This window comes from Malus sylvestris, chromosome 5 (genome assembly GCF_916048215.2).
Source record: "Malus sylvestris chromosome 5, drMalSylv7.2, whole genome shotgun sequence".
NCBI classification, from domain to species: domain Eukaryota; kingdom Viridiplantae; phylum Streptophyta; class Magnoliopsida; order Rosales; family Rosaceae; genus Malus; species Malus sylvestris.
The window spans coordinates 23,901,380-24,027,119 of NC_062264.1; the positions used below are offsets into that span (position 1 = coordinate 23,901,380).

The window sequence follows — 125,740 nt, forward strand, 5'->3', positions numbered from 1 at the left end:
AATCAAAACAAAATGTAGGGAATCCTTATCTCAACGTTGATTTATTATCTACTTATTATCTACCACTAATAACAGAGGTTGGTGATGGATGATAATTAAAAGAACCAAAAAGAAAAAAACAATAGTAGATAACCCTTGTGATTAATCATAGCAGCAATAACACAAGTTGGTGATGATAATTAAAAGAACAAGAAAATGGTTAACTATTTTCTTGTTCTTGTTCACCAAGAAAAAATATTTTTCTTTTTTAATTAAAATAATAAATGGAAGGACCTTATAAGCTTAATTCCAGCGCAGCTTCTCGTTTTCTGCTTTCAAAACATTTCTCTCTTCCTCCCACTTTTCTTTTTCTTCTCTGTGTTTCTCCTTCTCTCTCTTCAACCTCTCCTCAAATTTTTCCTTCTTTTTCTTCATCTTTTTCTGGAACTCCTTTTCCAGTTTGTCCACCAAGATTTTGTACTCCCCCTGTTTGGTTTTGAGGGTCTGCAATCCTTGGTCACACTTATCCCTAACTTCGGTTAACAACTCCGCCAAGTATATGGTGTCCCCAACATCGATTTCACATTTTGCTTTCTCTAATTCTCGGTCCAATATGCTTTCAGCCTTGTCAAGCTCTTCTCTGTCGATCGTCGTGATCATCGCCGGTTCGATGTTTTTCAGCTGATCGTCCCCATGGATCTTGCCCTTAGTTGCTTCCATTGTCACAAACTTCACTAGAACCACAAGCACCAACCCTTGAAAAATTTAGCTAGTTTGATTTGTGGGATTCATAAGGTAAATATCCCTGTCCTTAAATAGTGTATGAAAGGCCAAGCCAAGCTAGGTTTAGGAAAGTTTTAGTTTTCTTTTGTCACAAGGTATAGGAGATTCGAATTTGAAACCTAACTTGGGAAGGTTTAACTCGAAGTTCCTAAATTTAGAAAAAGTAATTAATCACATATCAAATTTATTAAGGGAGAGACAAGAAGAATCGAGAAAGATTGTCCAAATCAGACCATATCAAAAATAAGAATCAAGAATACGTCAAATTTAAAAAATAGTTTTTACCAAGTAAACTTTTTAGGAATTTATTCCGTCATTAAGCAACAGGAGAAAAAGCGAACACATTCTTCTGCTTTTGCATTATGATTTACTGGCAAAATATTCTTATCAAATAATGCTAAAACCATTTAAATTTAATTTCCACTAAAACAAAAGGAAAGTGTTATTGGCACTCTAAAAATCTCATTCTACATTCCTCACAAATGTATTTTTCTTTCCTAATATCGAAAGTTTGGAGTGTAGAATGAGATTTTTAGAGTGCCAATAACAATTCCCAAACAAAAATATTCGCTTTGATCTATTAATCCCATGTGATGTGCTTAATCTTACGTGAAGAGAATAAATGTAGTTCAAAGTCTGTCAGATGTGAAAATGTGGAACAATTATTATTCAATATATAGTTTTAGAACTTATTCTACTGGCCATAACATTCGTTTCTTTTTATATTTTTAAACAAGAGGTTGGAGAATTTGAGCTAAATCATTCAATGAGTCATCCATAATAATAGTATCAAACTCGTCATTCAATGATATCTTACCTTTAAAATGTTTTGCACAGAGCATCTCCACACATTGGTGGTTGGCAATGACAATTGGAGGTCAAGGACGATAAAAGTTCTCTTACTGTTCAATCTAAATAGTGCCTTTATGCAAGTCCACCTGTTTAGAAGAAGAAAGGGTAAGGATAATTACTATTCACAAATATATGTTTTTAACTTTTTTGATGAATGTGGTGCCACAACAAACATAATTAATGTCTAATTCCAATAAATAATTTCAAATACAACAGATAGTCATAACATTACAACAAACATAATTAATTTTAAACTAGAGGATAAAATCAGTGTGGCTCGGTTCGTATTTCGTTGGAGTGTATAAAACTTCCTCATCTTCCAAGAAAAACCTTCTTCTCACATGACACGATTTTTTTCACTTCTTAAAAAATGTTTTTCATCTCCAGTCTTGTCTTGCTCATATGTTAGCCTGTCTTGTTCCATATTAAATGCATGTTGGCAACCCAATTCATCAACTAGTTTTGAATAATCTTTTTTCAAAGAACTCCCTCTTGCAATTTTTTCTTGGCAACCTTCTTACCAATGAGCCTCGTTGTTTCTTCATTTTGTGTGACCGATTTAATAGGGGTCGACAATGGTGTCTCCAATGGCGACTCTTTCAATAGTTGATTTGTGGAATGAAGTATTGTTCAACTAAAACTATGGACCAATAGGTAGAACTTTGTACTTTGGAGTTTGCTTCACAATGTTCCAACATTCGTGCCTTGTGAATGATTCTTGTTATCAAGATTGAACCACCTGTAGTTGCTAAAAAAAGTGTGAAACAACATAATATGTACATAACAAAAGAAAAATATATATATTAATCACATTTTTATTAATAATAAAATAATATTACTGTTGATGCCCAAAATCAGCGAGGACTTTGGTACAACATAAAATGTCAAGTTTGTAACCTTCACTAGATTGCTCCGGTCACTAGTATGATATGTATGTAAATGGACAAAGACAGGGAAACAAACACAAGATGTACGTGGTTCACCTAGATTGGCTACGTCCACGGAGTAGAGGAGTTCTCATTAATTGTGAAGGGTTTACACAAATACATAGGTTCAAGCTCTCCTTTAATGAGTTCTAGTAAATGATTTAGTACAAATGGCATTAGGGATTATTGTGGGAGAATGATCTCCTTTTATAGAAGAGAGTTTCTAGCTTTATTCTGACATTGACACGTGTCGTGTTGTGATTGGCCTCTGATGTTGACACGTGTCGTGTTATGATTAGCTTCTGATGTTGACACGTGTCGCGTTGTGATTGACCTCTTGGTTGGAGGGAAACTCTTCTGGGTCCTTGACGGTATAACGTTGACCGATGCTCGGTAGTTTCGGGATTGGTTAAGTATGGTACAAACTGTGCTCCCCTAAGTTCCCGAGTGAGGGAAGCTCCTCGGTTGGGGACTTGTAAGATCCAAGCCATTGAGTAATCATGAAACTTCTAACTACCAAAGCGTGGTATCATTTTCACTTGCCTCTATCCCATAGGTAGAAGTGACATATTTTCTGGAGGTATTTATCTTCTATCCAGGAGTGGTATCTTTAGCCGATGTTGACGCACAATGTAATGTATCATTTTCACTTGAAGCTTACTTGTAGTTTCGGGCTTGGTCAAGTGTTATACAAACCATATAGTAGGAGTCCCCCAAGTCGTTGAGCTAGGAGATTTGCCGAAAGAGGCGACGGACAAGGTAAGCAATCAGAGTTCCAAGCAGTCAACCTCAGATTGGAAGTTTTGATCTCGGGTTCCAATTGATTGTTCTCATTTTTCCTATCTTGCAGGCAGCAAAAAAGATAAAGAGAAGAAAATGGAGAAGAGATGATATGAGATACTTTTGCTTTTGAAGAAATAAAGGATGAATCAGGTTGTACTTGTTGACTTTCCACATGCTTATTCTTGAACTAGATTGGAAGGTTTCCTGGTTTCCTCCAAATGAGCGAGCCGACTCGAGAATTTGAAGGTCAAAACAAGTTCGTCAAATCTGGAGTACGTTCGACCCTGATGATATGGGATACCTTTGCTTTTGGAGAAGTAATAGGTGAATCGGCACGTCTTCTTTTGCGCTTGTCTCCACATGCTTCCTTGTATCCTTTTCACTTGCCCTATTTGTTCCTCAAGCAGATGTGGTATCTTCTTTGGAAGCACAAGATGTTGAAGATAAGTACTCGAGAGAAATGCTAGGTAAGTAATCAAGCAAGGGGTTCCAGGCAGTCAGTTCCTGACTGGAAGCTTGATTCCAAGTGCTGACTCTCGAAGTTTGGAGAGTAATACCTTTTCGATTTTCGAACAAGAAGATATGTTGAAGATCTGGCTCTTGAAATTCGGAGAGCGTTGCCTCTTCGATTTTTGAACAAGCAAATATGTTGAAGGTGTGTTCTTGGATATGAGGAAAAATTAGGCATTCTTGTAAGTATGCTTTGCCATTAAAGATGGAGGTCGACACATCTAAAGATTTGCCAATTAGCCAGTAGTGGTGCTATTCCTTTACCTCTTGTAGGTAATAGTTAGGGTAGTTGGGGCTACAAAATTCACGCGCCTTAGCTTGGTCAGGGATCATTGAGAAAGCTACCCGTGGTACCCGAAAATCTGATGTTGCGTGTGGGTAGTGTTGACAAATTTTATCTAAGAAGATCTGGCTCTCGAGATTCAAAGAGATATGCTTCTTCGATTTTTAAACAAGCAGCCATGTTGCCCTTTCTTTTACATGGGTGAAGCATTTAGGTTGAAATAATGCTCCCTTGATTTCCCGAGTGAGGAAAACTTCTCGGTTGGAGACTTGAAAGATCCAAGTCACTGTGAAAGTTCCAAGTAACGAGGTGTAGTAGTATATGGTAGGAGTCCCCCAAGTCTCCGGTCGAGGGAGTTAACAAATGAGGTGTCTTGCTAGTAGCCAAGTTTCCAAAGTAACAAAACTTCACCATTTTCCTTTCTAAGTGGTAGCCCAAAACTCCTCATTCATATATATTTGTTATGAAAGTTGTTAGGCCCAAAGAAGGGGAGGCCTAAGCCTTTTTTTTCTTTCCGAATTTTCAATTTTTCAAAAATATTTCTCTTTTTTTTTCTTTTTTTTTTTTTTGGTACCATGAATTGATTTTGCTTCACACTATCTTGATCGAGAGTGTTTGAAGCTTTTGGCATTTGTAGTTGCCCTCTATTTGTTGAAGCTTTTGTTAGTGAAGCTTTGTGGTAAAGCTTTGTAGGTGAAACTTTTGTGTTGAAGCTTTGTAGGTGAAACTTTGTAGGTGAAGCATTATTGGGTACCATGAATTGATTTTGCTTCAAACTATCTTGATCAAGAGTGTGTAAAGCTTTGGGCATTTGTAGTTGCCCTCCATTTGTTGAAGCTTTTGTTGGTGAAGTTTTGTAGTGAAGCTTTGTAGATGAAGCTTTTGTGTTGAAGCTTTGTAGGTGAAGTTTTGAGATTAAAGCTTTGTTGGGTACTATGAATTGATTTTGCTTCACACTATCTTGATCAAGAGTGTGTGAAACTTTTGGCATTTGTAGTTGCCCTTCATTTGTCGAAGCTTTTGTTGGTGAAGCTTTGTAGGTGATGCTTTTGTGTTGAAGTTTTGTAGGTGAAGCTTTGAGGTTGAAGCTTTATTGGGTACCATAAATTGATTTTGCTTCACACTATCTTGATCAAAAGTGTGTGAAGCTTTTGGCATTTGTAGTTACCCTCCATTTGTTAAAGTTTTTGTTGGTGAAACTTTAAGGTTGAAGCTTTGTAGTAAAGCTTGGTAGGTGAAGTATGTGAAGTTTTTGTGTTGAAGCTTCGTGGGTGAAGCTTTGTAGTAAAGTTTGGTACGTGAAGCTTTTGTGTTGAAACTTTGTAGGTGAAGCTTTGATGTTAAAGCTTTGTAGGTGAAGTTTTTGTGTTGAAGCTTTGTAGGTGAAGTTTTGTTGGGTATCATGAATTGATTTTGCTTCACACTATCTTGATCAAAAGTGTGTGAAGCTTTTGGCATTTGTAGTTGCCCTCCATTTGTAAAGCTTTTATTGGTGAACCTTTATGGTGAAGCTTTTGTGTTGAAGCTTTGTAGGTGAAGCTTTGAAGTTGAAGCATTGTTGGGTACCATGAATTGAATTTGCTTTACACTATCCTGATTAAGAGTGTGTGAAGCTTTTGAGGATTGTAGTTGCCCTCCATTTGTTGAAGTTGTTGAATTTCTCAATTTCCCTTTTTTTTTTTTGGGAAACTGGAAATTTAAAAATGTGGAGAGACAACATATACAAATTTTGCTTCCACACTGTTGAGCAAGAGATTGTGATGCAAGCCACACCTTGTAGTAGTCGAATGTTTAGATGAACCATATAAATTTAATTTGCTTCTAACAATCTTGATCAAGAGTGTGTGAAGCTTTCTACGAGTTGTAGTATTTGCATTGTTAAAAAGGAGAAATGTCTGAAGCATATGCAAGAGGGCTGAAGAGCTTGATCTTTGCATACCATGCACTGAAACCGTTGTTGGCTTGCAATAAGACTTTGTTGGTAACTATAACTCTTGTTAGGCATAAATGCTCCTCTAGTTGAGTTGTAAAGCTTGAAGGTTTTTGATTATTTGTGAATGCTAGGAGTTCATATGTACAAGTTGTACCACTTGTCTTCTAGTTGGTGGAATGAATAGTGAGTTGTTTTCATCACTTGGTTAGTGGTACGAATGTGAGTTCCTTCATCACCTTTCATCACATTTCATTACCTGGTTGGTGGCACGAATATGAGTTCCTTCTTCACCTAGTTGGTGATAAGAGTGGCAAGTTGCCAAATAATATTATAGTACGGGTTGTACATTTCATCACCTGGTTGGTGGCACGAAGATGAGTTCCTTCTTCACCTGGTTAGTGATAAGAGTGGCAAGTTGCCAAATAATATTAGAGTACAGGTTGTACATTTCATCACCTAGTTGGTGGCATGAAGATGAGTTTCTTCTTCACCTGGTTGGTGATAAGAGTGGCAAGTTGCCAAATAATATTAGAGTACGGGTTGTACATTTCATCACCTGGTTGGTGGCACAAAGGTAAGTTCCTTCTTCACCTGGTTGGTGATAAGAGTGGCAAGTTGCCAAATAATATTAGAGTACGGGTTGTACATTTCATCACCTGGTTAGTGGCACGAATGTGAGTTCCTTCATCACCTAGTTGGTGAGAATAAGGGCAAGGTGCCGAGGCACATTGTAGCAAGTATCGAATGACACAAAGTATGTTGAACCCTTTCAAAGCACAGTTGGTTTATGTATGAATGTGTTGGAATGTATGATGTTTATGTATGAAAGTGTTAGAATGTATGATGTTTATGTTGATTGATATGAGTTATGCTTATGAATGTTTTGCTATGCATGAAGGAATCCATGTTTTCGATATGTGAACCATGTTGGTTGTAACACTTAGTATCACTGACTTTGTGTCAAAGAACGTATGTTAGAGCTTTGAGTTGGAGTATAGAGGTAGGTCAGCATAGACCAAGTGTTCCAATGCTAGGAATGCAAAAGACTCAGAAGAAGTTGTTTAAATTCTCTCTTTTTTAAATATTTGCCGAATGGCTTGTGTAACAAAAGATCTCAAGCGGTTGAGGGTCAAAACATTTGTAATGTGTATGCCTTCTTATAATAACATTTCCTTCAGTACCTAGTCCTCCACTTTGAAAGAGTGAGGCTTGGCCCCATAGTCATAATAGTCGACGGTACGTTCTCCCCTGGTTGTCTTGATACGAACTTTTATCCCTCTTGTTGTAATGAGTTTGCTGAGAGTAAAAAACATTCCCCTTACCAAGAGACAAATATGTTTGGTGACTTAGTGAGTAGCAAAATAAGGCAAGAGAGGATGCAATGGGTGTCTGAATGGCCAAGATCTCCTCACTTGGTATAAACGAGTAACTAAATGAGGCAGGAGATAATGCAATGGGTGTCTGAATGGCCAAGATCTCCTCACTTGGTAGAACTTGATTTCCACTTCCCACTTGTTGATAGGGGTTAACCATATGGGGGTTCCATTGGTATGTTCTTACCTTGGCAAATGCATGATTGTAAGCTTGCATAATTACCTCAGAGTAAGTCTTCCAAGTGTTAGCATTCATCATGCACTTGAAGAAGCATTCATGCATACCTACCGTGAAGACCTTGAGTGCTGTTTTATTATATGCCTCAGCGCAACGAAAGTACTCATAGCAGAAGCAATCGACATATTCACGCAATGACTCATTTGACTTCTGACGAATAGTGTATAGCTCAACAACGAAGTGTATGCGACTAACTTAGAAGATGTGTTGAGCCATGAAAAGTCTCCTTAGCTTAGCGTAGGAATCCACAGTATTAGGTCGAATACGACAATACCAATTGAGAGCTCCATTAGAGAGAATTGAGGGGAATATGAGACATCGTTCCTCATCATTGTGTCTTTAGTATGCCATGGTAGATTCAAAGAGGTATATATGCTCAATCAGATCTACCCTCCCAGTATAAGATTGCAAGCCAAGCTTTTGTTTTGTTTCTCCTTGTAGAGGGGTGCCAATGATTCTCTTTATCAGAGGGTCGGGCCTTGGTTGATCCTAGCCAAGGATTTAGGCATGACGCTCGGCCTTTAGCCTGTTCACATTTTCGAGGAGATGCAAGATAAGAGGGTCATGAGTGGAGTCAGGTATGATTAGAACTCTCATTCGCAAGTTTTCCTCATCTTTTGGAAGTATGGAAGTTTGGTCAAAAGCATGTGGCTTTTTCTTAGATTCACTGTACTGGCTTTCGAGACGTCCTGTTTGGAAGTCCCCCGAGTCTTCTTCACTTTCTTGTCCCTCCAAGGCATGTGGTTCCTTTCTTGGATTAGACGTTGGCTTACGTTGTGGTAGAAGACTGAGCCTTCCAATGACTCTTGGGTCTTTGACCCTTGAGCCTATGTGGATAAAATTTTCTCGACGCTATCTTAGGAAGTCTCGACAGTCGCGGTAAACGGCTCTTGATCTTTCCATTTCTTTTGCAAGAAGGCGTCTTCATCCACTTCTCCTACTTCTGGTCGAAGTAGCTGGGTTGAGAGAAGTCTCATGTTGATCAACATTTCGATGAGTAGCTCGCTCCTCGTTAGGAATACCCATGTCGAAGGCAGGTGGCCCTCCATGTTGGGGGGCACCCAGTTGATGGTTAACTTCCACGAGGGTGATGAACTCGTGTGTTTGAGTATGCCTAGCCTCATGGAGCATCTCGAAGAGCTTCTCATACTGCTCCTGGAGGACCTTGTTCTTCATTGCTATCTTGTTGTTCTGAGCCTTCAGCTCATCGACTTTACCTAAAGAGTAAACTTCTTTCGTTGCTTCGCACTAGGTGTGAGGGGGGTGTCGTTATGCGTGTTGTTGCTTCCTTCGCTCCCCATGTTGGAGAGGGATACATGGTAAAAAAAGTGTATGAATGGTGGAAACCAACTTGACAAAGCTGAAGAGAGTAGGGATAAGTGTGTTTCCCACAGACGACGACAAATGTTGATGCACAAAATCAGCGAGGACTTTGGTACAATAGAAAATGTCAAGTTTGTGACATTCGCTAGATTACTCTGGTCACTAGTATGGATATGTATGTAAAGACAAAGACAGGGAAGCAAACACAAGATGTACATGGTTCACCCATATTGGCTACGTCCACGGAGTATAGGAGTTCTCATTAATTGTGAAGGGTTTACACAAATACATAGGTTCAAGCTCTCCTTTAGTGAGTTCTAATAAATGATTTAGTACAAATGGCATTAGAGATTATTATGGGAGAATGATCTCCTTTTATAGAATAGAGTTTCTAGCTTTGTTCTGACATTGACACATGTCGTGTTGTGATTGATCTATGATGTTGACACGTGTCGCGCTATGATTGGCTTCTGATGTTGACAGGTGTCGCGCTGTGATTGGCCTCCTGGTTATAGGGAAACTCTTCTGGGTCCTTGACGGTATAACGTTGACCGGTGCTCGATAATTTCGGGATTGGTCAAGTATGGTACAAACAATTACCATATTAGCTAGATTAGTACCACTTTGATAAATTCCTTCTGCTTTTTGCAAGGGCTTCTTGCCACGCTTTCAAATCTTTATGCAGATGTATGTATCTACTTGACACAGATTGCTCACTTCGACATTTGCCTTGAATCTGCTCGACAAATTGTGCATGAATCTTATGTCACATGTGTTGCACTTTCATCTCATTTGATAGGTGATCGGATCATGAGTAATAAGCATCCAATCCTGAAGCAAAACAATGTCTTCCCCAATCAACCAATTTGAATTCTCACTCATTTTTCTTGCTAACAAAAGGATTTGGGAGGTAGATAACAAATCTAGGAGATTGTAGTAAAAGTAAATATTGAGTTGTGGTATGAAGAATGAAGAATATGGTTAGATATTTGTAGAAAAAAATTTGGGTCTTATTTGAATTTTTTTTAAGGGATACTTTGGATGCGGTCCCTAATCCTTAACTTTCTTTTACTAAAACCTTAATGGTATTCAAAGTTTGATAAAAGTCCCTTAACTTTGTACACCTCATTATATTACAATTAATATTTTTATTTTTATAGTTTTGACATTAATTGTTTAATATTTTATGAGATTTATAATCTTATAAATTTAAAATTCCTCATTATAATACTATTAGAAACGGTTACAATAAAAAGATTTAAACATTTTGATTGAATAAATGGATAAAAACTACGTAAAAATAAGAAATAATAAATGGCAAAATAATGTATCCATAGTGTTAAAAAAATTGGTACATTTTACAAAAAAATTGGTACATTTCACATATAACAAAGTGGTACATTAATAAAGAAGAATGGGTACATTATAAATAAATTATGGTACAGATAAAAGATTAAAAAACTATGAGTACAAATGAATTTTTAAAAAATATAGGCGCTAAAAGAAATTAATACATGGGTACAAAATAAAATACTACAAATTTAAAAAAAAATGTTGCACATGGGTACAAACACAAAAAAAAACTTTAAAAAAATATTGGTACAAAAAGAAACTAATATATGGGTACAAATTAAAAATAGGTACAAACTAAAAATAAAAATATATGATAAAAAATTTAGCCATAAATATAAATATACTAATTGTAACATTTTTAACACTAAAGGAATATATTTAAAAATAAAAATATTTTATTATTAAATAATTAATGATGTTATTAATACCAAAGGACCTTAATCAAAAATTGAAAATGAATAGGATTTTAATTAATGGAGTAGCAAAAAAGAAGGATGTGAACCTAATTTCTTCTTTTTTTAATAATCTTTGTTTTTTTAAAATTTTTACCAATAGAATATTCTTAGCCGTTGATTTTCAAAATTATAATCGTTAGAAAGTCAGGATTCTCTCACGTAGCAAACAAAATGATAATCTTCTTTCCCGTTGGAAAACCAATGGTCCAGATGAAATGACCTTTAGAAATCCAATGATGGTGTCTTCCCCATAAAAGAGCTGTTTGGATTTTAGGGTGCATCACGTGGGAAAATGGGGCATGTTTATCTTAGCAACGCTCATGAATTTTTTAACCGGACACACAAATGCTCAAATTTGGCTTGAATCTTTAACGAGCCAAACATTGAATCTAACCAGTTGCAACCTCGAAGTATTTCGAGCCAATTTACAGCCCTACCTCACTACCACCCCTAAATTTCCTTTTCTTTGTTTTTGTCAAAACCATCCCTAAAATTCTTACCATTATTCAACGATAATTATCGCTAAAGTCAAACATTAATATGATTATATATCGTTAGGTGAAGGTGACCCACATAAAACCCCCCCGCTCCATTTTGAAAGGTTGGAACCTCCCTCGACCAATAAGCGACCAAATACGAATAAGACACCGTGTCGTTGTAAGCCCCTCCATCCTCCTGCCAATGATATCGCACCACCTCAGCATTGGACCCTAGAGCCACACTAGGATACGTTACTGTCGACGGTTCAACTTTCTTGTCGTGGTCCCCATCGAATGGCAAAAACGCACTAACCTCCTCGTCGTTTTCCTTTTCCCATCAAATAAAGACGATACACTTCGCACCCCACTCTCCCTCAGCACACAGCTTTACCGAAGCTCCGACATCGGCGCGTCTCGGCCGATACGATGGCTGATTACTCGCCGCTGCTAACCGCATACGACGGTCCCGGGACCGCCAGTCCGAAGCCTCCACGCGTCGCCTCTCTTGATGTGTTCCGCGGCCTCTGCGTCTTCGTAAGCTCTCTTCTACTTCTGATTTTTTAGCTTCAGGTTCTGAAAATTTAATCTTTTAATTAAACGCGTTGACTTTTTTTTACCATAAACTGTTTGGTTGCCTAGAAAATGCGGGAAAACGAGTAGTGCAGAGAGTGATACTCCTTAACTCTTACTAATCACATGTTTATTCTTTCGTTTTTTTTTTTTTGTAAATTTTGATCGGAAACATATTATCTCAACTCTGCTGAGCTACTGAAAGTTTTCGATTTCAATTTTTTTTTTTCTGGTCAATTTTCTTTCTGGAATAATCTCAGGAACCAACACTTGATTGAAGTTAGTTTCTTTTGGTTACGAATTTTGAATTTATACTACATTGCTTGAATTTCAGCTGATGATGCTAGTTGATTACGGCGGCTCAATTCTTCCGATTATCGCTCACTCCCCATGGAACGGGCTCCATTTGGCTGACTTTGTTATGCCTTTCTTTTTATTCATCGCCGGCGTTTCTCTTGCTCTTGTATACAAGGTACTTATAGAGTTAATGGAGGTTTAGTTTTTTCTACATTGGAATCGCCAACTTCTTTTTTTGAATTTCAAGTTTAGATTGTGAATGGAATAGAAAGTTTAGATTATGAATTTATAGAATTTGAAAGGTTTACTTTTGATTGGCAATAACAGAGAGTGACAAACAGAGTAGAAGCTACATGGAAGGCGGTGTTTAAGGCTGTAAAACTTTTTCTTCTAGGCGTCCTGCTTCAAGGTAATGTTTTCTATAAATCCGTTTAAGCTCTTCTATGAGCATGCCGTGCATAACCGAAGATATGCTCTATGAAAATGATGGGGTTTAGCATAACTGGAAACACTTTGGAGCATCATCTACCCAATTACATAACTTTTAACCGAGATAAACTGTTTTCATTTCCCAAATTTCTTATATGGAGTTTTATCTCCTACGTCATTTTTCATCCTGCAGTTGGAGTTCTATTGTGGTATTCTTGGTCTTAGTGGTCATGTAAAATTTAGTGCTACTGGAATAACAAGTGTGCATGGTCCATGTCATTTCAGGTGGTTATTTCCATGGAGTAGCATCTTTGACTTATGGAGTTGACATTGAAAGAATACGGTGGTTTGGCATTTTGCAGGTGCATAAGTTTTTCATTCCAATATGTTTGAACTACTTTTCATGTTAGAATTAGAATAATTGGGGATATATACATCACCAAGTGAAAAGTGTTAAGGATGTGAGTCGTGTAATTGGGTGGCCAATTCCCATATGTAATACATTGGAAAAATCTGTATTTAACATTTCATAAAGTAATGATTCATAGTCTTCTCAAAATAAAAAATAAAAATAAATAAAGTAATGATTCATATGTCTACTGCTCTCCTTAACTTTCCATTTGATGATTGAGTCAATTACATAGGGTGATCACATTAGATAGCTGCCTCCTTTAGTAGTATGAATTTAATAATTATTATAGTTGAAATTCTAACCGGATATATTTTTTACTCCTAATTTTTAACTATATTGTAGTTAACTTTCAGTTCTATTTTGACTTTTATCCAGAGGATAGCTATTGGATATATTGCGGCAGCTTTATGCGAGATCTGGCTTTCACGCCAGACATTGGGGGAGGTGGGATTTTTCAGGACTTATTACTGGCACTGGTAGGTTTCAACAAAAGGAATGAGTAACTGTGCATATAATATGTATTTTCTGTAAGATTTTTACCTAAGAAAACCCCAAGTGTTTTCTCCAAGAAATTTGGGGAACATGAAGGTCGATGGTTGTGTGAATGTATGTCTGTGAGCATTATCTGATTTCCTTGGTTGTTCTCCTGTAAACACTTCAAGTAGATGATTTACATTCTTGCATACTATAGGTTTACCATAGAGCTTTATTTGGAGTCATCAGCATCATCACCATGATCACTAGGACATCATCAACATGAAATCACTAGGACATCCATTGTGATTTATGGTGTGGTTTATAATAACATAGATGGTCAGTGATGTTATACCTGTTCCCCAAATACATACTCCAAAAAGTTAAATGTTCAACTTAGCTTTGCACTACTGTCTTATCTAAAATGAAAAGCAACTGCAGTAATGTCCAAGAAATATTTGGATCATGTAATCTTCTTCTCATACATTTCTTTTTCTTTGTAAACTTTATTCTCATCTAATGTAGTGTCAATTTATGTTTTCTACTTCTTAGGTGTGTCATCTTTTCATTATCAGCAATATATGCTGGGTTACTGTATGGTTTGTATGTTCCAGATTGGGAATTCAAAGCATCAACACCATCCTCTTTGCCTCCCTCTAATGCTACTACTACTTATGTGGTGAGAGACCATGCTTAGAACTTCTTTCCTTCTTTTTAATGTGTTATTTCTTGCTATGACTGATAACTTTCTTTCTCTTCTATTAATCAATAACCTTTTTTTTAGAGAGGTTAATAAATAACTTTAAAGTGGTAAATTAATCAATGCTTAGAGTATGGAAATGAGCTAATGTTTACATCATGGAATCTTCATCACTTTGATTCTTCCTAAACTTTTTTCCCCTGTTGCCTTCTGCTGATTTCTAGAGGTCGCACTTGGTGCGATGGCAAGTGCCTTCGTCCATGAGCGGTAGGTCTCGGGTTCGAGACTTGGGAGTAGCCTCTCCATAAAATGGGGGTAAGGCTAGCCGACATTCACCTCTCCCAGACCCTGCGTAAAGTGGGAGCCTTGTGCACTGGGTACGACGGCCTTCTGCTGATTTCTCTATTTGATTATGAACTATGGAGCGGAGAAGGCGTTTAACTATAGAATCTTCAAAACTGCTTTCTTCCTATAACCCTTTATTGCCCTGCTGTCTTTCAAGGATTTTTCTGGCTGATCTCATGCTTAAAGCACAGAAATAACAGTATGGTTACATTTCCACACTTGCATGCACATGTATGTATTTATGCATAGGGAGAACATACACAACATGTTATTTTTCTCAGAAGTTATTATCTCCATACCAAGATACCCATATTCCAGTTGAATGTTTTCATTGTCAAGTTGAGATTGGTATAGATTTTATGGTAAAAGTCATAGTAAGGGATCCATATCCACCTTGTTCCAGTAAACATTTCTTTAGTTGAAAAGCATGACTTACTTTAGTCCAATCATTCCATTCTAATTACGTTAATGTAGGTGAAATGTTCTGTAAGAGGAGATCTTGGACCTGCCTGTAATTCTGCTAGGATGATTGATCGTTATATTCTGGGTTTTGATCATCTATATTTGAAACCTGTTTACAGGAACCTGAAGGTAGCTTAGCCTTGCGCATTTATTATTTACTCTTCATGTGAGTGACTAGTGCCTTATGAGAAATTATGATTTACAGGAATGCAATGTCTCTGCTGATGGTCGGGTTCCAGAGAGTTCACCTTCATGGTGTCATACTCCTTTTGATCCTGAAGGTATTTTAAGGTGGCTTATCTAACTCTATTCTACCATATTCACAGTTTTATTTAGTGATTAGTGCTAACTTCAGAACAATTCAAAGCGTAGCTTTTGTAAAGCCAAGGAAAATTATCCAATTCATCGTGTACACATAAGTAGTGGGTCATGACTAAATGATCAGTATATATATCAGCCTTCAGGGACATCGTGAACATTTAGTCAATAGAATGACTTGGCTGTGTAACCAATATACTTAGATAAGGTAGCATCACCAATATGTTCAGCTGGGATGATGTTTTTGAATTTATGCAAGTAATAAAATTATACAGTTGTCATATAGTGTTTTAGACCACTTACATTAACTTTCATATTCTCTTCTAATCATTGCTTTCTATTTTGATTGAACCTGCAGTTGGTGCTACCTCCAAATTCTTAAAAACCCTTTGATATATTGTAACCTATAGCTTCACTCGTCCATGTCAACATCTTGTTTCGTTTACGGCCACTCCATATACTGCTGGATAGAATCCATGACAATAGTTCTCAATTCATATCAAAAGCATAACTGCAAATCGTCTTAAAAGATTGAAATAACAAAGACAATGGTAGATGTGGGAAGTGTGTCCCAATTATTGGCTCAACCTATAAAAACATCATCTTCAGCCTACTTTGTGACTTGTAGGCAGTCACTGTCATCCATTGCTCATTCGGCTCCTCTTCTTTGATATTGATATTTTTTCGTGCTGCAGTATTTCATCTCAGCTAATAACAAATAGGTTCTGTTGACATTCTTACCATGTTCTCACAGCTCCCTAACAGCTGCAGTGACATGCATAATTGGACTTCAATATGGTCACATACTTGCACACATACAGGTATACCCCTGTTCACATATTGAATGAATTTCATTATTCACCTAAGAAAAATAGGAACTTTCTTATGTTGACACAATATGAATAAAAACCTTAGAACGGTCTTAAAATTGTGTTGAACTCCATTCTGTGGTATTTGTAACATATGAGAAGTACTGATTCACGAATTCCACGCTATCTTGTCTACATCTCTAAACTCCATGCAAGCTTTTATTGTTTTGGCCATTTACTTAGCAGTTCTGTTTGACATTGTCAGGACCACAAAGAGCGCCTGAACATTTGGTTCTTCTCTTCAGTTTTAATGTTTGTCCTTGGTTTGTTTCTTGCATTCATAGGTATGTAGTCTAACTATTATTCTTTCCTTGAACTCTACTGGTGCTACAACTAAATTGTTCTGCTAGGATGATTTCAGAAAAAACATACATTTCAGAGCTGAATTTCAACCTTTTAGTATGTGGTTTTGATTTGAGGTAGCTCTGATGCGCTCTAGCACTAACTTTTCTGCACTTCTTTCATTTCTGATTTTCAGGCATTCCTGTAAATAAATCTCTGTATACTATCAGTTATATGCTAATTACTTCTGCATCTGCGGGAATCACATTTTGCGCTCTGTATCTGCTGGTCAGTATTCGAAGAGTTTGTAATGCTTCTTGCTTTAAATTGCCGTCTTTGGTTAGTAACTTGAATATAATGCTCACCTTCCCTAACTGAGATTTGGTATTTCCTTTTTAAATTTCCGGTTATAATACTAAATGTAGCAAATTTACATAAAAGTAAATAATTTAAGCTTGGACTCCTAGTTAAACAGTATAAATTTTGGGTGTTGTTATTGGCACTCCAAAAATCTAATTGTGCACTCATAAGTGTATTTTTCTTTCTAGATATAAAAAGTTTGCGGTGCACAATGAGATTTTTGGAGTGCCAAAAATAGCACCCTTAATTTTTATACAGATAATTCTTGGAGGATGGTAAGAGCTTAAAACAAATTTCATGGTGGGCAACCTTGTTTTGTTCTTGCATAGCTTAGAATGAATTTCAGATTTTAATTTCTCACACAATATTCAAATGCCCGTGATTCTTATAAATGAATCTTGGCACCAAACTAGTTATTTTTTCGCATCTTTCGTCACTCTTCAATTAAGGTATAACAAGTTCCATCGATCCAAGTTTTTAGCTAAGAGCGTTCATTAATAACAACCTGATTGATAAGCATGCTACTACCTGCTTTCTCTTGCAGGTAGATGTTTACGGTTATAGATGCATGACATATGTGTTGGAATGGATGGGAATACATTCTTTGACTATTTTTGTTGTGGTAACTTCCAACCTAGCTGTTATTGCGATTCAAGGATTCTACTTGGCCGATCCTCAAAATAACATTGTAAGTATCCATAGGTAGCTTATTTCGCTGAAATGCACATTATACACAACCACACCATTAATTTATGCTTACACTTTTCTTGTCTGAACAGGTTCATTGGATCATAACACGGTTTGTGCACAATTGAAACGGTTATTTGGCACCATCCATGCATAAAAACCTTTCGGATCCTTGTCCTCGATTTGAAAACTTGATTGGGTATCTACATTGTAGTTGTTCTTCACATTATCTTCATGCATGGTTTGCTCAGGATGTGGACACCGGACTCTAACTTATACTGTTTCGAGAATGGAGCAGATTCTGTTTCATGGTTAGAGAGTTACGTTTTTCGCAGCCACATTCATTGCAGGCGTTGTTGCTGTATACTTCACAACCGAGATTGATGCTTGACATATCCCCTGCCCGGCTAAAGTTCACGCAGTCGCTTAACCGCACAAGAACTATTGCTCCATATCGTGTGCTGCTTAACATATGCAGGAAATTTTGGAACAACTAAATCAAGTTTAGTAATGTCTTCTGTGTGTTATCTAAATCTTACACAAGAAATTTTGGAGTTGGTTGGGTTAAACCTTTTTTGGGCGGCCAAACTTTTTAGATATGATTCTAGGTTACTGTATCTGAAATTCTGAATGTTATCCAATCTTGTAGATTATAGGGGTGTGTATAGCACACCCCTTTTTACTTCTCACACACCCCTTGTTAATTTCTGTCCGTTGATCTTCTTCAATTCATCCGATCTGACGGCCGAAAACCAAAAAGGTGTGGGAGAAGTAAAAAGGGGTGTGTGGATATCACACCCCTAGATTATATGGTAATATACTTATTGATCATATTATATATTGATTTGCTTTATGCGGAAGTTGTTTTCACACAGCATTTTTAGCTTCTCACGCACCCCTTTCTATTTATGGCCATTGGATTGAAAAGTTTAAACGGAATCAACAGTAAGAATTAAATGGAATGTGTTCGAAGCTTAAAATGGGTGTGAAAATAACGTCCCGTTTTATATTGGGATTTGTATCTAGAAGGATGTCTGTGATGAGTCTGCCGTGTGTTCTAAGCATCATGATTAAAGGGTCCACATATGTCTAATTATCCAACTTCTATTTATTAATCGACATCTGTATGTTAATCAAACAGAAGGGTGTGGATGGGAATATCCGATTCCTTCATAGATTATCCTACCCTAAATTAAAATCAAACTGTTAGCAATGATCATTATTCATGAAGCCTCTCGTATCAAATCAAGAGACGTTAAAGTGCTAATATCTCAACTCAATTATTTGATATTCAGTACGTAATTTAAATTTATGTCGACACATAATGTTTTGTTTCATATAAGTGTACCTACACGATGAAGGAGAAAGAAGAGGTAAATGTAACTTTGTGCCTTAACCTTGAGTAACTAAAACCAAAATCCTCAACTTAGATTTGGGCAGTTTTGTGTTACCTGTTGGTTGGCACAATCTCCGATTTTTGTTTCCTCCCTCTTACAAGCTTCCACCAAGATCAGATCAAAACAATGGGGGGCCCCTGAACCTGTAATTTTCCTAATGCCAACAAAATGTCCCTATATAAATTCATGATTTGACAACATTTCAAGTTGGGTGTCCCTTTCTCAAAACTTCGCTACATATATTCAAATCGTCTGTTCAGATTCCATCGAATTAAGGAATGTACGTACCTAGTCAAGAGCCACTGGAGTTTGGTGTGTTCAAATTTTAAGTGGCTTTTTATAAAAACTTAGTTACACTACATCAACAAGCTCAGTTTGAGAAGAGTGATTTAAGTGAAACGATTCATAATTATTGTAACGTTCCGGTTTAATAAAACAATAATATTTTTAAATCTCTAATACATGTCATTCGATTATCGAATTCAAACAGCATTTGATGATGAATTTTTTGCATGTAAATTGTTCTCCGGCTTTTGACTTTTTTTCGCATGAAGCACTTGTACACGATGCAAGAAAACAACAGAGTGCTGCATGCTGTGATGTACTGTGTTGGTGTTTTTATTTATTTGCTAATTTCGTATAAGCAGCTGCACTTACAGAGTGATGCTAATTTCCTACAGCCACACGATGCCATCTTTTAACCTTTTTACTTTAATCGATTTATTCCTTTTCATCATCAGAAAAGCTGAAAAAACATGCTCTCCTATATGCATTACCTTTGGACTTTCCTTAGATATTTTATCGTGCTGATTGTAATTTTACACTTTGTTTAGCCAAATTAAATTGTTTAATGAAGTTGCTTGGGTGCCGTGCAGTTGCATAAGTGAACCCATTCCTCCTCGTTTGAGTGTCTCTTTGCCGACGAAGTATCTGTAAATTGGTGTTTTTTTAAAGGCAGTATTATACTATAGTTCTGCACTTGTGCTTGTGTTGTTTGTCTGACATGCCATGTTTAACTTAATTATTTTATCATTATTTTACGAGTATAAACTGTTGAATGTACATGCTTGTGATTTTATCTGCTCATTATTAAATGTATGCACAGTGTCACCCTTAGTTGTACTGTCCGATGAAGGACCAGCTTTACATGTATGTTCACATACACCATTTACGCCCATTTCGGATTCAGAGTAGGTGCAAACATGTCCCTAGTTTTCATTAGGCTATTAGGACTCATATGTGAACGTGTAGCATGTCCTACTAGAACGTAAATTAGCGAGTTCTTGAATTAGGACCCCTCCCCACACCACGTCCTCTTACTATAGCTATTTTAGGTTTTAATTTATTCACATTTTTCCACATCATCTTACTTTATGGTTTTGTCACATTTCAGGTGTCGACCAAAATAGTTCGATTCGGGTATCCAAGTGTGCATTCCGGATTGGGGTGTTTCATGAACGAGTTAAAAAAAATAAAGATAAAATCTGGCTACATGATCCACAACAACGACCAAGCTTTATGGAAATCGTTTAAAAACCGCACAAACTCTAGTTGCATGGGATCTACAAATAAGAAAGTATGACATCAATTATAAGAAGCTAAATCTGAGTTAAGTATGAATAATTGCACTTTTCCCTTTTTTTTCGTTTTTCTTTTTGGCTCTAAGGTAATGATTATTTAACCATTTAAAACTATAATCTAGTATTATTATTCTTTACTTGTAAGAAAGAAGTTTTAGGTTCATTTCTTGTTAAAGAAGAATTTAAACTACATTATTACTAACTCATTGTAAAACATAACTTACTTTTTATTTTAATGTAGATAATATCGTTTATTAAAAAATTAATAATCAATTAAATAATCGAACATTTGGGAAATTAGCAAGGGAGTTGGACATTTTCGTAAAACGGAAGGAAGAATGATGATCAAAGCATCGAAACGAGACACAGCTTCCTCTCTCTGTCAATCACTCAATCTCATCTCTTCGGAAAATAGCAGGAACCTTTGTAAAGGGCGTGGGTCCTAACCTCTACGGGGCCCACAGATTCACTGGCAGCCACCAACACTGAAAAATCTGACCGGTTTGCGTTCCGTTCCCCATGTAACGGTTGAGTAAAGAATGCTCTGGAGGTGTCTAGCCGTTATAGTTACAAACCACGTGGCATTTTGTCCACCGGTGTTTTTTTTGTAGTTTTAAATTATTTTCTCGTTAAAAACAAAATTAAATCATATTATTCTTAATTTGGTGAGATTTAACTTACTTTCCATCATTTTAGTGTTGAACTATTTTCTTGGTTAAATCGGATGTAAGCGAACGAAAACAATTCCACTAACTCTATCATAACCACCCCCCCCCCCCTATCTTACTAGTGACCATGGGAGCATGAAGAATAAGGATATAATTTCTTTTTGTTTTTTCTTTTCTTTTTGAGAACATTGATATTTTACATTAAGGAGAGAAATAGTTCGGTTAAGCCACATAATAGGTAGTGTAATTTGATATCGAATTCGTCATCTGTGAGATTCGAACTTAAGACCTCTCACTTTCAAGTAAGAAGGAATACCACCAGATCATAGTATTGAGTGGCTGATATAATTTTTTTTTTTTAACAAAACTGTATTTTTACTCACCATTTTAAGGTGATAATAATGTTCGCCACTCTCAAACAATGAGAATGCTCACCTCTCTATTTTTGTTAGATGAGTGAAATTTTTAAAATTTATGTATATACATTACACAAATTTCAAAATATGAATTTATTTAATAATAAATAAAATAATGAGCGTCACCATTCTTTAAGAGGGTGAGCAAACGTATTCTCTTAGAACAAACTGTAGCAAAACAACAATCTAAGTGACACATGACCATGGCACGAACAACTGAAAATACCCACAATTGAACCACAGTTCCATTTAAAGAAATATTTCCTTGTTAAATAATCATAGCAGATAAATTTATTGAACTATATGTTATTTCGAAAATTAGGCAAAGAATATCTTGAAACACTCGTATGGTTTTCATTTAGAAAATTTTAACGAAAAGTTCTCGATACTGTTCATTTTAATGAAAAATCATATTTTTACACTAAAAAATAAATTTTGATACTATTCACTTTATCCTTTATTTTGTCCTTATCGTTAAAACTCAAAGTTTTCAAGCCTTTTTCATTAGCTACTAAGCTCTTTTCATTAGTTTTCCTTTTCATTTATACATGCATAAAGTCTCTGAAGGGAGGGATTCTAATTTTTTTTTATAAATAAAGATTGGTTGTGGGCTCACATTACGTTGAACTTCAACGATTCTTTTCGTTTGTTTTAAAGTTGCACGTCATAGATCGTTCTTGCAAAATATTTGTCAACTCAGAAATATTTGAGATATCTAATTGAATTTAAAAAAATTGACGAACACCATATTGTAAGAAACATTAAAATTTCATCATAACAATTAAATAGACCAAGGTTTCAGATTGAATTGAATTTTTACAAGAATGACCTATGAATCATTACTTATAAAATAGAATATTCGAATCATTAAAGTTCGATGTAAAGTGGAACCTCCAACTAATTCTCATTTTAGTCAAAAAATTAAGATCCCTTCTCTTAAAAAGCTTGTATATATGCAAATCAAACTATCTTCTCTTTCTTGTTACACTAAAATTTACAAGAGAAAAAATAATGATCACTGCAGTTTTGTGGGAACGACTTTTAAACAATTACAAGATGGCTGGGAAGATTGTTCACATCTCAAAATAATGTTCATTTTATTAGAACTCATAAAGGGTACTTTGGGTATAAAAAAAGAGGGCCATGCATGTTCCACGATGTAATGATCAAGTACCTTCCAAACAGACATCATCGACGATGCTCGTGAGTGCACCAAATCACTACCTGCAACTTAAATGGATGGGATGACATGACCGATGAAGGCCAGGCTACACGACATCTCGATCCTTGCACATGAATTCTTATCAAATAAAAGAAAATTATACTTTCTTTTGTTTTTCTGCATAAGGTCCACAACATTTCAACTCAAGTCCTCGTCGGCCAAAAAATAATTAATTCAAAAGAGAATGCATGTCCAGCTCAAATCTTCTGTGTTGATTAAACACATGTTCCATGGGAGACACATGTTCCGTGGTGAACCCACATGAACTTAATCTCACTTGTGAATGTTCTTCTGATCCACTCAAATTAGGTCTTAAATATTCTTCCAACTAATTTAAGCAAACTCAATCCGATGTTTAATAAATGTTCAATGCGCAAGACAATAGCTAACTAGTTTTGCATGTCCTCGATTTGGATATATTTTCCTTGTACGTCCACCACGAAAAAAGATCAAGAAAGGAGTTATACACTCGTGAAATGAAAGTTCTTCTCGTCTTGTTTAGTCGACGGGCCTACGAAGCTTGATGCACTGCAAGCAAAAATAATCCTAAAATTTTCACGCATTTATCATATTTTTAGTCATCATTTGGATGTGTTCTTAATCTCAAGTAACCAAAATAAAGTATGTATTGGACCCATAAACATGGTTCAATATTTAGTTAGCTAATTCAAGTTTTAGCCATTGAATTGAAGCATTGAAACCAATATAAGTAAAAACATAAACCACATTCTCTTGAGCTGAATGATTGGTTCAAGGAAGAATGCTGCATGCCTGCTCCCAACTCTTAAAGCAAACCCTAAACCCACCAGTATAAAAAAAAAAAAAAAAAAAGTAATGTTAGGGGGATTAAATTTCCAGACAAAGTTTTGAAAACTAAAAAATATAAAAATTGATGATTGATTTCTTATTTATACGTTAATAAATGTACTTATTCTTACTGATGATACGTTGTTTAATTTATAAATCTAATTTTCAAATTTAATTTGCTTATCATTACCCATACAAAAATGGTCCCATCCCAAACCAAATGCTCTCTTCCTCCATCAGATAAATTAAGAAAACCCCACAACCTTTTAGAGAGAGAAAGAGAAATGGGAGAGAGTGGGCAACATATGACCGTTGTAGGGCGTGACCTAGTTGGATGCCAGGCTGACTTCTTTCTTTGGCCCTACCCAATACCCACCCATCAGCGTAACCTCCCCAAACCCCTTCCCTCCGTCACTCCCCCACACAGTCACATGGTCTTGCTGTACCCCCTGGGTCCCACCTTCCCCTTCACACTTTCTCTCTCCAAAAACCCTAGACCTTATCCATTAATGTACCGTTTCCCTCCCCTGCTCTTTAAAAGACACCCCCAAGCACCTCGCTCTCCCAAAACCTCCAGAGCTTTCTTCTCTCCGTCAAAAACCCCAAGCGCTTTCTGAGTTCTCCACCTCTCTGTGAAAATGTCCAAGGAAGTGAGCGAGGAGGGACGAGCCCACCACCATGGGAAGGACTACACCGACCCACCGCCAGCTCCCCTCATCGACTTCGACGAGCTCAGGCGGTGGTCCTTCTACAGGGCCCTCATCGCCGAGTTCGTCGCCACCCTACTCTTCCTCTACATCACCGTAGCCACCGTCATCGGCCACAAGAACTCACTCGGGGACTGCGGCGGCGTTGGCCTTCTTGGCATCGCCTGGGCCTTCGGCGGCATGATCTTCGTACTTGTCTACTGCACCGCCGGAATCTCTGGTAAACTTACCAACAACCCACCTGCTTTTCAGCTTAATCTTCAAAACCCATGTCGATTTTTATCCTTTTGGTGCTTGATTCCTGATGGGGTTTGCCGTTTTGGTGTTTTCCAGGTGGTCATATTAACCCAGCTGTGACTTTTGGCCTTTTCTTGGCCCGCAAGGTCTCGCTCATCAGAGCCGTGGCTTACATGGTGGCCCAGTGCTTGGGAGCTATCGTCGGCGTTGGGCTGGTCAAGGCCTTCCAGAAGCACAAGTACAACTCCGTCGGCGGCGGCGCCAACTCTGTGGCTAGTGGCTACAGCAAGGGCACAGCTCTGGGAGCTGAGATCATCGGCACCTTCGTCCTCGTCTACACCGTCTTCTCGGCCACCGACCCCAAGAGGAGCGCACGCGACTCCCACGTGCCTGTAAGTCTCTCAGCAACCTCCATATATTTATGGTTTCTGGTTTTTGGGCCTTAGAGATTTAGCTGATGTATGGTCGGTTTGTGCTGGGTTTGCAGGTTTTGGCTCCACTGCCCATTGGGTTTGCTGTGTTTATTGTGCACCTCGCAACAATCCCCATTACTGGAACTGGAATCAACCCAGCAAGGAGTTTCGGCGCTGCTGTGATCTACAACAACGATAAAATCTGGGATGACCACGTAAGAATAAAAACTTCATGCCGCTTTTGAGGTGTTTCTGATGATATTTTGAGTTTTCAACTGATTTGAGTTTTTATTTTATTTACTTTTTTTTTTTTTTTGTAGTGGATCTTCTGGGTCGGACCATTTGTGGGAGCACTGGCTGCGGCGGCGTACCACCAGTACATTCTGAGGGCGGCGGCGCTCAAGGCGTTGGGATCCTTCCGCAGCAACCCAACCAACTAAAACAAAGATTGAAGAAAAGAAAGCTACATTAATGTTCTGTTGATATTTTGTTCTCTGTTTGTTAGTGTGTGTATTGAGAGAGGATGGATGATGATCTTTCAATCTTTCTGGGTTCTCTATTTATAATCTAATTACTTAACTTTAATTATGTTCATTAATTATTGTTCATGAGTAGTGGTGTTTTCTTTTTATGATTACAATGTCTTCTCTCCTCTCTCTACCTCAATCTACCTTTTTACGCTATCTATTTAGTGTTCCTCGCAAGTAAATTATTACTCAAAACTCCATTTCATAGTTAAAAAACACTTGCAAACTACCGATTCAAAGGGAACATAAACCCTCGTTTTGTTAGTATGAGAAATGCTAAAAAGATTATCTCAAGGTGAAATTCTCTATTAGTTCTATCACTTTACATATTAATATCAATTTTTGTTTCTCATCTCGTTTGATTGATATAAAAATTATCGTTAAATTGTTGAGTGAGTTTTCAAAGTCTCATTTTGAAAGAGAGACTTAGCATTTTTCTTGTTAGGGTATACAAACCCTCATTTTGTTTTCTTAGTATAAAAACACTAAAGAGTAAATTAAAGAGTAAATTGTAGTCATGATTTTTTAATTTTAACTTAATTGGAGCAATAGTCTCTCAACTAAAAATTCATTATCATTGATTTTTTTAACTCATCAAAACGTGCAGATTACCATTGATCTCTCAATTTTAATTCAATTGGAGAAGTTGTTTCTTAATTTTAATTCAATTGTAGCAATGGTCCTTTCAACATAACTCGTTTTAACAAAAATTTTGACATAGTTGACAAAAATGATAATAATTACACACTTTGATGAGTTGAGGACTCTAATTATATAAATGGGTATTCTAACATAACTTATTTTGATAAAATTTTGACGAAATTAATGAAAAAATATTATAGTTACACATTTTAATAAGTTGAGGGATCAATAATAATGGATTTTTAGCTGAAGGGCTATTGCTCTAATTTAATTAAGGTTGAGGGACTATTGCTACAATTTACTTAAACGTTAACAACACTTGAAACCCTAACCAGGCTTCTTTCTCTAAACGCTTATTGTCGTTATAGGGGGACTAAGATACTTAATTAAGTAATCTAATTAGGTCTTGGAATCACTAAAAGTAGAAAAAGCAAGGACTTTGTTTACTTAATGACAAAACCAAATGGGTGCGCTGTCCCCACTAAGCCAAAAGTTTAGTCCAAATTGCTCTCATTAGGCAAGCCTAAAAAATTGAGAAGACTAGCTTAGTAGCCCTCTAATCTCTCTTTTATATCTCTACAAGGTTCCCCCTTTGTGAGCGTGGGATTCTTGTGTTGCTGGCCTTGGATTCCAGTGAGTTAGTGCCACGTGTCCCTTTCAGGAAAGGTGCCCCGAAACCGAAGGGTCTGCAGGGTTCCAGTTAGTGGGAAATTTTTTAATTGCGATGGGAACATGGATGGTACACCACGTATGTAAGTGGTAGAAATTTTTAATTTTTAAGTTATTAAACTTTTAACAAACACAACTCACCATTTATATAGGGATACGTATTGTATCATTTCATGTGACGGGAACATTGAAAAATCTCGTTTGGTACTGAGGTGATTCTGAAAAAAATGGGTATAAAAAAAGTTGGGAGTTTTTTTGTGTTTCGTAAATATTTAGCTTCGGCCTTTTTTTCACAGTTTTGGGTGAAAAAAGCCAAAACACAAAGCTGCAAAATCCAACTTTGAAAAATCGGCTTTTTCACATCTGTTTTACATAAAAATGTATCAAACACTATAATTTTTTTTCAAAGCACAGCAATACCAAATCAACTCTTATTGAGGGGGCCGCTGCTCTACCCGGTGGTTTCTTTCATTTTAGCTTTGTGCCTCTCTGGAAAAGTCTGACACGCAAGTGTTGGTCCCAATTTTGGGAGCAGGGTCCAACCAGTAGGACTAATCCAACGCAAAGTTGGAAAGCGAAAGCAGCATGGGATAATTTTCCAGGGAAAGAGATATTCTTCGAATATTTTCCATCAAAGTCATTTGATCAAGTAATCTAAATTTTTTAAATTTCATTCAACGGTAAAAAATTATTACAGTTTTTAAGAAGTTAAAATAGATGAGTCATTAGATGAAATTTAAAAAATTCGAATCATTTAATTCAATGATCTTGACGAAAGAAATACAGAGAAGATCTCTTTTCATTTTTCAGAACCACAGACTCCGGACTGGACTGAATAGGACGAGACTATTACGAGTGATGCCGTATGGGACTTGCATGAGAAGCCATGTCATAATCCGCTATGTCTCAAATCAATTTGAGGTATATCAACTAAACAATCTCTTAACAAAATTCTTTTCCTCAATCAAAAAGATATTGAATATATCAAATTAACCCTATCAACAAAATAAAATAAAATAAATAAACAAAATAAAAATTATGAACAGTATAATAAATTAAGCACAAAATAATTTTACTGTTTTTCTTCACCAAGTTTGACAATCAAGTACGCATATCAATTGCTCCTACTTTCCCTTTAACATTTCTCTTCCAAATAAAATACATTTTTAGTGACAAAATAATTATTCAGAAACAATCACTAAAGATATGAATAACTTCTTTAGCACGAAAAATTGTTTAAAGGTCATCACCAAAAAGTTTTAGTGACCATTTTATGTTTTCTCTTAATACTTATTTTAAAATTTTAATAAGCACATGCATAGCATAGCATGTGTACAATTGCTAGTATTACTTATGAGAATTAAGAGATATTTTTTCTTTTTTTCTAGTTAAGAATACAAATGAATGGGGCGCTTAGTATTATGGTGTAGTGGTATTCCTCTTTATTTGTAAGTAAGAAGTATTAGGTTCGAATTTCGCCAAAGGCGAATTTGAACCATATTATTCCTAGTCCATTATGATGTTAAGCCCACCCCTCTCTCCCTTAGTGAGATAATATTGTTTGTTAAGAAAAAAAAAACGAATGAATGGTACAAATTTTAAGATATCTAATATGACACACCCCGACCCGGGATGTCCATTAGGACTCCGAATCGAGTTGTGCTGGCCGACACCTGGAAGGTGACGAAGCCATAAAGTGTGATAATGTATAAAATGTGAATAAATTAAAACATAAAAGTCTCTAAGTACACGAGTGCGCGGTGAGTGGATCTGGACTCATTTCACGCGTGATACAGAGCATAGGTATAATGCAGTAAGGTGAGACAATGATCATACCATCACAAGAAAACATATGTACCGAAAAGTGCCACGAATCCTCGTAGATACGGAACTCTGCTGCTAGAACCTAAAGGGGTACAAAAATAGAAAATGTGCATGAGTGAAACAAAACTTTTCAAACCAATTCCAACTACTAAAAGCAGTAGCCCTCACCATAATATCTGTATAATTTCCCGGAAAATAACAGGCGTGACTATAAATCAATACCATAACCAAAATAATAGTCTCACAATTATACCGTGTCAAATATCTCAATAAGAACAAGTACTCAGGTGAAACAAATCAATATGAAATGACATATTAGCCGGATCCACCTATAGTGCCCTGTACAGTTGAATTAATAGCTCGTCAATATGCTAGCCAAAGTCACCTCACGTGACCTATACGACTTATCCATATCTCATCAATCAAGGCTAGCTTATAAGTCGGAGTCACCTCTAGTGACCTGTATGACTTATTCATATCTCATCAATCACATATGCTAGCTCATCACATATCTCATCATATATGCTAGCTCATCACATATCTTATCAAATATGCTAGCTTATAAGTCGGAGTCACCTTTAGTGACCTGTACGAATTATCCATAGCTCAATAAGTATACCTGCACACGAGTTGGAACCACCTAAAGTGGTTTGTACGACAAGATTGGGTGTAAATAAATACGCTCAAATGTTACGATCATGTGAAAACTGTGCGAATAATTACGGGTCACCTATGAGTTGGAACCACCTAAAGTGGTATGTACGACAGGACTGTGCACCTACCTTGGATCCAAGGTGAGCGTAAGGTGCGGGAGGTGAACATCACGTGAAGCACTGTGTCCTGGCCACGGACGGGAGCACTAACACCGGGGTGCAAGTTTATGAGCTCTAACTGTATCTATTGTCACATATACGATTCGTGGGCAACCTGTATGATAGTGTCGGAGTTGCCTAAACATACATGTAGTCATACCATAATCCCCATCATTTCAACTAATACTATAAACTCACCTGAACTTACCTGGGTGTCCTGTGTTCACCTTTGCACTTCAAAGCGTTCATAATAATTGTGTGCAGGTAATATACATATAGATAACCCACGATGAAATCTGATACTCAACCACGTTATAACATTTCCAATTATATACATACATATATATATATATATATATAATGTGGCATAAAAATACATAAACTATAACGCCCTACTCTCGAATTATTTATTTTCGAGAATAATTATCGGTGACAAGCCCAACTAGACACTAGTTTGATTAATTATCATTACTTACGCTTCCTTACTTCAAATTCTGTTGCATGAATGTATACATTCGTCTCTTTTACAACTTGATGCCCTCACAATTAAATCTTATGGCATGTTTACATATGGGGAAATGATATGGCGGAATGGGAATCATACCCCATTCCTGATTATTCCTCCGTTTACCAAAAATGAACAGTTTTGCAGGCCTTTGATTATTTACACATTGATTTATGACCAACATTTAACCGCCAAATTATAAGATTAAATCTCATATTTTCTATCAATGTCTTTCACACTGCTTAATTCCCTATTCTGACCACGTCCAACATGAAATGAACTTACAATCATGAAATTTGACTCGAGTCACTCGACCATCAGATTATAGATCATAATATCAATTGTTGTGTTACATGACAAAATGCTTATTTCATATAACAAATAATTTTATGTTTAGCAATTCATTATTTCACCTTGGATTATTCAATTCAAAAACAAACAAAAAAAAGTGCACAAGAGCATCTCCAAAGGAATGGTCAAATTCATAACATCACATTTAAATTTCATGGCTGACTTGACAATTTGACATATTATCAATATTTTCCTTCCACCCAATATGCCAAAATTTATTGCTTCATTTAATTTTTTTTTTAAACAAAAATAATAAAAGTTGAGTTATTGGTTTAAAAATAATCAAATAATACTTAAATATACTAGCATTTAAGATAAGACAAATGAAATGCCTTTGGAAATAGCAAAAAATCAAATTTGACATCTCTTTGTCCATATCAAGTTAGCCTTCTTTTCCATGTGACATTTGACATCTCGATTGGAGTAAATAGTACGTTATTTGTTACCGTTATATGTCTTTGTGACATTTTTTACATCTCTTTTGGAGGAGAAAAGGAAATTGCGAATGCGAAACCATTACTAGACGTATAGTTCCACATGGATTTTACCCTTGAGGTGAACCCAAAAGAAGTCTTTCACATGTCGTAGCTACAATTCAACCACCCAAGATCAAATTTTGGTGGTTTCACAATGCGACCGGGTGGTACCAATTTCAACTACCCTCTATATTGCTTTTGTTAATTTCTTTTTCCTTAAAAACAAGCAAAAGAGAAAAAGAAAAGTAAAGGTAAAAGCCTTATCCTTGTAATCAATCAAAGGGAAAACACGTCTGAGAGAAAATAATGATAATTTCCTTTTCACTTTCTCGGTGAAGGAAAGAAAAGGGCCAATAATCTGAGACGCCCAACAAAATAAAAGCACTGCAGAATCATGAAAACATGTAGCTAGAACATGTGAGAGTTTAAGGGGTTCCATCACAGAAAATTCCTGGGTGTTCCAGAATATACGGTACTCCGGGTGTTTTAATTGTTGAATTTTGATTTTTTTTGTATTTTTGAACAAAAATCTAACGGTTAAAACACATAAAGTACCAAGTACTCCGGAGCACCCAAGAAAGTCCCGGTCCATTATATTCACCTTATGGAAAGGGTAGTGTTATTTACTCCCTTTACCTCCCACACACACTCATTAAGTTTTATCCATGGATCGTTTTCAATTCATTCGATCCAACAGCCAAAAATTAAAATAAATGTGTGAGGTAAAATAGATGTGTAGATAGTACCGTCCTTTGGAAAATGCTAATTATTCATGAATTTTAAAGCCTTTTTAAACAGGACTCAATAAAGAAAGTTTTAGTTACCCATCACATGGAACCAATCTCCCTCAGGTCTCCAACTGATATGACTTGTTTAATTCAAGCGCTTAAGAGTTAAGATAATGCTGATAACAGCAATTCCGTATATTCTAAAACTTTCCACGGAACTGTCTAAATTCCAACCAAAATCAGACGGACACGAATTGACAGTCAACTCCAACTCCAATGCAGATGAGTTGATAAGAAAAATCTGTTTCCACATGAAAACTTGGTATGCCACTTCAACTAGAACAAAATCTGGATATCACAAACCATTTCACCTTTGTTCCAACATGTATTCTATTATTACAATTCATCGGCACTGAAGCTGCCGCAGCACTAAGCCGAGGGAATCATAAGTTCCTGTCAGCCAGTTGACTTTCACAATTAGACAAACATCAAAAGGCAGTGCATTTTGCTACGTTTACCTTAGTCGGGCAATGCAGTTCCGCGCTCAAGATTGTTTTTGATTTCCAACGTGTATTTACCAAAGGCTCGCTCAATCTTCTTGTTGAAATGCTCATTGCGGTCATTGATCGAGTCAATATCTTTCTCATCGTGGAACCTCCTCCTCCTGCTGAAGGAAGCCTTCTTCTCTTCCCGATCCTTGAGTTCCTTCACCATCTTGTCAAGTTTATCCTCTGATATCTTTGGAGCCTGCACCATAAAAAATAAATTTTAGGGGTTTGAGTCCAATTTCAGCCGAAGTACGAGGAACCATCAGATTTCCTCAAAAGAAAAATACCTTCCCATATTGGAGGCTGGAAGCTTCACGATAGAACTCCGGATCAGCTTCTTTCATCCTATTGTATTCTTCCAAGTCAATATCAATGTTCTTTGTCCGCTTTTTGTATGCATTGTACAGAGTTTTCTGATTGAAAACTGTTCAAACAACATGTCAGCTCACATTTTGGATTTACATATCTATAAAACTACAAGAGCAAAATTGGATATCAAGTTCATCTTTCTATCTACAATGTTTAGTCTTAATGCACCACAACTGGGCAATAGAGAATTGTGATGTGCGTGCAAGCGTGCATAAAAGTGAACAGTTGACAATACAATATGTACACACCCCAATTAGTATTCAGTCAAGTTGCATACCCGAAACTTTTGGAGGGGAAGTATACATACCCTAATTAACTAGAGCATATGTATAGCATAGAATCGAACAAATAGTTAATAAATTTAGGCTTCTCTAGCTCTTGCTCTTGCTTAACCCTTGGTTGCGCAGGTATTTCCTTTCCCCATACACCCTAAATATTCTTATCTATTGCTCATTAATGTTAACCTAAGCCATTCCAGGTTCCATCAACAAACTTTCTCTAAAATCCTATGACATCAAAAGCAGATTGAACTTGATAAAATACACCTAGAAGTATGTTTTGTAACAAAGGAACATGAAGAGCACATGTATTAACAAGAAACTGAGGAGAAAAGCCAAAATTTTAACCAAAAAACAAAGAACAATAAATTACTGAGCAGAAATTGTAGAGCATACCATCCCAGCCAGCTGGGGCAGGATCCTTTTCCCATTTCTTATATTTTTCCTCTGCCATCTCTTGCGTATCTAGCATGTATGCACTTTTCATATCCAAACCATTGGCATCTAGAAGTTTGCCAATTCTTTTCTTCCTCTCTTCAACCCATTTTTGTTTCGAAATTCCCCTGGATTCTTGTCGGGGTTCCAGTCTTTTCTTTTCGGCCGTAATCTCCGTTTGATTTTGTTTCTTTGCCTCACCCTATGTAAAGTTAGAGTTAAATAAATAGACGAAAGAATGGAACAGCTTTCTATTTAAATATCTGATCAACTTTGCGACAATGCCATCTACTTTATAAAGTTTCAGAAAACCTTACCAATTTCTTCCTCAATTCCGCCAATTTTCTCTTCCTCCCTGTTAAGTTTTGGAAGTCTCCTTCCATATTCTCCTCGAGAGGATGGGCATCATCATCATCAGCATGTTCTTGAGGATAGGCATCGCCATCATCAGCATGTTCTTCAGGATCTGATTGGATTTGAGGCATTCGAGCCTTGGCTTCGGCGATAACTGTAAAGCAATACTCGCTGCATTCATGGTATGGATTGGATGCATTTCTGCAATCCGGGTGAACTCTTTGCTCATCAGACATATTTTCCGCCTTTCGAACCTTCTATATCTTTGCAGCTACCTGAAATCAATACTCCACCAATTAAACCTAGCTCCTGAAGTTCCTTTATAGTATCCAACAAAATCCCAAAAATCCGGTGCTTTGTGCAAGACCGACAAACACAAATCAGAAAATCGTAACCATCGCTATGTTCGGCAGCCGAGAATTGAAAAGGATACAAGAACGAATAAATACTACAAGTTCTAGAAAACTAAGATACAATCAACAAAAAGTAAAAGGACTAGATGGAATTACAAAATTAAGCTTACTAATTTACTTAATTCGAAAAGAAAAAAAAACACAAAAATTTGAACAATTTTAATGTCATTGTTTTATTTTACTTAAACATTCATCGGATTATCGGCAACCAAACCAAATCTGACTCAACCCAACAACATACAGAACAATGGAAAATCGAATCTGAAAGAAATTGCGAAGATAAAGGGACGAACCTGCGCGACGAATTGATTCGATTAGCGTGCTCACTGCTTCTAGGTTTAGGTTTTGATTGGGGAAAGAGGATGAAGAACAAAGGGCTTAGGACTGACGCGCGAATTGGACGAATGCGATTCGAAGAAAAAGAAAACTCCTTTTTGCTTTTTTATATATTTGGACGGCGGTGCGGTTGTTTTTATGAGTGGCCCAACAAGAAGAAAATAGAAAGGCTGTGATAACTAGCCCAATCGGCCACGCCACACGTCTATAATGAGAAATTCTGTCATCCGATAATTGGACCACGTGTTCGTGCGGACCCAGACAAAAAATAACCTAACCACCCCCTAATTTGTCCTACTCCCTCTAACAATCTCTAATCCGGCATTCGTGGAGAAGGTCTTCTCCTTTAAGACACACAAGGAGGCTACGCATTTTGATCGACCAAAATGGGTCAATTCGGAATCTGAATGTAGGAATTCCTCTTTGTGTATGTCAGCAATTGACATAAAATGAGTGTTTGCGTGTAAGAATCTTTCCATCGGCGCACAAATTTTCTACCAAAATTTCAATTCAACGCCCTAAAATCAAATCTCACCTATAATAAATTTGACAATATTGCTACAAGTATGATCTGATCAGATTTCTCCCCCAAAATTTCATCAAACCCCCCTCCAACGGCCTAAAATCCCACGGGATGAAACAAGTATGGTCTTCAGTTGACAAAATAGGACACAAACAAGAACCCTACGAGTTTATAGGGCATTATGCTAACAACGGCTCCTTTCTATATGTACAACTATTTAAAGCGGTTGAAGTGGTTGAGACCATTTAACTCTCATCGGAAATCCTGTATTCGTTTATCTCTCCTCCCAATATTATCCACATAAAAAGATAGGTGAAGTTTAAGACCCTCTCTAAATAATAAGTCAAATTTTAAAAATAAAAATTTATTTTAAAGGCTTATATGGCACTTTGACTTTAAAAAAAAAATTTATTTTCCACTCGATATGTTTAAACATAAACTATTATTTATTACATTATTTATTTTTCATAATTGTAATAAGTATTTTTAAAATAAAAAATCACAATACAAATAATGAAAGCACATTAATTACTAAAAATAGATTTGAAATTGCTGTCAAATTTTACACCAACAACCTTTGCTGTCAATCCACATCATGCCACATAGGATTGACATTTCGGTTGAAAAACACTAATGATGTCTTCTTTTACTGTTATTGCTATTGCTGATGTGGAATGTTTGACTCCTTTGGAGATGTTCTAATCAATACGATATAAACGGTAAACATCATGCACAGGAACAACAACTACGTAAACTTTAAAATCATTTATTTTTCAACTACTTTCTTCTAGCTTTTTCGTGTTCATATATATGAAGCAGAAAAAATAAAAAAAATATAAAAGTGACATGATTCTCAAATCACCAAGTCAGTAGGGTTCTACAGTCCAGAATCCTCAAATAATTTTTAGTATAAGTACCAGATAGCGAAACCGACACGATACATCCTACATTTACTTCATAGCTACAAATATAGAAAGGATGTACCAGACTATAGTTTCAACCTTCAGAACATTTTATATATGACCTACATATTACAGGTCTTACAGTGTTTGCAGTTGCTTGCTTCACAAGACTTTGTCCAACAACGGTTTACTAGGAAGATTTTCGACCTTGGACTTCATGTTACTAACACTGTCGCTCAAGACGGAAGATTTAAGCTCGAGCTCCCGCAGGTGGGCTTTCATTTCAGCAACTTGCTTCTTGGCATTGGCAACCTCCTTTTCTTTCAGAACCAGAGCCTCAATTTGCGGTTCAAGTTCTTTCCTTGTGGATTCTAAATCACGGTCGCAGTTTTCCTTTGCTACTTCGAATGCTCGATGCTGAGTGACGAGTTCAATGGATTCTTCATATTTGTTGATCAGACAGCGGAGCCAACCAACATCCATTCCCGAAGATTCTACATCCTTAAGCATAGATAACATTTGTTTGACTTTAGGCTTTGTCAGCTCCTTAATCGAAGTTCGCTTCAACTCTTGGACTATATAACATACACACTCGAGATAATAAGAGCGCATGGCAACTGATTCCAATTGACAGCTTGCGGCTATATCACCATATTTTTCCATGATTGACTGGAGAATGGAAGAGAAACTTCCTTTCACACGGTATTTTCCCACAGAGACACTGGCATCAGAAATAACAGATCGTGTATCGTCATCATCACTATCTTCAAAAGCATGGACAGTACCTGAGAAACTAAATCTTGAGTCGAAAGCTGATCCAGTAGAGCCTTCTCCTACATTGCTGACGGTATGATTTGAATCAACTCCAGGTGAATGATTAATATTTTCCTTGTCTTCCCCATTACTGGGTGGTTCACTAGCGATGTAAGTAGCACCATTCTCTCGAGGGTGTTTGGGATTTTCAGGCTGTCAGAGGGAGAGATAGCATAAGAAAGGAGTCAAAGCGATACACAAAAAAGAGAAAAAAAAACACAGAATTAGTAAAGAAATTGTGTGAGAGAGGGGGTGGAGAAAGAGCACACCATTGTGATAATTCCAGATGGTGGCACTAACAGAGAAGACGGAACTGGATCCTTGTTGAATGAAGCATCTTTTACTTCAGCAGACGGTGGAGAATAAGATTTATGCTCACCATTCCCTATTTTAACCTCTTCCTTAATTTCACCGGATGCATTGTCAAGCTCTTCAGGGCGCATTGGTCTGGAACCAGGCCTTTGTCTGCCAAATATAGGATCATCAAGCACGGAGCCTGCAATTAAAGCGGACCAGATGTTATGAAATAATAGCATGAATACGTCACCATCCATGTGTACGTGTACATGGGAGGTGGAAGAGGACTGAATAAATAAATCCATAATCTCAGGTAGAAGAAGATTTATGCTCACCATTTTCTACTTGCACTATTTCTTCAGATCGAGAATCAGAGGGATAAATTACACCTCGACCAGTTGCATTCTTAAACTCTTCAGAGGGCTTTGGCTGAGTTCCCTGCTTCCTTCTGCCGAATATAGGATCATCAAGGACAGAGCCTGCAGTTAAAACGCACCATAAATTAGGAAAAAGAAGTGTGATTACATCTGCACCCATGGGCAGGGGAAAGAGGATATGAATAAACACATTCACTATCGGTCAGGTGAAGGGAGATTTACGCTTACCGTTCTCTAATTTCACATTTTCCTTAGATGGAGATGACTGAGCATCTAAATGATAAATCACACTTCGGACAACCTCCTGAGGGGTCCTTGGTCGGGATCCCTCCCTTTGTTTGCCCAATATAGGAATATCAACTATTGAACCTGCCATTCAAACAGACCATTAAAAAGGTGAACCGGGATTACAGTCCATGAGTATCATGTGCATGGCCAGTGCAAGGGGAATGAATAAATTCACATTCCGGTTATCCGCTGCACAACCACAAAAGAGCTTCTCTTGCCCAGGATCTCATAGAAACTCAAATGAAACATTTGTATTCCAGTGCAGAACCTCGGGCATTCTTAAGGCAACCGTGAAAGCAAATTATGCTTATAGCATTGCGGATTGGCTATGAATTGATGGCATTCCTAGGACAGGGGAATGAAGTGCTGTCGGTTTTCCGTACCATTAAGAATGGCAATGCCATGAAAGGATAAATAAAGCGATGGTGAAACAAAAATATGTTACTTGGGAAGAGCATCTAATTGTTGTCAAATGGAAAACATTGGTTTGACAGATGGAATCATTTGCAGCTTGCTACTCTATCTAGCTTTTCTATTGTTGCAGTTCAGAAAAGGGAAAATGTACATATAACTTAACACGGTCTATTGAGAAGTCACCACACGAAAGCAGGGAAAAACCTGATTCTTTTTTGCCCCCACGAGGTTCGGCACCAACGGCTCTTTGGCGGAAGAATTCAGGGTCGTGGTAAGGATTGGATGCTCTTTTCTCTTCAGCCCCCCTTTTTTTGTACTCACCACCTTTAAAACTGCTGCCAATATCTTTGGAAAAGAAACAAAATGAGAAAAAAAATCTAAAATTTCCAACTTATACTCAGAAAATGCTCAAAAGAAAAGACCCTTGAAGAAGAAACTTCTCAAAACCAATAATCCAAGGCAAGAAAACAATCTCGAACCAATAATTCACTACACCTCGTAAGGCAATGCTATTTTCTAATCAATCAAGACAGTAAGACACATCTTCACGGATAGATTTTGAAAGAGGGCCGCAAGCAATTCAAATTTAATAGAATTATATGACTGAACAATTGCCAATCACTTAACACAAAACACAGACCAGATAATCCAAGCATTAAAGATATGAGCAATAAGCAATAACATGAAATGCGTGAAAAAACACGGGCGTTCACATTTTGCAACAAACCAGTCAGAATTCATATTGAAAACAAATGCTTTGATCTCGAAAGTATGAAAGCATTTTTTAATTGAGGTTAAATAAAAGTAAAACTAAAGTGCTCAAATAATTCCTGAACCAGATTAGCAATCAGTTTGGTGATGTTTTTTGGGCAGGGGACTAAGAGAATACATGTTGTTTAAGAACAGAACAATAACACAAACCTGATTTCTTTTTCGTAACCTTTCGGCCTTTCCCTTCAGCAATCTTTCTCAGGCAAATTTCAGTGCATTCATGGTAGGGATTGACTACATTAACACATTCGGGGTGTATTTTTCCGATCAGAGACATCTCTCTATTGAGATCACCTACAACCCTGCAAATCATAACTCCATTAAACAATTTTGAATTTTTAATAACCAGAGACATAGAAGGTTCCGAAATTTATTTTTTTTCAAATTAACAAACTTTCCTCAAGAACTTGGGAATAATCAGCTGAGCATAAAACTGATATCCAATAATTCAAACCAATAAAAAAAGTTTTTTTTTTTTTTTAATAAAACCATGAAAATGAACTCTCAGAAACTCTTGCAACTTCAATAAATTTTCATTTGGTTGATGATAAAACATAGAAAAAGAAAACTAAAAAGTTGAACCTTTCACAATCCGGCAAATAGCAAATAAAGCAAACAAGAATATCAACGTGCACCATGCAATTCAGTTCAATTCAATTCAACCAGTTAGCTAAGCTGCAATGGTAATCTTTTCACATGATAAGAAAACCCAAAAACTGAAATCACAGCAGAAACTCAATCCCACTGGACTTTCCCACCTTTTCTCAGCAACCAAACAGAGTATGAAAAGCAGTCTTCAAAAAACAAGAACATGCACACATCATTTCCCAAACTTTCTCATCACCAACCATAACATCATTCATAAGCATAAAAATTTCAACCTTTTTAACAGACTCCCATGAACACAAACATCAAAAAACCACCAAAACCAACAAAAACAACAAACAAAATTTTAAGGGCCAGATTGAGAGAAAAGACCTTGAATTCAATTGGGTTTTCTGGGTTTTCTGCTTTTGACCCTCTGGCGATTCAACAAGATAAAAGGAGGCGATTTATGTGTGAAGCGCAGAAAAAAGGACTAAAGTTGGGGGAAGAGCTCTCTTGTTTTGACCATGGCGACGACTAATAAGCTTTTTTTTTTCTTGAAAGCAAAAAAATAAATAAATAGTCGAAAAAAATTCACAGCTCTCCCAATGTCAAAACGTTTGGGTTTTCCACGTTGATTAGTAGGCAGTCGTCACGAGACAAACGCATGTGCCACCTTTTCTTTCACAAAGGCACTTTTGGTGACGATCTGGCTGACGATCTTGTGGATCCTATTACTATAATTAATTAATTATAGCCCACCATTTTTGTTGAGGAAAATGAGGATTTTAGATTTAGGTTTATGTAAATGGTTGTGACATCTACATACTATTTTTTATTTGTTACATATTTTTTTAATTTTCAACCGTCAGATCAGATAAATTGAAAAATATTAAACGATAGAAATTAATAAGGAATGTGTAAGAAGTAAGGGTATGCTTATGTAAAATCAATGACCAAAATAGGGGCCTTAAAAGGATTTTCCTTTTTAAGCCTTGGTAGGCAATGCTTTTTATTTATATTTACATTTTAGGCCATTTTCTAAATAATTAAAAATTAAATTTTAATCGCCAAACGAATAAGACACTCACTCGTCATATCACATTAATAGACACATGTACATAGTTGTAAACCCGCATTTTTCTTAGGTCGAATAGTTCAGCACTTAGATGTTGTAAAATTATTAAAACAATCAATTATCCTTATTTCTTTGGAAATACTTTTGTAATGTATCAATATAATTTTATAAGTTATACATCCACATCGTATATACAAATTTTTGTATTACAATTTTTTAATTTTGTTTTGGAACTTTTTCAATTGACCAAAGTGTTTAAAATGTATATATGTGCAACACATAATGAGTTTGATGAAATTTATAATGATCAGAGGCAATACGTACAAACTGAATTTGGGTCATAAAATTTTAATTTGAGTAAGCTGTATTTGTTTCCATCCCTAATAATTCAGGTAAAGTTTGTGTAGAGTCCCATTAGATTTATTTTATTTTATTTTATTAAGATACTATTAGATTTTGGTTCTCTAATTCAAATACCAAAATGACACTCCAAAAGAAAATTTCAAAGACAATTAAATATTTCAAGTACGGTATTTTTTTTTTTTTTTTTTTTTGTATTTGTATATTTTGGCATACTTGTCAGGTTCTCATGTTTCACATCACATGTGCAACTTTGTTCTAGATATTTTGGTCAATATAGAAGTTTTGTTATTGACCAACTGTTTAAAACATGTATACGCTTGTATTATATTTTATTCATTTTTTAATGTTCGATGACTTCGTTTCCTAAAAAAATTCGTGCAGTGGAAGATTTTAAATTTGAGTCTTTCTACAACAAAAAATTCTCCTAAACGCGGGTAGAAGTGGTTTCAAGTTATCTTAAGTTTTTCATTAATAAAAAACGAATACGCCTAGAAGCATCGGCTTAGATCATATCAATTCGATTTGACGGAGTCATCAACATCAACGCACATTAACATAAGACCCTGTATTTTATTTTCAGACCTTTTACGTAAAGGGATCTTATTTTATGGTAAAGTTGGAGAATAGTTGTGGGCTCAATTTACATCGAATTTCAATAATTTGAACCGTTTAATTTTTAAGTTGTATTTTATAGATTATTCTTGCAAAATATTAATCAAATAAAAAATGCTTGAGACATCTAATTGAGTTTAAAGAGATTGACGAACACTATAATTTAAGAAACATTGGAATTTTACCGTGATAATCAAATGAGTAAATGATTTCAGATTGAATTGATTTTTTGTAAAGTTGATCCATGCATGAAGATTTAAAAAAAAGAAAATTCAGATCGTTAAATTTTGATGTACAATGAACCCTGCAACTAGTCCCTTTTTTTTATCGAAAAAATGGAAATCCCTTTATAACCCTGTCATTCTAAAATTGATATAAGGTCAAGTTGCGTAGGTCGTCCTCTGGTCATTGGAATTCAATTTCGTTTAATTACGACATAAATTAGAATACACAAACTAGTTCTAGAAGCTCAATTTAGTTGGTTGTATTTTGTACACAATACACCTCGCCTCTAGAAGCTCAATTTTGTCAACGTTGTTCTACATCATCTAATCTACCTCTCGCTCAATTAATTTGCAGTAAAGTCATCATTTTACCAACCCTTTTTTCTTAGCTCCACAGAAATGGTAGGAATATGTGGTTAATTATAAAAACTTCTAACTTATTTTTCTTGCATTTTAATGTCGAGAAGTAGAATATTGGACCGCTATACTTAGGTGAGGAAATAAATAATAAGCTCCCAATTGATTTTGCCAACACTGTAACATGATCGCGCCTCTGCCAATAAACAGAAGAACAGAAAATTAATGTCACGGTCAATAATTCAGAGAGTTCAGTTTCTCCCGGAACATCTCCAATTTAGGGATTCAAATCTTATATTTGAGTTCAAATAGAAAACAAAACATCTCTAATGCACGTGAGACTTAAAACTCAAAGACAAAGTAAGACCCATATTTGGGTTTCAGTATGAGATTTGAGTTCAAGGTGGGGGTCTATGTCAACTAAAAAAAAAAAGTAATGTTAGGGAGATTAAATTTGTAGACTAAATTTGCAAATTAAATGATGTGTCACCAATAGGAAATGAACATGTTTATCAACGTTTAAGTAATAATCTAATCATCAACTTTCATATTATTTAGTTTATAAAATTTAGTCTATCTAACGTTACTAAAAAAAATGTTATTCAACCAAGAAAAATTATATTTGAGTTCTCCAATGTACATAACCAAAATATTAAACCTCAAAAATGAATTTTGAGTCTTTATTTTCTTTTTCAAACTCGAATCTTAAGACTCAAAATGAGCCCTATTAAATCGTCTCAACAAACTATGTGCCTTGAATTCCTTTATTACTTTCTTGTTTTGCTTTTCAGTGCCACGAAGAGGCTTGAGTGAAAGAGGATTGTGGTGTACCACTGTTGGATATGATGTCAACCGACAGCGTATGTGTTAGCGTGAGTTCAAAGTATCATTAAGAGATTGCTAATACTAACAACCGACACTCAGGCTATCATTAAGAGCTTGCTAATACTAACAACCGACAGGGTATGTGTGCCACTGTTGGGTATGCTGTTCAATTTTTACTTCACGTACATAATGTAAGGTATACAAACTATTTTATCTCACACACATTCTAACATATTGTTAAACAATTAAAATAGTACGTAAGAGGTAAAATGGGTTGTGTAAAAATTATCATCCAGGTCGATAGAAGATACGAAAACAAATTTCTATTCACTTTGGGAAAAAAAATCCACTTAAAGAGTAAGTAGTTAAAGTATCAATAAGAGCTTGCTAATACTAACAAAACTGGTGACATCCTAGTGTGATTTCAACATAAATCTATATCCCATGAAATAAAGGGCATGTACCGTGCATAATTATATAGTTATCAAATTAATGATGCAGTATACCTTTTAAGTAACTTTCGTTTAATTTTTTAATAATCTATATGTGGTGGGCTGTTAGCCGGATATTTCATCTAAATGGGTGACAAGTCACGAGCCCTAATCTTACACCAGATGGCACTTCCTTGTGATATTGCTTGTTTCTGTTTTCAGTTGAAACTTCCAAGTAAAAGTAGTTGAAACACGAAACAATATGCTGAAACCAAACGAATAAAAGACTAGGTGAGGTAGTTAGGGTTCTAAACGCCAAATCAGGTCATGCGATTTGCCTTTCCCATCATTTCCAACTCAAATATAATATTTTTAGATATTTTCTTCTTTTCCTATCTAAAATATCTCACTACGTCATTTTATTATAAAAGAACTCGTTTGAGACTTCTTTTGAAAGATTAAAATGCTTACAAAAAGGGATAAAAAAAAGTTCACAAAAAAAGTTTTAAAATATTTCTAAATTATAATTAAACAATTTTTAGTGCTTTGTGAATAAGCACCTTCAAGTAAATTTCTAGAAAACGCTTAAATTTTCTGTAAAATCACTTATATACATCTTTCCAAGCGACTCCAATATTAGGTAAATTAGAATTTTTAAAGAAATTAGTTATTTTACTACATTTTGAAACAAATGATACTAGTGTGTGTGTGTATATATTAGTACCGATTGATCATGATCATTTATATAAAATGAACTCACTTGTATCATAATACGGTTTTATTTATGCAATTGAGAAATGTGGTCTCTGTAGCATTGTTGAATTAAAATATATATTTTCTTGATTGGCAATAAGGAAATAAAAACAATTTTCTCTCCTTCATGCATGGGCTGCAGTTCACCAACCAAGGTAGCTAGCCAAGCCCTAAACACGTATATATAAAAAGAAACATTTGTGAGATGGGGAGGGTTCAACTGTTTTTGAATTCTTGGTTCTCTCTCACTGGAACGCAAATAGAATATATATTGACAATTTTGTTTCTTCTCAGCTTGTTGATATGGATATCTTTCTGGGATACTGAGGTGGATGCTGTACTGTCTGAGCTTAATTTTTGTATGACGAGTGTGAGAAGTTGTTAACGATTGCTATCGAGTAGTAAATTTTGCATGGACCCTTCTAGCTACATTTTTACCTTTTCTGATTAATATATTTTCTTTCCTGTTTGTTCTTCTTTTAGTAATTTTCTTCCTTTTCCCAGTGAAAACAGTCGGCCGCTGCAATAGTCTTGGAAGCAAGAAGCACTAATTGTCATCTGACAGGTAGGGTTTGCATGTTCTTCTGTTGGGTGCTTGTTAGTGGGCTAAACTTGTTGCATAATAATAAACGAAAAAGTTTGGAGCATTGTGAAGAATTCCCAAATTATGACAAATTTTAGCTGGTTCTGCAAAATTAATTCCCTGTTTGAACAATTTGAAATTAATTCCATGTTTCGATTATTGGCTAACGGAAGACTTGATGCAAAACCAAGCGCAATGACATTACATAATTCATACAGTTGACCACACTTAGTAGCATAAATTTTTGTTGTTGTTGCTGTTGTTTTGATTATTGGCTTTCCACAGTTAATCATATTATTTTGCAGGTGGCATGAAAATCATTATGCAAAATCTGATTGATAGGCTTAGACCCCTTGTGGGTTTGAAAGGCTGGGATTATTGTGTTCTATGGAAATTGAGTGAAGACCAAAGGTTAATTAAGAGAGGAACTACTTATTGTTCTGTTGCTAATTGAAATTAACTAAATATTACCCTCCTTATCTCTTCTTTGTGTGACAAATTTAAAGATTTTTTATATTTTTATTAGGTTTATTGAATGGATGGACTGTTGTTGTTCTGGGACCGATGGAAACACTCAGACAAATGGAGGACAAGAGCTTCTTTTTCCAGTTTATCCTGTCCTTCCATGCCGGGATATAATGCACCACTCACGAACTAATTCTTGTGATCTTCTTGCCCAGCTTCCTTCTTCCCTGCCCTTAGAATCTGGGTACCTATAAATATTATTTAGCTTTCATTTTTTGTATTTTTTAATCATTCAATTATAATTAGTACTAAAAGTAAAAACTAAATTTTGTTTGCACAGGATTTATGCACAGGCATTAATTTCAAACCAGATCATTTGGTTGAACTCTACCAATAGAGATTTAAGTCATATGGTATAGTCGTTGTCCAATTCTTTTAGATATTTTTAAGAAAAAAAAAAAAAACCCTCTTTGTTGAGCATATAATTAAATCTAATTCTATACTCATCATCACTTATTTTGCAGGAAAGAGATGAGACCAGGGTTTTGGTTCCAAGTGGTGGAGGGCTGATTGAGCTGTTTGTCTCTAGAGATGTATGATATATATGATGCTTCACTTTTAAACAGCTTCCTTTCAATTTGTTATTTTAGATCTTTCATGTGGAGAAATTCTTACATACGCACATGCGTATGTGCCACCTCTCACACAAAAGTTGAGCCTAAGCTAGACCCAAATACAAAGGCTCACCTTTTGTATGAGAGTTGCCGCATGCAAACGTCTATATGCTAGTAGTTCTCGTGTACATGATATGAACCAACTATTTGAAACATTTGTGTCCTACATAAATTTTGTGAGAGATGGGTATGTAAGGGTCACAATTTATAGTTTTGCCTGCAACTAACAAATTCACACATTACAATTTTTAAGTATTTGCATTTTTTTCCACTTTGACAGGTCTCTGAAGACCAACAAGTGATTGACTTTATCACTGCCCAATGCAACATTTCACATGAGCAAGATATCCTGCTTAGTGCAAGCTGCAATGCAAGCACAAATACAAGCTTCACCGTGGATATAAACAACATGAGCAATGACATACGACCAAAGGCATTTCTTGTAGATGATAATGGGGGAAATGATCATCTAAACAACAATCATAGTTTCCAGCAGCAACCTGTTTTTCCGGCAATGGCATTGGATCACAATTCGAATTTGCCATGCGATATCTCAGTTGACCAAATCCGCCTATGCAGCACTTCCCCAATGAATTTCCTCCAAAATAGTAACAATAATAATGTCTATAATTTTGATCAGGGTTCACATGAGTCTTTGGGAGAGATGGGGCTTCAAGCTGATACTAATGCACAAAACTTGCATAATAATATTCAAGTTAATGAGGGAATAGAAAACATTGAGCAGCAGGTTGTGGATGATCAAGACTCAATTAAACACGAGGGTGGAAGAACTGCTGATCATTCAGCTTCAGATTGCAGTGATCAGTTTGATGATGATGGTGGCACGAATTATAGGAGAAGAACAGGAAAAAAGCCTCAGTCAAAAAACCTTGTGGCGGAGAGGAAGAGAAGGAAGAAACTTAATGAGAGGCTCTATCACCTCCGCTCATTGGTTCCCAACATTTCTAAGGTGATGACCATGGCATTATTATTATTTTTTCAATTGTACTAGATGGACTTTACACTTTCCTATGTGATAGTTGATAATTAATTAACAGTTGACAGTAGTAACTAGTGTGACAAGTATGTTGTCACATCATGTGGTCGGGCTAATGTTATATAAAATACGTGACATCTTTAGCAGAATCTAATGCCTACTCATTTTGATTCACAGATGGACAAGGCTTCCATACTCGGGGACGCGATTGAGTTCGTGAAGGAGTTGCAGAGGCAAGAAAAAGAACTCCAAGAGGAGCTTGAACAGCATTCAGATGATGGAGGATCTAAGAAAAGGAATTCCAATAATATCTGTGGAAACCACACCAATTTCCAGCCAGAAACTCTGAGTCAAAACGGAAATACCACTGCAAATAAACAAGAAAATGATGAGCTTCCAAATGGGTTTCGTGTGGGAACAGCAGGAGACATTGGCAATATCTCTAAACAAAAAAACCAAGACTCAGATATTACTAAGGACAGGGGACAAGAGATGGAGGTATAACTTAATCTTATATATGTTTTTTAAATTTGAAATTTCAGATAACAAAAAGATTAATGGAATAATATGGTTGCAGCCACAAGTAGGGGTTACTCAGTTGGATGGAAATGAATTCTTTGTGACTGTATTCTGTGAGCACAAGCCAGGAGGGTTTGTGAGATTGATGGAGGCATTGGATTCTTTAGGCTTGGAAGTGACCAATGCAAATGTGACTAGCTTCAGAAGCCTTGTCTCTAACGTCTTCAAAGTAGAGGTAACCAATTATCTCTTACTTAATTATGTAGCTCATGACAACTGTTAATGTTAATGTTAGTGACAAATATTTCAAGAATCTTACTATAAAAGACAAAATTCCTCATTTATCAACTAAGTGTCAGATACACTAATTGACGGGTCTAAGAACAGTAGGATCAATGAGTTTTTTCTTTCTTTCTTTTTCTTCAAACCGGTGCTTTGAGTGTTTTTGACATAACCAAGAGTTTTTATTTGTGAAAAGCACTTAATTTTTTATTATATGTTAATTACGCAGAAAAAGGACACTGAAATAGTTCAAGCTGATCATGTGAGGGACTCCTTGCTGGAGATAACAAGGAATCCATCATCAAAAGGGTGGCCTGAGATGATTGCTAAAGCATCAGGGAATGTCAGTCCATTGGATCATTTTCAGCATGATCATCACCAACAACACCATCTCCACGATTACCATGCTTCTTCATACCACCTACAACACCTTTATAGTTAATTTAGCATAATCTACTAATTAATTATGTATTAAGCATTCTGATGAGAACAACTAGCGAGACAGATTATGGACATGCTCGACATGCGTTATGCGGTGATTTATGGTCTTTTGGGCCAAATACATGTTTGCTAGATCAAAACTACGTTTGAAGAGTTAAGATAATTTTTGTAATTTCCTGTTTCTCTTTGTTTCGAAGCTACGACTTGGTAAGAGTTTTTAAACACCCAAACAAGTTGTATTCAGACTATCATGTCATATTATCAAATATAATTTGATAGAGTTTGTTAATGTTAAGAGGGAGAGATCGAGAGATCAGAATTTCAAGAACTAGAGAGAGAAAGGTTATAGAGAGAGAAACTGCAGAATTGTTATATTGGTTTTCTTAACCTTCAAGCTATGCTATTACAATGATGTATTTATATAGAGAACACACTCTAACAAACAAACAAACAAAGGCTTACAATCTTGTGACAAGTGGCACAATCCTAGCCACTATCTATATCCTTACAAAGTTCTCATATCAAAAATACTTAAAGTATCGTTTTTAATATAGTTAAAACACTATTTTGAAGAAAAAAAAACATTATTTCTAGAAATTTTAAGTATTTTCAAAACTGTATTTCAAGTGTTTTAAGCACATACAACGTTTTAAGTATTTTCAAAATGGTGTTTTGAGGAGTTTTTTTTTTCTTTTCCCCTAGAAACATCGTTCCTAGAAAATTCTTGTTTCTAGGACTTAACCCTAGATTAACCCTGTGTTCTTTTCTTTTGTTATTATTTATTATATCCTCCTTTTTCATCCAATAACTAAGAGCCTATAGACTATTCCATATGATGCAACTTCATTATGCATGTATATGTACTTGGAAATTCGCTTTTAATGATTGGGTCACGGGTTACTCTTGGAAATTCGCTACATATATGTGAGGGAGCATGTTAAGAGTTTGAATTCCATGTTTAGGAAAGAAAAGACTTTGTATATACTTGTAAGGAATTTTGGATTACTCTCCATATTGCTTATTGATGCTAAAAAACCTCAACTTCCTTTACACAAAACATGATTAATTTTAAGAGCTAAGGGGCTTCTTGGAAGATCTTACACATGCCTAGCACCATCCACATTTAACTTAAAGGTCTCATTGGTTTTATTGCTAAAAAGGAGTTGGGGAAGTTCTCCATGCTGAGCTTTGGGCTTTGTTTTATGAGTTGAAGATAGCTAAAGCTAGAAATTTCTCTCATCTTATTGTGGAGGTTGATTATGCTTTGGTGGTCTCATTCATTATTCGCCTTGCCTTAATCATCCTCTCTATGGTCTTATCTCGGAATTATCTCGGAATGGAGAAGTTTGATCATACATAACTGGAGCTATAATTTGCAGCATGTTCATGGAAAGCATAGTTTTGCAGCTGAAGGGTTAGCCAAATTAGGTTTAAATAGCAAGATGGATTTTCAAGAGCTTCCTCAATCTCCTCCTTGTTTAGTTCAAACTCTTTCCGATGACTGCTTTGGAGTTGCTAGCTAAACTAGTTGTTCTTTAGGTGTTTAATTTTTTTCTTCTTCCATGTTACCCCCAAAAAAAAAAGAAAAAAAAAGATCTTACACATGAGAATATATCACAATTAATAGAAAACATAAGACAGGAGCCTAACTAATCACTAGCTAATCTGAAGTAAACAATAACAATTTTACAGGAAGATGACGTGTGATTAACAAACTTCAGTAACAATTTTAAAGTACATGGCATGTGATAACAAACTTTTGACTAAGAGGTGACTTGATGAGATTATTGTGTTTTGGCAATGAGTTGGCATCTAATGTGTGGAAGATACCATACCTCCATCCTTTCTTATTGCCTGTGCGATATAGGTTTGAACACAACCAAATCCAAAAGTAGGCAATTTGTGTTCACGGGTTGCCATTTCAGTTTTTTTAGCTAATGGCCCTTTCAGTTTAGGTTTCTTAGCCAATTGCCCATTCAATTTAGATTTTTTTAGTCAATTGCCCCTTTGGTTTAGTTTTTTTAGCTTTATGGAGTAGTTGAAACATGAGCAAATGCATATACCAAACCTAAGTGAATGAAAAACTTTAGAAAAGTTTCAGCTCATTCATGCAATATGCTCTCATATTTACCAAGCCATCCTCTTCAATTACCGACAGAGAAGGGAACAAAAAAACACAAAAAGAAATTAATTAGTTTGTGTAGTTTTTTATTAAGTTCTCTCTCACGCTACACTCATGCATGGACTTCAGTTCACCTACCAAACTCTCTCGATAAAAAAGGAAACACTTTTGTCAAATGCAAGAGTCCCCAATTGTTTTACTTGATTTGATCAATTGACTGAAGTTATGGATCTCTACCTTTGCTTTATCTGCTTCCTCGTTTCTTCTTTCGCCCTCGTCGCGTTTTTCTTACTGACATGTGCAGTCAAAAGAGGTAGCTATATATTTTTCTTCTCTCAGTTCTTGTTATGTACTCAACTAATTCGGTGAGGTTTAGGAATTTGAAATTAATGTTTTATCAATCGTTTACAGGTGGCATGAACATGATGATGACCCTGCCAAGCCTCAGACAGATGCGTGGATCTCTAGTGCGTTTGAAAAGTTGGAAACCGAGTGAAGACCAAAGGTTATAATTAGCTAGCTACTCTCCATTTCTTCCTTTTCCCAGTGACTTTTTCGGTTTTTTTTAACGTTTACTGATGAACTGATTGTTGCGGTAGGAATGAAAAAGTACCTCAATCAAACTTTGAAGCTGAAATGAAGAGAAGGAATAAGATTAACGACATATACCATATCCTTCGCACTTTGCTTCCCAACAATACTGGGGTGATGATCAATTGCATTAAGTGTTTATTTTTATTTTCAGATTAGTATTATCAGCGTTTTCAGTTAGACATATACAGAATAATGGGAAAGTGCGCTGACAGTTGATATGTTAATGAACAATTGATGTGATTAGTACGCTGTCACGTCTTGTATTCAGCTAATGTGATTACAATCTTTAGGAGAAGCTCTAATATATATAATGCCTAATCATCTTGATTCTTAGATGGACAGAGCTTCCGTCATCGGGGACACAATTGCATACGTGTCGAAGTTGCAGAGGCAAGTAAAAGAACTTCAAAAAGAGCTTGAATGTAACTCAAATGGTGGAGGAAAGGAAACTAGTTATATTTGTGGAAACAATGGCAATTTACAATCAGAGTTTCTCCGTCAAATTGAAACTATCATTGCAAACACACCAGAAAATGAAAAGATGGAGGTATAGACTAAACTAAAATCTTATATTTTTTAAATTTGGATGTATATTTGGAGTTCTATCTCTTTAGGTGATCAAAAGAATGTGAAACTAATTGCAGCCACAAGTGGAAGTAACTGAGTTGGATGTTAATGAATTCTCTGTGACTGTATTATGTGAGCACAAGCCAGGAGGGTTTGTAAGACTGATGGAGGCATTGGATACTTTAGGCTTGGAAGTAACCTATGCAAATGCGACTAGCTTCAAAACCCTGATCTTTAATGTCTTTAAAGTACAGGTAATTAACGTTATCTAAATTATCTTTAATACCCCAAGGCATTTTATTATATTTTATTAATATTAACTGATAACCATTATGTTTGGTTGTGCAGAAAAATGACAGTACCAGTAAAATAGTTCAAGCTGATCATGTTAAGGACTCTTTGCTGGAGATAACTCAGAAACTGTCAATGGAATCCATCATAAGGGTGGCCTGAGAATCTGAGATGATGGCTAAAGCATTATATATATGGAATGGCAGATCAGTGGATCATCACTTTTATCATGATCATTACCAATAACACCATCTCTACAGTTATTTCGTCATGCCACTTACAACATCTTTATCATTGGTTGATCATAATCTACTCAGTTCATGTATGAGTTAAGTAGGAGCATTCGGTTTCTTTCACTTCATGTCGTACGAACTTAGTTATAATGGTTATTTTAAATATACTTCATGTTTTTTCTTTTATTGGTGGAGGTGGGTTTTGAACATACGAGCATCAATGAGTTCAGAACTTCTTTAAAATAATACGAAAATATGTTTTGTGATTTTGAACTTCGCAAGACGCACGCATATAAAGAGCTCATAGTTTAGTATAAAATGAATATTTTTAATTTTTGTAATACTCCATTAAATTTAAAAAATGATGTTATTTATCTCTCTAAATGTTTTTTCTTAAGTAGCCGTTACCACCTGCCACTACAATCACTAATCTTACATCACCATCATCATCACCACCACCATCGTTGCCACCGTTGCCACCCCCACAATTGTCACCGTAAAAAGTGACTTTCCTCGTAATAGCATAGAACAATTGTACACATATTTCGACAAGCTATGGAGTTAGTGTGTTCTACAGTTACAACAGGAAAGAATGCAACATAAATATAGAGTTAGAGCCTAATAACAACATAACGAAAATACATAGAGTTACAGCCTGATAACAACATCGGAAAGATCCCTTTATACGACCATAGTACTCCCTAAATAATGTTGAATTAATGCTTATAACTCCCTTAAGACTCCCCCACAAACTTGACTCGGAGTAGGAGACAAGTTTGGAAACGAGAAGCTCAAAACAGTCTGTATCTAAGCCTTTTGTAAAGACATCGGCAAGCTGATGTGTGGGGGGAATGGACTAAACGCGGTGACTGCCTGATGCAACTCTCTCACAAAGTGATAATCAATGGCTGTATGTTTCGTCCAGGCATGAAAAACTGCATTGGCAGCTAAATATGTTGCTGAGAGATTATCACAGTTGATAAGAACCGGACGAGTGAGTGGACAACGAAGCTCTTGCAAGAGACCTTGGATCCATATTGTATCCACACAAGCATAAGCAAGAGCTTGATACTCCGCTTCCGCAAGAGAGCGGTAGCAACAAAGGTGTGGTAATAGTAATGGTGGTGTAAGGTTAGTGTTTGTCCTCTAAAACTCAAATTTCTTCACTTTACATCCCGAAACTCTATTTTCGATTCACAATGATTTTTCGTTAACTCTGTCAATAAAACTGATAATACTCAACGTGGCATACTCCGTCAATAAAACTAAAAATACTCAACGTGGCATGAGTGAGACCCACTTACCTACTAATATAATTGTTCAAGAAAGTTGAGGTTTCACCATAAAACCAATTGGCAATATGAAGAGTAGCCAACTACTTATAAGCACATGCAAGGTCCCTCCTCTCATCAATGTGGGATTCATTCTCAACACTCCCCTCACGTGTGATGAATTTTCAAGCCTAACATGTGAACAACACAATATCAGTGACATGTGACGTGGAGCACGTGTGGTCGTTGGGCTTCACACATGGGACGACAACCTACTATGATACCATGAAGAAAGTTGAGGTTCCACCATAAAACCAATTGGCAATATGAGGAGTAGTCCAACTACTTATAAACACGTGCAACATTTCTCCTCTCATCAATATGAAATTCATTCTCAATAACTTCCACATCACAATTTTCTAACATAAAAAATTCGACCAAACCCAAACGGGAACCTACTAGTCCCTCTCTCTCCCCACGGTACATGGATTTTTATCATGTAGTAAGATTGAGCAAATTTCCTACATGGATTCAAATTTTGGTCACCTTCTTATCTAATAGTCATGGATATTTTTCCAAACTTGATAAACAAATATCAAATTTTGCATAAGATGAATGCATAGAAGTTGGAGTTATAAACAATTGTCAAATGAGAAATGATAAGCACACATATTTTTTAGCATCTTATACTTTCCTATGTAATTCTGGTTGGTGGTTCTGTTTGACCTATTCAAGGATAGTTGGGAGTGCTGTGATTATTTTTTTTTTCAAAACTGATTATGCTTTTTTGTGAAAATAAACAGCTGTTAAAAAAAAAAAGGTAAGTGTTTGGTAAACTGTAGTGCTAAAAGTGCTTTGAGCAACCACTTAGATGCTACGGTTTAGTGATATTCCTCTTCACTTGTAAGTGAGAGGTCTTAGGTTTGATTCTTGCCAAAAGCGAATTTAAACCACGTTATTGCCACCACCTCCCCGTAGAAAATATCGTTTGTTATAAAAATTAAAAAAAAAAAAAACAACAGCACATTAGGTTTAGGGGAAAGAGTCAATGGTTGTCAATATGAAAGTTGCATTAAGTCGGTGGTAGGATTGTCAATATGAAAGTTGCATTAAGTCGGGGGTAGGATTGTCAATATGAAAGTTGCATTAATTGGTATTGTTCACCCACCTAGGTTTAGGAGGAAAAATAGGAGGTGGAATTGTCAATACACCCAAGTCCAAACCCAAGGTTCAAGCCCAATTTTGTTCTCCAATGTCCATCTCTTCAATCACTTTGAGAGAGAGAGAGAGAGACAAATTCTTACAAAGTGTGAGAAACTTTTGGTGGTTATCAATGTGAGACAATGAGATTTCTAAAAAATAACTCCAACAAAATAAAGTAAAACTACTAGCAAGGCCCTTCAAGAGCTAGAACATTTCTGGAATGTCCCGGATGATTTTTTTTTAAAAAACTTATATTGCGGAAAAATAACACGAAATAAGTCTTATGATGATTTTGTATAAAAATTTATTAAACTTTGCAAATATGATATAAACCGCGAGTTATAGCTCATAGTTTTTGTGAGGCCACTATAGGGGGTGCTTGAAGGGCTTATAATCCTTAATTAGGTTGAACTTCGTAGCTTTGCTGACTGTTGGGCATTTCATCTAAAAAGCGGACAATCATCCGAGCTAGCTTGCATTTCCTTCACCAACTGTTTGAATGGAATGCTCACGTATATATGGTTTCCGTTTTTGGTTTAAAGCATTTGGAGAATTGTAGTAGTTGAAACATGAGCAAATACATATACCAAACCAAAACGAATGAAAAACTTTAACAATGTCAGTTACCACTTTGCACGCTATATTAGCTCATGCATTATGCTCCTCCCATCATTACCCAGCCATCCTCCTTAGTTATCCAAAACAAAAGGAGAAAAAAGAACACAAAAAATAATTAAACTAATTAATTGAGCTCTCTCTCTCTCTCTCTCTCTCTCTCTCTCTCTCAGTCATGCATGGACTGCAGTTTACCTACCAAGTTCTTGCCATATAAAAAGTGTTTTCTTCTTGATTTTATTGAAAGCTACAAAATTCTTCTGAGTTTGCTGAGGTTTTAAATATGATGATGGTGCAGTTAACTATTGCTGCCAACTGAACTGATACTCTTAAGATTCTGTGTTGGAATTCGAAATCAGTTTACTCTGCGTTTTCCCCTCGCTTTTGTATTTTCAATCGTTATAGGCGGCAATGATGATCATGCCATACCTCATCCACAGGCTTAGATCTCTTGTGGGTTTGAAAGGCTGGGACTGTTGTGTTCTCTGGAAACTAAGTGAAGACCAAAGGTTATCAAACCATAACTACATTATCAATCTTTCAATTTCTTCATGTCCCAACATATATGTATATGTGCGCGTGCGAGTATGTGACTTTCTTGTGGTTTATTTTTAGGTTTATTGAGTTGATTGATTGTTGCTGTGCTGGGACTGAGATCACCCAAACTGATGCTGGACAAAATCTTCCTTTCCCTCCTCCAGTGCTTGCATGTAGGGATACAATCTTACAGCATCCAAGAACCACATCTTGTGATCTTCTAGCCCAAATACCTTCTTCCATGCCCCTACACTCCGGGTATAACCTATTTATTTGTTTATCAGTTTTCTCCTTCATCCCTCCATTTTTTTTTTCCCGTATAAACAAAGTGTTCTCCTTCAAGGCGGCCTGACACGTTATGATGTACGATCCAAATTGACGACATAGAAAAATGAAAGATTGTATCACACTTTCTTTTGTGTACTTTGATTAATTTTTTAACCATTTGGCCTGGCCTCATGTAAATGTGTGATTATTGACAGGATTTATGCAGAGACCTTGATTTCAAACCAAACCAGTTGGTTAAACTTCTCTAACAACACATTTTTAAGTACATTAGAGGTATGTACCACTAGCTCCCTTTCTCCTATTTCCAGAAGGCACAGCCCCTTTGATATCGAGCTCATACTTTTCTTGATTACACTTGCAGGAAACTATTGGGACCAGGGTTGTGATTCCAATACCAGGAGGAATAATCGAGCTTCTTGTTACCAAACAAGTAATGTTTCCAGTATCTTTAACTTTTATTTGTATATTTAACGGCATTCATGCACATTTCGTATGAGCCATAAAGTAAACCGTTTTCCTTCACTATCCGGAAAAAAATGATCTTTAGCATGGCAGTTTTTTTATTCTTCTGTTTTCTGTGACTGCAGGTATTTGAAGATCAGCATGTTATTGATTTTGTCACAGCCCAATACAACCTCTCACTAGAGGAGGAGGCCCTGACTAGCATAACTGGTACGCGCAAAATGAGTGAAGTCGGATCAAAGCGATTTTTAGACCATCTTTCATTCAGAACTTCTTTAGAGAATTTGAATCTGCATCCATATGATGTATCCATGGAGAGAACAAGCAATTCTCCAATGAACTTCTCGCAGCAATTTACTAATTACAACTCGGGAAACCTAACCAAGAATAATATTGATATTTCTTCAGCAGAAAATGGGTTTCAAGAGATGGAGGCGATGCAGATGTCTATCACTAGTGAGAGACAACGGCACATGGATATGCAACAATATATGGAGGCATTAGTACCAAACATTGATCAGCAAGAGGGTAACGAGAAGCGGGACTCAAATACACATGAGGCAGAGGGACAAGCTGGGGATTTTATGTCGGATTGCAGCGATCAGATTGATGAGGAGGCGGATACAAAATATCAAAGGAGGACAGGGAAACGGCCTCAAGCCAAAAACCTTATAGCTGAGAGAAAGAGAAGGAAGAAGCTTAATGACAGACTTTATGCTCTTAGGTCTTTGGTTCCCATTATTTCTAAGGTACCCATCGCATTTCATAATCTTGCATCTTTTCTTTTGAAACCTCATTCGATTTGTGTCATGTCTTGCTTCGTTAATGTGTTGAATCAATTCAGGCTTTATAAACGATATGAAAAGAAAGAACTCACTAGTAACCTCACATAATAGGCTCATAAGAAGACCTATTCATAGTCAAGTTAGCTAGGGCAATGTATCCTCCTCTCTTCTACACCCAAGTTCGAATCTCCCTCCCTGCAGTTTAGATTAAATTTGAATATCGCTCGACTATAAAAGTAATGGGCTCATTGAAAATGCTATCTTTTATCTAATGCCAACTCCCTTTTAATTCACAGTTGGACAGGGCCTCCATTCTTGGGGATGCAATTGAATATGTGAAGCAGCTGCAGAAGCAAGCTAAACAGCTCCAAGATGAGCTTGATGATCATGCAGAGGATGATGCTGCTAAGAACAATGTCAAATCAGAAATTCAGAGCCGAAGTGGAGTTGATCACATTAGGCCTAAATCTGATGATCATCAAGATGATCATAAAGCTTCAAATGGATTTCATTTTGGAACACCGGGAGACTGCAGCATCTCGAAACAAAGCCGAGATTATTCATATGCTGTCCATGATCACAAGACAGAACAGATGGAGGTACATATCTTGTGTTCTTCTCTTCTTGAAGTTTTTCTTTTTTCGGGAACTTCACCTACATTCCTTCCTCTTTTTAGCCATTGGATTGAATAAAGGGAGTTTCAACGAAAAGCCCGCGGTACTATTCACTTTAACGAAAAACCATATTTTTACGCTAAAAAGTCAAACTTGGTACTATTCACTTTACTCTTTATCTTGTCCTTATCGTTAAAGCTCAAAAGTTTTCAAGTTATTTTCATTTGTTTTCCTTTGAATAAATCCATGTAAAAACAATGGGAGGAAAGCATAAGGAGAAAACGGGATTGTGAAAACGACTACCCTTCTCTATTTGGGATTAATTATTTCTTAGGTATTAATCAAAGAAATGGAAAATGTTGCAGCCCCAAGTGGAAGTGGCTCAATTGGACGGAAACCAGTTCTTTGTGAAAGTGTTCTGTGAGCAAAAGCCTGGTGGATTTGAGAGGTTGATGGAGGCTTTGAGTTCACTGTGCCTGGAAGTTACTAATGCAAATGTGACTACCTTCAGATGCCTTGTGTCCAATGTTTTCATTGTAGAGGTTAGTTGCTTTTCTAGCTCAAAACTCTAAATTTTTTCCAACCGTTGCACATAGTTAGGACATTTTTTCGGTATACAACGAGTGTACACAATCCCTCGTCTCACAACTATTTGGCACATAATCAGTATGTGAGGGTGGTTTTTTGTGAGTGCAACATTGTGTGTACTTGTTGTATGTAAGGAATTTTCCTTAGTAAGATGAGGCAAGCTCGTGTACACCTTCGCCTTATCTGTGTGAGAGAGTTGAGAAAACATATTGGGAGAAAAGTTAGAGGGTTGTAACATCTACCGTACAATTTAAAGCAGCATTAATCTTACATTAAGTGATTTTGTTCATTTTTTTTCGTTGCCAGAAAAAGGATACTGATATGGTTGAAGCTGATGATGTGAGAGACTCCTTGCTAGAGCTAATAAGGAACCCGTTAAGACCGCGCAACGAGACAGCTAAAACGGAGGAAAATGGCGTTGGCTTGGACAACCATCATGACCACCACCACCACCAACACCTCCACAATCACCATTTTAGTCCCCTCCACTTGCACCATCTTCCTAATGAAGCATAAAGCAGCAGTGTTCCATATGGGAAAAGCACTTTTCAGTACTTTAATTTTTGGTTAATTTTCACCTTGATACAAGTTTTTGCACAATCTCAAAGGACAGATTCTACATATCTTAAACTAACAGAAACATTGCTCTCTTTATATATGTCAACCCTAAATCACTATGACTATCCAATTAATTGCTTAGTCTTTGATATATTATTATTCACCCATTTTCGCCAATTGTCGAAAATTTACATTATAATGATATATGTATGTCCGACATTGGGATTTCACACATATAAAGCGTGAGTGTCGCCATGAACAATGAATCTCACACTCTTTCCATTGATGTGAAATCTATCAAGTTTTTTTAGAGTCGATAACTTTGTTTTCAGTTTTTTTTATTTTTTATTTTTAGCAAAAAGTTCTTTTTTTAAATAAAAATTAAAATTGAAAACTGAAAACCAAAAGGTTAAATCTTTTTTTTTTTTTTTTGAGGGAGCCATTAGAAAACCAATTTATTTGCAGTTTTTGTTTTCACGTTTTTTGAAAATTAAAAACTCATTTGATAAATACTTTTAGTTTTTAGTCTCCCTTGTTACACCTAACATTTGTAAACCAGAAGCTTAATTAAGTCGGCTAGAACGATGTACTTTTGTCTTTACACCCAAATTCAATTTTTTTTATAATTTAGATTAGATCAACTATATCCCTCGAATAATAAAAACCAAATTTACTAAGGATGGGTTATTAAGTAAGTTACGGCCCAAAAAACAAAAGGACCAAGGGACATTACCAATTGGCCCAACGAAGGCAGAGTGAGGCCCATAACCAACACTTGGCAGCTCCAATATCGAGACTTTCCCCATCACCAAGTAATCCCACGAAACCCAGTAACACAGTCTACGTGCAAAAGTCCACAAGAACCCTAGACTCGACTCGACCCTCCCTCTCCAAAAACCTCACTGACATCCCAAAAAAAATCCCATCTTTTTTGGTCCATCAATGGCCTCCGTCGCCACCGGCGGTCGATTCAAAGAGCTCCTGAAGAAGTACGGCAAGGTCGCACTGGGCGTCCATTTCTCAGTCTCAGCTGCCTCGATCACAGGCCTCTATGTCGCCATCAAGAACAACGTCGACGTCGAATCGCTGCTCGCCAAGCTTCACATGGGGAGTGTGTCCTCCAAAGACGAAACCCCCCAAAACCCACCTGTAATCTCCGATGGATCGGTGTTTCGGGACGGACCCACATCGGGAAACGGGCAATCGACGGCTGTGGTTGTGGAGAAGGAGAGGAATCGGACGGCTGAGCTCGCGGCTTCGACTGGTGGGGCTCTGGCATTGGCTTTGCTCTGCAACAAGGCTCTGTTTCCGATTCGGGTTCCGATCACTCTGGCGCTTACTCCTCCTGTGTCTAGGTTTTTGGCGCGAAGAAGGTTCATCAAGACCGGCGGTCTATGAAACATCTTTGCCTGGTACTTGTTTACCCTTGCTTTTTATATATCTTTTCTTTTTAAATTCTAATGTTGGGTTGGGTTTCTTGATGTTTATTGAGATGAAGGTGAACATAAAAATGGCAATTGAATGTTGAATTTTTTATTTAGCAATGGGATGTATGACTGGTAGTGTTTGGGTGAGAATTGAAGTTGAACAACTGATTTCTGGGTGCCCTAATTGGAATGGAAAAAAGGCGGTATTTTGAAAAGGCAAGAGCTTGATCGAATAGTGGTGTGATTCTGGAATGTTGAAGCCTTGAACTATAAATTTTGTTGCCGGAAAAATTCGGATATTAGATGAACAATTTGAAGTTTAAGACGGAGTATTAGATTTTAAGTAGCTGTGAATGATGATGATGATGGTGATGATACTTTCTGATTAATTGAAGTTTAACTTCTCGTAGATCGAAATGAGTTGAGTGACATGAAATTGTTAATATTGAACTGCGTAGTGTTCAAGAGCGATTATTCCATTAGAGGATCAACTGGTGTAGCATCTTATTGTTAAGTAATTCGTATCTGTTGTAAACTTGTAATTGCCGGAGATCTTTAAATGCCTGAACTTCTAACTCAAATTTATATAATCCGTAATTCTCAGGCACTTAATTCTAGGACACATTCCACATTATATGGCACGGTATAAATTGGGAAGAAGCTGCATTTCCCGCTGTGAATTTTCATTTGTTTCAGTGATTTGACGTTCCGGCAAGCTATTGTCTTCGGATAAGCCTTCATGGTTTTAAAATGTGAAACCACAAAGCCTAACCTTGTAATTAGCTAGCATAGCAATGTGGATCATCTTTCCTGCCGGGGAACTCACGTATCTTTCTTGTGGCATATCAGGGGAAGGAGCAAAGGAGCTATAATAATCGTGGAAGTTATAGTAATTACCAACAACAGTATCACTTGGAATCTTGAAGTTTGCTCAAAGTAGTGAAAGTGGATTCGGTTTAAGCATTGCACGAGAGCGGTGATCGCTCCCGTAGCAAATCGGTGAGAGGAGAATTTTAGTAGTGTTATTGTTATTTTTATCAATCAGATGGGTTCTCCAATCCCCCTCCTCTATTCAGATCTGGATCTGTGAGCTTATACTTTTCTTTTTCTTACTAATAATGTAAGTGTTGCATTGATGGATTTTATGCAAATCTCATCATTTAAGTTATGTTGATTAGCTTGAACAGGATTGTTCGGTTCATTCGGATCTCAATTATTTATGTTACAGAAATTTATGATTTCGTTTGGACATAATCCTTGTGTTTTTAACAGATTGGTGAATGACCAGCTCGATGTTTACTCGAAAATGATAGGGTTTAGAGGAGTTCTATAGAAATCAAATCAACATAACGTCCATTACATTATGTTTGGATGAAGAAATTTAAGATTACTAAAGAATTTTAAAATGTCGGGACTTTATTTTCTAGAATTTGTGAATTTTTTTGTTTGGTTAACTTAAAAGAACAATGGAATTGAATACAGAATTTGTTATTTTTAAACTCTCAATCATAGAAATTGAAAAATGACATCTATTTACATTGAATTTAAACTTAGGAAATGGAAGTTTCAAATTCCAAGTTTTCTCATTCAGAAATTCTAAATTTGTATGTTTATGAATCAAAACAAGAGAATTAGTACATATCAATTTATAAATTCTGACTTTTACCCAAATTCCAAATTCCAGGTTTAGTTTTCCATTCTATTTTTGCAATGGGGTGTGCTATCCACACACCCCTTGTTGATTTATGTTCCTTGATCTTTCTCAATTCATTCAATCCGACAGTCGAAAATTATAAGGGTGTGAGAAGTAAGAAAGGGTGTGTGAATGTCACACCCCTTTTGCAATATGGAAGCAGTCCATGGTAAAAGATGCATCTCAATGGATCAAATTGACCGAAAACAAAATAGCTAAATCGAACGGATACCCAGCCATCAGCATTCTAAAAACTGAAAAAAAAATTGTTTAAAAATCTTGGATTTCGAATTAAATCTTGATTACAATGCTGTAAGTGTATAGAACAAATGAGGCAAGAATTGAGTGAATTGTGAGAAGCCAATCCACACAGTAAATCCGAAGAGGGAGCAACCGAAAAGTGAATGCAAATCTATGGTTGCTTTTGCAGCTGCAGAAAGCACCTGCCAAAAGCTACCAGAAGATATGTCAACATAAGCTAGCAACCAGATGCCGAAAGTCACTCCCAATCAGGGGAGTGCCGGCAACTTTGCTTCGACAAACCCCCAGTATGCCTAAAACGGGAGATAGTATGCCTAATGACAAGGTGTATACGCCTGGGGATAGCCTGAAGTCTCAACTAAAATGGGTCAGGCTTTCAATTTCTATTGAGTTTGAAAAAATGAATTCAAATCGAATGTGAAAACCCTTTGACAAGTATCCGAAATCTTCAGAAAATAACAACGAAACAAAACGGATTGACCTTTTTGGCTTGATGGATCCGAGATCTTGACAAATAGAATCTTCAAACCTATGCTACGATTGTTGCAGATGCTTAAATTCTTGACAATTAGCTCCAACCTCACTCAGGGCCGAGAAAAGCTTTGGCACAATCTTAGCTAACATCAACTTGAAACCAACCGAAGTTGAATTTACATCACTCTTATCACTAAGAGAGGCATCTTTAGTGAGAGAACCGATCGAATAGCCTTTCATGTATGCATCGCAGGCCTTCAAGATATAATAACCACGCCTCCGGAAATGGTCATTGACGAGCTCTTCAAAGTCCTAGACATGCCAACAATACTATTACTAAACTTTATTGAGTCAAAGATAAAAGCAACATATAGGACTTTCTTTGTAAAATTACCACACAACATAAAACGCGAAGAGCGTTCCCCAAGTATTTAGCAAATGTAAACAAAACATCAAGTAGATTCAATATTTTCATGATGCCATGTAATGCATACAGTTCACTTTTTTATCCTACCATGTACGGATATTGCTCATATACTTCAAGGGGTACACCCAACTCAAACGGAAAAGATTATATCAACAGATTGAGTAATATCCAACTAATATAGAACCCCTATCACCAAACAAATTTTTTTTAATGAATCAAAGATATGAGGCGATCATTTATGATACACACAATGAAATAGAATCTTATAACGGAACAAGATAAAAATTGAATATTCGATATCTGATACATCACCTTTGGTGGCCTCCGAATAAGATACATCATTGTCTTGCAGTTCAGTAAGAAAGTATTCTCATTGTAGGACAATGAATTTTTCTCTCCTTCAGCCGTCCCAACCTGCTTATCATAGCCCGCTTCATTAAAATATGGCTTAGAATTTAGCACCAACCCTTGGAGCGAAACAAGAACTTGAAGGATGCTAGAAGACTTTGGATCCCATACTTCATTCCCTCTGCCAGTCCAAGTATTCAAAAGACTAAGACACACTTTGCCTTCTTCATATAGATTTGGATTTATCCGCCAGCCACCAGAATGATAGTATGCTGTCTGTAACACAGAAATCCATTTAGAAAACAACAGATAAATGCTCTTTTTTTTTTTTTTTTTTTTTGGGCATCAAATCCAAAAAAAAATATGTTGTGAAATAAAAATGATAATATAGCCAAAGATTAATAAATAATAAAAAGTAGTTCTAACCGGAGGAACATCAGGGTACTCTGGAGGGAGGTGAAAATCAAAAAAGAAGAGGCCATCTTGGTAAGGTGTCCCATAAGCCCCAACTATAACTGCCCTCAAGAGATCCATTCGATCTTCATAAACTCGTACACAAATCCCATCTGTTTAAAGATTTACTGTTAAAATCAAGTGTTTCTAAAATGGGACAGATAGTGATCGTCAAAATAAGAAACTGAACCCTTACCAGGAAGGTTATTTTGAAGGATGTTCCAATCTTGCTGAACCTTCTTAAACCACTTTCTTCCACTGGTATTCTGTAAGTATCATTTAATGTGAAAAACAGGTTAGAAGTATGAGGACAGTTGACCTATTAACAAGGCCAGAATAGAATGACAGGCTTCAGTCGTAGCGGCAAACCAATTTTAGAAAATTAATAGAAAGCCCATTGCAAAAAAAATAATTATTCAAATACTCTTAGACAACTTCTTTATCATTAGGGGCACCTCTTTTATTATTAAGGACATTTGTTTAATTCAAAACCCTCATGAAGTGCAACTCCTTTTTTGTTTTTTGTCCTTAAATAATAAGAAAAATGGTCTTAAGTGTTTTTTGATAAAAAAAAAAAGTTTTGTGAGACTTTTTATTTGTTCTCCGTAACAATTTCCAGTTCATTAGTCCTCATATGTCAAACAAAATATAAAGCAGGAACAGAAACTGGAAAATCAAATAGACAAATATATCTAACCACTTTATTTTCATTTCTTCTTTCTCGTCTTTAAGGGAAAAATATGTATCCTTGTCTAGCGTATTATACCTAATCTATAAAAGGTCCATGCTACAGAACGAGGATCCTCCAAGAATACAAAGCAATATTGGGGTTGAAACTGAAATAGAAACAATACCTGCCCAGCTGCACAAAGGAAATGATGGTCCAAAGGATCTTTGGCAATATCAAAGCGTTTGAAACTGCAAGCATCATCCTTACTGCATTCTATAGAATCTGATTCTTCAGTCTTTAAGTTGCATAGAATTTCTGCTGCATCTAACATTTCTGTAGCCTGTGGGGTAACATGTTTCTCTTCTTCTTCCTTATTTATTTCTAGACCATAAGGATCCACCACATTAGATTTCTGAGAGCTGGAATCTTCACCATGATCTCTTCCCTGAGCAATTTCCACTTCCCGAGGCTCAACTTCACCTTCGCCCTCACCTTCAGTATCCAAAGAATTTGAATCCAAATTCCTTTGTCCTCTTGAGAATATACCATGTGCCAGTCTGGTAACGAACTTAAGTGCAGCCAAGGGTACAGACAATGCCGGGTTCCTCCCAGAATTATTCTCTCCAATCTCTTCAGCTTCAAAATTCATCCCAATGGCATTTTGTAGCCGAACTTCCTGAACATCGACAACTTTCTCATCTTATTCAACAATAAGAATCAAACCAACTAAAGTATATTTAAGGTCTTCTCTATACAAATATACTCTAAGAAAAGAATAAATTCATCTAAAAGAAGAATCAGTTTCCCAATATGATGAATTCAAGTAACCAGAATCAGCTTCCAAATACAAGTACCCAGTCTGTCACTTTAATATTACTTTAAAAGCCAATAAACTCAAAAACTCACGTCCTTAAAGAGGGAGGATTACAATTAGGCCTAGTGGCCCAAAGCTCCTCTTTCCCAGATAAAAGAACAACATCTTGAAATACATGGAACAAGCCCGGATAAAGGAGGAGGGGGAGGGCGTCAGGTAGTCGACAGCCGGCACTCCATGATCACGTCGAATCCTTATGAAAATGAATCCAGAACAAAATCGCGCTAAAGCTAGGGCGTCACCCGTAAGTGGCGCGCTGTGTGGCCTGAGCACAGTGATAAGTGAGCAAGGGTCGCTGTATCTCCATCGGCACCCGGATGCAGTGTTAAATGAGCAAGGGGGCCATAGAAACTTCTTTTCGAACGACTCCACTCAAAGTTGTTTGGGAGCATATGCTCCTATCAACTTTACCCGGGACACACAAAAGAAGTACTTTGATCCTATTAGACGGGGGAGGGTGAAGAAGCTAGGACAGAAGGGTAGAGTTCAAGAGAGCAAAATGCGTTTAGGAACGTGGAATATAGGAACCTTAACGGGAAAATCTATGGAAGTAGTGGAAGTTATGGTGAGGAGAAGGATAAATATTATGTGCCTACAAGAAACTAAGTGGGTTGGTAGTAAGGCAAAGGATCTAGAAAACTCAGGGTTTAAACTTTGGTATTCGGGCACAAATAGAACGAGAAACGGTGTTGGCATCATCGTGGACAAGACCTTGGTACAAGATGTTGTAGATGTCAAGAGGGTAGGAGATAGAATCATGGCAATCAAGATTGTAATAGGACAAGAACTTATCAATGTGATTAGTGCGTACGCACCTCAAGTAGGGTTGGATACGAGTTCGAAGGAGAAATTTTGGGAAGATCTTGGAGACTTGGTGCAAGGAATTGCTCAGACGGAGAAGTTATTTATAGGAGGAGATTTAAATGGACACGTGGGCAGGGAGACAGGCAACTATGGAGGTTTTCATGGTGGCCATGGTTTTGGGGAGAGAAACGAGGATGGGGAAGCTATCTTGGATTTTGCAATGGCATATGATCTCTTCTTAGCCAACACCTTCTTTAAGAAGAGAGAAGAACATGTGATCACCTACAAGAGTGGGTCGTCAAAAACACAAATAGATTTTCTTCTAATGAGGAAAGGGGATCGTATAACTTGTAAGGATTGCAAAGTTATACCAGGAGAGAGCGTGGCTAATCAACATCGCTTGTTGGTGATGGATGTACATATCAAAAGAGTAAGACAAAAGAACAAGACTTGGAAGTGCCCAAGGACTAGATGGTGGAATCTAAAAGAAGAAAAACAAGCCATTTTCAAAGAGAAGGTAATCACCCAATGTGTGTGGGATAGAGAGGGGGAAGCTAGCCAAATGTGGGATTCCATGGCTAGTTGTATCCGAAAAGTAGCAAAAGAGGTATTAGGAGAGTCCAAGGGCTTTGCCCCACACCAAAAGGAATCTTGGTGGTGGAATGAGGAGGTACAAACAAAGGTGAAGGCTAAGAAGGAATGTTGTAAAGCCTTATACAAGGAGAGGACTGATGAAAATGGTGAAAGGTATAGAAAAGCGAAGCAAGAGGCGAAGAAAGCTGTCAGAGAAGCTAAGTTAGCGGCTTACGACGATATGTATAAACGACTAGATACCAAAGAAGGAGAGTTGGATATCTATAAACTATCTAGAGCAAGGGAAAAGAAGACAAGGGACCTAAACCAAGTGAGGTGCATCAAGGATGAGGATGGAAAGGTTCTTGCTACAGAGAACGCGGTTAAAGACAGATGGAGAGGTTATTTTCATAATCTTTTCAATGAAGGACATGAAATGAGTGCTTCTTTAGGGGAGTTGAGTAACTCAGAAGAGTGTAGAAACTACTCTTTTTATCGTCGAATCCGGAAGGAAGAAGTGGTTGTAGCTTTGAAGAAGATGAAGCATAAAAAAGCAATAGGCCCAGACGATATACCAATCGAAGTGTGGAAACTTTTGGGAGAGACAGGTATAACATGGCTCACTGACCTTTTCAATAGGATTTTGAAAACGAAGAAGATGCCAAATGAGTGGCGAATGAGCACTTTGGTGCCTATCTACAAGAATAAGGGCGACGTACAAAATTGCATGAACTATAGGGGTATTAAGCTAATGAGTCATACAATGAAGCTCTGGGAGAGAGTCATTGAGCATAGATTGAGGCAAGAGACACGGGTTTCGGACAACCAATTCGGGTTCATGCCAGGGCGCTCAACCATGGAGGCAATCTATCTCTTACGAAGATTGATGGAAAGATATAGAGATGGGAAAAAGGATTTACACATGGTCTTTATAGATTTGGAAAAAGCGTATGATAGGGTCCCAAGAGACATTCTTTGGAGGATTTTAGAGAAAAAAGGAGTACGAGTAGCATATATCCAAGCTATAAAGGATATGTATGAAGGAGCAAAGACTGCCGTAAGAACTCATGAAGGACAAACCGAAAGCTTTCCCATAACTGTAGGATTACATCAAGGCTCATCCTTAAGTCCTTACCTTTTTGCGTTGGTAATGGATGAGTTAACACGACATATTCAAGATGATATTCCTTGGTGTATGCTTTTCGCAGACGATATAGTGTTGATAGATGAAACTCAGGAAGGGGTAAATGCAAAGCTTAACCTTTGGAGAGAAGTGTTGGAATCTAAAGGTCTTCGCCTAAGCCGATCAAAGACAGAATATATGGAGTGCAAGTTCAGTGCAAATGGAGGCCAAAACGAGTTAGGGGTGAGGATCGGAGATCAAGAAATACCAAAGAGCGACCGTTTTCGTTACCTAGGATCTATCTTGCAAAAGAACGGAGAATTAGATGGAGATCTCAACCATAGAATACAAGCTGGATGGATGAAGTGGAAGAGTGCATCCGGCGTGTTGTGTGACCGCCGTATGCCACTGAAGCTCAAGGGAAAATTTTATAGGACGGCAATAAGGCCGGCGATGCTGTATGGCACAGAATGTTGGGCGGTGAAACATCAACACGTACACAAAATGGGTGTAGCGGAGATGAGGATGCTTCGTTGGATGTGTGGGCACACGAGAAAGGATAAGATTAGGAATGAGGATATCCGGGGTAAAGTAGGAGTAGCCGAAATTGAAGGAAAAATGAGAGAATCGGTTACGGTGGTTTGGACATGTGCAAAGAAGGCCTACTGACGTTCCGATTAGAAGATGCGACTATGGGACAGAGTTTCAGGGCCGAAGGGGTAGAGGAAGACCTAGGAAAACTTTGGAAGAGACTCTAAGAAAAGACTTAGAGTACTTGGATCTAACGAAGGACATGACACAGGATCGAGCACAATGGCGTTCTAAGATTCATATAGCCGATCCCACTCAGTGACTTGAATTTTCCAAGTCTCCAACCGAGAAGTTTTCCTCACTCGGGAAATTAAGGGAACACTACCCCAACCTACATGCTCCACTCAGAAAGCTTCAACATACAAGCTTTAACAAAAGAAAATTCAAAGAACTTAGCGAAGAAGGCTTTGGTGTATTTAACACAATACGTTGAAATGAAGGAAAGCTTATTTATTGATATCCCCGATCAGCTACAAATATGTACATATACATGAGTCAAAATAAGCACACAAGAGGGAGCCTTCACAAAGGTTGCTTAGGAGAAGTCTCAGCAGTCGGTAGAGCCCCAGAAAGAGAAGGCACCGGAGGGGGATCATTTGGAGCCTCAGTACTGGACAGAACCCTAGAAGGAGGAGGCATCAGAGGTTGATCATTTGGAGCTTCATTACGCGGTACAGCCCCAGAAGACGAAGGCAATAAATGCCTTTGGAACAAACCCACAAATCTCTGATGATCAAGTAAAACCTGACCATCAGTTTCCTTCATCTGGTCAAGCTTCCTCTTCATGTTTGTAGCATAGTCATGTGCGAGCCGGTGCAACTGTTTATTCTCATGCTTGAGCCCTCTAATCTCCTGTTTGAGACTCATCACTTCAGCCGCCAATGATTCAACTTGGCGGGTTCGAGCAAATAGGCGTTGGGCCATATTAGACACAGAACCTGCACACTGAACACTGAGAGCCAGCGAATCCTTAACAGCTAACTCATCAGACCGTTTGGAAAGTAGTCTGTTATCTTTGGGAGTGAGAAGGTTCCTGGCCACCACCGCAGCGGTCATATCATTCTTCATCACGGAATCCCCAACGGTAAGAGGACCAGTAGGGGAGACGAAGGATGGGCGCCATATGTTGTCTGGAGAAGGCGGGGCTGCCTCTTCAACAAGGTTCAAGTCAAAACGACGGTCGGAGGGGCCAGACATTTTCAAAGGTGTTGAAGAGAGAAGAGGTCGGACAAATCAAGATCTTAGAAGTGCAAGAATGAAGCTTCTACTGGTGGAGATTCAAGTGTGCTTTGGAACTTAATGCCAGCCCCTATAAAAATCTGCACTCGACGAAGCTTCAGAAATCGAAGAGGCGCCTGCTCAGAAATCGAAGAGGCGTTTGCTTTCTCAAAAGCTGGGCTGCTTAGAGATCACGAGGGTTGATCTCAAAAATCGAAGAGGCGTTTGCTTTCTCAAAAGTTGGGCTGCTCAAATACCACGAAGGCCGATCTCAAAAATCGAAGAGGCGCTCGCTTTCTCAAAAGCTGGGCTCCCCAGAGACCACGAGGGCCGATCTTAGAAATCGAAGAGGCACCTACTTTTCCAGCCTTTTCCAGCCTTGTCAGCACCTGTCACACGCACACTCAGTTTTGCGGAAATTATGGGCATTCTGTCAAAGACTTCTGGGGAAGTAGAAAACACATGAATCTTACTGTTCAATCACCAACTTCCCATACGCAACAATAGCTCATGGGTACCACAAATAACTTTGCCAAAGTTCTCTGCCAAAGTTGAGCACGTGAAGCTTGCAGCTCCCACTACATCGCTCTGACCAAGAAGGGTAAAAGAATAGCAAAGAAACAGCACTAACAAAGTTTAGACCCATAAATTTTGAAGGTCTAGCTACCATATTATTACCCACAAGGGTTGATCATTTGGAGCTTCATTACGCGGTACAGCCCCAGAAGACGAAGGCAATAAATGCCTTTGGAACAAACCCACAAATCTCTGATGATCAAGTAAAACCTGACCATCAGTTTCCTTCATCTGGTCAAGCTTCCTCTTCATGTTTGTAGCATAGTCATGTGCGAGCCGGTGCAACTGTTTATTCTCATGCTTGAGCCCTCTAATCTCCTGTTTGAGACTCATCACTTCAGCCGCCAATGATTCAACTTGGCGGGTTCGAGCAAATAGGCGTTGGGCCATATTAGACACAGAACCTGCACACTGAACACTGAGAGCCAGCGAATCCTTAACAGCTAACTCATCAGACCGTTTGGAAAGTAGTCTGTTATCTTTGGGAGTGAGAAGGTTCCTGGCCACCACCGCAGCGGTCATATCATTCTTCATCACGGAATCCCCAACGGTAAGAGGACCAGTAGGGGAGACGAAGGATGGGCGCCATATGTTGTCTGGAGAAGGCGGGGCTGCCTCTTCAACAAGGTTCAAGTCAAAACGACGGTCGGAGGGGCCAGACATTTTCAAAGGTGTTGAAGAGAGAAGAGGTCGGACAAATCAAGATCTTAGAAGTGCAAGAATGAAGCTTCTACTGGTGGAGATTCAAGTGTGCTTTGGAACTTAATGCCAGCCCCTATAAAAATCTGCACTCGACGAAGCTTCAGAAATCGAAGAGGCGCCTGCTCAGAAATCGAAGAGGCGTTTGCTTTCTCAAAAGCTGGGCTGCTTAGAGATCACGAGGGTTGATCTCAAAAATCGAAGAGGCGTTTGCTTTCTCAAAAGTTGGGCTGCTCAAATACCACGAAGGCCGATCTCAAAAATCGAAGAGGCGCTCGCTTTCTCAAAAGCTGGGCTCCCCAGAGACCACGAGGGCCGATCTTAGAAATCGAAGAGGCACCTACTTTTCCAGCCTTGTCAGCACCTGTCACACGCACACTCAGTTTTGCGGAAATTATGGGCATTCTGTCAAAGACTTCTGGGGAAGTAGAAAACACATGAATCTTACTGTTCAATCACCCACTTCCCATACGCAACAATAGCTCATGGGTACCACAAATAACTTTGCCAAAGTTCTCTGCCAAAGTTGAGCACGTGAAGCTTGCAGCTCCCACTACATCGCTCTGACCAAGAAGGGTAAAAGAATAGCAAAGAAACAGCACTAACAAAGTTTAGACCCATAAATTTTGAAGGTCTAGCTACCATATTATTACCCACAAGGGTAAAGGAACAGTACCACTGCTGGATAATTGGAAAGTCCCTGTGTGTCAACCTCTGTGCTTCGTGGCAAGGTAGACTAGCAAATATGCCCAACCTTTACTCACATTCGAGAAAACACTCCCAATAAGATTGCTTGCTCCAAAATCGAAGAGGCACCGTCCTCCGAATCTCGAGAGCCAGACTCCCAACATGACTACTTTCTTAAAAATCGAAGAGAGGGTAAAGGAACAGTACCATTGCTGGATAATTGGAAAGTCCCTGTGTGTCAACCTCTGTGCTTCGTGGCAAGGTAGACTAGCAAACATGCCCAACCTTTACTCACATTCGAGAAAACACTCCCAACAAGATTGCTTGCTCCAAAATCGAAGAGGCACCGCCCTCCGAATCTCGAGAGCCAGACTCCCAACATGATTACTTTCTCAAAAATCGAAGAGACACTGCTCCCCGAATCTCGAGAGCCAGACCCCCAGCATGATTGCTTTCTCAAAAATCGATGAGGCATCGTTCTCCGAATCAATCGAAGAGGCGCTCGCTTTCTCAAAAGCTGGGCTGCTCAGAGACCACGAGGGCCGATCTCAGAAATCGAAGAGGCACCTACTTTTCTAGCCTTGTCAGCACCTGTCACACGCACACTCAGCTTTGTAGAAATTATGGGCATTCTGTCAAAGACTTCTGGTGAAGTAGAAAGCACATGAATCTTACTGTTCAATCACCCACTTCCCACACGCAACAATAGCTCATGGGTACCACAAATAACTTTGCCAAAGTTCTCTGCCAAAGTTGAGCACGTGAAGCTTGCAGCTCCCACTACATCGCTCTGACCAAGAAAGGTAAAAGAATAGCAAAGAAACAGCACTAACAAAAGTTTAGACACATAAATTTTGAAGGTCTAGCTACCATATTATTACCCACAACTGTAAAGGAACAGTACCACTGCTGGATAATTGGAAAGTCCCTGTGTGTCAACCTCTGTGCTTCGTGGCAAGGTAGACTAGCAAACATGCCCAACCTTTACTCACATTCGAGAAAACACTCCCAATAAGATTGCTTGCTCCAAAATCGAAGAGGCACCGTCCTCCGAATCTCGAGAGCCAGACTCCCAACATGACTACTTTCTCAAAATCGAAGAGAGGGTAAAGGAACAGTACCATTGCTGGATAATTGGAAAGTCCCTGTGTGTCAACCTTTGTGCTTCGTGGCAAGGTAGACTAGCAAACATGCCCAACCTTTACTCACATTCGAGACAACACTCCCAACAAGATTGCTTGCTCCAAAATCGAAGAGGCACCGTCCTCCGAATCTCGAGAGCCAGACTCCCAACATGATTACTTCCTCAAAAATCGAAGAGACACTGCTCTCCGAATCTCGAGAGTCATACCCCCATCATGATTGCTTTCTCAAAAATCGAAGAGGCATCGTTCTCCGAATCTCGAGAGCCAGATACCACAGACCACTTTTTTAAAGTGCTCTGACAGAGTTAAAACATGTGAAACTGGCAGCTCCCACTACCGTGCTATGACCAAGCAGGGTAAAGGAATAGCATTACTACTTGTTGTTAGGGAGACTCCTATATATGTCGACCTCCATCCCCAACGGACAGGCAGACCTGCAAAAATGCTCAACCCTTCATCATATCTGAGAGGGCACTCCCAACGAAGCCTTTCGAAATATTCAGCTTTCTTTCCCCCCGATAATACCTTTGCAAACAAGCTATACTAGAGCAAGAATATCTCATATCATCAGGGTTAAAAGCAAGAGTATCCCATATCATGCTTTTTCCCTGTCTTTTCTTTTGGCCTTGTTTTTACCTGCAAGACAAGGAGAAAGAGAGCAATCAGTCAGCACTTGGAATGAAGCTTCCAGCCAGGAACTGACTGCCTGGAACCCCTTACCTGATTACTTACCTGGCATTGCTCTCGAGTACTCATCTTCAACATCTTATGTTTCCAGGGAAGATTCCGCATCTGCTTGAGGAACAGATAGGGCAAGTGCGAAGGATACAAGGAAGCATGTGGAGACAAGCGTAACAGCACACGTGCCGATACATTCATTACTCTGTCAAAAGCAAAAGTATCCCATATCAGCAGGGTGGAACGTACTCTAGATTTGATGGACTTGTTTTGACCCTCAAATTCTTCAGTCGGCCTTATACTCTGGAGGAAACCAGAAAACCCTCCAGCTCAGTTCAAGAATAAGCCTGTGGAAAGTTACTTCTTCAAAAGCAAAAGTATCTCATATCATCTCTTCTCATTTTTCTTCTCTTTATCCTTCATGCTGCTGCAAGATGGGGAGAAGGTGAACAATCAGTCGGAGCTCTGATTGCTTACCTTGTCTGTCACCTCTTTCAGCAGACCCCCTAGCTCGGCGACTTGGGGGACTCCTACTACATGGTTTGTATCGCGCTTGACCAAGCCTGAAACTACAAGTAAGCTTCAAGTGAAATTGATACATTACCTTGTGCATCTCCACCAGTTAAAGATACCACCCCTGGATGGAGGAAGAGTACTTCCAGAGAAGATGCCACATCTACCTATGAGACAGATAAGGCAAGTCAAGACGACACCACACTCCGATACTTAGAAGTTTCGTGATTACGAGATCATTCTCCCACAATATTTCCTAATGTCATTTGTACTAAATCATTCACTTGTACTCACTAAATGAGAGCTTGAACCTATGTACTTGTGTAAACCCTTCACAATTAATGAGAACTCTTCTATTCCGTGGACGTAGCCAATCTGGGTGAACCACGTACATCTTGTGTTTGCTTTCCTATCTCTATCCATTTATATACTTATCCACACTAATGACCGGAGCAATCTAGCGAAGATCACAAAAAGCGATCGTTTTCGCTACCTAGGATCTATCTTGCAAGAGAACGGAGAATTAGATGGAGATCTCAACCATAGAATACGAGCTGGATGGAAAGAGTGCATCCGGCGTGTTGTGTGACCGTCGTAGGCCACTGAAGCTCAAGGGAAAATTTTATAGGACGGCAATAAGGCTAGCGATGTTGTATGGCACAGAATGTTGGGTGGTGAAGCATCAACACGTACACAAAATGGGTGTAGCGGAGATGAGGATGCTTCGTGGGATGTGTGGGCACACGAGAAAGGATAAGATTGGGAATGAGGATATCCGAGGTAAAGTAGGAGTAGCCGAAATTGTAGGAAATATGAGAGAAAATCGGCTCCGGTGATTTTGAACATGTGCAAAGAAGGCCGACTGACGCTCCGGTTCGAAGATGTGACTACGGGACAGAGGTTCAGGGCCGAAGGGGTAGAGGAAGACCTAGGACAACTTTGGAAGAGACTCTAAGAAAAGACTTAGAGTACTTGGATCTAACGGAGGACATGACACAAAACCGAGCGCAATGGCGTTCTAAGATTCATATAGCCGACCCCACTTAGTGGGAAAAGGCTTTGTTGTTGTTGTTGTTGTTGTTGTATATGATTGTAAATATGGTTAAACATACAGCTATTTCAAACAGAAACAAACCTCCTCTGTACTCGCAGGGGCAAATAGTGCAGGCATCTCATCATCATTAACCGTTTCCCAACTAGCAGCATCACTAACATCACTTCCAGCACCGATGGAGTCATCATCATCAGCTCGGCCAACAACATAAATTGCTTGAGGTCCAACCTAATAACAAATCAAAGAAACGAGAAATACATTGGAACACTTCCATAGAATTTGACATACGATTGAATTTTGAAAAACAAGCACAAATTTAGTTGTTTTTATGCCAGAGCAAGGTAAAACAACCAAGAAAAAAAAATATCTTGTGATCAAACAATAATCCAAACTAATATCTTCGAATTAGGTGCACAATTTTGTTTTACACCCACCATTCTCCGAGCAGCTGCTTACCATCAGAAGCTTCCCATAAGTTTCTACTCTTTTCTCTCATACTCTATTGAATCGAAGATTTATATGACATGGTTTACATCCCTCCCTTTGACTAGATTCTTTCATCCTAATCAATATAACTAACAATTCCAATACAAGATAAACCACTCTTAAAGTCTTTTTTTATTTCATTTCTGAGGCGTGGAACGGGCTGGACGCCCATCAGGAGTGGAGCCCTCGGGAAAAGGACTTCCGAGAACTAGAATTTTTAAGTGGACTTCAAAAAGTAAACTGAACCATTTTATGGGGAGGAGAGGTTAGAACTAAGAAGTAATAGTGATGATGTTATCAATTTAATAATTCTAAGTTACTGATACAAAGTTTTATGTTGATTGACAGCCAAAGCGTGAACAAGAAAACAAGAGTGACAATTTGAAATTAGGCAAATGAACATACCGTAGAAACCATCCCGTCAGCCCATGTAACTTCAATATCCCCATTCTTAAGACCGGTTATATTTCCAACCCAAGAAAGATCAGAGAAGTCCAAACAAGCTTCATCACTAGATAGATCTTCCTTTTTTGTAGAAGCGGAACTAAGATCACTTGGTCCATTTTGTTGCTTTGGTTCCTCATCTAAGTCTGTCCCTGAAGCAGTTTGTGCAGAGACAAAAACTGGCAACAATCTGACAACAACATCCCCATAACAGTAATCATAATCCGGATGCCCCTCAAGCTCATAGACACTCACAACTTCCTCCTTCTCAAACTCTCTAGGATCTTCCGGTCTGGAAACAGGCTTTAACCACCTCACACAAGCTGTTCTCTCCTTGGCATTGACACTTTTCACAAGCCCAACACGCCTAGCTTCATAAGCATCATCACCATCATCAGACGCCTTCTCCACCACATACTGTTCAGCAACAAATTCGTGATCACCCGGACTATCAAGCGGAATTAAATCTTTTGAGTCCAGTTTCAGTTCTGTTGTACCATCCTGCCATGCCACATCAACTGTCGTCTTGGTATTGACAATCAAAAAGGATCTTTCAAAATTTTCTTCCTTCCGTGCCTTCTTGTCTCTCCTAACCACAACTTTGCGGATCTTTTTGCGATGAAGAGGCCAGGTTTCATGAACAGGCTCCTTTGAAGCTGACAATAAACTATTATACAAACTAGATTCAACAGATGTGTTCCTTCCAGTATTTCCATTGTTTCCATCTAATACAGATACTGGATCGATATCCATGGATTCGTGATTGCCATTTGGTTCATCTAACGCACTCTCTTCTGAATCGCACTTACTACCCATTTGAGTAGGTTCTAAGTCACTGCTTACAGAATCATGAAGTTCTAAATTTGATGATCCCTTGTCTAACGGAATGGAAGATGATGACACTGATGAGGGAAGAAGACACCAATCACCCAATTGCCAAGTTGCATGTGTAAAACAAGACAATAATTTCAAGTTCTTGGGAATCTGCTCTTTAGCAGGTGCAGTAGAAGAATCTGGCCCACAGCCAGCAGAAGCTATCCAATAAATTAATACTGAAGCAACTGTAACCTTAGTAACAGTACCTTCCACACGATTAGGTTTCCACAAGCCAGATAGCCACCTAGCATTCTTGAAAACTGATGATCTTGCCTTCACACGCTGCCCTGGGTAGTAAGGGAAATGCACATCCTCAAGCATATTCTTGGAAACAGGTTTCAGATCCATTGGCTCTGCTTTCATGATTTTACACACAGAACCATCATCAAACAAAACTGTCACATTATCATAAACATCATCAATCCTACCTAGCCAGGGACCAAGGACCACATAATCACCCACGGTGAACTCCCTCACACGTTTTAATTCGTTGGATGAAAGGTCTTTTATGACTGACCCGTCAGGAGCTAATAGATCAACAGAGATATTGACATCCACCACAACACCAACTTGCCCGGTTGGGTCAGAAGCAGCAGCAACAAAATCCCCATGTAAGAACCCTCGATCAACAACTGTTAAATCATTAATGTTTTGGGTTGACTCAGTCTCATCCGTCCAAAGTACTCGAACCTGGTCAGCGGGAAGGGGACCAGTCTTATCATTACTACCATTTTTGTTCTTGTCACCATTCCCATGAGTAGTATTATTGTTATTACCACCTTCTTCCTCATTCTCATCATCGTCGTAGTCATCATCTTCATCGTCATCCTCGTCATCAGTGATGCTACTATCAGAATCTGAATCACCAGCTACCTCAGTCACAATCCCAGTCATACCACTCTTGCTCCTGACAACATCTTGTCTATAAATATATGGGGTATTGTTAATGTTACTGACAGCCTCACTTAACTTTTTAACTTCATCACTTTCAGTATTTACATTTGAATCGCAAAGAACTGTGCTTGTTGAAGAATCAACCTGGCTCAACGAAATATTATCGTGGTCAATAGCAGCAGGCTCGTCATCTTTAAAAACAGTGTCATGCTCCTTGGTTCCCATCCAAAATCTGATAACAGGCAATAAATGTGGTACCTAACGTCAAGCTGAAATCATATACAACCCAAACGAATAGCAAAATTTTGAGATTTACCATCTTCTTAAGAGAAAGGAAACACATTTTTATCATTGATAATTTATCAACTTAATCATAAAGCTAGACTCATATGTTTTCAACCTTTAAAAAAGCTTCTGGGCAACTATAGAGTTCTACGTATTACTACTTTTTTAACCAAAAAAGTGAGTTACTTAAAAAAGTTCCTGTTATAAAAAGAGTCTAATAACATCAGATTAACACATAATCCATGTGACTACCTACTTCTCAGATGGAAAACCAATACTAAACTACAAGTCTACACCGAAAAGTTTCAACCCGGAAAAACTAGTTCAACAAGAAGACACATGTCCAAATACATGATATTCATCCAACATAAGAAACTTAATAATTAACATCAGAATCCAATCACAACAAGCTAAGAAATATTCACAAGCACAAACCAAGGCGCGAATCCGATAATAACGTGGAACCCAATATTCCAATCGGATTCAACAACATAGAGGATGATTTGGGTACACAAAAAAACCAATTTTATCAATGAAATTGCAGCTTAGAAAGCCGAGAGCAGCTCACATTTAGCAGACAAACCCAACAATCAAACAATACAAATGGCAAAAGCATAATAGAAAAAACCAATATAAAATATCATCTCTATTAGATTGTGTGTTTAATCATGGATTTCAATCCAACCCATTTGAAATCGGAAGTAAATGAGAAAAACGATGAAAATTAATCAAAATAATAATTTTAAAATGGAGCTTGGAGCTACATGTAATTAGATGATTGCAGGAGGGGTTATGTGAGAATATACCTGAAGAAATCTGGGTGCTCGATGAGAGAGAGAGAGAGAGAGAGAGAGAGAGACTCTGATGGAGGAGGAAGACGACGGAGAGAGAGAATGGGAAGAGCCTTTCGATTTTTTGAACGGAGGGTATAAAGCTGTGAGCTGGAAGGGAAGCAGCATAAGGGGTATTCTCGTAATTCGGATGATGTTGATTTGAGAGAGGCTTCTATTTAAGAAAAAGATAATAAGAGTAAACTGCCGATTTGCCCCCTGAATTATCACCCAACTTTCGATTTGCCCCCTGAACTTTTTGATTGGAAAATTAAGGACTTAAACTAATTTTTTTGGCCGATTTCCCCCCTACCATTAGTTTTTCATAGATTTCATCCAAATTAACGTTAACTCTTATCGTGTGCAAACCACGTAACTCTCATTTGTGGACACAAGCGTCATTTCACTAGACATTCAGACAAAAAAGCTATAGAATCACACATATTTGCATAGGTTTATATTTTAGAAATCTAAGGTTTTCAATTATTTTAAAGAATGAAGCGACCGAACTACCTACACATGTTGTGCATATGCTTCCATTTAACAGAAATTTGAATGGAATGAATGAAAAATTAACAGCAGGGGGCAAATCGGCCAAAAAAATTAGTTTAAGTCCTTAATTTTCCAATTAAAAAGTTCAGGGGGCAAATCGAAAGTTTGGTGATAGTTCAAGGGGCAAATCGACAGTTTACTCAAGATAATAATGACATTTTAAATTCTGTTTCACCTCCAGATTTTGGACAAGGATTGTCTGACCTTCCACTTCCTCTTCTGTACTCTCCTGTTTGTGTGGTTACAGTTAAGCCACGTCAACATTTTATATTACTATTTATTTTTGTCTTATTATCTTTATAAAAAAATATATATAAAATGTTGACGTGGCTTAACCGTGACCACATAAAACAAGAGAGCACGGGAGGACACCGGAAGTGGGAAGGCAGACAATCCTTGTCCCCAGATTTTTTTTCCCCTCTTAATTAATTGGGGAGGTGAACCTGTTATTTTCTATTTTTATTAATTTGTAACCAGAAAAACTTCACAACTCACCCTAGAATAAACAAAAATATATATTTTTTTAAGAAACTAAGAGTATATGACGTTTTACTGCAGTGACGGAAAACTATAATATTTATGCACTTTGGTTTAGGTACGATTTCCATCGATCCATCTACCCTTAACATTTAACAATTTAATCTACTAACCTTATCATTTGTCAAAAAAAAGAGTTAAGATGGAAATAAAAAATTCAATTACGATTGTTGTTCATCCATATATACGGTCAACGTAATAAGAGAAGACAAGAAAGAGAAAGAAATACCATTTCTAGATTTTTAAAACCAAATACTTGGTCAAGCAATGGTAAGGGAAATAGAACATAAGACATCAAATACACGATAGATGTTTTAATCTACAAGTTAAGAAGTTATATACTTAAATTGGGTGTTAGGGTTTGTAAATTATAATATACAAATATACTTTCAAGGCTTCACCCCCTATCATCATATATCAACTGAGAAAACTCTCATTTACTAGTTTGATGTGAAAAATGTCATCTTGTATTCAAATTACAATTTATGCTATTTATTATGTATTTTTTATTGCATATTTTCTTTATAAAATTACAACAAAACTAAGATCCAAGAATGTGATGACCAAGGTTACCAAAAGTTGTATTGAAAATGGGGGTATAGATGGTATATGCCTTTTGAGAAAAGACCATTAAATTAATTTCAATTTTTTTTTGTTGGAAAATTAATCAAATATTAATTATGATTTGAATACTTGAAGACTTGAAGCAAAGAAAATTGATTATGCTTTGTTTGGACAATGGGAGAATAGTGAGGGATTGAAGGACAAGGCAAGGTAGCCTTTTCTTGCAAGGGAGGATTGATTCAAGGTCTACAAATCATCCTTTAGGACAAGCAAATTACCATTATATTTTTATAAATGTTTAAGACTATTGAATTTTTTTTTCTCTTCTAACAATTATGGTTTATAAAACTTGAACTTAAAGTTTTTCTTCGAAAAGTGATAACGGATAACCTGTAAATCAAATGATCATATTTTCGTAAGAAATTAATCATAAATTGAAATCTTCATTTTTCACCACTATTAAACACAACATTTGCTAGAAAAAGAGGTTTATTGCCAATTATGTGATAACCTCAAGGCAATGGGCAACCCTAATACGGTCGTAGTTTTATTTTTTTCATTCCAGGGTCGTACTTAAAATCTTCAGCTTCATATTTCTTTCTAAACTTTCTGTATGGGCCTGAGGCCCAAAACAATGCGCTGTAAATGTAGTTAAACCCGGGGAGATGTAGACGGTCTAGATCCACCAACCCGTATATGGCAAACGACGTCGTAGCTAACTCCCGGGACCGTGGAAACGCGGCATCATATCGCTCTCACCACTGAAGCAAAACAAACGGGGAAGCCGAGCCGGAGAAGATGATCGTCTGCGTTGCCGTCGTCGGCCACCAGAACAACCCACTTTACATTCAAAGCTTCACCGACGCCGATGACGCCCTCAAGCTCCACCACATCGTCCACTGCTCCCTCGACGTCGTCGACGAGCGAGGTAAACAAAATTCAAGATTCGGATATGGGTCTGGGTCTCCGTTACTTTTGAAATTCTCACTTCTGGGTTCTGCTAAATAGTTTTGATTTTGCTGTTCGATCGAATTGGAAATGCACTAAACACTGAAATCATTTTTGGGTCTGCTTTATTTAGCTGAAAAATTAGACCTTTGAATGTTGGGTTTGTGTATTTTAGTTAGAATTTATGTAAAGTTTGTGTATTTTTTTGTGATTTTGTAGTGAACAATCCGAAAAAGTCCGGGCCAACATTGAATGAGACATTCTTGGGTCTGCTGTATCCAACTGAGAATTACAAAGTGTGAGTACTTTTGTTGTGTATGTTTAGCATGAATGTATTGATCTTTGGTGTTCTTATATGGTGATATTGTTTACAGGTACGGCTATTTGACTAATACAAAAGTGAAGTTTATCTTGGTAACTACTGATCTTGATGTCAAAGATGCCGATGTTAGAAATGTGAGTATTGCTCTGAGTGTGCATCTTTCTGAATTACTCATTTTCTGAAAAATTAAACATGATGCAGCATTCACTCAGAAATTTTCATCAATGCTACGATGTTTTCCGACGTAAATTAGTTGCTATGTTTATATGCATACTTCTGAAACAAGGTTTCCTTCTTTTTTTTTTTGGGAAAGGACAAGTGTATAGGAAGAAATGGAACTCCCGATCATATTTAGGGCACTGGAACTTAGGAGGACTGTAGATCTAAGCGGAATTAGACTGATGAGAGTTGTGTTTTGTGTTTACTGTTTTTGTTTTGTCATGGAGGACAAATGCAAGATTTCTTTTGTCATCTGAGTGGCAAATGGATGTTAAAGATTCCACTTTGCAAAACTTGCTTCTTGCAGGTGTATAGCCACTTAGCCAGTGGAATGCAAATTGATTTCTCAGTTTTTGCTTCCTCCAGTGAGAGAATGTTCATAAAGCAGTCATGACTTCGTGCTTATGTACATAAAATTGATTAAAATTTGGTTCTCACCAAAGATTGATTGAAGTCATATGGTTTTCAGAGATTGAAAACCCTCTTAATCCACCTTAGTTCATGTATAGTTTGGAAATGAGATGCGAGAATAAGTGATATAAAATATTGCGACAGTAGTTCCCTTGACAAGAAATGCAGATGTGACAAATTTACCCGAACGTTTTAACATGTTTATTTCCCGCCATCATGTACTTCTTAAACAACTGTAGGCAGACGTTATGTTTCTTGAGAATATGAATTCTTGAATTATTTGGATGGGATTTTCTATGGTGCTCTGGAGTATGGGTTACGCCGATTGTTTAATTGGTTATGATTCACTATTCTTCCATTTTGATAGTGTGGGTGGCCGCTAGTTTTCGTAAGTGCTAAATATGTTCCATGGTATGCTATCTTTAGTGAGTATTGTCTATATATGCAACAAGGTTTGGATAATCCCCCTAATTGGTTTATTTGTGTTATAGTTTTTCAGGAGATTCCATGCCGCTTATGTGGATGCAATTTCAAACCCGTTTCATGAGCCAGGTAAAAAGATAACCTCGAAAACCTTTGCAGAAAGGGTGAGCACAATCGTCAAGTCATTTGGCATGAGTTCAACCGGGTGAATGATCTCAACAGGATCGTAACCGAACATTCTGAGTCTTTCTTTATTGAACGGGTGGAGTTCATTCGCTTTTCTCACCTACGAACTGGAGTTAGATAAGATCACATGTTTTGTATCCCAAACTTCAGTTCTACTAGAGATGAAACAATTTGTGATTCTTCTTTTCCAATATAACGTTGTAAAATTTGTAGCATTTGGCTTCACCGGATATGGCTTTCATCTTCCCTGTTCTTCGTTTGCAACGTCTTTTCGTTTTTTTCTTTGAACATTGGCATACAAATGAAAACAATTCCATCTCCATATGCACGTATGAAAACGATAATAACGTAAAAGTGATATAAATAACCATCCAACCTAAACAAGTCAATACCGATTACCGAGTAGCCGGACAAAGAAGAAAAAAGACTTCACAGGCATCATGTGTTGAACCAAAATTACATAGTTTACGACACAACTTTCTCAACCATAAGCGTAAAAAAGACCGCTGGCAATATGCCACTTGAACAATTGTCATATTACAGGGAACATAAGAAAGAAAGACAGCATGCAAGAGAGAACTACTTTGGTAACCTGATAAAACATGTTCAATGAATGGTGAAATGTAAAATATTCGATGTTCGTATCATATTCAACGGAAAGAGGAGGTCGCTCAGGTCAGGCTCAACACGATAAATCTGTAACATAAACGGAAACAGGCGCTATCCGAGTCAATCAGACAAGGAACTCAAAACATTCTTGATACATTTTCAGAAAAGAAAGCAAAACAGGCACAGCTTTTTGAGAGCATTGCACAGGGAAAGTGGATGGCCGGCTTTCTCAGTATATAACCTCTTCAAAACTCATCATCATCTTCCTCGGCTATGTGCTTTGCAAGCTCTTGCTCCTGTTGTTGCCTCTCCCTCCTCTTCTCAGCACTTTCTTTCTCCTTGTGGGAATTTGGTGGGAACCTAAGTGCTCGCACTGCATCGTTGTGCAAATTGAGGCAAAATGCAATTCTTGTGTCGAATGCAGCTTGGGGCTCGTTAGTAGAGTAGATATCCCCAGTTTCCTTTGACACCATCCATCCATTTTCATGATCCAGAGTGGCATCAATTGCATCGTCTCGGATTGCCTTCGCCACAATGCTTTCAGCATCAGCAACCGGGTTTGGAGAGTCCAATCGCAACTTTTTAGCAACATCAACCAGAGAAATACGGGAATAAGAGATGCTAATGTTACGCAACCCAGTTCTTATGACATTATGTCGCAGCCTAACAATCAAATTGTGGGTTCGGTCTGCATTGAATACATTCGAGAACTTTTCTGCAATATTTTTGAAAAGCTCCAAGTCACCAATTCTCACAGCCTGAAAAATAAATCGTCTCAATCAAAACCAGCAGTAGAAAAAGCTCATGGCCTATTCAGGGAGTTGATTCCAAGTAGACCCTCCCAGCCTCATATACTGCATTACTACTATTCAACAACAATAACAACAAAGCCTTTTCCCACTAAGTGGGGTCGACATTACTACTATTCAACAGAAAAAACAAAATTCTTCTCAAACTTGACGAGAGTAAAGTTCGGAATTCAGAGTTCAAGGTTTTTGAGAAATGCAGACTTACATTTGTTAGTTCGAAGTATGGCCTCAAAGCCTTCTCCATGCCTTTTTGCATAAAAACGGTTCTCTCAGGGATTTCTCCAAGCAACAAGCGTACAATGATTGCCCACTTGTTGCACTGAATCCGAAAACCAAGGGCTGCTATAGGGGCTTTCCTAGCAGCTTGCAGGAGGGACTCCTTTGCATCAGTGTACTCCAACTGAATTGTTCTGATCTTTCCTAGGTAAAAGAGATACCGACAGAACTGCAACAAAACATTGGCATATCAGAATACGCATCTTACAATTCATATAAAGAGAACCACTGAGGTAATACACGCTCTGGTTCTGATGTGTACATTCACTACCACAATGTTTTGAACCAAGCTAGTACAAATTTGACTCTATGAAAACAGTCCCGTGGTAAATCCACATACTTCCCAAGGACCCTCCTTGTTTCCCTTAAAGTCGTAAGCAAACAAGAGAAGCAAAATAAAATGTATGTTGCAAGGAAGAGTAATATTTATTCACAAACTGCATGGTAACAGAGCGCGGGAGGAGGGATGTGATAGTAAGCAATGATTGACAGTGGAAGAAGGCAAAACCACAAGATAGACCAGCACGTTATAAAAATATGATTTTTGTTAATGAAAAAACCAAAGAGGTTGTAGCTATGTGATCCATTGATAATAAGCATGAGAATAACAGTTGAAGAATGAAAAACACAAGAAAGACCATATGTCATCACAAAACATCTTCTTTTTTTTTTTTTTTTTTTTCTCTAATAAGAAATGGAAAATGTTAATATAAAACATAATAGAAGATCTAAATTACAAATGAGATGAAGAAGCAGTGCACCAAATACAAATGATCCCAAATAGAAACTAAAGAAAGAAACCATTTTCAAGGAAACAACACCGTTCTCAATGAACACAATGTCACCCGAAAACATCTAATGGTACCTATGTTACATCACATTTGTTTTACAACTGAATATGCATAAGGTTAGAAGTTGATTATAAAATTATAATAAGACTGAACCATACATTTACATTCACACACAAGGGTGATCCTAGACACATAGTTTAAAGATATAGATTCAAATAATTGAGCATTACCTGCTGGTTGGAGTGAGCCTCAAATCGAGGTGCCTTGGACCTCAGTTTCTCTGCCTGATCATACAGGTTATAGTGGAGATAATTGCGAAGCAGAAGGTTTAGAAGTGTTTCCTGCATCACATTGTTATCCACAAGTTAGAAACCAGTAGGACAGGCACAGTAGCTTACAATATAAAAAAATTACCTGACCCAGCTCATCATGGCGCAAAGTTGCAATCCGGTGAAGATTCAAGAGATTTCTGTGAATGAATGAGTGAAAAGATTAGTCGTAATAGGAATAAGTTAAATACTGAAACTCAGAAACATTGCAGACCTTGTCCTTAATACAAAGACATTAGTAAATCAAAAAACAAGCAAAAGGAATCTTTAAATAGCAATAACATACAACTCACCCTCTAATTTCTGCAAGATCACCAGTGAGTTCATAGCTAAGGGAGTAATAGAAGTACAGCCTGGATGCCAGAACATCAATGGTTCTCCTATTCAAGTTCTTAATACGAGCAATGCTTGCCGAGGCACAAGCTTTAGCCTAAAAGACAGCAAGTTCAATGTTATCACAAATATAAGAGCCTAAACTTTTAAAAAGTAAACGATCCAGAGCCATATGTAATAACATGTTATAAGTATATTGCTTCACCTCATTGTACTTCTTCTGATCAATCAGAAAAATGAGCACAAGCAAGTAGGAGTACATCTCTAGCTCTGGCAAGGCATGTTTTGCGGGAACTTGAGTAGCAGATGTTGCGGTATCAACGTCCATATCCTGTTCATCGTCCTGTACAACCAAAAATTCACTTTCACAGTGCTCGAAACAAAACAAGAACATCGTATACACCAGCTCAAATCCAAAATTCAACACGGTAAATCCAAAATCACCTTGGGAAGAAAGGACGATAAACGGCTATGAACCTCAGATCCCGGTGTAAGGGCAAAACTGAGGAATGCTGAAATCACAGAAACCTTCAGCTTCCGCCTCAACACCATCGTTAGCCTAACGGCACGCACAATCCGCCTAACCTCCCGGGTATAAGCAGCAGTCTCAAGGAGTGAAGCAATCTCCTTCAAATCTAACAAAACCAGTAAAAATTGAAAATCTCAAGTCAAATCCCACATACCCAGTTCGATAAATACCAATAACTTACTTCAACCCACAAAAAAAATGCGGGAAAATTAGTGTTTTGCAGATACATATACATATACATATACATATATATATATATATGGATGCGGATGGTGAACTTACTGTGTAAAATTGACGGAGAAGTCGAAGAAACTGAGTTGGAAGGCGCCAGGACCTCCTTCATCTCCACGTCTTGAGTCATCTTGAAGAGACTGTATCCAGATTACACAGAACGTGGATTTAACGAACGACGAACGAAGATAAAACCGAAAAATTCGAAATTTGCATTGTAATTAAGGCAAAGTTACCTTGAATCTGGCGGCGGCTCGCGCTGATCGGAATCGATTTGGCGACTGATGAACCAGGGTTTTGCTACGGTTTCCTCCTCTGCAAGTTTATGCGAGACAGAAGAGAGAGAACGAGGAACAGTGAGAGAGACAAGTGAAGGCCAATGTTATACGGCGTCGCTTCTTTCATTTCTTATTTTTCTTTTGGATTTTCTTCTTTTTCTAAAAGAAAAATCTGAGACAATGTTTTTTTTTTTTTTGAAAAGGACGGCATATATTTCATAAAGCCAGTAAGGCTAATTGGTACAAGGTAAAGAAACATTCTACACAAGAAGATCACTAATTATAAAAGGAGGTTGAGTTATAAATAAAATAAAATAAAATTATAAAAGGAGGTTTATCTAACCAAGTACAGTCATCCTAGATGGAGGGCAAAACGGGCCAAACAATGGGCTAACAAGTTTGCTTAACAGCAGATATGGGCAACCAAAGCTTCAACGACCGAAGACAGCAAGAATTTGGTATCTTCGATGATGGGTTCCATGGGAAACAAGTTCATCGAAGACTCCAAAATTGCTGAAACGATCTGAAGCGCATCACTCTCAATATTAATCTTAATTAAACCATGTTCAACCACCAATTCAAGACCAACTTGCATGACAAATGCTTCCACCTAGACAGGGGAAAACACTTCCAAGAAAACACGGTTAGCCGCACCCACAAAGTTTCCTTCAGCATTTCTGATTATGATCCCCACTCCACCTAAGCACTGTTCCTTATCCCAGACCTCATCTACATTAAGTTTCAGTCTACCAGTTGGAGGACAATACCATCAAGGAGGGACACCATGGCTAACTGGTTGAGAATGAGAGCAAGTCACACGCAAGAAATCCTACCACCAATCCACAACACGACCCGTGACCACCATAGGATTCGGATTAGGAACCTCACCCCAAATTTTAGCATTCTTGGACGTTTAAATCGCCTAAAATAACATAAGGATACAATTGAAGTCCAACTTCACTAGATTTTACGCTATAAGTAGAGCTTATTCCTTCAAGGAGCATCTATTCCAGTGAGAAAGGTGGAACGCTAAGGGTGAGGCTCGCCAGATACTAACTGTGAGTGGGCACTCAAGCATAAGGTGATGCGTCGATTCTGTGGCCGATTCATAGAGCACACATAACAGATCAATGAGGACTCTCCCAAGACTGAGGTTTCCAACCGTAGGGACAATATTTGAGATAATTTCCATGTCGCCATCTTAACTTTGGGAAGAACACTAGCTTGCCATAATCTATCCCACAAAGTAGAAAAATGGATGTAAAGGGATGAAGACGATGAAGATAGAGATGGAAGGAAAATCCATTACCGAGCCACATGATAGGCACTTTTAATAGTGAATTTGTCTTTTTTATCATAATGCCAAATCAGCTTGTCATCCATTGACCACATACTCAGCAGAAGAGTTCGAATAAGACCAACCTCTTCAAAAGGCAGTATAAAGTTGAGTAAGTTCACATTCCATTTGGCATCATCAATGATCATATCTCGAACAACAGAGATGGTAGAGTATGCATGCTTAGTAGAGAAAGATTGAAAGGTTAAGGGTTGAGGAATCCAGTGATCTCCCCACACTTTGACAGTACTTCCATCACCAATCTACCACCTAGATCTCCGTTTAATTACCTCTCTAGCAGCACATATGCTTCTCCACACAAAAGATGCATTAGGCCAAACCACATCATCCATAAAAGAAGAATCAGGCAAAATACTTAGCCTTTAGACTTCGTGCAACTAAGGATGAAGATTCAAAAATGATTTGCCACTCTTGTTTTGCAAGAAGGGTTGGATTAAAGGTATAGAAAATGCGAGAATCCACCCTCAGATTTTGGGAGGCAAAGCTTATTCCAAGTCATCCAATGAATTTTCCTCTCATTATCCGATTCATTCCACCAATAAAAGGCCACTAATTGGTTTAACTCATCACAAAAGTACTTTGGAAGTAGGAAGCAATGCATGGTATACAATGGAATGGTTTTAGCCACAACCTTCACTAGTAACTCTTTCCCTATGGCACTAAGTGTTTTTCCTTTCCAGCCCTGAAATTTTTTTCATAGCCTCTCTTTAATATTGTTAAAGCAGGCCCCGCGATTTCTCCTGACCAATACTTGAAGTTTTTTTCATAGCCTCTCTTTAATATAGTTGAAGCAGGCCCTGCGATTTCTCCCGACCAATACTTGAACCAACTCAAACCCTTATACCCAAATTCAAATATTTAGACCCACTAAGATCATCTTCAAAGAAAATGTCGAATTATAAGTGTCAAATTATAATTAATGGTTGATGTGGCAATCTAAAGTCGAATGTCAAAATTTGAACTTCTCCAACTAAATTGTCAAATATTATTTTATTATTTAAATAGAATTTTAAATGGTTACAATTAATAAAAAAATGTTGAAACAAAATTTTTATTAGTTGAAATGTTACTAGAATAAGGGACACACCATTAGAATGAATTAAAAATAAATTTGACATTGATGTCAAATTTGACTCCTAATCACAAAACATTCAAATCCAGTCAACAAATAACACTTTGATTGAATAGACTTTTGATGTCAGCTATGCACAGTGGCATTCCATCTAGGATTTTGACATCTCCTTTGAAAATGCTCTAAAAGATAAAATTTACGTTGGTGAAAAGTGAAAGTCACACAACCCTCGAGACCTAAATTTTAAGACATAAAATGTATTAATGTGTAGTGGAATGGGTTTAATCCTGATTTTTTTTTTCGACAAATTTTTTTTTTTGTAACTTTAAATTATGTGATTTTAATTTAATTTTACAAATTTTTTAACCTAAAAAAATTAAATTCTAACAAAATTTTCAAAATGGAACAAATCATAACACAAATGAACAAATAAATGAGTATATATAGAGTTTGGAATAATTTTTAAGTGGACATGTTTTAAAATATTTATTTATTCTTTTGACCTTGGTATTTAAATTTCAATCGTTCGATTAAAAAAAACATATATGAACCGTTAGATCAAAAGATTGCAAAAATAAAAAGCCATTTAATCTGAACTGTTGGTTATGGCTGCTTTTGAACTCAATTGAACTGTTGGTAACAGTACTAGAATAGTGTCTCACATTAAGATATGATGAGTTTCCCACAATCAAAATTAGCCTTCTTCAAAAGCAATAAAGTGAGGGTTGGAGCTAGAAATTTGTTCAACAATGTCATAATTTTTCCTCCACTCCCCTGCATAAAACCAACCACATAACTTGTGACAATAAGATCAAACCCTCTCCATCTCCTTTCATTGGCATACTTTTTCAAACCCATCTCAATCCTCTTAGGGGGTGTTTGTTTGCCCTTCTTAGCCTTTACTGGATTGGATTGGATTAAGTATTAATGTAGTCTTGTGTTTGGTGGCTTGCGAGACTAACACTAATGGCACTAGGTGGGACCCACTTTCACAAACGGCTTCACTAGCCGGTCTTAGCGAGAGACCCCGAAACCCACGGGACTAGCTAAGACCTTCCATCATCCTCTCTTGCCTTCGTCCACTCTTGCTACATCCTTTCTCACCTTTGTCTGCTTTGCTGCCTTGGGTTCATCAACCTTGATTTTCGACGGCATGGGCTTCAATGAAAGCTAGAACTTAGAAGATAGAAAATTTTTTACGGATAGGTTCATCTATCTCTGTCTCAAATTTTTTACGGCATCGACCTCGACCTCGATTTTTTACGACTAGGTTCATCCATCTCTGTCTCCAATTTTCGATGGCATCGACCTCGACCTTGATTTTCGACGGCTGGGTTCATCCATCTCTATCTCCAATTTTCAATTTCTTAAATCTAATTCGCAATTTATCCCAAATTTTCATTAGGAAAATAGAAATTTTGGATATGCATTTCTTGTCAAGTTTTAAAATTTTTTGGTCAAGCATCAAGAGTGAACTTGAATTTGGGGATTAGATTAGAGAGAAAATTGCGATTTTCTCACAAGAAGAAGCAGATTATGTAGGAAATTTGTTTGGGATTGTGGGAAGAAAATTGCAATTGGTTGTTGCTGCTTGTAATTTCCAACGAGGAAGAAGAAAAAGTTCCTGCTTGTAATTTCCAGCGAAGAAGAAGAAGAAAGAGTTCTTGTTTGGACCCAAATTGAGTCGTTTGTGCTAATTTGATGTCAAATTTGTGAATTGCATGTTGAAAATTTTCTATCATACTTCTTAGTCCGACACTGCACCAAACGTTTTAATAAGTTAATCCAGCTTAGTCCTTGAAGTTAGTCCAGTCCAAGATAGCCCGGTGCAACAAATACATCCTTATAATATTCCTCCACTCCTTCACCTCCATCTTTTATTTCTCGCCTTGAGTGTTTCAACAAGGCCTCTCCAAGACACCTTGCTAACACAACGCCGTCTTCTAACGCAGCGCAACCGCCTTGGCCTATGTCTGGTGTCATAAGGTGGAGAACGTCCCCGGAAACACAAACATTGCCTTTGCTAATGTTTCCTCAAAAAATCTCCCAAGGATGTCTATATCTCAGTGGAGATGATATAAAAGCATCCAAGTTAATGCTTTCTATTACTTCTCTTACTTTCTCATGTGCCTTTCCAAGGTTGCCTAGAATATATTGCTTCAGTTGAGCTGGGCTTTCTTCTAGCTCTCGCTATGTTGGATGGTTATTCAATAAGTTGGATTACAGTACAAGATCAACGGAAGGTGGGATTTGACGATTCCAAAAGAAAGTAGAGAGATTGATGGTGTCTGAAACTCTACTTTTGCAAACATCTGTGTGTTTTTTAAGAGAACCAGATAGAAAATAAAGAAATCTTAAATTATTTTGTAGGATTAATCTCAGTTTACTATCCTGAAGTTTCTTGGTTTTCAACATTTAATACATGAAGTGTTTTTCATCTCAGAGTGGTACATAAAGTCATAATTTTGAAACACTTTCATACATCTATTAAGTTTGATGTTAAATCAGTCATTAACTGATGACGTGGCGCTTACGTGGACAGTGGCTAAGAGCCACATGTCTAGGGGCCCACATAAATATTAAAAAATTTAAAAAAAAAAAAAAAGGTTTATGGGTTGTCCTCTACCTTAACCCTCAACCCCTTCCCTCCCTTCTCTCCTCTGCACACCCTTTCTGCACACCTACCCTCAATTCCCTCTCCTAAACCCTCAATTCCATCTCCCATATTTTCTTTCTTTCATTCTTCTTTTTCTCCTTCTATTTTGTCCCTTTTTCTTGCTTTTTTTTTTTCAAACCCTAAAAATTTACATAACCCAATTTTCAGGCAGAGCTTCAGCGGCATGGGATGGGGTTGGTGTGTAGCCAATCGTAGTCATCCATCTCTGTCTCCACAAGCAGATTCTCTCCCCCTTCTCCAATCCCACCCCACTTCTACCTTGTCCTCCATCTTCAGCCCCAGAACGTCGCAGCCCAAGTGTTCATCGAGCGCAAATCGCAGAAAAATGTCATCGCAATTGAGCCTTCACCTCGTCAAATCACCGTCGTGAGTGTCCAATCAGCCGGACCCACATTTCCTCATTGCCAACGATCGCAGATCTATGGTCACATTTAAAGGCAAGCTTAGTGACGGCGTCGAAGCGGGAGAAAAGGGAAGGGATGTTGGGTTTTGGCCGTGCGGTAGAGGTGGGTCTAATTGGGAGATAGATTTTGGTCAGCGATCGAAATGAAGCCCGGCATGGATCTGTATGGGTCTGCCAAAAAGGCCCGGTTGAAGATGGAGGAGTTGAAGGGTGAACTGCAGTTGATGAGGTAGTTGTCTGAGGGAGTGAATGAGGTTGTGAAATGGAGGAGAAAAAGGAGGGTTTGAGAGAGAAAATAGAGATTAATGATGTTGAGGGTTTAGGAGAGGGAATTGAGGGTGAGTGTGCAAAGAGGGTGTGCAGATGAGAGAAATGAGGGAGGGGGTTAGGGGTTGAGGTACGGGACAACCCATAAACTTTTTTTATTTTTTAATATTTATGTGGGCCCCTATGACACGTGATGCCTAGTCATTGTCCACGTGAGCGCCACGTCACTAGTTAACGACTAGTTTAATAGCAAACTTAACATATGTATGAAAGTTTCTCAAAACTATGACTTTATGTACCACTCTGGGATGAAAAAAACTTCATGTATTAAATGTTGAAAGTCAAGAAACTTCAGGGTAATAAACTGAGATTAACCCTATTTTTAATTAACTTTGTGTACGTGGAAGTGACAAGGCTAACACAGATGCTCCGCTTTGCCATATCAGATAGTTTAACGTGATTTTTTTTTTTACGTAAGAGTGAGGAACAATGAGACGCAAAATTGACATTTAGGGGGTTAAGCGAGACATTTTGAGATTTAGATGCAAAGTGAGATTAGAGTTGAGTTTTAGGGGTCAATGTCATAATTTAGGATTCCACTTTCATGCAACGTAACATTAATTACTATGAGTATTGAATGATATGGATTCACGAGATACAATCAAAATAAGCGTAATGCTAAGAGCATCTCCAAATAAGATGTCAAATTTAAAACATCAAAATGAAATTTGATGGCCTATATGGCAGTTTGACATTTTGTATAATTTTTTGCTAAACTCGATATATTAAATAGTATGTCATTCTATAATTTTTTTTATCCTTTTGTGGGGTCTAATTATTGAGATAGCCAATCAAATTCTTGGAATACAAATTACATTTATTATATATTGCTTCACAATTATTAAAAAAATTATTAAATGAATTCGACACTTGATGGCCTTGCCTTTAAATGACTCAGCGCCACGTAGGAAACTGAAGTTTCGATTGAAAAAAGTTTGTTGTCATTTTTACTGTTGTATCTATGTGACAGTTTTGACATCTTATTTGGAGATGCTTTAAGAAGACTAACTATTTAGATCAAATTGTGTAAACCATATGACATGATTATTCAAGATTGAATTATGACCTAAGTGTCGATTAATGTATTTATTTCATGTGGTGATCATGATTTTCAAATTTGGTCTAAAAATTGATTTGCCTAACATTCCTCTGAAAATAATAATCAAATCCAATCCAAATCATCCAATATTCATAAAATTTAATATTAGAATTCCTAATGTGCATGTTGTGGAATTCTCTACTGGGGATGGCATAGCCTTAAATAAAGTTAAGGGCGGGGTTCAAACAAGAAAAGATTTACGGTAGATACCTAGGCACCCAAAGACGAGGAATGGCGTAGTAAGCGACGAAATGCTTTGGGGAGTTGATTTACGCAACATTTTAACGCTAAAATTTATGTAGCATGGAATAATTTTCCCGTAATTTATGGCGGCAATTGGACATGTCATTGTGGGATGATGACGAATGGGATTACGATTGGGATGACATACTAAGGACAAGTGACACTAACAACAACCAACTTTCAACCTTATTGCCCTTTTAGATTTTGTGCAAGGGGCTTGTAGATAATGATTAAGAAAACTCCATCTTGCTGTTTTGCCCTCGAAATTCCGACATGTACATACTGAATATATCTACGCTTCTTGAATTTAAGCTTGTTATCAAAATTGACTAAAAATATGATTGTGGAAAAGGTTTATAGGGCAACTATGAAGGATAATTTTGTCATAATGGGATATTGGGATTACTTTTCGAATAAATTGTAGCTATGATCCCTTAACTTTAACTCAATTGGAGTAATGGTCCCTCAACTAAAAATCCATTACCATTGGTCCCTCAACTTTAATTCAATTGGAGAAATGATCCCTTAACTTTAACCCAATTGTAGCAATGGTCCTTCCAACATAACTTGTTTTGACAAAAAATTTGACGTAGTTAACGAAAATGACCATAATTACACACTTTGATGAGTTGAGAGACCCTAATTATATAAATGGTTATTATTTTGACGAAATTGATGAAAAAACTTATAGCTACACATTTTGATAAGTTGATGGACCAATGGTAATGAATTTTTAGTTGAGAGACCATTGCTTCAATTTGATTAAAGTTGAGGGACCATTGCTACAATTTACTCTTACTTTTCTTTGGTGGAAGCCATAAGCCATAGTGGCATTACAATTTGGAGGAGATAGGCGGCAATCAAATTGCAATAATTCCACAAAATGCTTTATGTTATTAGCAGTTGAGCACTAGGATAATTAATATTCTCGGTTTAAACTCAGTCCGGCGGTATTCCTCTTCTTAATGTTGAAAAAGTCTCAAGTTCGAATTTTCTTTGCGGTTGAAGTTGAAAACGAAAAATTAAACTAAACTTAGTCACAAATGTCTAATATAATTGTGATATAATATGATTAAAACTCTTTTTCATACTAGTGACAAAATTACAAGTAGGGTAAGAAAGGTCTTTTACTAATATAATTGCAATATAAGCAAGATTACTTGGAAGTCAAATGAAAATTAATATACAGAAGAACTGCATTGTTTTAAGAGATGCTGAGCTTCCCACAATCAAAATCAGACTTCTTCAACAGCAACCCAGCAAGAATTGGAGCCAGATATTTGTCCCTCAAAAAGTTCATGATTTTCCCATCACTCTCTTGAAAAAAACCAACCACTAAAGCTGTGCTGATCAGATCAAAGCTTCTCCATCTCCTCTCAGTAGCATACTTCTTCAACCCCGTCTCAATCCTCTCATATTCTTCCTTTCCTTCTTCACCCGCCTTATCTTTTGTTTCGTGCCGTGAGCTCTTCAACAAGGCCTCACCGAGACACCTTGCCAACACAACACCGTCTTCCAATGCAGCGCACCCGCCTTGGCCAATGTCCGGGGTCATGGGGTGGAGCGCGTCTCCTGCAACGCAAACATTGCCTTTGCTGATGTTTCCCCATAGAATCTCCCAAGGATGTCTATATCTCAATGGAGAGGATACAAAAGCATCCAGTTCGGTGTTTTCTACTACAGCCTTTACTTTATCGGGTATCTTTCCGAGCTTGCTTAACATGTATTGCTTCAGTTGACCTGGGTTCTCTTCTAGCTCTTTCTCTACAAGACATGAAGAATTAGCAAAAAAAACGTGACACACACATTGATAGTTTCTGAATTGCAACGAGAATGTGACACACATTTGACATTTTTTCTAGTTCTCTCTACAAGACATGAAAAATAAATAAATAAAAGTGACACACATTTGACATCTTTTCTTAACAAGTGATATTATTCTTTAAAATAGTCTAAACAACGGGGAGAAAATTTGAACTCGGGTGCAGAAAGGGAACGCATTCGCTCTACATAGTAGCAGAAAATACAGTTTGAATTGAGAACAAAAATACTTACTTTCAAGGATGATTGAGAGCCAAAACTTTTGGCTTAAATAATAGGAAGTAAGCAAAAAAGTCTGAAAATTGGTGTGAGATGCTTACCTTGGCTGGTAGGAGCCCAAGTGTAGTACCAATGAACAGTTTTATCATCACAAGGGATTACACCATATCTAATACCATTTCCAAAGAACTTCATAAATATGGGATCAAAACCATGGCTGCTCTTGAAGTTGGCAAGGCCTCGGATGGCAGATCTCCCTGTAAACGCCGGCTGCTTGAACCCTAGCCATTTAGCAACCACGGAGTTCACTCCATCACACCCAACTAAGACCTATTCAATCACGGCATTGATGTATAAGCAGTTAGATCAAAAGATACCTATACATAGAGTTCAAAAAACTAGAGCGTGGAACCTAAAACTAATTGATAGCGATGAAGAGGAAACACAGTAAGGCAAGGCTCTACATTCCCTATGTGGGATATGCTCTCAACAATACCTTGGCCTTGAGGATGGTTCCATCAGCAAGATGCACCAGCTTCAAGTAGCCTGATTCGTCAATGGAAACCACCTTGGATGAAAACCTAATGGTGCCACTAGGGAGTTCATCTGCAAGGGCTTCCAAAAGCAATCTCCTTTTCACGCGACGAACTTCATGATCTCCGCTGCACATCATGGTAAAATCTCAATTATATCTGAGCATGCTTGCATCAAGAAGCTGGAGAACGATGTTGGGGGGCTGAAAAGCATGCGAAAAAGGAGATGCAGCAACTGGAGGAATGTAAGCTATTGAGGGGATTAAGTATATATTTGGAAAACTTACTTCTTTCCCTTGGCCTTAAATGACATCTCAAACACAGGAAGCCCAGAAATTGTTGAGGAAGTCACATTCCTGCATTCACAGCACCGTTCAGTTCCGTGCCAAAAAAAGCATCACACGGAATCATTTCTACACTGCCTGCTGAAATAATTTTACTTATTCATCAAACAAAAGGGTATATAATTTATGTCACTTATTCATTTTTGATACTATATATCGAAATTAATTCGCACATGAACAAAATAGTTCAAAAGGAGATGGATCGAATATAAGGCCGGAGGCAGAGACTGCGTTCTCTTGTATATGTATGTGTGATCTCAAGGTGTCAAGGCACGCACCAAAACAGACGTTCATGAGGGTTTAGATTGATTGACCATTGGATAACATAACATATCAAAACTGTCCACAACAAGTAGTTATAAGAAAGAGATGAGGTAGGGTCGGAATATAATTACCCACGAAGTGCCCCATGTTGTTGGCGAAGAGTATCACCAGTGCCAAGGGCATCCAAGGCCTTCCATGCATTTGTCCATGTTGTTAAAGTAAACCCGGTCGTCCTCAAACAATCCGACGATTCTAAAACTAAGCTCCGAATCCCCAGCCTGCAGCAAAAACAAAATTAATTTTGCTTATTGCTTGCAGTCTGAGTGAACATATTTGCAATTAATCATATTAACAAGTTTTGGTACATAGTAGTAATTAAAACATATTATTATCCAGATCAATCTGAAAACTTGAAGAGAGAGAGAGAACCTGTGAAGCCCCAAGGCTGCAGAAAGACCAGCAATTCCAGCTCCAACAATTACAACACTTTCTTCTACTACTTCCATGAGTGATGATATTATTGACGCCGTTTCGGAGTTGCTCTGTTGGATGGTTATTCAATAAGTTGGATTACAGTACAAGATCAACGGAAGGTGGGATTTGACGATTCCAAGGGGAGGTAGAGAGATTGATGGTGTCTGAAACTCTACTTTCGCAAACATCTGTGTGTTTTCGAAGAGAACAAGATAGAAAATAAAGAAATCTTAAATTATTTTGTGGGATGAATCTCAGTTATTACCTCAACTTTTTTAGTTTTCAACATTTAATTTATAAAGTTTTTTTCATTTCAGAATAATACATAAAATCATAATTTTGGAACACTTTCATACATCCGTTAAGTGAATAGTATCAGGTTCAAAGGAGAAAAGGTTTACAGTAGATACCATGGCATCCAGCGAGCGACGATGAATGGCATAGTAAGTGACGAAATGCTTTGGGAAGTTTATTTACGCATCATTTTAATGCTAAAATTTATGTAGCATGGAAGAATTTTTCCATAATTTGCGGCGGCAATTGGATATGTCATTGTGGGATGATGACGAATGGGATTACGATTGGGATGAACACTAAGGACAAGTGACACTGACAACAACGAACTTTCAACCTTACTACCCTTTTAGATTTTGTGAAAGGGGCTTGTAGATAATGATTAAGAAAAAAGAAACTAATGAAAATGGTTTTAAAACTTTGAGTTTTAACGATAAGGACAAAATAAAGGATAAAGTGAATAGTATCAGGTTTGACTTTTTAGTGTAAAAATGTGGTTTTTCATTAAAATGAACCGTACCTCGGGCTTTTCGTTAAAACTCCCTTAAGAAAACTCCATCTTGCTGTTTTGCCCTCGAAATTCCGAGTTCATATACATATTGAATATGTCTACGCTTCTTGAATTTAAGCTTGTTATCAAAATTGACTATGATAAATGAAAAATATTATTGTGGAAAAGGTTTATAGGGCAACTATGAAGGATAATTTTGTCATAATGGGATATTGGGATTACTTTTCTTTGGTGGAAGCCATAAGCCACAATTTGGAGGAGATAGGTGGCAATCAAACTGCAATAATTCCACCAAATGCTTTATGTTATTAGCAGTTGAGCACTAGGATAATTAATATTCTCGGTTTAAACTCAATTCGGCGGTATTCCTCTTCTTAATGTTGAAAAAGTCTCAAGTTCGAATTTTCTTTGCGGTTGAAGTTGAAAACGAAAAATTAAACTAAACTTAGTCACAAATCTCTAATATAATTGTGATATAATATGATTAAAACTCTTTTTCATAGTAGTGACAAAATTACAAGTAGGGTAAGAAAGGTCTTTTACTAATATAATTCCAATATAAGTAAGATTACTTGGAAGTCAAATGAAAATTAATATACAGAAGAACTACATTGTTTTAAGAGATGCTGAGCTTCCCACAATCAAAATCAGACTTCTTCAACAGCAACCCAGCAAGAATTGGAGCCAGATATTTGTCCCTCAAAAAGTTCATGATTTTCCCATCACTCTCTTGAAAAAAACCAACCACTAAAGCTGTGCTGATCAGATCAAAGCTTCTCCATCTCCTCTCAGTGGCATACTTCTTCAACCCCGTCTCAATCCTCTCATATTCTTCCTTTCCTTCTTCACCCGCCTTATCTTTTGTTTCGTGCCGTGAGCTCTTCAACAAGGCCTCACCGAGACACCTTGCCAACACAACACCGTCTTCCAATGCAGCGCACCCGCCTTGGCCAATGTCCGGGGTCATGGGGTGGAGCGCGTCTCCTGCAACGCAAACATTGCCTTTGCTGATGTTTCCCCATAGAATGTCCCAAGGATGTCTATATCTCAATGGAACGGATACAAAAGCATCCAGTTCGGTGTTTTCTACTACAGCCTTTACTTTATCGGGTATCTTTCCGAGCTTGCTTAACATGTATTGCTTCAGTTGGCCTGGGTTCTCTTCTAGCTCTTTCTCTACAAGACATGAAGAATTAGCGAAAAATGTGACACACATTGATACAGTTTCTGAATTGCAACGAGAATGTTGTCTGAGATGCTAAGTCATGGTATGAAACATTGTCACGTTTGTCTTATTCGTAGTTTTTGTAGTGAGATTGAAAGCTGAAAACAATTTCTGAAGCACATTCTCTACATTAATGTGGTAGAAACGATGCAAAACCTACAAATCCGCTCTAACTTTGAGCCTTCAAGGTATTGAAAGGAAGCACGGAAGCAAATAAGTCTCGAGATTTTGTGAAAGGTTAATTACCTTGGCTGGAGGGAGACCAAGTAATGAACCAATAAACATTTTTATCATCGCAGGGGATGGCGCCCGATCTAATACCACTTCCAAAGTACAGCATAAACAAAGGATCAAACCCGTGACTGCTCTTGAAGTTGGCATAACCTCTAACAGCAGATCTTCCCGTAAAGGCAGGCTGCTTGAAGCCAAGCCATTTTGCCACCAGAGAGTTCACTCCATCACACCCTACCAAGACCTATATATTCATTTCAATCAAAGCATTGATATCACATGCAATTAGAGTTAGGTTGTCAGCACAATGCAAACTAGTCATGGTTTGTCTTTACGAAGAGGAAAAAGTAGCGATAAAAAGGCGAGAGAAGTCTACCTACCTTGGCTTTAAGGACGGTGCCATCAGCGAGATGCACCAGCTTAAATAAGCCTGATTCATCAATGGAAACCACCTTGGACGAGAACCTGATGGTGCCATTTGGGAGTTCATTTGCTAGGGCTTCCAACAACAAGTTCCTTTTCACGCAACGAACTTCATGGTCTCCGCTGCGTGTCATTTACAATCTCAATCATATGGAATACTTGAATTGCATGTTACAAGTAGGGAACTAGCAATACAAATAAAATAAATATACACGTGATATTCCATTGGGGTTCAAAGCAAAGAACAACATCTGGGGGTTGAAATGAATGCAGAAGGAAAAGTACGGTTACAGAGGAGACAGCTACATATGTAAACTTACTGTTTTCCTTTGGCATCAAATGACATCTGAAACGTTTGAAGCCCTGTAATTCTCGAGGATGTTACATTCCTGCGTTCGAAACTCTGCAATCAGTTTCATGCATATATCTCGATGTAAAACAGCAAGTACTAAAAAATTCTGACTAGGAGTCATTGTCTACCGTCTGAGCAAGATTGGTAAAAAAATACTAGCTAGCTAGCTAGACTATCAAAGGCAAGTGTTGATCAACTTTTGGACATGGCCACTCAAACGAAACAATGCTTATAAAGAGTCGAACTTTAAAAGGAGCAATGTTCTCTTGCTAGACGGATTGATATGTTACGTTGTTACACAGTGAACAATGCGTTTAAACAAGCATATGTTTGATCGATAATCGAAAAACATAACATGTTAAACTGTATGTCAAAGAATGTTGTGAAAACACAATTACCCATCAAGCGTGACATGTTGTTGGCGAAGTGAATCGCCAATACCAAGGGCATCCAAGGCTTTCCAGGCGTTTGTCCATGTTGTGAGTGCAAACCCTGTTGTCCTCAAACTATCAGATGACTCCAGCACTAAGCTTCTAATGCCCAGCCTGTGCACCAAAAATTTCAATTTTCCTTATAAATCATAGCCAAGCAAACAGTCCACAGAGGAGCAAATTAAGCCAATATGATACCCAAATTGTTTTTCGGATACCATGCATTTGTCTTGTGTGTGCGAGCGAGAGAGAGAGAGAGAGAGAGAGAGAGAGAGAGAAACCTGTGAAGTCCTAAGGAAGTGGCGAGGCCAGAAAGTCCAGCTCCCACAATGACAACGTCTTCTGCTATTTCCATTCAGCTTTTTGCTTTCACTTCTACTCTCTATTTTTGATGTATGTGTGTGTGTATATATATATGTATGTATGTATGTATGTATGTATGTATATGTGTGCAAAAAAAGAAGAATGAAATTATGAGATGGATGGATGGATGGATGGATGGATGGATGGATGGATGGATGTATGTGTGGCTATATTTGATAGGCATGATCGAGTTGACGAAAGGGCTGACGTCAATAGTAGTGTTTGGCTTCACTTTCCCCTTCTTGTATTATTGATTGCCTTTCTCACACGAAAGAGAAAATCACTCGTCCGGAGGCGGAGGCAAAATCAGATTAAATGATCATTTTTTAAAAAGTAATGATTTATTAGGAGCGCTTTTATTAGAATCATTTTTACAAAAGTAATGATTTTAGGAACCGGACCCTCTGTGGACTCAAATGAACTTTGCCTTGAGATCAAATGATCAAGCCATTGAAATCTGATCAAACTGCTACAAACAAGAAATCCCTAAAAGTTATAATAATTGTAACCGTTGGATCAAATTTCAATGTTTCGGATCATTTTGATCATTGGACTCAATTCCTTTGGGTTTAGAGGGGATCCGGTTCCATGATTTAAACTAAATTTACAAACAAATGATGCGTCAACAATATAAAATAAGCACGTTAATCAATGTTTAAGTAATAATTCAATCATCAACAATCACATCATTTGATTTAAAAATTTTGATCACCAAAACATTATCCTTTCTGAAAATGTATTTGAAAGTGCGTTGTGACGTTGTTCTTTCGATTGTCGTAAAGTGTTTTTAGCTTTTCCAAAAGCTGTACAGGAGGCACTATAAAACCCCTAATAAAATAAGAAAATTGTTTTTGGCACTCAAAAAATTTCATTTTACACTCCAAACATTTTATAATTAGAAAGACAAATACACTTATGAAAAGTAATAAAAATTTTAGAGCACTAATCACAGTTGTCTTAAATAATCGCTACCAAATACTTTGTAGTAATTTGAGGGATTAGCAGCCATTTCCGAGTAGCCGAACAGAAAAGTCCTCATCCGCAGACATTTTCGCCACGACTCTAATTACGTTTTGGCAGAAACTAGTGTCAAACGGGTACCCTTGTTCTTTTAGTCAGGTGAACAAAAATCACAGTTATACCATTTCAGCTACAAGCCTACAAGCCCCATTTCTCTGACCCAAAAACTACATTTCGATGTCCAATTTTCTTCAGCTTGTCAAGGGTGAAACTTTCATAAAGACAGAATATTTGAAATCCTTCTTTACTAGCAAATACAGGACCTCAGCCATGAGGCAATTTACTGAACAAATCTAGTTACAGCACCCCATCCATTAACCAAGACCAAAACAAAAACGCAAACTGGAAAATTCAACAAATGAGAACGTCAATCGTTCTACAAACCCGTATTCTGTAAACTGACACTGGCTGTAAACATTTCCAAGTTACCTAATGACATCCCTTCTTCTTTCGGACAGCCCTTGCGATAACAATTCATTAAAACGCTCGCACGAAAATTGGACCAAAATTTAAAGGTTACCGCCAAGGCATACACACACCGGCTACTTTTTCTACATTTGCTACCTTATCCTATCTGCTTTCCGGGAATTTAGCCTCGTAGGTCTGGGGCAACTGCACGAATAAACAGACATTCTCATAAAACAGAATACGAAGCAAAATCAATGACATATGTGGTCACCAAAAATATGAATTACCATGAACGTTGCCTCGATCATCTTTCCAGCAAACCACCTTCCATGGAGAACATGCCGAGCACTAATAGCAGCTTGTGTATTTTCAAATCGCAAGTACACATGTCCAGCAGTATTCCTGCTTATTGACAAGAATGTGAGTTAGATGTATACAATAGAGCGGAAGGGCCATACAAATAATGCAAATAAATCTTACTTGTCCACATATATATGCTTCAAAGTACCGTATTTCGAACACTCATCCTGAACATCATCTTTAATGTCCAAGTCAAAGTTTGGTTCCGACTGCTCAAAAACCAAGACAAGAAGTTAAATAAACGGTATAGAAGAAAATTTGAAAAAGAATCAGAAAAATCTATATTTATCAAAGGAATCCACCACCAACCTCAGCTGTGGGATCAAACATATTTTTCAACAGTAAACATTCGCTTGGAACACCAATTGTGTCTACAGAAGGAAGAGTAGCTGTCGGAATTTGAAGCCCTGCAACACCAAGTCCGGCAAAACCAGGAATAGAGGCAATGGGAGGAACAAGAGAAGAAACCACCGGTGCAGCTCCCAGGATTGGTGCCATCGGTAAGGAAACGCCTGCGCTATTGACAGCAGGTGTGCCTAAGGGACCAGCAATACTGCGAGCAAAGCCAATGTAAGACTAATGAAAACAAATCAAAATACACTAACGTGCTCAGAGAAGACAAACCTTGGTGCAGTTCCACTACGGTCCAATTTCTGCATGAGCATGGCTCGAGAGCGCGCATTCAATGACTGTTAAGATTATCAAAACATGTCAAGTACCTTCAATTAGGTCAAGCAAAAAATTATGCAGTACAGATTCTCTTTAGTAATCTCATTCTATTCCAAACTGCCCATTCTTTGTAGTGCTGATGTCAACAATGGCTTGCAAGGCAATGTACAAATTTCTAGTTAAAGCAACAAGAAGGGAAAAAAAATACCGAAACCAGTAAACATTAACATAATTCATGAATGGTGTGTTATTTTGAATTATCAAGCACAAGCCATCTGAAATAAGCGATATTACTAACCAAGCCACCGCCTTCATCATCATCAAAATCACCAGCATTTGCTCCAAGATCTTGCATTCCAGCTTGGTCTGTAACAGCTGACACCTAAATAAATAAATAAATGAGGTAAATAAGCAACAGTCTAAGTGCCCCTCTGATCCATCCAGTTAAAATTAAAATGATAGCAGTTAACTGACACATCACCACAAAACATTCAAATATTTTGAATCACAAAAGCAAAAAGGCTTTTGCACTAATTTAAGACAATAGTCACAATACTAATGGTATCATCAATTAGTGCTGGTAGTTATCTAAATAATTACGTGCACCATTAATGTGAACATACCACATCATTTATGTGCTACTCAATGTGCATATTAAGAAAACCTGAGCAAATACGCTATCGCATAGTATAAGCATCACTAATTGACCAGCTGAGATGAACAAACATACCAAGCACCACTCATGCCACTATAAGCATCAAACTACCACACGGCCTAATTAATGAAATTGGAAAGAGTACACAACGCAAGCATATCTTTTGGAGAAAGAAGTACAATAACAATATGATAAAGTGCCATTACCTTAATTACTCGACCTGCAATCTCCAATTGTCCATTCAAACTCAGAGAATTTCTAGCATCTTCAAGACGTGCAAACTGCATGCAAGTAACTGATTCAATGAATTTGATTTATCCAATAAACTTGCACATAAAGCATCTGATAAGGACAACTGGAAAGGAATTGGTGTGATATGCTGCAATAAATAAAAGAGAAAGGGAGAGAGAGAGGGGGGGGGGGGGGGTGCAAATACTTTTTTTTTTTTTGGGTGGGGATGGGGTGGGATTTTAAAGCCAATTCTAATCTCCAACTGAAGCTATAATGAACCGCCATACAGACAGATATGCTTATTTTATATCCACAGTTGGTTAAGATGCAAGTTCTAGTAAAACAGACCTGCACAAATCCAAAACCTTTGCAGTTATTAGTTTCATCAAGAGGCAACTGAACCAGTTCTACAGGACCAAATGCTCCAAAAACCTGTATACATATCAAATATTAAAGGTTCAAATAATCAAGCGAGCCAAACTGCAAAAAACAGCAATACTTCCAAAAAAAAAATAAAAAAGAACTGTGAACAAAAGTGCTCAAAAAAATTATCACCAAGAGCAAGCTCGATTATGTAACATAATGAGACTCCAACATGAGAATCAAGTCACAAAAGTACTCACCTGGCGGAGATCATCTTCTTTTATATTGCTATGGAGATTTCCAACATACAGCCTTCTAGCTCCACCAGAATATGGGCCTATCATCCCACCTGGTCCAGTGACAACAGATGTTGTTGACTGAACTAGATTCTTCTCAGCCTCTGATGGCTTCACCATCACTGGTTGACCAAGAAGAGGCTGACCAGAGAGTGCGATCGCCATAGGTACTGACATCGCATCATAAAACTCAATATACCTGCAAACTAGACAACATTAGATTCTTGAATGATTTAAACCTAACTGCCCATACAGATACATGTTAGCTAGATTTTACTGCAAGTTCCAAACATAGTTTACATAAGAGGAGAGAAAAATGTCCTTTTTATGATCATTTGACCAGCTGGAATAACTACACTATATGCATTGCATTTAGACAAAGCAGATATGTATCATTGTAAATTTCCCATGATGATGGTGCAAAATTCTAACATTGTGTATGATCTAATGAAGCCACGTACTGTACAATAAAATGTAAATAAGGAATGTAAGCCCCTTGAGAAGGAAGAACTGGCAGCCATTCCAAAACCAAATTCCAACAGTGATCAATCGACTTTGAACAGGATAGTCTTATTTGCACATAAATGCATCCATAGCTTCTTGTCAACAAAACCAAATGACTTTAAACTTTCACACCATCTTAAACCCTATAATTTAACTCAATTTCTCTTAATGACCACAGCTTTTGCCACCAAGATAGACAAAAACCTACCCAACTCCCTTTGAACGTCTTGAATTGCGGTCCATAATAAGACGTACATCGCGGACCTGAAACACAAATCAGAGCTATTATATAAACAGTGACAGAAATACACTTACAACTACAGCCACAGAAACGCTTAATTAGAATATCAAATCATTATGGGTTTCCAGTTATCAGTTTAGTTAAAGCAAGGACTGAATCAACAGCAAATTTAAACTGTCTAGAATGTGGTAAAAGATACAGTTCCTCAGTACATCTTTCTAGCATGTATGTTTATATGTTAGATGCTAAGCTGTTTTTGTTACAAATATTGCAATTACATAATTAATATAAGGTACAAAATATAATGCATTCAAACCAAGAAGTCCCTTTAGCTAAAAAGCGTAGAATCTTTACCGTCTATGATGTGTTAAATGAACATGATATAGATAAATGTGAAATGTACAAACCTTCCCAGCCCTTGAGAAGAACTCATATACATCTCTTTCATCTGCCTTCAGACAAATCTGTCAAATTTGTTCACCAAAAGTTGTTGTTAAGACATAAGAATCTGGAAGATAGAACTTTCAACATAACACAATAGAATGCATATACCAACGTATTTGCTATACCTGATACGCAAATACTGTCCTCTGATCTCTTTCAGGATCAGCCTCAGGTTCTGTCCCTTCTTCCTTTTTGTCTTTATGTCTTCTGCAACACAAAAATGAGAAATTGACAAACAATTGTATTGTTATTGACAAAACATTAATGTCTCTGGAAAATACGTCCAGGAAGAACATATAAAGATCAAACATAAAGCATCCTCGGATCCTGAAATTGATCAAAATAAAATCGCTTAATTTGGTAAAGAAAACAACCTGAATGATACATAGAAAGGATTCTGTTATCAAATATATAATAAAAATCAACCTGGAGTACAACATGTCAATTGAGTGAAATTAGAATATTGATGCTAATTACTAAGAAGGTAATGCATGCAATCCAACTTCAAAAAATGAATTAACAGATTGGTACCTTCTATGCACTATATAATGTTAAATGAAACAGCACCATCAAGTTGTATGGATGGCGGTACCAAAGGACTTAGTTGCAATTATTTGGAACCTGTTAGAAGCACTTGTCCCAGAAAAAGAATCACAAACACACAAAGCAAAGTGATAACCCTATAAACTGAAAACACATACTATATCTACTTGCAGTCACACCCAAACGTCACTTTAAAATGACGCAATTTTTTTAACCGTGACTCTCATAAAGAGCTTGAAAAATACCAATTTCCAAAGTGAGACCTGTAAGATGAGCAATCTGCATAAATTTCTAATATCAGGGAATAAAAGCTTGTATGTGAGTATAAATTTTTGTACATATACAGACACATTGGGTAAAATAATAGCAGGTATCTAAGCTTGCAAAAAGGTCACAAAAGTCCTCTCCAGCACCAATGATCACAAAAGAAGAAGAAAAATATCTTCCAAAGGTCACAAAGGTCAGCCTAACCCTAAAGGCAAGCAATCAAACACGTGAAAATAACAGTACATATATACACTAAGAAAATAACAGCCAATAGTAACCACTGTAAACTGAATTTCCCACAAGAATCAGAAGATGAGGTGCTTCTCTAAGCAAAGCCCATCTCTCCCCCCACCAGCATTTCTGCAACAGAATAAATATAATTAAGCAACGGAGTTCAGAGGGTGACGATAACGAAAAGCATTACATGACATCACCACCGTGGTCAAATTCTCGAACATTGAACCCTCAATCTTGCATTGCAAGCTTCTAAATAGAGTCCACAAAGTTTAGAAGAAACATTTAAGACCCATGACCTGAGCTGTGCCTGGCCCAATTGCCAGAAAGACCATCTGATGATTGCTCTAGCATATCTGCGAGTTCCCAGAATCTAGTGTTCAATATTCAGAATTTCTAATGGTGTTAAATACAAGTAACTTATGAAGCTAAGTATGACTAACTGAGAATATTCATTTATACAATAGCATGAACCCACTTATCCAAGCTGGAAAACACTTGGGAGGAAAGAAATAACAATCTATGGCACAGAAAAGGTGACTATATGTTCAAGATGGATACAGTTCCACATCCAGCACAGAACCCATGTGAAACTAGGCTGAATAAAAACAAAAGGCAAGCAACTTATCAAACTGTTGAGCAATCAGAGACTACAAATAAGTACACAACTGGTTCACTGTTAAGCAATTTTTAAAAGTCGAAGGCGAGCCAAGGCGTTTCATGAATACCCTCGCCTAGGCAATAGCCTCACAGTACCTAAAATTATTATAGTACTTAATATATGTAATTATAAAATATAATAATCTGTAAAACAATCAAGCTTGATTGTTGTTGTTGTTGTTGTTGTTGTTGTTGTTGTTGTTGTAAAACAATCAAGCATGGATGTCAAGCAATCAAATATTTGACCATTATTATTATTTCTCAAATTCACACCATAAAGTCATAATAAACTAATAGAAACTAAGTTGGAAACATTAAATTAGCATGAATTTTATAAAAACCCTGCCCAAAACAACGTTGTTTTGGGTTTGGGTTTTTTACAAAAAAAAAAATTCGAAGGCCCAGGTCGCCTAGGCGCTAGCTTAGGCGTTTAGGCTAGTCTATAGTCCACTCCTGCTGGGCAGAGGCGTTTTCTTCATAGCCCCACCCCAAAAAACTAGTTTTTTGAAACACTGCTGTCAAGTGAGTTGACCACATCGCAAAAAGAAAGAAAGTTAGTTACCAAAACATAGCTGGACATATGCAATTTTTTTTTCTGCAGACAGAGTCTCCATTAACTTAAAATGTTAATATAATGAACAGGATTCTCTTTTTGGCGGATAAATTTCTCCACAAGGTTCTTACCAACACTATAAATGCAAAGCAGTTCACCAGCTCTCCAGTTTCAGAAACATCAAAAACAAAAAACTTAAATGAACTTCAATCTAGAAAATTGTATTAGCAATTTGGATCAGTTTAGCCTGAAACCCTAATCCTAATTCATGGGTTTGTGATGACATTGGGACACCACAGAGCAAATATAGCATATAATACACAAACACAACCATCCTAACCATCAGCCCCTTCCCAAAATTGTCATATTGATACTTAAGTGCACTGAGCAACACAACTACATTACCCAAACAACCAAAAATGCTGCCATTATAAATGGCACGTACAAGTGAGAGAAAGGGGTGGAGGAAAATACAGATGCCTGTCACAGGTCCAACACCTATGTAATCCACAAAAATGTCACTCATGGAAAACAGCCCATTGAACTTGTTGCATACAAATATGCATACATACAAATGACGAAAAATAAAAAGAGCAAAACTAGAAGATGTTGACGCCACAAAAAGGTTTGGTAGGCACTAGTAACAAAAATTGCACCAACAAAATTCTGACTAAGGATTCTCAGTAAATGTCTTCGGCCTCGATAACAGATTTACACAAATTGTTCTTCCACCATAACTTTTTGAAGAGTGCTTGGTCCATGAATCATAATTTCAACAAATTGGGAACAGTGGCTGTTCACATTGTTCCAAGACATTTCAGAGGTCCAAAATTTAACATCAACCATACTTAGAGGTGCATTATTCTTTGAAGTATGTTATATTCTTTTGATCCTCAATTAAAAGCATAATACACTCCTGAACTGGTAAAACTAACATCCTTTAGATCCCTGATTTCATAAAATAGAAAGGCACTAGCATTATTCCAAAAGCAATCCCCTTGAAATGCATATCTAAAAAAAGGGCTGCGATGGTGTCTCATAAGAACTATTGTCTAAATCAACTGGGAACAGGAGAAGAGCTCCACCCAACATTTTATAAATAGGTACATGCATCCACTTCCAAACTAAGGCACGTTATTATGAGAAACAATAACATTCCTCAAGTTTAATTAGTGCAATCCAATCCAAGTTTAGAGGGTAGAAAAACAAGTCAAAGATGCCTAAGTTGATACGTCTTCACCCAAGTAGCATATGAACTTTCTATAAAATGGAGTTCAGTATCTAAATTATGTTAAACTGCAAATAATTTAAGGTTCACTTATCCGGTTAATATGCACTAATCGTAATAAGCTCATGCAATGACTTTCCATCAGTAATCTCCACTGTGCTACAAAGGATGGTGGTTATCCAAAAATAAACTATATAGCCTAACAAAGAATTTAACGGCTAAACTATATGAATCGAAAGAATACCTATTTTCTTTTTCCCGCTCCCTCAAATCCTTCTCCTTGTCTCTTTCTTTATGCTCCACCTCCCGGCTCCTTTCTCTTTCATCCCGATCACTTCGATGCCTTTCTGAATGGCTCCTGCTTCGACGTGACCGCTCTTTATCCTTCTCCCGGTCCCTGTCACCCTCGCGGTCACGTTCTCTCCTGTCTCTATCACGACCAGGATCCCGCTCTTTGTCTCTGTCCCTATCTCTCTCCTTACCATTTCTTTCCTCCCTTTCTCTGTCTTCCCTACCTCTCTGATCCCGGCTACTTCTGTGGCGATCCTTTTCTCTGTCTCTTGACTGTGAGCGGTGACGAGAAGATCCCCTCTCTCTGTGTCGATCATTATCACGTTCACGTGACTCGTCTCCAGATTTTGAGCGCTTTGAGTGACGTTCCTCATCGTGACCTTTCTCGTCACCCTTGTGCTTTGAACTTCGGCTGCGACCTTTCTCTCCAGATTTCAATGTTTCCTCACCACCATTTGCAGTTTCCTTTGATTTCGGTGGTTCAGGATTTTCAACTGTTTTCTCTAAATAATCATACTCGTCAAAATCCATCAGACCTTTCTTCTAACCAGACAACGTAGCACAAATAACCTCACGGGTAAACCTCAGTTCTGGCGATATCTGCAACAATTCGGAAAAAATCAATGAACAGAACAATTAGTTTCTAAGCACTAGACCAGTAAGCCTGCAGTTATCCGAAAGTAACCAAATTTAGGGGTGTATGAGAATGTGAGAGATTTTAATGGATTTTTATGGAGTTTAATTGATTTATAGAGATTCCATATAAAATTTTGATTCAATTCCCTCAAAATCTTATGAGAAGAGGTGAGATTTGTAGATACTTAAAATACATTACGAAATCTCTCTAATTCCCTCTAATTCCTCAACTTTCTCAAATTCTTTAAAATCAATTTCTAATTGAATACACCTGAAATGTTATAAACTTCTTTAAAATCTTAATTGAATACATCTGGATTTCTAAGGATTTTAATAAACTATTTTAAAATTCTAATTGAATACATATAGAATTTCAGAGAATCACTTAAAATTCTGATTGAATACCCAAATTCATTAAAAGAATTAAAATCCCTTAAAATCCCAATTGAATACACCCCTTATACATTTTAAACTCTATAGTTTCTATATTTTGCACAAACCCAATAAACCCAATATAGAACCAAATTTTCAAAACATAATTCTCCAATAAACTGAGTTCTCATGAAGCTATAGTTTCTCAAATTTCCAGATTTGTAACACCTCTAACAATTGAAGTAACCAAAACCTTCAATTTTACCCCATTTTAAACGAATTACCAATCCCAAAACCCTAAAAGCAGAGTTAAACAAAACTAAAGCAACTAAACCGTGCCCTAATTCGTAATTCCAGCCTAAATCATCTGGCGTTTGAGTTTCAACAGTTCCAAAACCGCAGCAAAACCTACAACAGTCCACGTTTCCCTTATACCATCTCCCAAACCCAAACCCGTACCCTAAATTCATTAATAAACAAACATGGTGCTAGGGTCTCGAAATCTGTACCTCCAGTGGAGCTACGAGCAGAAGAAACAGCAAGAAGAAGGAGAAGGAGGACGACGAAGAAGAATTGCAGTTGCAGAGACGCAGACGCAGACGCAGACGAAGGAAGAGCTGACTGAGACTCTGTGTGGGTTTGAATTGAGAGCGGAGAGGATTTGGTCCGAGCTTGAATTTGAGAGGGTGTGTCTCTCGCGCTCGCGCTAGGGCTAACTGTGTGTAGACTGGAAAAGGACGACAATTTGGGCGCCACGTGGTATATATACGACTTGGGGACCCGGTGTCATCTGGTTGCTTTGTTTTCACCGGGTTCGGAGCCTTGAATAACATAGAGAGGTGTTATTCTCATTCCAATGTCTTATCTTCCCACCCACTTTTTTATGAATTTTTTAATTACAAATTTGTCCATTTGTAAAATGACTTAGTTACCCCCTTTTGCATTACTTTTTTTATATAAAAAAAAGAAAAAAAATGTTTGGGAGTGATAACTCTTTTAGAAAATTTATCTCCCTTAAACCCTAACTCATCATTCTCATATCCTTTCATTTAGAGAAAGCAAAAAGAATGAACTTAGAATATGACGTTTCTATGAAAGAAGTAAATGATTATGTCTCTGTTGAAGAGGTAAAAAATAATTTTATGTGGGTCATCTTGATTTGTTGACATGTATATCTCTGTGACTTTTTATCTGAATTTGCATTAGGTTAGGGTGCAATTTGTTTCACGTTTTCATATGAGAATTCCTGGAAAATTGGAATTCGTTTTCATTAGGTTAGGGTAAATTTGTTTACAAAAGCTAATTCCCATATAAAGTGAAGAGTCCAGCGAGGCAATAGAGAGGGCGGGGGAAGTTCCACCAGCGGTGTCACAATCTTGATGGCCCTGCTGCATTGCAGCGACGACCGTGATTCATCTCTCTGATGCTGTTGCTGTTATTCCTTTTTGCTGTCAGCTTGCCATTTCTTGGCAATGTGGTTCTGCTGCTGCTGTATCCGAGCAGCGGTGCGTAGGTTAGATGACGAACCATTTCCGGTGCTGTCATATTAGTGAGGGGTAAAAACTAGGACCATGGAATCCCTTGGTGGCAATAAAAAGAGTCAACTTCTTACCCTATATTGTTGTTCTTTCAACTGCTCGGTTTTCAAGCCATGAGCAGTATTCTTGTTCCTACCGACATCGCCATTGTTGTCCTTGTGACAGTTTATGTGTTTCTTATCATCTTTATCCTTCTATTTGTGCTTTTTATGCTTTCTCTCATTTTTATCATCCTCACTTTTTTACTTTGTTGATGCACAAAACCGAAGATCTTGGAACAACGTAAATCCAACCATGAATCTGCAAGAAATGTAAATAACACAAGATGTATCGTGGTTCACCCCAAGGTTTTGGCTACGTCCACACTGATTATGTATTTATCTGAGGGAGAGAGAGCTCTAAGAGTGAGAGCTTTGACAGGGGGTGAAAGGGTCTAGGAATTGGTCTCCCCCAATTGTGAGGGTGAGGGGTCATTTTATAGAATAAGGACTCCTCACTTATTACATATTTGCCCTTACTTTATTACATAATTACATTTAAGTCCATCGAGTATTTATACGAGATCTAAATATAAGGCCCTAAATATGGTATAAACAGTAGTCCCCCAAGTCTTCAGTCAAGAGAATCTTTTAGCTGAAGACTTGAAATTCAGTCCATGTGTGGGCCGAAGTAACTAGATGTTGTCTTGAACTGATGCTCGATATGAGGTGGTGCTCAATCTGAAATGATGCTCAACTAGAAGTAGCACACGCTGCGAGGCTTATGTTGCCTTGGTTGGCTCGGCTTGTGGCGTTTGAAGGTGGGGGGTCCCTTTTATAGAATAAGGGCTCACTCCTCAATACATGGATGATGGGCTAGAGTTGATGTCTCTAATGATGGTGAGGGAGTCTCTTTTATAGAATAAGGGCTCACTCCTCAATACATAAATGATGGGTTAGGAGTGATGCTCGCAGTGAGGCGGTTGCTCAGCTGGCGGCGATGCTCTCTAACGAAGGTGAGGGAGTCCCTTTTATAAAATAAATGCTCGCTCCTCAATACATAAGTGCTGGGCTAGGAGTGATGTTCACGGCGAGGCGGTTGCTCAGCTGCCGGCGTTGCTCTTTAATGAAGGTGAGAGAGTCCCTTTTATAAAATAAGGGCTCGCTCTTCAATACATGAATAATGGATGCTCTCTAATGAAAGTGAGGGAGTTTCTTTTATAGAATAAGAGCTCGCTCCTCAATACATAAGTGATGGGCTAAATCCCCCAAGTATTTTTCATGAGACCCAGTTGAAGCCCAATATATGGTACATAATGTAATCCCCCAAATCTTCGGTCAATAGAGTCTATTGGCTGGAGACTTCAAATTGAATCCATGTATGGGCTGAAGTGGCAGTTGTTCGAAGGCGGTATTTGTATACCATGCACTGAAGCTTTGTAAGTGAAGCTTTGCAAGTGAAGCTTTAAAACTAAAGCTTTGTAAATGAAGCTTTTGAAACTGATTGACATGAGTGATGCTCATGAATGTTTATGTTGATTGACATGAGTGATGCTCATGGATGTTGTCATTAGTGATGCTCATGAATGTTGACATGAATGATGGTCATGAATGTTTATATATGATTGTCATGAGTGGTGCTCATGAGTGTTTATGTATGAATGACATGAGTAATGCTCATGTATAATTTAGAGTATTGGGCGTACTTTTAATCACCTGGTTGGTGACCTGAAGGAGAGTACGGGTTGTACATTTCATCACCTGGTTGGTGACATGAATGGCTAGTTGCCAAATGATATTAGAGTACGGGTTGTACATTTCATCACCTGGTTGGTGGCATGAGTGGCTAGTTGCCAAATGATATTGGAGTACGGGTTGTACATTTCATCATCTGGTTGGTGGTAATAACAGCAGGTTGCCGAATAATTTTGGAGTACTGGGCGTACTTTTGACCACCTGGTTGGTGGTAATAGCGGCAGGTTGCCGAATAATTGTGAAGTACTGGATGTAGTTTTGGTCACCTGGTTGGTGCTATTTTGGGCTTATGGGCCTTCGCCCTCTACAAAACATTCCAGCCCATTTATTTTGGGCTTTGCTGTTTTTTTAATTTTTTTTATTTTTTTATTACCCTCTGATGGGGTTTATACAGATATCTCCGAAAGATAAGAAAAATAAATCACATCATACATCTGCCAAGAAAAGTAAATCACATCATTCTGGTAGGGTGTTTATTCCTTGCTTTTGCTTTCTGCTTTTGCTTTCTCTTTTCCCTTTTGGCAGATGGCAGACAACGCTTCCGTATTGGTTGAGGAAGTGCACAGGCAATTATCAGCTATCATAACTGGGTTTCTTGGGTCATCCTCGGGAATATTTCTTTCAACCTTGCCGACAAGATCTGCACCGACATAAGCAACTTTGGTATATATGCCTCCTCCTTTTTTCTTTTTCTGCTGTTTGAACACAAGCTGGTGTACTCCAGCTGTAAAACCCCATTAGAGTTCTTTTCTTTCTGCTTTTCTGCTTTTGCTTTTAGCATGTTCAACCAAAAGCAAAAGAATCCCCAATTGTGCCCCTGCTTCCTTGCTTCTCTTCCCCGTTGGCTGCAAATAATTTCACCTCCTCCTCACCAATCCCAGCTGCCCCACCAGTTATCAGGGTCACCTTGTCTTTCAACCTTAGCTTAGACATTGATTGATGAGAGTGCTCAAACTTGTAAATGAGGCTCTTTTTTTATCTGCATCTGCTGTTTGTCTTACAAATCCTTGATTGCTCTATAGTCGCCAAATGCATTAAAAGGATGTGTAGCCTGGGTACTCCCACTGATTAATATGCACCTCCTCATGTATTCCAGTGATCAATATGATTCATCATTCAATAGAATGTTGAGGAGCGTAAGCCGGAGATAGATGTGCAGTCAGGGTACTCTTACTGGAAAATGGCGGCCAGGGACTCGGGCTTGGCCAAGAGGTAAGCAGCGTGCCAGGGGTCACGCAGGTCTTGCAGGTAAGCTGCGACTACGCCGGCAGAGTCATCTCCGACCAACTTGATCTTCATGCTAAACCATCCAAATCTGTACTTTCAATTGCATCTGAAGATGAGGCGTATCGGGGGAAGCGCAGTCCAGCAGTGAAGGGCTTCAGATAGAGAAGTGAAGGGGTATGAGGAGCGAGAGTTCTTATGGAAGCGTGGAAGAGTGAGGTCCCAAAATGTATGAGTTTTGAAGCCGCTGACATTTACTCTCGAGATTTTTTCTTCTGGGTTTTGTTGTTAAAGAAAGTGTGTGTGTTTGATTCTTCTTCTTTAGAAAAAGTACGGTCTGTCAGATTGGCTACGTCTGTGTCATACGACACCGTTTTGGAAATGGCGGGAAAGTGGTGCTATTTTCTCTTCTTCTGCTTAAGCCAGACGAAGCCGGAGGTGTGGTTGTAGCCAAACTCGACGACGTCGTCCAAGGGAAGGAGGCCACGTGGTAGGCACATTTTGTTGAGCAGCTCGCGGGACTTCTGCCTGCACAGGGCCTCGCCGTGGTAGATCTCAGCGTCTTCTCTGTGGCTCGCGATTTGTTGGGCTGACATTTGTGTATTGAAAGAAAGAGAGAAAATGAGGGAGAAGAAAATGTGGTTGAGTTTATGAGTTTTCATTTCTTTATTTTTGAGAGATGAGTTTTGCAGTGACTTTGCGGGTGTTTGGTTCATAGGTTTTTACAGATTCACGATGCATATTGTGGTGAGGTTTCATGGTGGTGAGATGAAAAAATGAAAGAGAACCGACATAGCTTTTCATGTCGTTTCCCACAGACGACGCCAAATATTGATGCACAAAACCGGAGGTCTTGGAACAACATAAATCCGACCGTGAATCAGCAAGAAATGTAAATAACACAAGATGTATCGTGGTTCATCCCAAGGTTTGGGCTACGTCCACACTGATTATGTATTTATCTGAGGGAGATAGAGCTCTAAGAGTGAGAGCTTTAAGAGGGGGTGAGAGGGCCTAGGAATTGGCCTCTCCCAATTGTGAGGGTGAGGGAGAGAGAGCTCTAAGAGTGAAAGCTTTGAGAGGGGGTGAGAGCACCTAGGAATTGGCATCCCCCAATTGTGAGGGTGATGGCTTCTTTTATAGAATAAGGACTCCTCACTTATTACATATTTGCCCATTCCTTTATTACATAATTACATTTAAGTCCCCCGAGTATTTATACGAGGTCTAAATACGATGCCCTAAATATGGTATAAACAACTTTAAGTTATAAATTTCTTGTAGTCTAATTTAATTAAGTTGTACTTTTATGCAGGTGTTCTTGAAATCAGGTCATCCAATTCCTCCTATAGCGACAAATTGAGAAAGATACTGTGAACCATGGAGTTTAGAATAGGCTACTCCCTACATTGATTGTGGATGCAAATTTCTTCCTCCTTGATCTTGGACAATTTTGCACCTACAAAACAATTAACATCTTAGGTTAAGGCCAAGAGCCTCACGCGCCCACGATGAATGGGGAGGGCTTTGGCCGAAGAACCTCCGATGCTAAAGTTAGAATTTAGAGAGAAAGAGTGTTTAGGGAATTTTGAGATTTTTGCCAAAGTGTTGGAATTAGTTTTTGGTGAAAATGGGTGCCTATTTATAGAGTTAGGCTTTGCCCAATTTTCCCAAGGTGTGGCCAGCCACTAATGGGTTTTGGTGGTTATAGTTTTGGCTTAATTAGCCAATTTATTGGCTAATTAAGTATAAAAGAAATAAGTAGGACGTTACAAAATTGAATAGTTGTGCAAATAGGGTAATAAAATGGAAAAAAGTGTGAAAAGCTAGGGAAAAAGGGGGTGGCCGGTCCATCACTAGTTTGGGATTGAGTGGGATATATGTTGTGGTTATTTGGATGTTTTAATTGATGTTTAATGGATTAATTGGGTAATTAATCCATTAATTAACCAATTAATATAATTTTGGAGTAAATATTTTGGAGGTTACGGGATTTGATGAGATGAATATTGAATTGTTACCTTTTTGGAGCATTTTTTAGCTGCTCGTGTGTAGGAATCCCGGTGTGTCTCAAGGGTAGTTTGGTCATCTTTTACTAAAAAATCCACGGGTCGCCTTGTGATTATTTTTGGCTCCACAAATGCCCCCACACCTGCTGGGCTATTCGTAGGAAAGGGCAACAGGTGTAGAGATCTTCTTGCTCTAGGAAACTTAGAACTGCTTCCTATTTTGATGTAGATTCCCTTTTTAATGTGAAATTAGATCCTTCTAGGAAAGAGAAATAAATTTCTCTCAAAGCCTATTTAAGTCCACCTTAAGTGGGTTGTTAAATAAACTTTGGAAAGCGATTTATTCTACCCTACAAGAGAGAGAAAGCTTAGAGGATATTTGTTCCCCCTCCTCTAGCAATCTTCTACATCTTGCCCGTGCAAATGACCGTCTTTCATTGTTTTCCTCGCCTTCTTCGTGCCGCACTGAGGTAAGAAAAATTAATTTTCCTTGTCTTCTTCTTGGATGGTGCTACCGCGGGGCAACCGTCGGCTGGCATGGGCCAGGAGTCGGCTCGACATAGGCCGAGGATGTATTGTGGCAGGGACCACTACTTTAAGCTGCTTGACTTGGCTAGAACCAAGGGCAGCTTATGTGGTTGGGGCCGTGGATTGTGGCGTTGGGGCACAGTACTAGGCGAGTCACATGGCTTATGTCCTTTTAGGCTTTTGGCCATGACGCGAGTTAGGCCAGTGATTGAGAGAAATGAAGAGGTTGCGAGCCTCATGAGCTGCTGGAATGTTGGGTTGAACTCCCCTGCTAGGTACCACGATTGGCGTTGGCTACTTTAACTTTCTTCGTCAGGAGAATTGTGGGCTGCTCCCAAAAGAAGAGGTGAATAGGATCAAGGCAGATGCATTGGCTCGTCTAATCACTATTTGTGGATCCTGCTGCAAGTGAAGGTGGGAAAAGGGATCTTCCCTGCCTGCTCAAGAGATACCGGCTGAGAAAAAACCAAAGACTTATTTCGCTCGCGCGGGTTTGCCGATTGCCTCCAAGCTTGTGATTGACTTGACTTTTTCCAAGGGGACGAAAAATAAGGCTGCTAGATCTGAGCATGTGGCGTCTGCCCTGTCAATAATGGCTAGTACGATTGCTGATAGGATTGTTCGGCATAAAGGTCCTGTCATGCCCCTAATGCCGAATTTTGTACCAAGACGTCTGTTGGGAGCTAAGTCTGGTTCACCTTTGGAGAGGCTTGCTATTATGAAGATCGATAAGGTGGACTCTGCTGCTAAAGTGGCGCCAAGGCCCATTCTTTATGCTGCTGAAACTAATTCGCCTGCTGGGAATGAGAAGACTACTTGCGTAGGCAGCTGTGAGAAATCCACTAAGCCTGCTTCTGGGGAGGCTGCTGAGATCTATGTACTTTTAAAACCAAATCTCTTAAAAACATAGATGTTTGTGCCAAGTTTGTTGATGGCGTTAGAAAGGTTGTTTGCGCAAGCTCGTTTTCGAAGCATACAACCCAATATAAAATGATTGCTCTGCTTGCTATGATGCAGATACAGCAAGGCTACTAAGGAGATGGCAAATACTATGGCAGATTCTGAGCTCGTTGCTTTGAAGAGGTCTAATATTTCTGCCCCCACTTCTTTGCAGCTTGAAACTGCTCGCCAAGAGATCGTTGACTTGAAGACTTAGATTCAAGATCTTAAGCATGTCATTTCTGAGATTCATTCTGCTGCAAAGGATGAAGAGTTGATTGCTGCTTATAACCAAGTGATCCACTTCAAGAGAATCATCGATAGGCTTGAACCCCAAGTGTTGGAACTTCAAGGCATACTGAAAGTCTTCTCTATTTCTCCGGAAGACTTGTTTGATTTTACTTTTGAGGCTTCCATTGGTGAAGTGGTTGGAGAAGTTAGTGCCCAAGCTGGGGCAGCCGAGGGTGAAACACCGGATGATACCGCTGCTAAGAGCATCGCGACTGCTGAAGGTGTGGCGACGGAGTAATCGTGGGATGTCCAAGCTGCTATGGTCTTCTAGGTAGCCTTTAGGATTTTATTTGTTTTTCCTTATAGCTCTTGTTTTGCTTGAACTCCTTCAGCCTTTGCTAGTTGTTTATAAACATGTTTTCCTTCACTTTTCTTCATCTTCCCTTATTTTGTTCATGTCCTAACCTTTAGACTTGATAGACCAGTGGTAGGCATGCTACTTTTTTATAAGCAGACAAGCCCGCGTAGCCTATGCAGCCGTAGGTGTTGGTGTAGAACTTTGCAAAGTTGTTAGCCATAGGGTTGGCAGTCGGATGCCTTACTTACAGAAGCTGACAAGTCCACGTAACCACTATGCTATTAACCTTGGCTTTCTCCAATTTCGTAAGTTGGGTAGCAAGTATCACAATACTTTAGGACTTGGTGTAGGTTGTTCCGCGCTTGGCAGAGGTGAAGCTTATCGACTACGTAGCATGTCGGCAATGGATAAAACTTTGTATATGCGCACTAGCTTGTTTAACCTTTCACAAGAATGTGCGGTTGTATAAGTCTAGTGCGGCTTTACTGCTTGAAAGGCAAGCTGTAAGTAGTCTTCTAGAATCCGTAGGCTACCTTAGTGCACTCGGTAGTAGTTTTAAGGTTCTAGGGCAGCCGTATGTAGGGCGTACTGCATAATGTACCCCCTCCGTCTCTAGGGCCCGGTTCCCCGCGGATTAGGCCAAGAGACCCAAAATCTTTTAGTTAGCTAAGCCTTGAAAAAGACCATTATGGCTAATTCTAGGAATCCCGGCGTAAGCCATCGTGCATCTAGTTATACTAGGGCAGCCAGGCTCATCCACGTCTGGATATTCGGAGTGTAAAGTTTATCCTCTCGTCTTGGAGAGCTGACCCATATAGGTGTCGGGGAATTGGTTTACCCTCTCGCACTGGAGAGCAATTAGTTTATCCTTTCGCACTGGAGAGCATGGTTGGCCCCTCAGGGGGTGCAATTCCTGCGATAGGTCCCTGAGAAGGGCGCAGTATTCTTTTGAAGTGCTGGAGTGATCAGTTGTTGTAAGCATGCAGCTGAGCCAAGTTGTGATTACTTCTGAATTCCTCATTGAAAAACGAGTGAAACAAATGAGAACTTAGTTGTAAGGTAGGAACTGCATAACAACGGATAGTCATCGACTTGTAAGGTGGCACCCGTCGAGCTTCTTGAGTCTTCGGGTTTTGATGTAGTGGGAGGTCACACATGGTACTTCCTCAGATTGAAGGCGTTCCACTGCTTTTCGATCTTTTTGTCGTTTCATGGTGGCGAGGGTGTAATTACTCTTGCTGCCTACTCTGTTGATCTTGTACAAACCTTCCCATATGGGATCCATCTTTTTAGAGCCTTATCCTCGGGCAGTGATGAAGGCTTTTCTTAGGACTAGATCTCCGGGCTAGAATTGTCAGATCTTAGCCATTTTGTTGTAGCTGGAGAGGAGCTGGTGCTGGTAAGTTACGATGCGAGCGATAATTTGCTCGCACTTCTCATCTGCCAGATTTAAGTTTGTGGCCATCTCCTTACGGTTGCCTTCGGGGCATCGTTGGGCCGCTATGTTGCGTTGTCAAGGCTAGGCTTGAAGGCGCAGTAGGGAGCCGTGGAGCTGAGGCCATGTTACATGTAGCAGGAGATGCTCAACTTCCGGTATTAAGCCATTCTATAGTTGAATAATGGAGCAAGGGTCGGCTAGGGCCTTGTGACGCGCAGTAGGAGGTAGTGCTCGACTCCCAGTACATATTGCTCTTACGTAGAATCTTCTGGGGCGACGAGGATAAAACTTGCTTCTGAGTGTGTTCGTTTGCCCTTGGCGTGTCTTTTGGGCCGAGTTGTTGCGTTCATCAGAAAACTTTGCATCTGCCATGGTCTACGCCTTTATCGTCACGGGTTTGGTTTCGACGAAATAGTGCGTCATGATGAGGACTGCGTGCGTTTAAATGTAAAACTTAAGCTTTTGGGTTATAAACTATCGCCAAAGTTAGCTTTTGAATTTTTAATAGCATCGAGGAAAGCTTTTGAACTGTAAAATACAAGTAGTCGGGCCCCCATCCATTCTCGCATGATGGTAGAGCTTATTGCTACTTTATATACCGTCAAACATGCAAATAAGTCCTCCGCTGCTTTTAGGGAGGTGATGTCGGGTACTTCTTCAAGTCCTTGAATGTGCACTGGCAAGCCTCATCCCAAAGTGCATGCTTCTCTGCCAAAGCAAAAGAGTCTGCCAGAGTTAGATCTTCTTTCATGATTAATTTTTCGAATATCGGGTGGTCTGTTGGAAGGCCTTTTTGGAAAGCTGCTCTAACTATCGAGTCATTGCCTCTAACTACCCTTGCCTTCTCTACTTTGAATCTCCTCACGTAGTCACGAATTGACTCTTTTGAGTTCTTCTTGATGTCAAACAAATGGTCGGACTTCTTTTTTATTGAGCGATAGAATGAATATTCTTTGGTGAAAACCAAAGAAAGTTCGTAGAAATTCCGGATGGATTATGGTGGCAGGGTGTAGAACCAATCTTGCCCCTCGCCTTGTAGAGTGGTGGTGAATATCTTGCACATAAGGTCATCATTGTTTCGATAAAGGATTACTGCACTTCGGTAGTGCTTTAAGTGTCTCTCCAGGTCTTCATCCCCTTTGAAAGATGTGAAATGTGGCATGCTGAACTCACGTTGAGGCTCTGTCTGCTCGATCACATCCATGAAGGGTGACCTGCTTATGTTGGTCATGTTCCGTCGTAGTGCCTCGTCGGTGACCTCGTTGCGTTGGAAATCATGCAATCGCTTGGTCAAGAATCTCTCTACTTCTTCCTGAATTTGCCTTTGTTGAGGTAGCGGAGCTTTCGGCTGCCCCCAGTCATGACTTGTTGGTCTAGGCTACTCTTCCATGTGTTTAGCTCGTCTATACCGTGGATGCAGTGCATGTGGTGCGTTCTTAGCAGCCGAGCGAGTTCTTCGCAAGCTGCTAGTTAAACTTGAGATGGATTGAGCGACTGCTTCTCTCCGTCCGTCGTGCTGCCTACTCTGATGTGAGGTGGATGATGCTCCTTGTGGGCTTAGCCACGAATGAACATTTTGCTCGGAATGTTGCTCATGTTGACTATCGGAGTGTGACCGCAACCATGAATGTATGCTCATCCGTGGGCCTAGTCCAGAGTGCACACTCCTCCGCGTGCTAAGACAAGAGTATACGCTATCTTAAGGGCCCAATCAGGAATGTACACTGCCTGAACGTTCGGCTCGTGGCTGGTCGAGTGGATGCTTGCCAAGACGCTGCTGGAAAGGTTCGTCTGCCCTTGTCCTACTTCGGGATACCTCGTATAAGGCACGTTAGATCCCGATGCGTTGCAAAAGTTGATTCACCAAGGTTATCTGTTGTGCAAGGCCGCTCGTCAACTCTATGACTTGTCGAGACAAGTGTTGTTCGCCATTTGGATTGGAAGAGCTTGGAATGAATGCACTTCCTTGGGCAGTGGAAGGGTGGTAGACTCAGAGCGCGAGATTTGAGTTGGGAAATGTCAAATCAGCGAAAAAAATGTGGTGAGAATGCCCCCGGCTCGATGGTAGGTCCGGATGGTTGAGATAGTCTTGGGCCGACTTGGGCTGCTTAGAAAGCCACGGGAGCAGGCTGGGCCACGAGAGCAAGCTGGGTCATAAGAGTGGGCTGCTCGACGGGAGCAGGTTGGACCACGGGAGTAGGTTGCTCGTTAAGAGCAGGCTGGGCCACGAGAGTAGGCTGAACCACGGGAATGGGCTGTTCGTCAGGAGCAGGCTGGGCCACGAGAGTAGGCTGCTTGGCGGGTGCAGGCTGGGCTGTGAGAGCAGGTTGGGCCGCGAGAGTGGGCTGCTCGTTGGGAGCAGGCTACTCAACACGTGATGCATGTGAATGCGAGGCTTGGGCTCGGACGCGTGCAAGCTTGGATGGCACGGCTTAGGCCGTGGCCTTGGTGCCGTGAGCCTTGGATGGCACGGCTCAGGCCGTGGTGAAAGCACCATGGACCTCGCCACGGGTGGCTACCGAGGTAGCCACCATGGTGGAAACTCGTGGTGGTGGTGCTGCTCCACTTATTGTCGCATTTAGCCTCACGAATCTCCGCAATCCCATTTCTTGAACATTAGAATTTTCACTTGTGGAATTTTCTAAATTTCTAGCTATTATATTTTACTTGTACGTTTTATCAAAGAATCTTTGCAAGTAAAAAATTCTAATAATAAGAACGTATGAAAAATATTAAAATGGACTCGAAAATAAAGAAAAAACCTTTTTGTGCGAGAGTCTTCTACGAGTATGGATTTCAACTCTCAATGAAAACACCAATTTATGGATGCAAATTTCTTCCTCCTTGATCTTGGACAATTTTGCACCTACAAAACAATTAACATCTTAGGTTAAGGCCAAAAGCCTCACGCGCCCACAATGAATGGGGGGGGGCTTTGGTCGAAGAACCTCCGATGCCAAAGTTAGGATTTAGAGAGAAAGAGTGTTTAGAGAATTTTGGGATTTTTGCCAAAGTGTTGGAATTAGTTTTTGGTGAAAATTGGTATCTATTTATAGGGTTAGGCTTTGCCCAATTTTCCCAAGGTGTGGCCGGCCACTAATGGGTTTTGGTGGTTATAGTTTTGGCTTAATTAACCAATTTATTGACTAATTAAGTATAAAAGAAATAAGTAGGAGGGTACAAAATTGAATAGTTGTGTAAATAGGGTACTAAAATGGAAAAAAGTGTGAAAAGCTAGGGAAAAAGGGGGTGGCCGGTCCATCACTAGTTTTGGGATTGAGTGAGATATATGTTGTGGTTATTTGGATGTTTTAATTGATGTTTAATGGATTAATTGGGTAATTAATCCATTAATTAACCAATTAATATAATTTTGGAGTAAATATTTTGGAGGTTACGGGATTTGATGAGATGAATATTGAATTGTTACCTTTTTGGAGCATTTTTTAGATGCTCGCGTGTAGGAATCCCGGTGTGTCTCAAGGGTAGTTTGGTCCTCTTTTACTAAAAAATCCACGGGTCGCCTTGTGATTATTTTTGGCTCCACATTGATCGTATACAACATTTCAAACTCATTGTAGGGTCTACTGTTATAACTAGAGAGATCGTGGAGCTTGGCGAAAATTGAAGCTGGTAAGCAGCGCCACCGTGCTTATCCGTCAGACAATTCCAGATTCTGTTCATAGTATTTTTTTTATCCAGTAAACTCCCGCATTTCGATGCTTTTCTGTATTTTTGTGAATAGATTGCTCTTGGTTTGTTCCTCAGGGAACATGAATTGGGATTTTTTATGTCAAAAACAAACAGTCAATATCACCTTGGCATGACAAAGTGTGCACAAATCACTTACAGCATACCGGTCCGTCAAATGGCATCAGAAGAAAATGGCATTAACAGTTTTGATTCCTAGAGAAGGGTAATTTCAACAGAAGATCGTCCATAAATGCTGCTTAAATCCAAAGTTAATATATGATGTACTCGATTACAATTTTCGGAAGATAACTCTCAAATATCTATAATAGAAAAACCAAATACAAGATAGCCTTACGGATAATGTTATCGTATTGGGCTACAATTGAGCATTCTGTTCTTCTATCAAAGAGTTAAATATGATGCATCTTCACATTTCCTCCCTTGTCGTGGCGCCTTCTTTTGCCCACCTT

The 125,740-nt window shown here is 38.1% G+C and overlaps 13 protein-coding genes across 25 annotated transcripts; 6 read left to right on the forward strand and 7 right to left on the reverse strand.

Annotated features, from left to right (window-relative positions):
* The first annotated feature begins 11,607 nt into the window (after window positions 1-11,607).
* On the forward strand, window positions 11,608-18,335 carry LOC126622487 (uncharacterized). 4 transcript variants are annotated; one of them, XM_050291288.1, is made up of 13 exons: window positions 11,609-11,804; window positions 12,175-12,312; window positions 12,465-12,546; window positions 12,852-12,928; window positions 13,354-13,454; window positions 14,005-14,131; window positions 14,972-15,088; window positions 15,165-15,240; window positions 16,043-16,098; window positions 16,352-16,430; window positions 16,625-16,716; window positions 17,333-17,476; window positions 17,568-18,335. In XM_050291288.1, the coding sequence occupies exons 1-13, from the start codon at window positions 11,697-11,699 to the stop codon at window positions 17,601-17,603; spliced, it is 1,233 nt and encodes a 410-aa protein (XP_050147245.1). In that variant the 5' UTR covers window positions 11,609-11,696; the 3' UTR covers window positions 17,604-18,335. The 4 variants fall into 4 exon arrangements, 3 of the variants coding, with proteins under 3 accessions (XP_050147245.1, XP_050147246.1, XP_050147244.1); XM_050291287.1 differs by having other exon boundaries at window positions 11,610-11,804; window positions 15,165-15,250; window positions 16,032-16,098; XR_007623527.1 differs by lacking the exon at window positions 17,568-18,335 and having other exon boundaries at window positions 11,608-11,804; window positions 15,165-15,250; window positions 16,032-16,098; window positions 16,333-16,430; window positions 17,333-17,473.
* A 5,769-nt stretch (window positions 18,336-24,104) lies between these two features.
* LOC126622488 (probable aquaporin PIP2-8) lies at window positions 24,105-25,516 on the forward strand. Its single transcript, XM_050291290.1, has 4 exons — window positions 24,105-24,492; window positions 24,606-24,901; window positions 24,997-25,137; window positions 25,243-25,516. The coding sequence occupies exons 1-4, from the start codon at window positions 24,204-24,206 to the stop codon at window positions 25,360-25,362; spliced, it is 846 nt and encodes a 281-aa protein (XP_050147247.1). The 5' UTR covers window positions 24,105-24,203; the 3' UTR covers window positions 25,363-25,516.
* Window positions 25,517-31,760: 6,244 nt separating this feature from the next.
* LOC126622140 (uncharacterized) lies at window positions 31,761-34,309 on the reverse strand. 2 transcript variants are annotated; one of them, XM_050290794.1, is made up of 5 exons: window positions 34,147-34,309; window positions 33,404-33,715; window positions 33,048-33,288; window positions 32,292-32,428; window positions 31,761-32,203 (listed from the first exon to the last, which is right to left on the reverse strand). In XM_050290794.1, exons 2-5 carry the CDS (start codon window positions 33,674-33,676, stop codon window positions 31,976-31,978), a joined length of 879 nt encoding a protein of 292 aa, XP_050146751.1. In that variant the 5' UTR covers window positions 33,677-33,715; window positions 34,147-34,309; the 3' UTR covers window positions 31,761-31,975. The 2 variants fall into 2 exon arrangements, with proteins under 2 accessions (XP_050146751.1, XP_050146752.1); XM_050290795.1 differs by having other exon boundaries at window positions 33,404-33,711; window positions 34,143-34,277.
* Window positions 34,310-35,546: 1,237 nt separating this feature from the next.
* LOC126622139 (uncharacterized) lies at window positions 35,547-39,740 on the reverse strand. The gene is made up of 7 exons (XM_050290793.1): window positions 39,553-39,740; window positions 38,725-38,876; window positions 38,008-38,148; window positions 37,330-37,470; window positions 37,060-37,203; window positions 36,697-36,923; window positions 35,547-36,580 (listed from the first exon to the last, which is right to left on the reverse strand). Exons 2-7 carry the CDS (start codon window positions 38,849-38,851, stop codon window positions 35,777-35,779), a joined length of 1,584 nt encoding a protein of 527 aa, XP_050146750.1. The 5' UTR covers window positions 38,852-38,876; window positions 39,553-39,740; the 3' UTR covers window positions 35,547-35,776.
* Window positions 39,741-44,009: 4,269 nt separating this feature from the next.
* Window positions 44,010-48,052, forward strand: LOC126621229 (transcription factor ABORTED MICROSPORES-like). Of its 5 annotated transcripts, none has more exons than XM_050289630.1 (10): window positions 44,010-44,161; window positions 44,307-44,367; window positions 44,691-44,796; window positions 44,912-45,094; window positions 45,191-45,263; window positions 45,375-45,443; window positions 45,805-46,494; window positions 46,699-47,019; window positions 47,099-47,275; window positions 47,552-48,052. In XM_050289630.1, exons 3-10 carry the CDS (start codon window positions 44,696-44,698, stop codon window positions 47,762-47,764), a joined length of 1,827 nt encoding a protein of 608 aa, XP_050145587.1. In that variant the 5' UTR covers window positions 44,010-44,161; window positions 44,307-44,367; window positions 44,691-44,695; the 3' UTR covers window positions 47,765-48,052. The 5 variants fall into 5 exon arrangements, with proteins under 5 accessions (XP_050145587.1, XP_050145585.1, XP_050145586.1 ...); XM_050289628.1 differs by having other exon boundaries at window positions 44,014-44,203; XM_050289629.1 differs by having other exon boundaries at window positions 44,014-44,200.
* A 2,021-nt stretch (window positions 48,053-50,073) lies between these two features.
* On the forward strand, window positions 50,074-58,658 carry LOC126623750 (transcription factor ABORTED MICROSPORES-like). Of its 3 annotated transcripts, none has more exons than XM_050292729.1 (10): window positions 50,074-50,198; window positions 50,297-50,390; window positions 55,275-55,454; window positions 55,679-55,757; window positions 55,846-55,914; window positions 56,072-56,156; window positions 56,355-56,695; window positions 57,028-57,330; window positions 57,711-57,887; window positions 58,240-58,658. In XM_050292729.1, the coding sequence occupies exons 1-10, from the start codon at window positions 50,111-50,113 to the stop codon at window positions 58,447-58,449; spliced, it is 1,626 nt and encodes a 541-aa protein (XP_050148686.1). In that variant the 5' UTR covers window positions 50,074-50,110; the 3' UTR covers window positions 58,450-58,658. The 3 variants fall into 3 exon arrangements, with proteins under 3 accessions (XP_050148686.1, XP_050148688.1, XP_050148689.1); XM_050292731.1 differs by having other exon boundaries at window positions 56,358-56,695; XM_050292732.1 differs by lacking the exons at window positions 50,074-50,198; window positions 50,297-50,390 and adding an exon at window positions 54,816-55,168.
* Window positions 58,659-59,312: 654 nt separating this feature from the next.
* On the forward strand, window positions 59,313-61,172 carry LOC126621939 (uncharacterized). Its single transcript, XM_050290562.1, has 2 exons — window positions 59,313-59,903; window positions 60,768-61,172. Exon 1 carries the CDS (start codon window positions 59,434-59,436, stop codon window positions 59,887-59,889), a length of 456 nt encoding a protein of 151 aa, XP_050146519.1. The 5' UTR covers window positions 59,313-59,433; the 3' UTR covers window positions 59,890-59,903; window positions 60,768-61,172.
* A 705-nt stretch (window positions 61,173-61,877) lies between these two features.
* On the reverse strand, window positions 61,878-78,750 carry LOC126621937 (probable ubiquitin-conjugating enzyme E2 23). 3 transcript variants are annotated; one of them, XM_050290561.1, is made up of 8 exons: window positions 78,571-78,750; window positions 75,671-77,711; window positions 74,861-75,007; window positions 64,429-64,920; window positions 63,771-63,840; window positions 63,548-63,687; window positions 63,086-63,397; window positions 61,878-62,658 (listed from the first exon to the last, which is right to left on the reverse strand). In XM_050290561.1, exons 2-8 carry the CDS (start codon window positions 77,702-77,704, stop codon window positions 62,407-62,409), a joined length of 3,447 nt encoding a protein of 1,148 aa, XP_050146518.1. In that variant the 5' UTR covers window positions 77,705-77,711; window positions 78,571-78,750; the 3' UTR covers window positions 61,878-62,406. The 3 variants fall into 3 exon arrangements, with proteins under 3 accessions (XP_050146518.1, XP_050146517.1, XP_050146516.1); XM_050290560.1 differs by having other exon boundaries at window positions 75,671-77,748; window positions 78,571-78,699; XM_050290559.1 differs by having other exon boundaries at window positions 75,671-77,737; window positions 78,571-78,688.
* A 2,199-nt stretch (window positions 78,751-80,949) lies between these two features.
* On the forward strand, window positions 80,950-82,971 carry LOC126623330 (uncharacterized). The gene is made up of 4 exons (XM_050292182.1): window positions 80,950-81,175; window positions 81,415-81,493; window positions 81,570-81,651; window positions 82,639-82,971. Exons 1-4 carry the CDS (start codon window positions 81,046-81,048, stop codon window positions 82,777-82,779), a joined length of 432 nt encoding a protein of 143 aa, XP_050148139.1. The 5' UTR covers window positions 80,950-81,045; the 3' UTR covers window positions 82,780-82,971.
* Window positions 82,972-83,233: 262 nt separating this feature from the next.
* LOC126623329 (probable 26S proteasome non-ATPase regulatory subunit 3) lies at window positions 83,234-87,067 on the reverse strand. The gene is made up of 9 exons (XM_050292181.1): window positions 86,900-87,067; window positions 86,715-86,803; window positions 86,348-86,538; window positions 86,109-86,246; window positions 85,864-86,000; window positions 85,656-85,710; window positions 85,472-85,582; window positions 84,380-84,619; window positions 83,234-84,123 (listed from the first exon to the last, which is right to left on the reverse strand). Exons 2-9 carry the CDS (start codon window positions 86,791-86,793, stop codon window positions 83,611-83,613), a joined length of 1,464 nt encoding a protein of 487 aa, XP_050148138.1. The 5' UTR covers window positions 86,794-86,803; window positions 86,900-87,067; the 3' UTR covers window positions 83,234-83,610.
* An 8,100-nt stretch (window positions 87,068-95,167) lies between these two features.
* Window positions 95,168-98,027, reverse strand: LOC126621879 (monooxygenase 2-like). The gene is made up of 6 exons (XM_050290493.1): window positions 97,730-98,027; window positions 97,432-97,578; window positions 96,980-97,048; window positions 96,656-96,821; window positions 96,261-96,489; window positions 95,168-95,883 (listed from the first exon to the last, which is right to left on the reverse strand). Exons 1-6 carry the CDS (start codon window positions 97,804-97,806, stop codon window positions 95,324-95,326), a joined length of 1,248 nt encoding a protein of 415 aa, XP_050146450.1. The 5' UTR covers window positions 97,807-98,027; the 3' UTR covers window positions 95,168-95,323.
* Window positions 98,028-99,039: 1,012 nt separating this feature from the next.
* On the reverse strand, window positions 99,040-101,683 carry LOC126621880 (monooxygenase 2-like). Its single transcript, XM_050290494.1, has 6 exons — window positions 101,523-101,683; window positions 101,209-101,355; window positions 100,779-100,847; window positions 100,416-100,581; window positions 100,051-100,279; window positions 99,040-99,755 (listed from the first exon to the last, which is right to left on the reverse strand). The coding sequence occupies exons 1-6, from the start codon at window positions 101,594-101,596 to the stop codon at window positions 99,196-99,198; spliced, it is 1,245 nt and encodes a 414-aa protein (XP_050146451.1). The 5' UTR covers window positions 101,597-101,683; the 3' UTR covers window positions 99,040-99,195.
* Window positions 101,684-102,809: 1,126 nt separating this feature from the next.
* Window positions 102,810-112,309, reverse strand: LOC126621878 (uncharacterized). The gene is made up of 14 exons (XM_050290492.1): window positions 112,089-112,309; window positions 110,525-111,171; window positions 106,921-107,002; window positions 106,759-106,815; window positions 106,319-106,374; window positions 105,571-105,805; window positions 105,296-105,379; window positions 104,923-104,997; window positions 104,360-104,443; window positions 104,017-104,081; window positions 103,702-103,945; window positions 103,513-103,601; window positions 103,320-103,434; window positions 102,810-103,236 (listed from the first exon to the last, which is right to left on the reverse strand). The coding sequence occupies exons 2-14, from the start codon at window positions 111,100-111,102 to the stop codon at window positions 103,195-103,197; spliced, it is 1,806 nt and encodes a 601-aa protein (XP_050146449.1). The 5' UTR covers window positions 111,103-111,171; window positions 112,089-112,309; the 3' UTR covers window positions 102,810-103,194.
* Between the last annotated feature and the right edge of the window lie 13,431 nt (window positions 112,310-125,740).

Excerpts from the sequence above, each read along its gene's own strand:
- LOC126622487 (XM_050291287.1), top strand. The coding sequence starts at position 11,697 with ATGGCTGATTACTCGCCGCTGCTAACCGCATACGACGGTCCCGGGACC. Across the intron at positions 15,251-16,031 it reads GATCCTGAAGGTATTTTAAG|CTCCCTAACAGCTGCAGTGA; the intron begins GTGGCTTATCTA and ends ATGTTCTCACAG. Across the intron at positions 16,717-17,332 it reads TTTGCGCTCTGTATCTGCTG|GTAGATGTTTACGGTTATAG; the intron begins GTCAGTATTCGA and ends TTTCTCTTGCAG.
- LOC126622488 (XM_050291290.1), top strand. The coding sequence starts at position 24,204 with ATGTCCAAGGAAGTGAGCGAGGAGGGACGAGCCCACCACCATGGGAAG. Across the intron at positions 24,493-24,605 it reads CTGCACCGCCGGAATCTCTG|GTGGTCATATTAACCCAGCT; the intron begins GTAAACTTACCA and ends GGTGTTTTCCAG. Across the intron at positions 24,902-24,996 it reads CACGCGACTCCCACGTGCCT|GTTTTGGCTCCACTGCCCAT; the intron begins GTAAGTCTCTCA and ends CTGGGTTTGCAG.
- LOC126622140 (XM_050290794.1), bottom strand. The coding sequence starts at position 33,676 with ATGTCTGATGAGCAAAGAGTTCACCCGGATTGCAGAAATGCATCCAAT. Across the intron at positions 33,289-33,403 it reads CGGAATTGAGGAAGAAATTG|GGTGAGGCAAAGAAACAAAA; the intron begins GTAAGGTTTTCT and ends AACTTTACATAG. Across the intron at positions 32,204-32,291 it reads CCAGCCTCCAATATGGGAAG|GCTCCAAAGATATCAGAGGA; the intron begins GTATTTTTCTTT and ends TTTATGGTGCAG.
- LOC126622139 (XM_050290793.1), bottom strand. The coding sequence starts at position 38,851 with ATGTCTCTGATCGGAAAAATACACCCCGAATGTGTTAATGTAGTCAAT. Across the intron at positions 37,471-38,007 it reads TGGGGGCAAAAAAGAATCAG|GTTCAATAGTTGATATTCCT; the intron begins GTTTTTCCCTGC and ends TTTGAATGGCAG. Across the intron at positions 36,924-37,059 it reads AATAGTGCAAGTAGAAAATG|GCTCCGTGCTTGATGATCCT; the intron begins GTGAGCATAAAT and ends CTTTAATTGCAG.
- LOC126621229 (XM_050289630.1), top strand. The coding sequence starts at position 44,696 with ATGAAAATCATTATGCAAAATCTGATTGATAGGCTTAGACCCCTTGTG. Across the intron at positions 45,444-45,804 it reads AGCTGTTTGTCTCTAGAGAT|GTCTCTGAAGACCAACAAGT; the intron begins GTATGATATATA and ends CCACTTTGACAG. Across the intron at positions 46,495-46,698 it reads TGGTTCCCAACATTTCTAAG|ATGGACAAGGCTTCCATACT; the intron begins GTGATGACCATG and ends TTTGATTCACAG.
- LOC126623750 (XM_050292729.1), top strand. The coding sequence starts at position 50,111 with ATGGATCTCTACCTTTGCTTTATCTGCTTCCTCGTTTCTTCTTTCGCC. Across the intron at positions 50,391-55,274 it reads AAACCGAGTGAAGACCAAAG|GTTTATTGAGTTGATTGATT; the intron begins GTTATAATTAGC and ends GTTTATTTTTAG. Across the intron at positions 57,331-57,710 it reads ACAAGACAGAACAGATGGAG|CCCCAAGTGGAAGTGGCTCA; the intron begins GTACATATCTTG and ends AAAATGTTGCAG.
- LOC126621939 (XM_050290562.1), top strand. The coding sequence starts at position 59,434 with ATGGCCTCCGTCGCCACCGGCGGTCGATTCAAAGAGCTCCTGAAGAAG.
- LOC126621937 (XM_050290561.1), bottom strand. The coding sequence starts at position 77,704 with ATGGGAACCAAGGAGCATGACACTGTTTTTAAAGATGACGAGCCTGCT. Across the intron at positions 63,398-63,547 it reads AGTACCCTGATGTTCCTCCG|ACAGCATACTATCATTCTGG; the intron begins GTTAGAACTACT and ends TCTGTGTTACAG. Across the intron at positions 62,659-63,085 it reads TTATTCGGAGGCCACCAAAG|GACTTTGAAGAGCTCGTCAA; the intron begins GTGATGTATCAG and ends TGGCATGTCTAG.
- LOC126623330 (XM_050292182.1), top strand. The coding sequence starts at position 81,046 with ATGATCGTCTGCGTTGCCGTCGTCGGCCACCAGAACAACCCACTTTAC. Across the intron at positions 81,494-81,569 it reads CCAACTGAGAATTACAAAGT|GTACGGCTATTTGACTAATA; the intron begins GTGAGTACTTTT and ends TATTGTTTACAG. Across the intron at positions 81,652-82,638 it reads AAGATGCCGATGTTAGAAAT|TTTTTCAGGAGATTCCATGC; the intron begins GTGAGTATTGCT and ends TTTGTGTTATAG.
- LOC126623329 (XM_050292181.1), bottom strand. The coding sequence starts at position 86,793 with ATGACTCAAGACGTGGAGATGAAGGAGGTCCTGGCGCCTTCCAACTCA. Across the intron at positions 84,620-85,471 it reads AGGCTCACTCCAACCAGCAG|TTCTGTCGGTATCTCTTTTA; the intron begins GTAATGCTCAAT and ends GTTTTGTTGCAG. Across the intron at positions 84,124-84,379 it reads CATACTTCGAACTAACAAAT|GCTGTGAGAATTGGTGACTT; the intron begins GTAAGTCTGCAT and ends TTTATTTTTCAG.
- LOC126621879 (XM_050290493.1), bottom strand. The coding sequence starts at position 97,806 with ATGGAAGTAGTAGAAGAAAGTGTTGTAATTGTTGGAGCTGGAATTGCT. Across the intron at positions 97,049-97,431 it reads CAACATGGGGCACTTCGTGG|GAATGTGACTTCCTCAACAA; the intron begins GTAATTATATTC and ends CTGTGAATGCAG. Across the intron at positions 96,822-96,979 it reads TTTAAGGCCAAGGGAAAGAA|CGGAGATCATGAAGTTCGTC; the intron begins GTAAGTTTTCCA and ends CATGATGTGCAG.
- LOC126621880 (XM_050290494.1), bottom strand. The coding sequence starts at position 101,596 with ATGGAAATAGCAGAAGACGTTGTCATTGTGGGAGCTGGACTTTCTGGC. Across the intron at positions 101,356-101,522 it reads ACTTCCTTAGGACTTCACAG|GCTGGGCATTAGAAGCTTAG; the intron begins GTTTCTCTCTCT and ends TTTGGTGCACAG. Across the intron at positions 100,582-100,778 it reads TTTGATGCCAAAGGAAAACA|CGGAGACCATGAAGTTCGTT; the intron begins GTAAGTTTACAT and ends AATGACACGCAG.
- LOC126621878 (XM_050290492.1), bottom strand. The coding sequence starts at position 111,102 with ATGGATTTTGACGAGTATGATTATTTAGAGAAAACAGTTGAAAATCCT. Across the intron at positions 107,003-110,524 it reads GAGCGGGAAAAAGAAAATAG|AAGACATAAAGACAAAAAGG; the intron begins GTATTCTTTCGA and ends TTTGTGTTGCAG. Across the intron at positions 106,375-106,758 it reads TCTTCTCAAGGGCTGGGAAG|GTCCGCGATGTACGTCTTAT; the intron begins GTTTGTACATTT and ends TTTGTGTTTCAG.